The sequence below is a fragment of the Telopea speciosissima genome, chromosome 7 (genome assembly GCF_018873765.1).
Source record: "Telopea speciosissima isolate NSW1024214 ecotype Mountain lineage chromosome 7, Tspe_v1, whole genome shotgun sequence".
NCBI classification, from domain to species: Eukaryota; Viridiplantae; Streptophyta; class Magnoliopsida; order Proteales; family Proteaceae; genus Telopea; species Telopea speciosissima.
In genome coordinates this window covers 6,245,843-6,377,479 of record NC_057922.1, presented here as the reverse complement: position 1 = coordinate 6,377,479, position 131,637 = coordinate 6,245,843, and the positions used below count along the sequence as shown (strand labels likewise).

At 38.8% G+C, this 131,637-nt stretch overlaps 9 protein-coding genes and 1 pseudogene across 16 annotated transcripts; all 10 read left to right on the top strand.

The window, feature by feature from the left end:
• The first annotated feature begins 17,546 nt into the window (after window positions 1–17,546).
• On the top strand, window positions 17,547–23,529 carry LOC122667071 (monooxygenase 2-like). 2 transcript variants are annotated; one of them, XM_043863254.1, is made up of 5 exons: window positions 17,547–17,811; window positions 17,938–18,000; window positions 18,365–18,548; window positions 18,674–18,902; window positions 22,932–23,529. In XM_043863254.1, the coding sequence occupies exons 1-5, from the start codon at window positions 17,588–17,590 to the stop codon at window positions 23,510–23,512; spliced, it is 1,281 nt and encodes a 426-aa protein (XP_043719189.1). In that variant the 5' UTR covers window positions 17,547–17,587; the 3' UTR covers window positions 23,513–23,529. The 2 variants fall into 2 exon arrangements, with proteins under 2 accessions (XP_043719189.1, XP_043719190.1); XM_043863255.1 differs by having other exon boundaries at window positions 17,599–17,811; window positions 17,938–18,004.
• A 3,385-nt stretch (window positions 23,530–26,914) lies between these two features.
• LOC122667438 lies at window positions 26,915–27,887 on the top strand (annotated as a pseudogene).
• Window positions 27,888–35,756: 7,869 nt separating this feature from the next.
• Window positions 35,757–37,851, top strand: LOC122667437 (monooxygenase 2-like). The gene is made up of 3 exons (XM_043863705.1): window positions 35,757–35,855; window positions 36,866–37,100; window positions 37,277–37,851. The coding sequence occupies exons 1-3, from the start codon at window positions 35,757–35,759 to the stop codon at window positions 37,849–37,851; spliced, it is 909 nt and encodes a 302-aa protein (XP_043719640.1).
• An 8,783-nt stretch (window positions 37,852–46,634) lies between these two features.
• On the top strand, window positions 46,635–51,296 carry LOC122667432 (monooxygenase 2-like). Its single transcript, XM_043863700.1, has 5 exons — window positions 46,635–46,858; window positions 47,365–47,551; window positions 49,821–50,052; window positions 50,133–50,450; window positions 51,154–51,296. Exons 1-5 carry the CDS (start codon window positions 46,635–46,637, stop codon window positions 51,294–51,296), a joined length of 1,104 nt encoding a protein of 367 aa, XP_043719635.1.
• A 1,573-nt stretch (window positions 51,297–52,869) lies between these two features.
• LOC122667431 (monooxygenase 2-like) lies at window positions 52,870–54,969 on the top strand. Its single transcript, XM_043863699.1, has 5 exons — window positions 52,870–53,093; window positions 53,216–53,278; window positions 53,803–53,980; window positions 54,083–54,311; window positions 54,398–54,969. Exons 1-5 carry the CDS (start codon window positions 52,870–52,872, stop codon window positions 54,967–54,969), a joined length of 1,266 nt encoding a protein of 421 aa, XP_043719634.1.
• Window positions 54,970–57,277: 2,308 nt separating this feature from the next.
• LOC122667072 (monooxygenase 2-like) lies at window positions 57,278–60,051 on the top strand. Its single transcript, XM_043863256.1, has 5 exons — window positions 57,278–57,541; window positions 57,640–57,711; window positions 58,256–58,436; window positions 58,545–58,773; window positions 59,410–60,051. Exons 1-5 carry the CDS (start codon window positions 57,324–57,326, stop codon window positions 59,955–59,957), a joined length of 1,248 nt encoding a protein of 415 aa, XP_043719191.1. The 5' UTR covers window positions 57,278–57,323; the 3' UTR covers window positions 59,958–60,051.
• A 2,389-nt stretch (window positions 60,052–62,440) lies between these two features.
• Window positions 62,441–101,858, top strand: LOC122667069 (sterol 3-beta-glucosyltransferase UGT80B1-like). Of its 2 annotated transcripts, XM_043863250.1 has the most exons (14): window positions 62,446–63,065; window positions 66,273–66,421; window positions 66,940–67,182; window positions 69,684–69,795; window positions 73,836–74,006; window positions 74,766–74,829; window positions 77,400–77,457; window positions 77,558–77,735; window positions 86,273–86,403; window positions 89,790–89,892; window positions 98,505–98,581; window positions 99,852–99,899; window positions 100,070–100,219; window positions 101,646–101,858. In XM_043863250.1, exons 1-14 carry the CDS (start codon window positions 62,819–62,821, stop codon window positions 101,841–101,843), a joined length of 1,929 nt encoding a protein of 642 aa, XP_043719185.1. In that variant the 5' UTR covers window positions 62,446–62,818; the 3' UTR covers window positions 101,844–101,858. The 2 variants fall into 2 exon arrangements, with proteins under 2 accessions (XP_043719186.1, XP_043719185.1); XM_043863251.1 differs by lacking the exons at window positions 98,505–98,581; window positions 99,852–99,899; window positions 100,070–100,219; window positions 101,646–101,858 and adding an exon at window positions 89,956–90,134 and having other exon boundaries at window positions 62,441–63,065.
• Window positions 101,859–108,966: 7,108 nt separating this feature from the next.
• LOC122667070 (protein PHLOEM UNLOADING MODULATOR) lies at window positions 108,967–116,021 on the top strand. 2 transcript variants are annotated; one of them, XM_043863253.1, is made up of 4 exons: window positions 108,967–109,334; window positions 114,452–114,846; window positions 115,202–115,392; window positions 115,546–116,021. In XM_043863253.1, exons 1-4 carry the CDS (start codon window positions 109,027–109,029, stop codon window positions 115,939–115,941), a joined length of 1,290 nt encoding a protein of 429 aa, XP_043719188.1. In that variant the 5' UTR covers window positions 108,967–109,026; the 3' UTR covers window positions 115,942–116,021. The 2 variants fall into 2 exon arrangements, with proteins under 2 accessions (XP_043719188.1, XP_043719187.1); XM_043863252.1 differs by having other exon boundaries at window positions 114,452–114,852.
• A 2,579-nt stretch (window positions 116,022–118,600) lies between these two features.
• Window positions 118,601–123,558, top strand: LOC122667074 (thioredoxin Y1, chloroplastic-like). Of its 4 annotated transcripts, none has more exons than XM_043863260.1 (5): window positions 118,601–118,841; window positions 121,661–121,749; window positions 122,131–122,308; window positions 122,820–122,893; window positions 123,404–123,558. In XM_043863260.1, exons 1-4 carry the CDS (start codon window positions 118,662–118,664, stop codon window positions 122,883–122,885), a joined length of 513 nt encoding a protein of 170 aa, XP_043719195.1. In that variant the 5' UTR covers window positions 118,601–118,661; the 3' UTR covers window positions 122,886–122,893; window positions 123,404–123,558. The 4 variants fall into 4 exon arrangements, with proteins under 4 accessions (XP_043719195.1, XP_043719193.1, XP_043719194.1 ...); XM_043863258.1 differs by lacking the exon at window positions 123,404–123,558 and adding an exon at window positions 123,117–123,158; XM_043863259.1 differs by lacking the exon at window positions 123,404–123,558 and adding an exon at window positions 123,111–123,158.
• A 2,560-nt stretch (window positions 123,559–126,118) lies between these two features.
• Window positions 126,119–130,285, top strand: LOC122667067 (protein SET DOMAIN GROUP 41). Of its 2 annotated transcripts, XM_043863249.1 has the most exons (6): window positions 126,119–127,038; window positions 127,125–127,164; window positions 127,293–127,393; window positions 128,368–128,466; window positions 129,245–129,807; window positions 129,922–130,285. In XM_043863249.1, exons 1-6 carry the CDS (start codon window positions 126,154–126,156, stop codon window positions 130,268–130,270), a joined length of 2,037 nt encoding a protein of 678 aa, XP_043719184.1. In that variant the 5' UTR covers window positions 126,119–126,153; the 3' UTR covers window positions 130,271–130,285. The 2 variants fall into 2 exon arrangements, with proteins under 2 accessions (XP_043719184.1, XP_043719183.1); XM_043863248.1 differs by having other exon boundaries at window positions 129,245–130,285.
• The last annotated feature ends 1,352 nt before the right edge of the window (window positions 130,286–131,637 follow it).

The following is a 131,637-nucleotide window of genomic DNA, read 5'->3' as shown; positions in this document are numbered from 1 at the left end:
GATACCATGGCCGAAAAAATATCAAGTCTCAAACCTCCGTACCAATCATATAAAAACCTAAATGTTGGCTCCAATTTTCCTAGGTGACATTGGATGTTTGGGGACCCCTAGGACTGACCAGTGTGCAATAAATTGATGCTTTTGATTTGATGAAGATGTATTCATGTCTACTTGAATTGAGGCCTTTGTGTGATAGTGTTCAAAGGTGTTTGGCTTCGAAATAAAAGTTCTTTCGTATCTCGCCGGTGAGTTGTACATTTTACCGACGAGATGCTAATAATTTGAATTACATCACTTAATTTGAAATTTACTTTGACTGTTAATGCCCTACCGACTTATAACATCAAATGTCCCATATAAAATATTCGATGCATACCGTAGCTGAAAAAATAATAAGTTTTAAACCTCCGTACTAATTATATAAAAACCTTAATGTTGGTCTCAATTTTCCCGGGTGGCATTGGATGTTTGGGAGCTCGAGGGGCTGTTTAGTGTCAATAAGTTGATGCTTTATTTTTTGATGAGGTATCTACCTGAATTGAAGCCTTTGTATGATAGTGTTCAAAGGTGTCTCTTTAAAAAAAAAATTCTTTCGTATTTCGCCGGTAAGATGTACATTTTACCGACGATATGCTAATAATTTGAATTACATCAATTAATTTGGAATTACTTTTACTTTTAATGCCCTATCGACTTATGACATTTAATGTCCCATATAAAATGTATGAGGCATACCATGACCAAAAAAATATCAAGTCTCAAACTTATGTATTAATCATATATAAACCTAAATGTTGGACCTAAATTTTGAAGGTGGCATTGGATGTTTGGGGCCTTTAGGGGTTGACCAGTGTTCAATAAGTTGATTCTTTTAATTTGATGAGATATTCATGACTACCTGAATTGAAGCTTTTGTGAGACAGTGCTCGGAGGTTTTTCCTTCCCAAAAAAATTTCTTTTGTATTTCGCCGGTGAGATGTACATCATACCCATGAGATGCTAATAATTTGAATTACATTACTTAATTAAGAATTTACTTTGACTTTTAATACTCTACCGACTTATGGCATTAAATGTCCTATAGAAAATGTATGAGGCATACCATGGCCAAAAAAATATCAAGTCTTAAACCCCCGAACTAATCATATAAGAACCTAAATGTTGGCCCCAATTTTTCTGGTTAGCATTAGATTTTTGGGAGCTATAGGGTCTGACCAGTGTACAATAAGTTGATATTTTTTATTTGATGAATAGGTATTCATGTCTATTTGAATTAAAGCCTTTGTGTGATAGTGTACAGAGGTGTTTTCTTTTAAAAAAAAATATCTTTCATATCTCACCGGTGAGTTGTACATCTTACCGGCAAGATGCTAATAATTTGAACTACATCACTTAATTTAAAATTTACTTTGACTACTATTATTTTACCAACTTGTAACATCAAATGTCTCATATAAAATATAGGCGGCATACCATGGCCGAAAAAAATACCAAGTTTCAAACCTCCGTACCAATCAAATAAAAACCTAAATGCTAGCCTTAATTTTCCCGAGAGGCATCGAATATTTGGGGGCTCCAAGGGCTGATCAGTGTACAATAAATTGATGCTTTTGATTTTATAAAGAGGTATTCATATCTACTTGAATTGAAGCTTTTGTCTGATAGTGTTTGGAGATGTTTGCCAACTGAAAAAAAAAATTTCTTTCATATCTCGCCGGTGAGATTTACAACTTACCGACAAGATGCTAATAATTTGAACTACGCCACTTAATTTGGAATTTACATTGACTTTTAATATCCTACCGACTTATGACATTTAATGTCCAATATAAAATGTACGAGGCATACCATAACTGAAAAAATACTAAGTCTCAAACTTCGGTACTAATCATATAAAAACCTAAATGTTTGACCCAATTTTCCTAGGTAGCATTGGATGTTTGGGGCTTTCAGGGGCTGACCAGTGTGCAATTAGTTGATGTTTTTTATTTGATGAAAAGGTCTTCATGTCTAGTTGAATTGAAGCTTTTGTGTGACAGTGTTCGGAGGTGTTTCTTTCTAAAAAAATATCTTTCGTATCTCGCTGGTGAGATGTACACGTTACCGGCGAGATGCTAATAATTTGAACTACATCACTTAATTAGGAATTTAGTTTGGCTTTTAATGCCCTACCAACTTATGACATCAAATGTCCCATAAAAAATGTACGAAGCATACCATGGCCAAAAAAATACCAAGTCTCAAACCTCTGTACTAATCATATAAAAACCTAAATGTTGGCCCCAATTTTTTCGAGTGGCATTGGATGTTTGGGTGCTCCAAGGGCTTACCAGTGTGCAATATGCTGATGTTTTTTATTTGGTGAAAATGTATTTATGTCTACCTGAATTGAAATCTTTGTGTGACAGTGTTCAGAGATATTTCCTTCTAAAAAATAATATCTTTCGTATCTCGCCGGTGAGTTTTACATCTTACCGGCGACATGCTAATATTTTGAACTACATTACTTAATTTGGAATTTATACCGACTTATGACATTAAATGTCCCATATAAAATGTATGAGGCATACCAAGGCCGAAAAAATACAAAGTCACAAACCTTTGTACTAATCATATAAAAACCTAAGTGCTGGCCCCAATTTTCCTAGGTGGCATTGGATGTTTAAGGGCTCCAGGGGCAGACCAGTGTCCAATAAATTGATGTTTTTAATTTGACGAAGACGTATCCATGCCCACCTGAATTGAAGCTTTTGTATGATAGTGTTCGGATGTGTTTCCGTCTAAAAAAAATAACTTTCATATCTCACCGGTGAGATGTACATCTTACCAACGAGATGCTAATAATTTGAACTACATTACTTAATTTAGAATTTACTTTTATTTTTAATGCCCTACTAACTTAGGACATCAAATGTCCCATAGAAAATATACGAGGGATACCATGGCCGAAAAAATATCAACTCTCAAACCTCCGTACAAATCATATAAAACCTAAATGTTGGCTCCAATTTTCCTGGGTGACATTGGATGTTTGGGGGCTCCTAGGACTGACCAGTGTGCAATAAGTTGATGCTTTTGATTTGATGAAGATGTATTAAAGTCTACTTGAATTGAAGCCTTTGTGTGATAGTGTTCAAAGGTGTTTGGCTTCTAAATAAAATTTCTTTCGTATCTCGTCGGTGAGTTGTACATTTTACCGACGAGATGCTAATAATTTGAACTACATCACTTAAATTGAAATTTACTTTGACTTTTATTGCCCTACCGACTTATAACATCAAATGTCCCATACAAAATATTTGATGCATACCATAGTTGAAAAAATACTAAGTTTCAAACCTCCGTACTAATTATATAAAAATCCAAATGTTGGCCTTAATTTTCCCGGGTGGCATTGGATGTTTGGGGGCTCAAGGGGCTGATTAGTGTGCAATAAGTTGATGCTTTATTTTGTGATAAGGTATCTACCTGAATTGAAGCCTTTGTGTGATAGTGTTCACAGGTGTTTCTTTAAAAAAAAAATTTCTTTCGTATTTCACCGGTAAGATGTACTTTGAACTACATCAATTAATTTGGAATTACTTTGACTTTTAATGCTCTATCGACTTATGACATTTAATGTCCCATATAAAATGTATGAGGCATACCATGGCCTAAAAAATACCAATGTCTCAAACTTCTGTATTAATCATATAAAAACCTAAATATTGGACCCAATTTTCCTAGGTGGCATTAGATGTTTGGGGCCTTCAGGGGTTGACCAGTGTTCAATAAGTTGATTCTTTTGAATTGATGAGGTATTCATGTCTACCTGAATTGAAGCTTTTGTGTGACAGTGCTTGGAGGTGTTTCCTTCTAAAAAAAAATTTCTTTTGTTTTTCGCCGGTGAGATGTACATTATACCGGCGAGATGCGAATAATTTCAATTACATCACTTAATTAGGAATTACTTAGACTTTTAATGCTCTACCGACTTATGACATCAAATGTCCTATAGAAAATGTACGAGGCATACCATGGCCAATAAAATATCAACTCTTAAACCTCCGAACTAATCATATAAGAACCTAAATGTTAGCCCCAATTTTCCTAGTTGGCATTGGATATTTGGGGGCTCTAGGGTCAGACCAGTATACAATAAGTTGATGTTTTTTATTTGATGAAGAGGTATTCATGTCCATCTGAATTGAAGCCTTTATGTGACAGTGTTCAAAGGTGTTTCTTTTTTAAAAAAAATATCTTTCACATCTCGCCGGTGAGTTGTACATCTTACCGGCGAGATGCTAATAATTTGAACTACATCATTGAATTTGGAATTTACTTTGAATTTTATTATTTTACCGACTTATAACACCAAATGTCTCATATAAAATATACGAGGCATACCATGACCGAAAAAAATACCAAGTTTCAAACCTCCGTACCAATCAAATAAAAACCTAAATGCTAGCCCCAAATTTCTCGGGAGGCATCGAATATTTGGGGGCTCCAAGGGCTGATCAGTGTACAATAAATTAATGCTTTTGATTTGATGAAGAGGTATTCATGTCTACTTGAATTGAAGCTTTTGTGTGATTGTGTTTGGAGATGTTTTTCAACTGAAAAAAAAATTCCTTCAGTATCTCGCCGATGAGATTTATATCTTACCAAAAAGCTGCTAATAATTTAAACTACGCCACTTAATTTGGAATTTACTTTGACTTTTAATACCCAATCGACTTATGACATTTAATATCCAATATAAAATATATGAGGCATACCATAGCCAAAAAAATACTAAGTCTCAAACTTCGGTATTAATCATATAAAAACCTAAATGTTGGACCCAATTTTCCTAGGTAGCATTGGACGTTTGGGGCTTTCAGGGGCTGACAAGTATGCAATAAGTTGATGTTTTTTATTTGATGAAGAGGTATTCATGTCTAGTTGAATTGAATCTTTTGTGTGGCAGTGTTCGGAGGTGTTTCCTTCTAAAAAATATCTTTCGTATCTCACCGGTGAGATGTACATACCGGCGAAATGCTAATAATTTGAACTATATCATTTAATTAAGAATTTACTTTGGCTTTTAATGCCCTACCGACTTATGACATCAAATGTCCTATAGAAAATGTACGAGACATACCATGGCCAAAAAAATACCAAGTCTCAAACCTCTGTACTAATCATATAAAAACCTAAATGCTGGCCCCAATTTTCTTGGGTAACATTGGATGTTTGGGACTCCAAGGGCTGATCATGTGCAATAAGTTGATTCTTTTGATTTGATGAAGAGGTATTTATGTCTACCTGAATTGAAGCCTTTGTGTGACTGTGTTAAATGGTGTTTGGCTTCTAAAAAATATTTTTTTTGTATATCGCCGGTGAGATATACATCTTACCGACAATACGCTAATAATTTGGACAACATCACTTAATTTGGAATTTACTTTGACTTTTAATGCTTACTGAATTGTGACATTAAATGTAACATATAAAATGTACGAGGCATATTTATCATGGTCGAATAAATACCAAGTCTCAAACCTTCGTACTAATCATATAAAAACTAAAATGTTGGAACCAAATTTTTTCGTGCGGCATTGGATGTTTGAGTGCTCCAAGGGCTGACCAGTGTGCAATAAGCTGATGTTTTTTATTTGGTGAAGATGTATTCATGTCTACCTGAATTGAAGTCTTTGTGTGACAGTGTTCAAAGATATTTTCCTCTAAAAAATAATATCTTCTGTATCTCGCCGGCGAGTTGTACATCTTACCGGCGAGATGCTAATAATATGAACTACATTACTTAATTTGGAGTTTACTTTGACTTTTAAAGCCCTATCGACTTGTGACATTAAATGTCCCATATAAAATATATAAGGCATACCATGACCGAAAAAATTTAAAGTCACAAACCTTCGTACTAATCATATAAAAACCTAAGTGCTGACCCCAATTTTCCTAGGTGGCATTGGATATTTAGGGGCTCCAAGGGCAGACCAGTGTCCAATAAATTGATGATTTTGATTTGATGAAGACGTATCCATGTCTACCTGAATTGAAGCTTTTGTGTGATAGTTTTCGGATGTGTTTCCTTCTAAAAAAATATCTTTCATATCTCGCTGGTGAGATGTACATCTTACCAACGAGATGCTAATAATTTGAACTACATTACTTAATTTATAGTTGACTTTTACTTTTAATGCCCTACTGACTTATGACATCAAATGTCCCATAGAAAATATATGAAGGATACCATGGACGAAAAAATATCAAGCCTCAAACCTACGTACCAATCATATAAAATCCTAAATGTTTGCTCCAATTTTCCTGGGTGACATTGGATGTTTGGGGGCTCTTAGGACTGACCAGTGTGCAATAAGTTGATGCTTTTGATTTGATGAAGATGTATTCATGTCTACTTAAATTGAAGCATTTGTGTGATAGTGTTCAAAGGTGTTTGGCTTCTAAATAAAATTTCTTTCGTATCTCGCCGGTGAGTTGTACATTTTACCGGCGAGATGCTAATAATTTGAACTACAACACTTAATTTGAAATTTACTTTGACTTTTAATGCCCTACCGACTTATAACATCAAATGTCCCATACAAAATATTCAATGCATACCATAGCTGAAAAAATAATAAGTTTCAAACCTCCGTACTAATTATATAAAAACCTAAATGTTGGCCTCAATTTTCCCGGGTGGCATTGGATGTTTGGGGGCTGTAGGGGCTGATTAATGTGCAATAAATTGATGCTTTATTTTATGATGAGGTATCTAACTGACTTGAAGCCTTTGTGTTACAGTGTTTAGAGGTGTTTCTTTCAAAAAAAAAAATTTCTTTCATATTTCGCCGGTAAGATGTTGCTAATAATTTGAACTACATCAATTAATTTGGAATTATTTTAACTTTTAATGCCTTATCGACTTGTGACATTTAATGTCCCATATAAATGTATGAGGCATACCATGGCCGAAAAAATACCAAGTCTCAAACTTTTGTATTAATTATACGAAAACCTAAATGTTGGACCCAATTTTCCTAGGTGGCATTGGATGTTTGGGGCCTTCGGGGATTGACCAGTGTTCAATAAGTTGATTCTTTTGATTTGATGAGGTATTCATGTCTACCTGAATTGAAGTTTTTGTGTGACAGTGCTCGGAGGTGTTTCCTCTTTAAAAAAATATCTTTCATATCTCGCCGGTGAGTTGTACATCTTACAGGCGAGATGCCAATAATTTGAGCTGCATCACTTAATTTGGAATTTACTTTGACTTTTAATGTTCTACCAACTTGTAACATCAAATGTCTCATATCAAATATACGAGGAATAGCATGGCCGAAAAAAATACCAAGTTTCAAAACTCCGTACCAATCAAATAAAAACCTAAATACTAGCCCCAATTTTTTTAGGAGGCATCGGATATTTGGGGGCTCCCAGGGTTGATCAGTGTACAATAAATTAATGCTTTTGATTTGATAAAAAGGTATTCATGTCTACCTGGATTGAAGCTTTTGCGTGATAGTGTTTGGAAATGTTTGCCAACTGAAAAAAAAAAAAATTCGTATCTCGCCGGTGAGATTTACATCTTACCGGCGAGATGCTAATAATTTGAACTACGCCACTTAATTTGGATTTACTTTGACTTTTAATACCCTACCGATTTATGATATTTAATGTCTAATATAAAATGTACGAGGCATACCATAGCTGAAAAAATACTAAGTCTCAAACTTCGGTACTAATCATATAAAAACCTAAATGTTTGACCAAATTTTCCAAGGTAGCATTAGATGTTTGAGGCTTTCAGGGGTTGACAAGTGTGCAATAAGTTGAAGTTTTTTATTTGATGAAGAGGTATTCATGTCTAGTTGAATTGAAGCTTTTGTGTGACAGTGTTCGGTGTTTCCTTCTAAAAAAACATCTTTCGTATCTCGTCGGTGAGATGTACAAGTTACCGACGAGATGCTAATAATTTGAACTACATCACTTAATTAGGAATTTACTTTGGCTTTTAATGCCCTACTGTCTTATGACATCAAATGTCCCATAGAAAATGTACGAGGCATACCATGGTAAAAAAATACCAAGTCTCAAACCTCCGTACTAATCATATAAAAATCAAAATGCTGGCCCCAATTTTCTTGGGTAACATTGGATGTTTGGGGCTCTAAGGGCTGATCATGTGCAATAAGTTGATGCTTTTGATTTGATGAAGAGGTATTCATGTCTACTTGAATTGAAGCCTTTGTGTGACTATGTTAAGAGGTGTTTGGTTTCTAAAAAATATTTCTTTCGTATATCGCCGATGAGATATACATCTTACCGGCAATATGCTAATAATTTGGACAACATCACTTAATTTAGAATTTACTTTGACTTTTAATGCTTACCGAATTGTGACATTAAATGTAACATATAAAATGTACGGGGCATATTTATCATGGTCGAATAAATACGAAGTCTCAAACCTTCGTACTAATCATATAAAAACCAAAATTTTGGTCCCAATTTTTTTGGGTGGCATTGGATGTTTGGGTGTTCCAAGGGCTGACCAGTGTGCAATAAACTGATGTTTTTGATTTGGTAAAGATGTATTCTTATCTACCTGAATGGAAGTCTTAGTGTGATAGTGTTTTGAAATATTTCCTTCTAAAAAATAATATCTTTCGTATCTCGTCGGTGAGTTGTACATCTTACCGGCGAGATGCTAATAATTTGAACTACATTACTTAATTTGGAGTTTACTTTGAATTTTAAAGTCCTACCGACTTATGACATTAAATGTCCCATATAAAATATATGAGGCATACCATGGCCGAAAAAATACAAAGTCACAAACCTTCGTACTAATCATATAAAAACCTAAGTGCTGGCCCCAATTTTCCTAGGTGGCATTGGATATTTAGGGGCTCCAGGGGCAGACCAGTGTCCAATAAATTGATGATTTTGATTTGATGAAGACGTATCCATGTCTACCTGAATTGAAGCTTTTGTGTGATAGTGTTCGGATGTGTTTCCTTCTAAAAAAATTTTATTTCATATCTCGCTGGTGAGATGTACATCTTACCAACGAGATGCTAATAATTTGAACTACATTACTTAATTTAGAATTTACTTTTACATTTAATGCCCTACTGACTTATGACATCAAATGTCCCATAGAAAATATACAAGGGATACCATGGCCAAAAAAATATCAAGTTTCAAACCTCCGTACCAATAATATAAAAACCTAAATGTTGGCTCCAATTTTCCTGGGTGACATTAGATGTTTGGGGGCTCCTAGGACTGACCAGTGTGCAATAAGTTGATGCTTTTGATTTCATGAAGATGTATTCATGTCTACTTGAATTGAAGCATTTGTGTGATAGTGTTCAAAGGTGTTTGGCTTCTAAATAAAATTTCTTTCGTATCTCGCCGATGAGTTGTACATTTTACCGGCGAGATGCTAATAATTTGAACTACAACACTTAATTTGAAATTTACTTTGACTTTTAATGCCCTACCGACTTATAACATCAAATGTCTCATACAAAATATTCAATGCATACCATAGCTGAAAAAATAATAAGTTTCAAACCTCCGTACTAATTATATAAAAACCTAAATGTTGGCCTCAATTTTCCCGTGTGGCATTGGATGTTTGGGGCTCAAGGGGCTGATTATTGTGCAATAAGTTTATGCTTTATTTTATGATGAGGTATCTAACTGAATTGAAGCCTTTGTGTGACAGTGTTTAGAGGTGTTTCTTTTAAAAAAATAAAATTCTTTCTTATTTCGCCGGTAAGATGTACAGGTAAGATGTACATCTTACCGGCGAGATGCTAATATATTGAACTACATCCATTAATTTGGAATTACTTTGACTTTTAATGCCCTATCGACTTATGACATTTAATGTCCCATATAAAATATATGAGGCATACCATGGCCGAAAAAAAACTAAGTCTAAAACTTCGGTACTAATCATATAAAAACCTAAATGTTAGACCCAATTTTCCTAGGTGGCATTGGATGTTCGTTCGATCTGAAACCCTAGGCAAATGAGTGAAATGGGTTTGTTTTGAGGGAGATAAGTTCGGTTTGGTTTGTTTTGAACCGATCAGATGGGGTTGGTTTGAGGTTTAAAGTGGTTCAAATAGATGGGGATTGGAATTCAAACAAATTTGAATTTTTTAAATAACCACCGTTGGATGGTTGTCAGGACACGTGGCACGCTAGGAACTCATGGAAGTAGGATGGAAGTAGGGCTGAGGAAGTAGAGGATGTGGATCCTATAACATCAAATGTCCCATACAAAATATTCGATGCATACCATTGCTGAAAAAATAATAAGTTTCAAACCTCCGTACTAATTAAATAAAAACCTAAATGTTGACCTCAATTTTCCCGGGTGCAATAAGTTGATGCTTTATTTTGTGATGAGGTATCTACCTGAATTGAAGCCTTTGTTTGACTGTGTTCAGAGGTGTTTCTTTCAAAAAAAAAAAAATCTTTCGTATTTCACCGGTAAGATGATGCTAATAATTTGAACTACATCAATTAATTTGGAATTACTTTGACTTTTAATGCCCTATTGACTTATGACATTTAATGTCCCATATAAAATGTATGAGGCATACCATGGCCGAAAAAGACCAAGTCTCAAACTTCTGTATTAATCATATAAAAACCTAAATGTTGGACCCAATTTTCCTAAGTGGCATTGGATGTTTGGGGCCTTCAGGGGTTGACCAGTGTTCAATAAGTTGATTCTTTTGATTTGATGAGGTATTCATGTCTATCTGAATTGAAGCTTTTGTGTGATAGTGTTCGGAGGTATTTCCTTCTAAAAAAAATTTCTTTTGTATTTCACCGGTGAGATGTACATCATACCGGCGAGATGCTAATAATTTGAATTACATCACTTAATTAGGAATTTACTTTGAATTTTAATGCTCTATCGACTTATGATATCAAATGTCTATAGAAAATGTACTAGCATACCATGGCCGACAAAATATCAAGTCTTAAACCTTCGAACTAATCATATAAGAACCTAAATGTTGGCCCCAATTTTCCTGGTTGGCAATAGATATTTGGGGGCTCTAGGGGCTGACCAGTATACAATAAGTTGATGTTTTTTATTTGATGAAAAGGTATTCATGTTTATCTGAATTGAAGCCTTTGTGTGACAGTGTTCATAGGTGTTTCCTTTTTAAAAAAAAAATCTTTCATATCTCACCGATGAGTTGTACATCTTACCGGCGAGATGCTAATAATTTGAACTACATTACTTAATTTGGAATTTACTTTGACTTTTATTGTTCTACCGACTTGTAACATCAAATGTCTCATATGAAATATACGAGACATACCATGGCCGGAAAAAAACCAAGTTTCAAACCTCCGTACCAATCAAATAAAAACCTAAATGCTAGCCCCAATTTTCCCGGGAGGAATCGGATATATGGGGGCTCCAAGGGCTGATCAGTGTACAATAAATTGATGTTTTTGATTTCATAAAGAGGTATTCATGTCTACTTGAATTGAAGCTTTTGTGTGATAGTGTTTGGAGATGTTTGCCAATTGAAAAAAAAATTTCTTTCGTATCTCGCCGGTGAGATTTACATCTTACCGACGAGATGCTAATAATTTGAACTACGCCACTTAATTTGGAATTTACTTTGATTTTTAATACCCTACCGACCTATGACATCTAATGCCCAATATAAAATGTACGAGGCATACCATAGCCAAAAAAATACTAAGTCTCAAACTTCGGTACTAATCAGATAAAAACCTAAATGTTGGACCCAATTTTCCTAGGTAGCATTGGATGTTTGGGGCTTTCAGGGGCTGGTTAGTGTGCAATAAGTTAATATTTTTTATTTGATGAAGAGGTATTCATGTCTAGTTGAATTGAAGCTTTTGTGTGACAGTGTTTGGAGGTGTTTCCTTCTAAAAAAATATCTTTCGAATCTCGCCGGTGAGATGTACATGTTACTGGCGAGATGCTAATAATTTGAACTACATCACTTAATTAAGAATTTACTTTGGCTTTTAATGCCTTACCGACTTATGACATCAAATGTCCCATAGAAAATATACGAGACATACCCTGACAAAAAAAAAAACCAAGTCTCAACCCTCCGTACTAATCATATAAAAATCTAAATGTTGGCCCCAATTTTCTTGGGTAACATTGGATGTTTGGGGCTCCAAGGGCTGATCATGTGCAATAAGTTGATGTTTTTGATTTGATGAAGAGGTATTCATGTCTACCTGAATTGAAGCATTTGTGTGACTGTGTTAAGAGGTGTTTGGCTTCTAAAAAATATTTCTTTGATATATCGCCGGTGAGATATACATCTTATCGACAATATGCTAATAATTTGGACAACATCACTTAATTTGGAATTTATTTTGACTTTTAATGCCTATCGAATTGTGACATTAAATGTAACATATAAAATGTACAAGGCATATATATCATGGTCGATTAAATACCAAGTCTCAAACCTCCGTACTAATCATATAAAACCCAAAATGTTGGCCCCAATTTTTTGGGTGGCATTGGATGTTTGGGTGCTCCAAGGACTGACCAATGTGCAATAAGCTGATTTTTTGATTTGGTGAAGATGTATTCATGTCTACCTGAATTGAAGTCTTTGTGTGACAGTGTTCAGAGATATTTTCTTCTAAAACATAATATCTTTCGTATCTCGCCGGTGAGTTGTACATCTTACCGGCGAGATGCTAATAATTTGAACTTCATTATTTAATTTGGAATTTATTTTGACTTTTAAAGCCGTACTGACTTATGACATTAAATGTCCCGTATAAAATATATGAGGCATACCATGGTCGAAAAAATACAAAGTCACAAACCTTCGTACTAATCATATAAAAACCTAAGTGCTGGCTTAATTTTCCTAGGTCGCATTGGATGTTTGGGGGCTCCAGGGGCAGACCAATGTCCAATAAATTGATGCTTTTGATTTGATGAAGGCGTATCCATGTCTACCTGAATTGAAGCTTTTGTGTAATAGTGTTCAGATGTATTTCCTTTTTAAAAAAAATATCTTTCATATCTCACCGGTGAGATGTACATCTTACCAACGAGATGCTAATAATTTGAACTACATTACTTAATTTAGAATTTAGTTTTACTTTTAATGCCCTACTGACTTATGATATCAAATGTCGCATAGAAAATGTACGAGGGATACCATGGCCGAAAAAATATCAAGTCTCACACCTCCGTACCATTCATATAAAAACCTAAATGTTGGCTCCAATTTTCCTGGGTGACATTGGATGTTTGGGGGTTCCTAGGACTGACCAGTGTGCAACAAGTTGATGCTTTTGATTTGATGAAGATGTATTCATGTTATGCGAGGAAAGTATACACCCACAAAGTATACTCTCTTTTTCCATAATTTGTTTATTTGATAATTCATTGGCCATGCGATTCATATATATGTGAGGCTAGATGTTTTTAACCCAAAAAAAAAAGAAGGGTTAGTGATAGGACAAAGAACCCGGCACCGTGAGAACGAGCTAGTGGGGTCGCGAATTGAGAACTGAGACCGCGCCTAACTGAGTACGAGCCTGCGAACTCCTGTGTCACGAGTTGGATGCCAAGCTGTGGGCGACATACAGAGCGGGGCGCCTGGTCGCACTCCAGCCCACACCACCGCTAGGGGGCATCGCGTCCGCCCTCAGATGACAACAACCTGGTCACAGCCAGGTGTGGGAGGGACAACCTCCATATGTCGCGTAGATAACGCAAAGATTACCAAGGGCCAGCATGGCCCGAGATTCTCGCCCACGTTGCGCCTAATCAGGCGCGTGGGAAGTTATGGATAAACATTATCCCACGCATCACTCCCAAACGTACTCACTCCACTCCGAGAATCCAACTTTCCTATTTGGGCACGATTCTACCCTTCAACCACCTTAAGTAAGGGAGGTAACACTTATCACAGCTATCTGAATTCTCTTTGAATCATCTGTTGCTTAGAGATCTAACTTAAGTATCGGAGTGAGATCACCGGTGACGCCCGGTATTCTCTGCTAATCTTGTCTTGCAGGGTGTGCTCGCTCCAGCAGGTTTCTTGACGCAACAGTTAGAATTTTTGAAATCCAAATTTTTAAAGAGAATTACCAGAAAAATAATATTGGTTAAAGAGCAAAATGAAACCAGCTCTTTGGGTGGCTCCATCAGCTCCAATCCATTGGTTTTTTTTTGTTTTTAGGTAAGAGCTCCAATCCATTGGATTGAGCCTTAGCGCATATTAAGTGTATTAGAGAAATTTGAAACTCAGGATATTTATAATGGCACATGTGATATTCTTCAGTTTTCATTACAAAGTCTACTCACGGTGAACTAAAATCAGGGCTTTTAAAAATGGGAATCGGATCGGTCCATTTCATAAGAATTAGCCATGACCGATTCAGCCGATTTTGGACGGTTCCTTCCGATTCTATCATGTCTTTGGCTGTTCGTGACTGATTTGGAACTGAATCGACATTGTCGTTTGATCCCATTCTATTTTAGAACCTGAACTCATGAGATCTTGCTTTTAGTAAGTTTTTCATGGATTACAATGCCTATCGGAAATCAGCTCAATCTAAAATCAGCGTTCAAGGGCGCTAGCAAGGATGGATCATGGATATGTTTATTCTGATCTTTCAGATATTTTTGCCTTCTTGCTTTGTGAGTTTATATTACTGATTAAACAGTATGTTTTCATCTTTCAGATATTTTTGCCTTGATTAAACAGTTTTTTTTTTTTTTTTTGGGTTAAGATCAGTTTATAAATATGATGGTTAAAGATGTGCATTTATTTAGTATAATTTCTAACTTGGCCAATTGAGCACGTTCTTAGTATGGATGTAATCCTTCTTCTTCTTTTTTTTTTTTTCTTTTCTTTTTTTTTTTTTCCTTTTTTTTTGAGTTTGTTTTTTTTTTCTCATAAAAAAAAGTTTTATTGAATGATTCATTTGGATAAGTTTATCGAATTACTCAAATATCTACCATGTGGCAGATGAGATAGATCTTAAAATTTGTGGATAAGTAGGCCAAAAGGTTCATTACTTACATGTCATGTTTCAATCGAAACGGATATATACAAATGACGAAATAAAGATTTGAAAATCTATGTACCATATTCATAATCCATAAAAATACAAGGATGCATAGATATAGAGAAGGGACTATATTTGATTGAACTTAAATTTGAAAAGTGATATGTGTCTAATCTAAACCTAAATATGCCTAGCCAACTATTAGAATTGTCATATCATTCTGTCACATAGCTCAAATTAGCAGACTATAAATGAGAAAATGGGCGATGTTCTCTGTGCTGCAGTGTAGCCTGCGCCCAGGCACATGGGGTTGAGTGCAATGACCACATTGCCCCCCTGCACAGACTGCCCATGTGCCTGGATGTAGGCTATACTGCGGCATAGAGAACATTCTCCCATGAGAAAATTAGAGATTATTGAGAGTAAAGTTTTACTGGTGCCCCCAGCAATATAAGCTTATCTTTTTCTATTTTCCAGTAATAATATAAGCTTATATGAGTGGCTTTAAATGTAAAATAAAAAATATCTTTACTAATGCTACCCTGCTTTTAAACTTTTACATCTCCTTCTACCCTCATGTTTTTAAATACCTAGATTGCCCTTCCTTTTCACCTAGTTGACTCCATTCATTTTTTCTTTGTTTTCTTCAATTTTTATATTTAATTAATTTTTATTCCAACTTTTCATTCTCATCGTTCTTCTTTGAAGAGATCATGGTTCTAAGTATCGGTATCATATCGCTTGATACGGGTGATCGGGTGATACGTACCGATTTTTATAGTCACCGATATCGATACCGTTAGGGCTGCAACAGGGTCGGGTTGGGCCCGGCTTTTTAAAACCCTAGCCCAACCCTGAGTCGTCATAGCTAGGGCCAGGCCCGCCCTAACCCTGATTTAGGGCCTAAATACCTTGACCCTAACCCTAACCCTGATGGGCCAAGCGGCCCAAGCCCAGCCCAAGCCCGCCCTGGCCCTACAATAATTAAATTAAAATTACAAGACAAAAGATGTGAGAGATGAGGCTTGAACCCAAGACCTTTTGGTAGCTATTTGATTTTATAGCATACAAACTACCAAGTGCGCTAAGTACTTGATATGCATAAAATACTTTTTATGTTTAAATAAATAAAGAAATTTCTTCAGGGCCAAAATCAGGGTCGGGCTGACCCGAGGTCTCAACCCTGACCCGACCCAACCCTTACTCAGGGCCAGGAATTTTTGACCCTAACCCACCCTTAGGGCCAGAAATCTTAGCCCATGCCCTGTTCAGGCTCAGGACGGGCCAGGGCGGGTTTGGGCCGACAGGGCCAAACTTGCAGCCCTAGATACCGTATTGGTAGCATGGTACGGACAAGGGGTAAAATGATCAAAAAGCTCATTTTTAAGGAGATTCATGGGTAATTTTGTCAGATACAGTGGATCCAGGTCGATACCGTATCGGTATCGTATTGATTTTGTAGGTTATCGATACCCGTTTCGATACTGTGCACTAAAACCATGGAACAAATTGACTCTCTTCAAAGCACCCCATTTCTCTCTCTTCCACTTTTTATTCAATTTACCTTTTCGTGTTTTGATTTTTTATTAACCTACAGTGTGATTCTCGAGTCGGCACTCTTCTTCTCCCTCTTCATATTCACAGAAGCAGAAGGCAACCCTCCCTCTCCATTACAATTGACCTCTACACGACCATCTTCTTCTCTCCTCAACCTCGTAGCAATGGGATAGAACACCACAAGATCAATCATCAGATTGTCTTTGTCTTCTTGGTGATTTCAGTTAAGAATCCATGAAAGATGAATCGGTTTCGGAGAAAGGAACGCACCTATAACGGAGACGGAGGAGAAGAACTGGATCACAGTGAGGATCAGGTCGATTTGTTCGAAGAAGAACGATGATGATGAAATGTATATTAATTAAATAGATAATTGAAGAAAAAAGAATCGAATGCAGTAAAAGACGGGAGAGAGAAGAAGCAGTGGGTGCTTTCATTTTTTACTATTTTAATGACAAAAATAGTTAAAAAAAATAGAAGAAGAATGGTAGGTTAAATAGATTAGCAATTGCTTGGTGAAAAGTAAGGACAATTTTGGTATTTAAAAACATGAGGGTAGAAGGAGATGTAAAAGTTTAAAAGCATGCAGGATAGTATTAGAAAAGAAGTTTAAGATAGGATAGTTTTAATAAATATAGGCTAAGTGTAAGGTAATGATAGTAATTAACCCTACTTTTAGTGGCTGCACCTTGGATGTCAATGGTGGTCGTTGGTGGTGGGCTGGCTTTCTTTCCGTCTTTCTTTCTTTCTTTCTTTCTTTCTTTCTTTAGACTCTGGTCGCGGACGGCTATTATTCTCGATCCTTGCTGGTTACTCATGGGTTACATCATGACGTCTAAGCTGACGCTTCTCGGGTGCTGTTTGTGTAGGTTTTATATTTAAGAACTTTTGCCCTGCCCCTGAATCAAGATCTAGAATCCAGAATCCAGAATCCAGAATCCAGATCCAGAGAGAGAGAGAGAAGAAAATGGAAATAAGCGAGGAGGAGGTAGTGATAGTTGGGGGAGGGATTGCAGGGTTAGCGACGGCATTGGCCCTAAAGAGAGTTGGGATTAGAGCTTTAGTTCTGGAGAGATCCCCTGAGCTACGAACCACTGGTGCAGCTCTTACACTCTTTCCCAATGCATGGCTTGCTCTCCAAGCACTCGGTGTTGCTCATAAACTCATCTCCATTTATTCCCCTATCCGAAAGTAATTTTTACGACTAACCTTACCTTCTATTTTAATCTTGGTGTCTCACAAACTCACAGAAACGAGATCGATCGAAAGATCCTATTTTCATTTTTCCTGCTTGACTGATTCGGAAATTCTTGACAGGGGATACGTCACAAATGTTGCTAATGGAGCTACTCAACTTGTATCTTATAAAGGGATTAACGAGTGAGTTTGTTTCTCTCTTCTATTATATCTTCCATTTCCCTTTTTTAATTTCTTTCATTCCGAATTAGCGACTTCTCGCTATCTTGATTGATACCTGAGATTGAATATATACATCTGAAATATTGTTGCTGATTCAATCAATGTAAATGATGCCAATTTATGGTTGTTTGCTTTCTCTGCAATTCTTGGTATATCGTCTCAGGATGAATTAATTGACGGCACAGAGATGCTTAAATTATCCTGAAATAGTTGCAGAAAAATTGAATTTTTGAGCATTTGAGCCAATGGAATGAGATGATCATCGCCCCTGCTGCATATATTAGGTTACAATGCTACAAAAGTTGAATTTAAATGGTGGATGCAGGATGTTCAGTGGACCTATCGCAGTCCATAGGAGAGCCTTATTGGAGACACTAGCAGGAGAATTGGGACCTGGTACCATTCGTTTCTCTTCAAAGCTTACCTCCATCCGTACCCTCGCCATAGATGACGAAGGTTCTTCTGCTGCTATCTTAAGTCTAGACGATGGGACACTCATCAAGGCCAAGGTTCGTGCATAATGATTTCTTATTTGATTATTTATTTTTGAAAATGATTCTTAAACTCAGTAAGATCATTTCTGCCACCACTTTTGTATTGATACTGAATTTTCACATTTTGGGGTGCGACACAGGTCTTGGTAGGGTGTGATGGTGTACACTCGGTGGTTGCCCGCTGGTTGGGACTGAAGGACCCAGTCAATTCAAACCGGTCATCTATACGTAGTCTAGCAGTATTTCCTCAAGGCCATGGATTTAAGCAGGAAGTCCACCAGTTCATAGACCAAGGCAAAAGAGCTGGCTTTGTTCCCCTCACTGATAAAGAGCTCTATTGGTTCCTGACCTACAGTTCTACATTTAATGGTATATATTAGCATTTCAATTTTAATTAATTTCTGGGTCATGGCTTGATGCAACCTGATACGATCATAGGCTGATGTGGCAAACCTTGTATCTAGTATAACAGAAAATAGTTAGAACCTATGGTATTTGGTTAGTTTGTGGGGGTAGATGGGTCAATATGCTAGATGGATAAGCAAGTTGGGGTAGATGGTTAAATAGGGGCGAGTACCCCATGTAAGAGGGCATGAATAGTGAATTCTCAATCTCCACCCAATTCTCTGTCTCTTCTTCGTCTTCTTCTTCTATCTCTTTCCTTCTTCTCCTTCGTCCTCTCTCTCCTTCGTCTACTTTCTAATTCTCTGATACAGAGACGTATCATTGATCCGACCTGCTCTCGGCTCTTCCAGCATGGCAGAGGGTACCCGTTTGCGCCAACTTGACGAGTCTGTCAAAGCTCTGCAGGAGCGATCTACCGCTCACGGTGCCATTCTCCAGGAATTGCGTGCGACAATCGTTGGCCAGCAGGCTACGATTTCTGATATCTCCGCGCAACTCGTTGCTATCACCGGCCAGTTAGACTAGGTCTTACGCCTACCTCCAGCGTCGCCGGATCGGCGTTCTGGCATTCTACCCACTCCAGGATCATCCACCGCCCGTGATCTTACCATTGCTCCGCCAATTCAGGCCCGCACCGTGCTTCTCGAGTTTCCTCGCTTCGCCGGCCCCGATCCAGTTGGTTGGATATTCAAAGCCGAAAGGTTTTTTGATTTTCATCGTACTTCCGACGATCTGCGTCTCTTTGTATTTTCCGTTCACATGGATGGACCAGCTCGCCAATGGTTCCGACAGGTACATCGTTCCACACCGTTCACCACCTGGTCCACCTTCACTGAAGCTCTCACAACTAGTTTCCATCATTCTCCTACTGCCCTGCACCAAACCTCACTGGTTTCAGCTCTTGTAGCATCAGATCCGGATTCCAGCGTTGTGATTGATGACCACCTTCATACTGATTGCATCGACCAGACGCAGCCGGCGACACAACCAACGCCAAAACCGATCGCTACAGTAATCGTTGCATCACAGCTCCCTTCCTTCGTCGGTCAAAATCCAACCGGAACAGAGCTCATTCCAACCGTCGTATCTTTCCGAATGCCCAAAGTCGATCTGGAGAACACCGGCGCAGTGCTAGCTCTTCGTTTCACGATGATGGCAGAGCACATCCAATGCATTCATCTCACTCCCTCCCCTGTTCTGCTTTGGAGGGAAATGAAGAAACAAGAAATAGAGGATGTGATTATTCGGCCGCCACCGGAGCCTCCACCACCTCTGCACGTATCCAGCTGCCGGCGTCTCAGCTGTTGGACCAGCGAAGGTCCGGCCTATATGGACACCAAGGATTCCATTTTCTGTTTCTTCCTATTTCTTCTTTCTCAATTTCTATTCTCCATAAACCCACCTTACAAACCCGACAGCCACTTTCACTCTATCTTCTTCCTACATCAGATCACCGACCTTCTTAGTTTTACATCTCTAACCCGTTTTCTCCATTTTTCTCATCCACATCCATCGCTCCCATATTTTCCATTTGTTTTTCTTCATTTCCCATTTTTATTCTTCTCTCTTAAAGAAAACTCCCTGAATGAGTCGAGCAGCGACGTGCGGCCAACGGCGAAGCCGCCATGGAAATCTCACATTGATGACCTTGAGCAGGGAATCCTTGGATTTACTGGGCTCATGCCGATGGATGTCAAGGAAGGTAGCAGAAGCCCTTCGTTTCGAGCTGAAGATATCATTGGGAATCTTGAGAGTTACTGGGCCATTTTGGAGTATGCTGAGAGTGAAAACCCTGCACCAGCCATTCAATTGTACCGGCCATTTTTGCAGATTTCCTCCGTTACACCTGACACCAGCACCTACCCTTTTTTTCTCAAGGCCTGCACAAAGCTACTTACCACCATAGAGGGTGAGAAGATACAGTGCACTGCCATAAGAAATGGATGTGAGGCATTGGTCTTTGTTCAAAACACTTTAGTTCACATGTATGCTGCCTGTGGGTTTTCTGAGCGCGCACACAAGTTGTTTGGGTTAATGCCTGAAGGGACCCTCATGACATGGAACTCTGTGATTCTTGCTTTAAATGGGAATGCCCTTGTAGACCTCTATGCAAAATGTGGGAGCATTAAAGAGGCGCATAGAGTAATTTTTGAGATGGAGAGAAGGAATGTTGTCTCTTGGACTTATTTGATTTTTGGTTTGGCCGTTAATGGGTTTGACAAGGACGCAATTGAGCTCAATGCTGTTGTTTGGAGGACTCTGCTTGGGGTTTGTGCTTGTCATGGTAACCTTGAATTGATGAAGCGAGTAAAGGAGCAGATCTCTATGCTTGATCCTAATTATAATGGAGATTATGTGCTTCTGTCAAATGTCTATGGTGGTTTTGGTCGATGGGCAAAGAAGGCAGGGAAAAGGAATTTCATGAAAGTGCAAATGATTGAAAGGTACACTTGCTGTGGAGTGATTGAGGTAGGTTAAATGCTTTATAAATTTACACAGGAAACACCGTGTTCTGAAATCCCCTTCCAGCATTTCGGTTTCACTATTGACGCAGAAACGAAGATCTCCGTGGACAAGGACAATCATCTCTCCTGTGAAGGTGTAAACACTTAGCTACCGATTAGAATACTTTTGGTGTTCAATCGTGGGAAGCTATACTTGCGGCATTGTATGCAACTGAACCTTGAGGACAAGGTTCTCCGAAGGGGTTGGCAATGATACGATCATAGGCTGATGTGGCAAACCTTGTATCTAGTATAACAGAAAATAGTTAGAACCTATGGTATTTGGTTAGTTTGTGGGGGTAGATGGGTCAATATGCTAGATGGATAAGCAAGTTGGGGTAGATGGTTAAATAGGGGCGAGTACCCCATGTAAGATTGCATGAATAGTGAATTCTCAATCTCCACCCAATTCTCTGTCTCTTCTTCGTCTTCTTCTTCTATCTCTTTCCTTCTTCTCCTTCGTCCTCTCTCTCCTTCGTCTACTTTCTAATTCTCTGATACAGAGACGTATCACAACCCTACTATAATATAGAGTCCCATGTACATGTATTTTATTCAAGAAATCCTCAAGCCCAAGAACCGGCCCCATCAATGTCCTGTATAGATCTGGGCCTGAATACAAGTGTATTTTTCTCTGAGCCCAGTCAAGAAAGTCCAGTAAGATGACTAAGGTCCATGGTCTAAGGTATCGGTATTGGCGGATACTGACTGACCATATGGGGCAGAATCGGACTGTTTTGCTAAAAAATTTGATATCTTTGTTATTTAGACTAGGGGTATCAATTGGTCCGGTTCTGGGCTATCGGTCCGGATTCTTAGCGGTTCCGACTCTAAGGTGTCAAGACCATAACTGGCCCAATAAGCTTACTTGATCCAAATCTGAGACCCAGGATTGTGAACTAATGGGTGGTCCAGTTCCGGTTCCTAATCAATTTTGAACATTATTCAGCCTAAAACAAGGACAATGACAGTTTCTATAGGAAAACGGGAGCTTCATCATACATAAATATAGCTTTGTAGAGCCTAAAATAAAGACATTGATTCATATACTAGCTTTAAGAGTTCATAATTTCCATTTCAAACTCAACTCATATACTTAAAGAGCAACAAAAGAGCACCAGTTAAAAGTCTCAAACAATGTAATGTTATTAATAGATTAGGGTTTAAAACCTTTTAGGGATTTAGAGATCTAATTTTCCATTCAATTTGTTTACATATCATCCGGTTCCAACGGTTCCGGTGTTACTGGGTCCTTAATGGGCTATTGGTTCTAGACCCGTTGGGAGACCCGGACAAGAACCGGCCCGAACCAATAGTATATCACTAGGATCAGATCCGTCCCAATAAGCTATTGGGTGGTCTGGTTCCGATTTTTGTCGGTCTAGATCGGTTCCAGTTACCGGTTACCGGTTCTGGTCCTAAATTGACACCCCTAATTTAGACCATTCTACCATTAATGATTCAAACAATATTTTATGATTTATTTCAGGTGAGGAGACTACAATAACAGACCCCAAGTTGCTACAGAAGGATGTAATGGAGAACTTGGCCAAGGACTTCCCTGCAGTATTCTTAGAAGTAGTTCAACATGCTGATCTGGAAACACTGACGTGGGCTCCATTGATGTTCAGAGTTCCATGGGACCTAATATTTGGCCACGTGTACAAGGGGAGCATCACGGTTGCAGGTGATGCAATGCACCCAATGACACCAGATCTGGGCCAGGGTGGTGGTTCAGCACTTGAAGATGCAGTCGTCCTTGGAAGACACTTGGGAAATTCTTACCTCTCATCCAATGGGAGGATTGTGGGTGTAGAGGCAGCTAAAGCTATAGAAGAGTATGTGAAGGAGAGGAGATGGAGAGCCGCTAGTTTGATCACAGGGTCTTATCTTTCGGGTTGGGTTCAGCAAAGTGGTTCTACTTCGTTCATGAACTTCTTCAGGGATACCATCTTCTACAAGTTTCTTTACCCTAGGGTTTTTGATGGCGCAAATTATGATTGTGGAAAGCTTCCCAGTGTTTCTTCTTCATCTTCTGAATCAGATGCAGCTCAGACTAAGATTGATTAGGATTTGTTTGTTTTGATCCACATCCCAACCATATGACGAATGTTGGGTTTCATTTGTACGTCCTATATCTTCCAAGTTTTAAACTAAGGTTTTTTTTTGGAAGGGTTTTATTTATTTGTTTACTTTTTATGGGAAAAGAAAATATATTAAGACATAGATAAGAGCGGTTGTACAATATTGTCATTAATCACAAGGTGCTTCTTGTTGGTAGCTACAAAATTTGTTAAGAAGGTAAAGAGGTCCAAAATGTGGTCATTAGTGGTATGGGTAACAAAAGCAGAAACAGAATCTTGATGAGCTATAAGCAGCTTAGTAAGTAATCGCTATGGCCGCACAACAGCAGTTGGATATTTTATCATGTCTACAAGGTTCTTGTTATTACACCACACTTCCTTAATTGAATAACCCTTCTTATCAGAATGTTCCAAGCTAAGCCCTGGAATATACCAAAAAGTTGTGTCTCAAAAAAATTGTTAGTTCCAAAAAAACCCTGCAGCTATCAGTTTAAATTGACCTTGCAACAAAATGGAATATACCCATCCTATCTGTTTATATTAGAGGATGATGTTCCTACGCACATGAGAATAGGGTAGTGAAATACAGGCATACATTCCATACAAGTCAATATTGAAAATTCATAAATAGATGGAGTAGATAAATCAAAAGGTGTTGAGGTAGGAGGATAGATATTAAGGTCACACAACCATTTCGGGGTATTGTTTTTTTATTTTTATTTCTAGATATTGTTCATGGTCCACATCAGATTGTGTTTAACAACATTGTGTATCACCTTGTTCTTATAGTGCCAAATAAAATAACAAGTTATGATAAGAACAGAAATAACCATTTAGACATGGCTTTATAACAAAGTTTGTCAAATAAGAGGGACTCACACAGCTGAATCAAAGAAGAGTGGCAGAGATGTTCCGTTCTCAATCTCAATGGGCATGCGGTCTAGATATGCTTAATCCAATCACATGAAATGAAGAGATGCCATATGGATGCAATATTAGATCCACAAAAAGAACAATGGGAATTGATTTGAGTCAATTTTGAGATAGTCACTTTAACATGGATCCCTGCATGTACGACACGTCAAAAAACATTTTAAATTTAGGATGAATAGAAAATCTCCGAAGAAAACGCCACCAAGAAGAGTGTTCAAGGACTTAAAGAAGTTAGAATAAATTTTGTAGCTAACCTAGTAGTAAACCCACCTGACTTGGAGATGGAACTATCTGCCTAGTAGTAACCTTTTGGAAGGTTTGCTTAGCTATTTTAGCCCACTAATTTGATGGATAAAAGTAGGGCTACAACAGGATTGAGTTGGACCAGGCTATATAGAACCCTAGCCCAACCCTAAGTCCCCTTAACTGGGGCCTGACCTAACCCTAACTCAGGGTCAGAAAAATCCGACCCTATCCCGCTCTCAAGGTCGGGCCCGGCCGGGCTGACCCTTATGGGGAGGGAGAAGGAAATGCATGGGCTGGAATGGGCCGAGGAGAAAATAATCAATTTTGCATAAAATAACACTGTAATAAAATATATTATATCACTTATTGTCTTCATATATAATATATTCTATAACAACATGTAGGTGACGTTTACAGTTTATAATATATATATTGGGTATATTATATTTTTTTGGTAAAAATAATATATATATTATAACAATATAGTATAACTTAAAACAAGATCGGGCTGGGCCGGACCAGGCTTAACCCGAGGCCTCAACCCTAGTCCGACTCGACCCTAACTCAGGGCCAAAAATTTCCAGTCCTGACCCGCCCTTAGGGCCAAATATCTCAACCCAGGCCTTGTTTAGATTTAAGGCGGGTGAGGGCGGGTGAGGGTCGACAGGGCCAAACTTGCACCCTTAGGTAAAAGTAACATATGAATTGACCATAATTAAATCCAGGAGCCAATTCAATCATATGGTGGGGGATCGTATTGTGTGTTTTCTAACATCATTACTTTACCAAAAAAATAAAACATTATTGCATGATTTTGACCAAGATTCACTTGTGGATAGATGAATGATACGGCAATCCCAACCTGGAGTAATTGGCATCGGACAACATGGTATCGGTTTCGGTCTCAGTCGATACTGATCCGGATTGACTTGTATAGGCCTTGGATCAGGTTGGCGTTGGGAAAAGGTACCTTTCTGGGATCAGACCTGATCAGCCACTATAATGGTTTTTGATTCGGTAACGGTTTGTATCGGACCCATATTGGCCAGTATCGGCTTGGATCAGTTTGGAAGTTTTGATTGATGTATTCTTTATAAAAAAAATTGAACCCGATCGGCGGATCCAGCTTGTGATCGACCTAAGTACTGATACCTACAAATTCCCTGACCAGGATTTGCCAAGAATCAGTATCAACCTCCACAATACGGGTCCAATTTGGCGGATTCCATTCTTTGTTCCAAGCCAAATAAAAGCATCCAAAGAACTCAGTATGGGTTGACAGTTTCCCCCATGTGTTTTTCGAAATTTTTATCTGCTACTGTAATTGTGCGTATCGTACGGTGCAGCAGCGGCCATGTGTGCACAACGGGCCCCACTGTGCACATATAGCCACTGCTGCACTGCACGATGCACACAGCAGTACTCCAGTTACAGCAACGGATAAAGGTCCGTGTTTCTAGCCATCCACATGTTTCAGAAGCATATAAATAAGAATTTTTATCCTCTCAATTACAACCTCTCAATTACATTTCAATTATATACCTAAGATGAAGACACGTGGCGTTAGATGATCTGACGGTCTAAATTAAAATAGTAATTTATCTTTCATTTGGCTCAAGCGAAAGTTTCCCTCCATTCGCTCTTCGTTTTTGCTCTCTCAACAACGAACTGAACTTGTGCTCCACGGTGGTGTTCCTCTCTCACAATGACGACGCTCTGACCAAACTCATCGTAAACTGCATCCTCACGCCAGCGTTCATCTTTATCGTGGTTTCTATTTATAAATCCCTAACTCTCTGTCGTAGGCGTTCATCTTCCTCTCACGAACGAAGGTTTCTGCCCTGCTATTTCAGAAGGTAAATGGGAGTATTTCTAATTCCTCAACTCCCTCTCCTCGTTCATCTTCCTTGCACAAATGAAACCCTAACCCATTCTGACTTTGGGTTTGTTTTGCAACCCTCATCTGGCAAACTCCTCTCCCTCAAGGCGCCTGGACATTTCTATTTCTATCCCTAGCCACAAAATTTAATTCAACCCAATTTTTAATGCCGGACTGTACTATAGAAACTCTCATATCTCTGGATTAGAAAACAATTTCCTCTTCTTTCTTCCTCCAGCCCAGGTAGATGGATAAGGGATTTATTGGAGTAAAGTCCCACGCTCGGTTGCAAGACGCTACCTTCCCCAGCGTCAATGGCGCTCTCTTTTTATGCTCGTTTCCCTTTCTCTATCTGTGCTGGAACTTCAAAAACTCACACTCGCTGCCCTCCTTCGTCGTGCTCTCTCGAGTTACTCTCGCAAAACCAATCTCCCATCCCTCTCTTCACTCTCTGTTCTCTTCAATCCCCAAACAGAGACAATCAAACAATTCCATAGTCATAAATCCTTCACTGTAGTTATGAGCTATGAAGCCGGAATTGGAGTAATGGGTACAAAGCTCGGAATGATGACCTACTTCGAGCCTGAGGGAACTGCTGTTCCAGAGACAGTAATCGGTTTCAGAGAAGGAAACATCGTGACTCAATTGAAAACCGAGTCCACTGATGGCTACAATGCAGTTCAAGTAGGATATCGACGCGTGAGAGACAAGAAGCTCACAAAACCTGAAATGGGTCACCTCACAAGGCGGGAGCCATTCCCATGATGCATCTCCAGGAGTTTCGTCTTGTCTCTGTTGAGGGCTTGGAGCCCAATCAGAGACTCATCGTTGATGAAATTTTTAATGAAGGTGATCTTGTTGATATCTCCGAAAAATCAATCGGCAAGGGCTTCCAAGGTCTGTACTTTTTCAAATTTATGTCTGTACTTTTTCAAATTTATTGCCTCTTTAATGTTGTTTCATAGATAGGACCCATGACCCATTCTTCTCCATTCTTGTTGCAGGTGGGATCAAAAGGCATAATTTCCGGCGAGGTCCGATGACTCACGGTTCAAAGAGTCACAGAGCTTTGGGTTCCAGTGGTGCTGGAACAACGCCTGGACAAGTTTATAAAGGGAAGAAGATGCCTGGAAGGATGGGAGGAACGAAGACGAAGATCAGGAAGCTTAAGATTATGAAGATTGATAATGAACTCAGGTTTGTGATTGTCAAGGGTGCGGTTCCTGCGAAGCCTGGGAATCTTCTGCGGATTACGCCGGCCAAGATTGTGGGGAAGAACATACCCAAGAATTAGCAACTCCAATGTGTTTCGTGTTGTGCTCTGTTTTTGATTGTTTCTGTTTCTTTCCATCAGAAATTTTCCATGCATGTTGTTTGTACTCAATAGTCATGGATGCAATTTTTCTGTGCGCATCTGTAGATTTGTGATTAATAGATTTGAGAAGTACATTCAATTTATTAACTTACTGTTGAATTGACTGGAATCCATCAAAGATTTTAGAGCAGATTTTTGCAGCTGTTTTCCCTTGAATGAAAATTGTCAACAGCTACCGCATAATATATATATACTGCTTCAAGAAGAATCTTGTTTTACAAAAAAAAAAAATGGGGGAGAGAGAACAATGCAAAGGATTCTTGGTTTGCCTTTTAGAAATGGTATTTACAACTGGAGAGGGCATGAAAAGATTGATGATATTTATCTTTCATTTTTGATCTCAATGTTGATTGACTGCCTATCTTACAGCTGCAACCAAGAATGTTTAACAAGTTGAGAAAAAAATATAATCCTAAGCAAAGAGCTTCAGCCTATGAGAATTTGGAGTCCCTATGTTGTCTTTTGTAGTTTTAAGAGGAGATGGTTTTTTATTGAATAATAAACCAGGACTTCACCAAGGCTCCATTTCCTTCAAAGTAAAATGGGTGGATGTAAAATGAAGCAGGGGACTATTTTCTTCCTACCGCGTGTTTGAGAAGAAGTAAAGTATGAGGGGAGAAATCAATACATTGCAGCACCCTGTTTTATGTTCAGATGGATTAAATGACTTCCTTTCAAAATTATGGGTAATCATTCTGACCATATCTCGTTTATGCCTGTAAATTATCTTGTTCTCAAAATTATTTTATTCTTGACTCCCAACTCTCAGTCTCAACTCGAGCTTAGGTCTGCAACTGTAGGACGACTCTATAAGATCTTCTCATCTTCACAGCCTTTCTTCTCCTTATTCTTCAAAAGTGAAAAGTGTCTCAAAATCTCCCCATATTAATACTCAAGTTTGGAATCTGGTGACTGAATTAGTTCCTTGTTTTGAAGATTTGCTCAAGATCTTTCCTGAATGATCTAATCGAATCACAGGAGGCAAAGATTTACTGTTTTGATTCTTACCCTACTTTCTCAATCCTCACCAATGACCAGCTTGTTTGATGTTATTGATTTTTGCATAATTTCATACAATGGTCTACGATTTAAGGTTTTAATCATTCCCATTTTGTTCTTCTGCATCTTCTTTGGGTGGTTTTCTCTTTCAAATGTTGAAATTTCACAGCAGCACCATATCATCTTTTTTTGTAACCAATTTTTTAAGGATCAAGCAGTACACTTTTTATTATCATGCTTTAGCAGCAGATAGATTTCTAATGCCATAAACCTTACCTTACCCTCAACTTAATCAACCTATTTGTAAAGGCTCCCCTTGCCAAATCAAGATCAAAAGCATCCAACTGATCGAGTGGAGCCCTCGAGAAGTTTCATCTTACGTGGTTCCATCCTGCTGAACCCATCTAATGTTCTGGCTCTTCTACTATTATTCATTTGTGCTCAAGGCTAACCTCACTAACACAATGAATCAAGCCTCAATATTGACAATGCTCTTGGATTTATTAAAAGAAAGAAGAAAGGACCTGTTGGTATAAGTTATTGTATTAGAATACGTGAGAAGTCAGCAAGATTACCACAACTAGCAGTCTTCACTATTATTGCTACTATCAAATTAGAGATCTGGAACAACGAGGGGTTGGGGGGGAGTTGGAGAGGGATAGAGTAAGATAATACACATATTGATAGATCAAAGGAACCCCCCCCCCTCCCCCCCTTTTCTTTTTTTAATGACAGATTGGATTTTCAGACAAACTAGACAAAAAAGGAACTCAATCCTCACATATCAACCATTTATAAAAGTTTTTACAAGATGAAGTACATACAACAGTTCTTCAATTGACTGAATTAGTCTGCCCATATTAAGAATTATGAAACCAGAAAATAAGCTTCAAGCCCCTTGGAGTACTCTTCTTGCAATTGTTTGATTGTCTCTGTTTGGGGATTGAAGAGAACAGAGAGTGAAGAGAGGGATGGGAGATTGGTTTTGCGAGAGTAATCGAGAGATAGGTCCGGTGAGAGAGCACGACGAAGGAGGGCAGTGAGTGTGAGTTTTTGAAGTTCCAGTACAGATAGAGAAAGGGAAACGAGCATAAAAAGAGAGCGCCATTGACGCTGGGGAAGGTAGTTTCTTGCAACCGAGCGTGGGACTTTACTCCAATAAATCCCTTATCCATCTACCTGGGCTGGAGGAAGAAAGAAGAGGAAATTGTTTTCTAATCCAGAGATATGAGAGTTTCTATAGTACAGTCCGGCATTAAAAATTGGGTTGAATTAAAATTTTGTGGTTAGGGATTTAGAAATAGAAACCACGACAAAGACGAGTCGTCGTCGCCTTCGGCGCCTTGGGGGAGAGGAGTTTGCCAGATGAGGGTCTGCAAAACAAACCCAAAGTCAGAATGCGTTAGGGTTTCGTTCATGCAAGGAAGATGAACGAGGAGAGGGAGTTGGGGATTTAGAAATACTCCCATTTACCTCCTAAAATAGCAAGGCAGAGACCTTCGTTCGTGAGAGGAAGATGAACGCCTACGGCAAAGAGTTAGGGATTTATAAATAGAAACCACGACAAAGGTGAACGCCGGTGTGATGATGCAGTTTACGATGAGTCTGGTCAGGTTGTCGTCATCGTGAGAGAGGAACACCACCGTGGAGCACAAGTTCAGTTTGTTGTTGAGAGAGCAGAGACGAAGAGAGAATGGAGGGAAACTTTCGATTGAGCCAAATGAAAGATAAATTGCTATTTTAATTTGGACCGTCAGATCATCTAACGCCACGTGTCTTCATCTTAGATATGTAATTGAAATGTAATTGAGACGATAAAAATCCAATAAATAACTACGGCTAGATCATTATTAAAAGAAAATGTATAACAATACACAATTTAATTAATTTTAAATCAATTTCAATAAAAATTAAAAAGAAAGAAGCAGTTTGAAAAATAAAAGTACAAAAACCTAATAAAATTGTTTAGTACATGGTTCAGATTTGTTTTTTAAACCGTTTAATTAAAGGGCTTTCTTTTGTGTCATTATGCCTAGTGAAACAATTCACTTTAATATGACTTTTTTGCCACCACTTTTCACTTATGTTTTTTCAATATGTGAAAGGTTTATATAATAATTTCACAACTTAAGTAATACTTCACCAAATCTTTACCAACCTCCCACATAGAGAGAGAGAGAGAGAGAGAGAGAGAGCTATGTGGAGTTCTCCCTACAAGAGATTATGTTAGGGTCAATTTACAAACTCTAACCTTCCATCTCCACTCATCACAATTATTGGAGAGGGTTGATAAAATATAGTGAAATGATTTACTTCACTCTTCTTAGTGACATGTAGGAGGAACCTTAATTAAACAGTGTGGTTTTGGTTCCTACCCCTAAGTATGCTGCAATGAACTCAATCAACCTTTTAACACCTTTTTACCAAAAAAAAACCTTTTAACACCTTTAGTTGTGCGTTATCCTTTGGATTTCAAATATGAAATTCGCACGACAAGTTTCATTGTGGGGTTGGTGGCGAGAGTCACTTATTTTTTATTTCCTTTTAAATTTAAGGGGTGGGGTGGTCATTTTACTGCCGCCCTTACAATGTTCTTTTTCCCATTTTTTTTATTTTCAATTCAAATTTTAATTAGGGAGGCACCTATGAACTTTTTTTTTTTTTTTTTTTTTTTGATGAGAAAGCAAAAATATATAAATTAAAGAAAAAAGAAAATCTGTACATCATACATAAAGAGGGGGCAGTACTTCTTTTCATGACAAAACAAAAAAAGATCTAGAGATCATTTTTGTTTTGGTAAAGAAGAGCTAGAGATCATGGCATCTTAAAAGGAGACTTCTATAAACTTAGTTGTTCATTTAATAGGACAAGGTTAGGTCAATTGCAAGTTTGCAACTTGTACACTCAACATTTACCTAAAAACAAAAAAACAAAAAAAAAAGGTTAAATATGCATACTCGTTACAAAATTAACAATGTGAACTTAAATGGCTTTAGTTGAAAAATAAGGAGTGTACATAGAATTTTCAAAGGTGTATGTGAATTTGTCAGAAACTTAGGGGGGCATGAGAAATATTTGGTCCATATTAGGTAGGGATGTAAACGGATCGGATTCGGCTCGGATAGTGCTATATCCGCATCCGCATTCGATTAGCTTTCAGACGGATTCAGATAGTGCTAAACGAATACAGACATGGATACGAAGCTAATATTTTATTCGTTTACATGTAAATACAGCTTTTCGGATAACTATAGTCTATCTGTATCCGTATCCATTTAACTTTCGAATGGATTCGAATAGTGCTAAATGGATACGTACACGAATACGAAAACAGATTTTGACTATTCATTCACATCCCTAATATTATGGGGTAACGTCATGAAGACATGAACCGATGTTTTCAAGTGGGACATTTTCTCATTTGATCTTAAGTCATGTTTGGATGCTAGTGTCCCCTGTATCTTACTTTTGCTGGCTTCACCTTGGATGACCATCGTTTGTGGTGCCGTACGTGTGTAGAATTTCAGAATTCCCCATATCACTTTATTGACTTTGAATTCATTTTTATAATACAACGAATATAACAATTCAAACTGAAGAATCAATGAAGAAAAAGCTACTAGAACCACTTGGACAATGACATGTAACCTCTTAACAACACAGGTACATATAACAGATTATAAGAAAAGTAGCCACGTGTCAGTTTCCTTTACACCGTGATTACAAATCCTTCTCTTCTAAAGAGGAGGAGGGACTTTGCTGCGTGTTTTCAATAAAGTAGTTTGGGCCGAAAGCTTTTTGATGGACTCAAAAAAAACTCAGGTCGTTGACGGCGAATATTCTTGTTCCGTGCTGGTTGGTTACTCATATATGACGTGTAGCCATGTGTCAGTTTTTCCTTACACCGTGATTACAAATCCTTCCCTTCTAAAGAAGAGGAAGGACTTTGCTGCGTGTTTTCAATAAAGTAGTTTAGGCCGAAAGCTTTTTTATAGACCCAAAAAAAACTCTGGTCGTTGACAGTTAATATTCTTGTTCCGTATTGATAAGAGATCCGTGCTGGTTGGTTACTCATATACGTGTAGCCATATGTCAGTTTTCCCTTACATCGTGATTACAAATCCTTATCTTCTAAAGAAGAGGAGGGACTTTGCTGCGTGTTTTCAATAAAATAGTTTGGGCCGAAAGCTTTTTGATGGACCCAAAAAAACCAAAAAACACTCTAGTGGTTGACGGCGAATATTCTTGTTCCGTGGTGTTTTTTTGGTAAGAGATCCGTGCTGGTTACTCATATATGACGTCTAAGCTGACGCTTCTCGCCTTCTCGAGTGTTAGGTTATATATATACTTTTGCCCGAGTTTGGATCAGGTCCCCATCTGAATCAAGATCCACAGAGAGAGAGAGATAAGAGAAAAGAGTTTTGAAGATGGAAATAAGCGAGGAAGAGGTAGTGATAGTTGGGGGAGGGATCGCAGGGTTAGCGACAGCATTGGCCCTAAAGAGAGTTGGGATTAGAGCTTTGGTTCTGGAGAGAGCCCCAGAGCTACGAACCACTGGTGCAGCTCTTTCATTCTTCCCCAATGCATGGCTTGCTCTCCAAGCACTCGGTGTTGCTCACAAACTCACCTCCATTTATTCCCCTCTCCGAATGTAATTTTTATGAATTAAACCTTACCTTACTTTCCATTTTAATCTTCTATTTTTCTAAGTTCTAATCTCTCTCTCTCTCATTCACTCACACACACACAGAAACGAGCGATCAATGTGATCGAAAGATCCTATTTTCTTTTTTTTCCTTGTGACTGATTCGGGAATCCTTGATAGGGGACACGTCACAAATGTTGCTAATGGAGCTACTCAGCATCTATCTTTTGAGGGGAATAACGGGTGAGTAGTTTCTCTCTTCTATTTTATCTTCCATGTCCTTTGTTAATTTCTTTCATTCCGAATTAGCGACTTCTTGCCAATTTATGGCTGTTTTCTTTCTCTGCAATTCTATTATATCGTTTGGAGAGATGCTTAATTTATCCTGAAATAGTTGCAGAAAAATTGACATTTTGAACATTTGAGACAAAAGAGATGCTCATCGTCCCTGCATATATTAGGTTACAAACTAGGACACAAAAGTTGAATTTAAAAATGGTGGTACACGAAGAACATTATAAAGTAATTGTAGTTTGGCAAATATTGTTGGATGCAGGAATCGCAGTGGACCTATCACAGTACACAGGAGAGTCTTGTTGGAGACACTAGCAGAAGAATTAGCCCCTGGTACCATTCGTTACTCTTCAAAGCTTACCTCCATCCGTACCGTCGCCATAGATGATGAAGGTTCTTCTGCTGCTATCTAAGTCTAGACGATGGGACGGTCATCAAGGCCAAGGTACGTGTTAACAAGGGTGTAACTTTGGCCCTATCGGTCCGAACAGGGTCTGGACTGGATTTTTCAATGCTGAGGGTGGGTTAAGGTTAAAATTTTCATGCCTTAGATTAGGGTTGGGCTGGGCCAGGATTGACGCTTGGGCTAAGCGCAGCCTGGCTCGAGCCTTTGTTAGGTTATGATTTACAATTTGCAATTTTTGTTTAATATTTAATTATTTATTGTTTTACCAAAAAAAAATACTAATTATGAAAATATTTACAATTTTAAGACTGGGCTAAGGTTTTTAACACAAAGAAATGTTTAATAGTCAATTGAATATGAAACAAACCAATAGTAAATTGGGACACTTTCATTTTTTTAATGCATAAAATGATGTAAATGGCAAAAAAGCAAGGCAAGTTAGGACCAACTAGACACCCTTGCAAAAATTAAGGTCAATCAAGGCCAGGTATCGCTTGGGCTAAGATATCTCAACTCGACCGAGGGCTAGGTTTGAGCTTAAGTTGAACTAAGAGGACTCAAGGTTGAGCAAGGGTTTTAAAAAATCCGGCCAAATCCGACCCTATTTCACCGCTGGTGCTTAATGACTTCTTACTTAATTATTTATTGGGAAGCAGTTCTCTGTCCGGGAGTGTGGCCTACGCCAGCACTCCCATGTGTCTCTCTCTCCTCCTTAAAATAAGGGGGCAAAACTGTCTTTTCACATGGGAGGAGAGAGACAGACTCATAATCGGATAGAAAACTTTTTCTCTTATTTATTTTTTGAAAATGATCCTTTTGTAAGGAGGGGGGTTTGGGGTAAAAAAGTTGGAATTATTCTCACACGACCTTGACAGCTGATCATGTGGTTATAGTGACCGTTGGACAGCTGATCATGTCAGTTATACTGACCATTGGGTTAATCGAAAAACTGATTGTTTCAACTTTAGATTAGTTACGGGTTAAATTTATTAATTTAAAGATATTATCCAATCAAAATAACATTTTGTATCCAAATTGGTATCATATCCGATCTGATTTAGATTGGTATTGTATCGGTTACATATGACGGCTTTCCCCTTAAAGATACCGATATTTGAGTGTATTTTGACAACTCAAATATTGATATTGGAGTCGGTCGATACCAATACGTATCAGCCGATCAATTCTGAGATTGATACTTAAAACCATGGCCTACTTTACTCTTACCTATTTTTGTCTAATCTCCTACAGTGTTGAATTTTCAAATCTCTATTTTGCCATATGACATATATCCAATATTGAGAGAATTTTTATCCTTTCAATTACACTGCCCATACTTGACGTCAAGCACATCCAATAGAAGAGGCAGAAATGACTATCTTACCCCTTGTATGAGAAGACAACTACCAGTGGAGTTGGTTTGTATTCTATCTATAGTGTATCCTACGAGGTCATGGCTTTGACTATACATACTATCAACACCTTGTGCCTCAAGGGATCCCCTCTTCCTCGATCTTCCCACAATCCCACCTACTCACTAAGTCCTACTCTCGTAAGACAATGAGCCTCATACGCTCAAAGGTGCACACATGGAATCCACTCAAGTGGGTCCCAGTTGATGGATTTCATATGTGAACCTCTGAAGCGTTCAAGAACCATTCTCATACGAGAATGGGATCCCGCTTCTTGGATCTTTATTCCCTGCAATTCCCTACCTGGTACAGTTCCTACGATTCCCTAATAAGGGAGGCACAATGACCATTCCACCCTTGACCGAACACTCTGTCTAGGTGGGGTCCACCCCCTCTTATTAGAGGCACTAGGGGAACTGTACCGATCAGGGAATCGCAGAAGATATTTCCTCCGCCTCCTCACTATTAGCTATAGTCTAAGACCCAAGAGGCAATGTTAGATAGGTAGATTAAAAATAAATAAAATCTAGTAGATCTGAGATCATGGCAGCGGTCTATCCAGTGTTTAAAAATGTTGGATCGAATCAACCGGTTTGGGTCAGATCGATTCAAATATTCGATATGAAAATTATGGTTTATTGGGCTTTTAGTTGATTTCCATCGATTCTTGATCTATGTGGCATATTCTATTTTTTAAAATAGATCTGAATCCGGATTCCGGATTTATACTATGGGTTTAGGGAAAATTATCACCTCAATTTGCCTGCCCGTTAATTTTCTCAATTCCCTCTAATAGAGAGGTAGACTGCACCCAGGCAATGTTTTCAGGTAGGGGGTAAGGTGATCATTTTCACCTCCTATTAGATAGAATTGAGAAAATTAAAGGACATATAAATTGAGAGGATAAAGATCCATGGGTTCAGTCCTTTTATGTTTTTTTGGCACTGAAAACCTAATGAAGGAGAAAATTTTATATAAAAACCTCATTGGGTAAACGGGTAGATGCAATCTTAGATCCTGAGGAAGTCTCATTGGGTAAAAGGATAATTTTTGCCTGCCCCACTTTTGTATTGATACTGAAAATATAATAAGTCCCCACCAAAAAATATATATATATATATAATAAATCTTTTTGTGGGTGTTGCGACAGGTGTTGATAGGGTGTGATGGTGTACACTCAGTGGTTGCCCGCTGGTTGGGACTTAAGGAGCCAGTGAAAGCAAATCGGTCAACTGTACGTGGTCTAGCAGTATTTCCTCAAGGCCATGGATATACTAAGGGGGAAGTCCATCAGTTCACAGACCAAGGCAAAAGAGCTGGTTTTGTTCCCCTCACTGATAAAGATCTCTATTGGTTCTTGCTCACCTACACTTCTACATTTAATGGTATATTAATTAGCATTTCAATTTCAACTAATTTAATTAACATCCCCCCAAGCTATATATATATATCTATTGTTTCATCCACCTGCTCTGAAATTAATTGATTGATATATTGACGACATTCCACCATTGCTAGCTGTTTCAATTAAACATTTTAATTTATCATTTATTTATTTCAGGTGAGGAGACTGCAATAGGAGACCCCAAGTTGCTACAGAAGGTTATAATGGAGAACTTAGCCAAGGACTTCCCTTCAGTTTTCTTAGAAGTAGTTCAACATGCTGATCTGGAATCACTGTCATGGGCCCCATTGATGTTCAGATTTCCATGGGACCTAATATTTGGCCACGTGTACAAAGGGAGCATCACGGTTGCAGGTGATGCAATGCACCCAATGACACCAGAGCTTGCCCAGGGTGGTGGTTCAGCGCTTGAAGATGCTGTCGTCCTTGGTAGACACTTGGGCAATTCTTTCCTCTCAAATGGGCGGATTCTGGCTGTAGATCAGGCAGCTAAAGCTATAGAAGGGTATGTGAAGGAGAGGAGATGGCGAGGTGCTAGTTTGATCACTGGGTCTTATATTTCAGGTTGGGTGCAGGAAAGGGGTTCTAGTTCCTTCTTGAATTTCTTAAAGGGTATCATCTTCTACAAGTTTGTTTTCCCTAGGTTTGCTAATGGCGTAATTTATGATTGTGGGAAACTTCCCAGTGTTTCTTCACCTTCTGAATCAGATGATCAGACTAAGATTGATTAGGATTTGTTTGTTTTGAAAGGATAGCTAATTTATATAGTAGTTAAAAAAATATTATTAGGGAGAGGATTCTCTGAGCATGTAGTATAGAGGACACTAATGAGGTGCGACAAAACAATATCGTGCATAAGAGGGTACTGAGGTCATTTCATTTGAAGAATAAAGAGATAAACACAGAGGTGCAACTTTACGTTTTTTTTTATGTTCATTAGAAATCAGTGTATCCTATTCTTAGACAACTTAGAGAACCTTTTCTCATATATATACAGAGAGGTGCCAATGTTTCATTTGGGGTTCTTTAATTTTTATCTCTCTTGCTCTGATTTTGTGGAATCTGTGCGAATGATACAATTCTCTGCACAGCCATTAATGTGATGTACAGATTCCTCCTAATTTGGCTCTCCTCCAGTCGTGGCGTGGGAGCTGGAGGGTCTAGCTCTAGCCCAACAAAGCAACGGGGGGTTTTAGTCATTTCACAAGTGCAACCCATGCCCCCTCTCCCTTTTTGTTGGGTTGGACCCTCGAGCTCCCGCCACAACTGGAGGAGAGCCAAATCCGATTCTTCCTCACACTGAAGTCATTGGAATCTCTCACACAAAAGATTACAAAAAATGGAAAATTTACACATGCCTCCCTTGAGGGATCAATTAATTTTCGATGCATCCATCTTTCTTGACTATTCATATGTACCTCCCCTATTTTTCAAAATATTGAATAAATTAATTAACTTGGTACGAAAAACGTTAGAATATATTATATGTGGTAAATAAGTAAATTACACAACACCTCCTGATTTTTTAATGAAATTCAAATCACCCTTGGTTTTTTGAAAATACTCAATCATCCCCCTCTAAAGTAATGATGTTAACTTAAGTCAAATAAAAAAATGAAATGACATATTTACCCGTTTTGATTTCAACAAATAAAACAAATAAAAACTGATTTCATTCTATGGTAAGTCCGTCTCTTCTTCTCCTCTTCCATCTTCTTCCAGCTTGTTATAATGTTTGAAGCACCATTTTTTGTTTTTGTTTTTTTTTTTATGAAAACCATTTCTTATTTTTGTTGTTGATGATGGAGATGCACCCAAAAAAAAAAGTGGTTGATGATGGGGACCCTACTGGCTCCCCTGTAATTTTTCCTCCTGTGAATGTTACACCCAAAGAGATTTTCAATCTAAATTCTCAAAACAGAGTTGAGCTGATCTACTTCTCCTTCACCAGTAATGAAGGAGGAAAACATATCCAGAGATTATCACAGTAAATTTGTGGATCCAAAGCAAAACCCAGTTTCCAATATTTGCAGAAGAATATGAAAAACAACAAAAAATAAATAAATAGAAAAAATTACCTGGCCCTTCACTTGGTTTTGGAGCTCCAATTGGGATCCCTATCTTTGCATCACCAGAATTAATAAAACAAATCAAGAAACTATTTTTACCAATCCAAACACATCTAGATCAAAGCTTTGACATACTAACCTGCGCACAAGCCTGGTGAAAGAAACATCCGGTTTACAAATCCATCAGAAAAATTGGGGAAAGAAACCTTCGGTTTACAAATCCATCAACCAATAAAACCCTAAAATCAAAACATGGGTAAAAAAACAAAATCAGTAAGATCTGAATCCAATAATGATGAATTGATAATCTATAGTTTCTAAATCCTGATACGAATCATATAAGCCAAGATCCTAGATCACACATGCTGAATACGGAGACAAAGTCTAACGGTGTAATCTGTGCTCTGTCTTAGAAGAATCTCTATCGTCTCCTCGAATAGATTCAAGCTTTGGTGGAAAATAGAGCGTCAAAGGCACCGCCGAGAATGACCTCCGCCGTGACCCCTGCATTAACAACCTCCGTCCTGAGCTCGTCTACACATCCCTCTATCTCCTCGCTGTGACCCCTCCATTAACGAACTCCACCGTGAGCTCCTCTACATGCGAGTTGCAGGTCATGTGAAGATGAGGAATTTTGGGGTTTTTAGATTTAAGGGTAAAATAGTAACTTTATACTAACCAAGGGTAGTTTAAGAATTTAAATTTATTTAATTGGCTGAGATCATCACTTAACAGCATAAAACTAACTTGAGAGACTAATTTGTTATATTGGGGTCTAAACGGGATGATTTGAATATTTTAAAAAATCAGGAGGTGATTTGAGTTTCGTTTGAAAAATAGGAAGTGACATGTAATTTACCCTTTATATATTAACAAATTGCCTACTAAAATAAATTTTTTCTTCTATTATTTTCCTTATTTATAATTATTGAAGAACCCTAACCACAGAGAATCATCCACGGGGCAACGTCTCTCCCATCTCCGGTTAGGAGAAAAGCCCTAACATGCAACTCATCTTCGGAGCAAAGTTACTGCAATTATTCTTCAGGTTGATGGCTGAGCCCACTATTGTCCCGTATTCTACATCTCTATTATTGGATTTTCGATGTATTTTTTAGTTTCAGAGGACAAGATAGAATTTCCCGAAATTATTTGTTCTTGTGTTAATGACTAATGGTAAACAAAGAGATGTAGTATGACATTTTAAACTTTCAATACTTGCCTACAGAGTGTGTTTTCACTTTTCACTCGAGAATGTTCATAAGCTCCTCATCAGATGCGCCAACATATATCAACAACCTACCGATCTATAAAAAAAACCTAAAACGTGCTAAATCATTCTGAAGAACCAAAAACCCCATTTCAAATTCCAAAATAGCATCTCACATTTTGAAGTCAAATAAAAGCCTCCAAAGCATTTCCCCCCATGTATTTTTAGCCATCCACATGTTTCCTCCACTTTTTTGGATGAGCTAAGAATTTCTGCAAGTTTTATCAAAAAAAAAACAAGGGAAATTTATGAAACAATCCCTGAAAATGGGTTGATACTCAAATCACCTTCTCATATTTGAAAATACTCAGATCACTCCCTCTACACTAACGGTGTTAGTTTGCTATTAATTATTTGTGTAAAATGATTATTTTACCCTTGTACATTGAAAAGACAATTTTAACCCCAAAATCAAGTGGGATGAAGGACTAAAGTGTTTCACCTTCTTCAGCACCGGCACCGGAGCTCCTTCTCCATCTCCGACCAACCTGCATCTTCAGGCAAATTGATAAATAAAAGTCCTTGGAGGAGGTAACGATGTCTCATCTTCCTTCCTCAGAACTTTTGTAGGTGTCGCTAGACTAACCGGGGTACCATTGATCTTATGAGGAGCTTGGCATTTGTCTTAACCTTGCAGCGTCTCATCCCGAACAGCTTGAGGGATCCCAAGATTCACCACTTGGAAGAACCCCAACGTTTCCGATGCTTGTCGCACCTTCTCGACGATTTTGTTCCTTAAAGTTAGATCTTTATGGATGATGCTGTCCCGCAAATCTATGATCGGAACCCTGCGGTGGGTTTGACTGTGGCTGTGGATAGATTTAGGCTTTCCTTCGTGGAGGGCATTAGGAGAGATTAGAGATTAGATAATGGTGGGCGTGGGGTTTGTGTCGTCCAAATTTGACACGCCTCTCATGTATAGAGAATAGGGATTGAGGATTGAGATACCATAATACCACATCACAGTTACGTCATATCAGAACAAATTAAAAATTTCACGTAAATCAGAACATTTCCACTAATGATTCTCCCATTCAAGCGCCCAATAAATGAAGTCAAGTCTCAAATATTAGAACATTCACCATAATCCATCAATTTCTGACATGTTTCATCCGAAAATCGCAAGGGTTTTTAAAACCCTTGTAAACCTCAAGGGTTTTTTCCGGTATCCTTCACCGGTATATTGGTCATCGTATGAGTTTATCCCTTCGTTGGGAGTTATAGAGCAGGTGCTCACTCCGGTTAATCACGATTTGCTGGTTTCTACCTGCAATTTTGAAACCCTATAAGTTGCAGAGATTAAGTTGCAGGTCATGTGAGGAAGAAGATGGATATTGGGGGTTTTAGGTTCAAGGGTAAAATAGTAACTCTACATTTGGGGAAGAAGGAGAGGGAATATTCCCTCTCTGATTCCTTATTTTAATTAAAAAAAAAAAGAAGAGTACATGTTAGGTTTTTAGATCTAAGGGTAAAATAGAGGTTATACTCTTCTCAAGGGTAGTTTAGGGTTTTCAAAAAATTTAACTAGCTGACTTCATCAGTTAACTAACGGTAGGGTCTAATTTGAGTATAGGGCTCTAATGCAGGGGGTGATCTGAGTATTTTCAAATATGAGAGGGTGATATGAATATCAGTTTATTTTCAAGGGGTGTTTCGTAAATTTGCCACAAAAAAAAAACTTTCTACAGGACACAAAATATCGGACTAGGATCCTCTACAATACTGGCGGGCCGGCAGTGCACATCCGATGGCACAGCAGAGGCCAGGTGGCACACATGGCACACATGGCCTCTGCTGTACCGTCGGATGTGCACTGCCGCCCCGCTGGTATTGTGGAGGATTTTTATCCCAAAATATCTACCATTTAGGTAACCGCCTGAACGACAAAAGGTGCACATTGGAGGATTAAAATTAGGCCTGTAAACAGATCGGATTCGGCTCGGATACGGATCGGATGTAATCGGATTTGGATATTTCCTGGTCGAATACGGATACCTCTAAACCGATTCGGATGGATACGAATGCAGATCGAATTCGTATTTTTGACCATCCGTTTACACCTCTGCCTTGTCTAACCCGAACCTTCCTCCCCCTAGTGGATACAATTCACTCTCAATCCATAGTTTTAGATCATGATTTTCTTCTCCTCATATTCTGGAACCTATTGAATCTTCAAAAACCCTCAAGATCGTTATTTATTTAATTTTTTATAATTAAGTATTTGGATTTGGATTTTTATCGGATTATTCGGATTTTTTTCTTCCAGATATCTCTAATCGAATACGGATGCCCCTAAACGGATACGGATGCGGATCGAATTCAGATTTTCGGTTATCCATTTACAGCCCTAATTAAAATCCTCTGCAGTGCTTTAATCTTGTGGTGTCTTGCAGTTTGTCCTGTCAGCTTGACACATGGAATATACTTAATTCAACGGTGCGAGCTCGATTCATCCAGTTTTTTTTTTCTGTTTTTCTCAAACTCGACACTGTTGGATTAAGCATTTTCCACATGTCGAGCTCTCAAGCCGGAACTGCAAGGCACCACAGGATTAAAGCACTGCAAAGGATTTTTTTTTCCCACATTGGACTATACCTTGTGTCCAGAAAGGGTGCCATTTTATCCAACGGTGCGAGCTGCTAGATTGATCACAGGGTCTTATCTTTTGGGTTGGGTTCAGCAAAGTCGTTCTAGTTCGTTCATGATGAAGTTCTTACGGGATACCATCTTCTACAACTTTATTTACCCTAGGATTTTTTATGGCTTAAATTATGATTGTGGAAAGCTTCCTCGTGTTTCTTCTTCACCTTCTGAACTAAATGCAGATCAGACTAAGATTGATTAGGATTTGTTTGTTTTGATCCACATCCCAACCATATGACGAATGTTGGGTTTCATTTGTACGTCTTATATCCTCCCAGTTTTAAACTAGGGCCTTTTTTGGAAGGGTTTTATCTATTTATTTATTTTTTTATGGAAAAAAAAAATATTAAGACATAGATAATCACAAGGTGCTTCTTGTTGGTAGGTACAAAATTTGTTAAGAAGGTAAAGATCGAGGTCCAAAATGCGGTCATGATGAGCTATACGCAGCATAGTAAGTAATCACCATGGCCGCACAACACCAGTTGGATTCTTTATCATGTCTACAAGGTTCTTGTTATTACACCACACTTCCTTAATTCAATAATCCTTCTAAGCAGAATGTTCCAAGCGCTGGAGTATATCAAAAAATTCTGTCTCCAAAAAATTGTTATTCCCAAAAAAACCCGCAACTATCAGTTTAAGTTGACCTTGCAGAAAAATGGAATATATCCATCCCGATCTGTTTATATCAAGGGATGTACGTTGTTCCTGCGCACATGAGAATAGGGTAGTGAAATACAGACATACATTCCATACAAGTCAATATTGAAAATTCATAAATTGATGGAGTAGATAATCAAAAGGTGTTGAGGTAGGAGGATAGATATTAAGGTCACACAACCTGTTATGGGTATTGTTCATGATCCACATCAAATCGGGTTTAACAGTATTGTGTATCACCATGTTCCCAAATTGCCAAATAAAATAATAATTTATGATAAGAACAGAAGTAACCATTTAGACATGGCTTTATAACAAAGTTTCGCAGATAAGAGGGAGTCACTAGATTGAATCAAAGAAGAGTGGGAGAGATGTTCCGTTCTTAATCCCAACGGGCTTGTCGCCCAGATATGCTTAATTCAATCACATGAAATGAAGAGATGCCATATGGATGCATGCAATATTAGATTCGCAAAAAGCACAACGAGAATCGATTTGAGTCCATTTCGAGATAGTTATTTTAATAGGCATCTCTGCATTTAAGACATGTGAAAAAAACATTTTAAATTTAAGATAAATAAAAATCTCCAAAGGAAACGCCACCAAGAAGAGTGTTTATGGACTTAAAGAAATTAAAATAAATTTTGTAACTAACCTAGTAGTAAACCCACCTGATTTGGAGATGGAACTATCTGCGTAGTAGTAACCTTTTGGAAGGAATGTATCAGACCTGTATTGGCCACTATAATGGTTTAAGATTCAGTAACAGACTGTATCGGACCCGTATTGGCCAGAATCGGCTTGGATCAATTTGGAATTTTGGATTGATGTCTATTTTATAACAAAAATTTGAACCGGATCGACGGATCCAGTTTGTGATCGATCCAAGTACAGATACCTACAAATTCTCTGACCAGGATTGGCTAAGAATCAGTATTAACATCCACAATACCGGTCCAAGCCGGCGGATTCCATTCTTCATTCCAAGTCTAATTAAAAAGCATCCAAAGTACTCAATATTGGTTGACAGTTTTCCCTATGTGTTTCTAGGAATTTTTCTCCTCTCAGGTTTCCTGTCCGGTCAGGTTTGTAGGTTCCTCTCATAGGGAAGGCAGAAATGACGACCTCACCCCACCCGGTCAGTGTGTTTGGGCAAGGGGTGAGGTTGTCATTTCCAACTCCCTATGAGAGGAACCTACGAACCTGACCTGGTAGGGAACTTGAGAGGAGTTAAGTCTTGTTTCTAGCAATCCACATGTTTCAAAAGCAGATAAATAACTACAGCTTGATCATTATTAAAATAAAACGTATAATAATAAACAATTTAATTCAGTGTTAATTTTAAATCAATTTTCAATAAAAATTAAAAAGAAAGAAGCAGTTTGAATATTAAAAGTACAAAATCCTATGGAAGGGGGAGGGGGGAAGGAGATACAACGGGAGGGGCGTGAGATGCCGAGGGCGTGGCGACCAGCGGCTACAAGGAGAAAGCATGAGAGAGAGCTCTGTGGAGTTCTCCCTACAAGAGATTATGTTAGGGTCAATTTACAAATTCTAAGCTCTCATCTCCATTCATCACAATAATTGAAGAGGGTTGATAAAATATCCTTAGTGACATGTAGGAGGACCCTTAATTAAATAGTGTGGTTACGATTTCTACCCCTAAGTATGTTTTTTTAGGTAGAATACCCCTAAGTATGGTGAAATGAACTGAATCAACCTTTTAACACTTTTAGTTGTGCGTTATCCTTTGAATTTCAAATATGAAGCTTGCACGACAAGTTTCATTGTGGGCCTGGTGGCAGCAGGCACTTTTTCTTTTTAAAATTAAGAGGCAAGATAATTATTTTATCGTCCCACGATAACACGTTCTTTTTCTCATTTTTTTATTTTCAATTCAAATTTTAATTTGGGAGGCATTTATGAACTTAGATTTTTTTTATGAAAAAATAAATTAATTAATTGAAGGAAAAAGAAAATCTATACATCATACATAAAGAGAGGATAGTAATTCTGTTCGGGATAGAAAAAAGAGTTAGAGACCGTAGCATCTTAAAAGGAGGCTTCTATGAGCTTAGTTGTTCATTAAACAGGACAAAGTTAGCTCAATTGCAAGTAGCAACTTGCACACTCAACACTTACCCAAAAAAACATAAGGTTAAATATACATACCTCCTAAAAAATTAACTACGTGAACTTAAATGGTTATAGATTGAAAAAATAATGGCTGTACGTGAAATTTTGAGGTACGTATAGAATTGTCAGGAGCTTAGAGGAGAATGAGAAATATTGGGTCCATTGTAGGGGTATGCGTATTTAACCCCCAAAAAAACCTGTTCACTGAACCAACCAGATGTCATGAACCGATGTTTTCAAATGAGACATTTTCTCTTTACCGAAAAACAAAAAAAACAAAAGTGGAACAATTTCTCATTTGGTCTAAGTCATGTTTGAATGCTAGTGTCCTCTGTTTCATACTTTTGCTGGCTTCACCTTGGATGTCATTAATGGTCATCGTTGGTTGTGTTTCACCAAAAAAACAAAAAAAGTCATCGTTGATTGTGCCGTGTGTAGAATTTCAGAATTCCCCATATCATCTTATTGGCTTAGGCTTCATATCTTAATTCAATGCTTCAATGAATATTCTTGTTCCGTGCTGTTTTTTAGGTAAGAGATCCGTGCTGGTTACTCATAAGTCATGTATGACGTCTAAGCCGACGCTTCTTGCCTTCTCGGGTGTTAGGTTTTATATATATATATATATATATATATATATATATATACTTTTGCCCGAGTTTGGATCAGGCCCCATCTGAATCAAGATCCAGAGAGAGAGAGAGAGAGATAAGAGAGAGAGAGTGTTTTGAAGATGGAAATAAGCGAGGAGGAGGTAGTGATAGTTGGGGGAGGGATCGCAGGGTTAGCGACGGCATTGGCTCTAAAGAGAGTTGGGATTAGAGCTTTGGTTCTGGAGAGATCGCGAGAGCTACGAACCACTGGTGCAGCTCTTGCACTCTTCCCCAATGCATGGCTTGCTCTCCAAGCACTCGGTGTTGCTCACAAGCTCACCCCCATTTATTCCCCTCTCCAAAAGTAATTTTTTTATGACTAATCTTATCTTACCTTACCTTCCATTTTAATCTTCTCTCTCGCTTTCACACACACACACAGAGAAACGAGCGATCAATGTGATCGAAAGATCCTATTTTCTTCTTTTCCCTTGTGACTGATTCGGGAATTCTTGATAGGGCACACATCACAAATATTGCTAATGGAGCTACTCATCATCTATCTTTTGAAGGGATTAACGGGCGAGTAGTTTCTCGATCTCTTCTATTTTATCTTCCAATTTATGGCTGTTTACTTTCTCTGCAATTCTATTATATGGTTTGGAGCGATGTTTCAATTATCCTTAAATAGTTGCAGAAAAATTGAATTTTTGAACATTTGAGCCAAAGGAATGAGATGATCATCGTCCCTGCATATATTATTAGGTTACAAACAAGTCTACAAAATTGAATTTTATTTTAAATGGTGGTACACGAAGAAGATCGGGAAGAAGTAATTGTAATTTTAGCAAATATTAATGTTGGATGCAGGAATCAACCTACCACAGTCCACAGGAAAGCCTTATTGGAGACACTAGCAGAAGAATTGTCCCCTGGGACCATTCGTTTCTCTTCAAAGCTTACCTCCATCCGTACCGTCGCCCTAGATGATGATGATGATGAAACTTCTTGTGTTGCTATCTTAAGTCTAGACGATGGGACGGTCATCAAGGCCAAGGTTCGTCCGTCCCTAATGACTTCTTATTTGATTATTGCCCCCCACATCCTTCCTTCCTTCCTTTCTTCCTTCCTTTGTATTAATGAATGATACTTCAAAATATAATAAGTCTTTTTGGGTGTTTCGACTTCCGACGTACAGGTGTTGATAGGGTGTGATGGTGTACACTCAGTGGTTGCCCGCTGGTTGGGACTGAAGGAGCCAGTGAAAGCAAATCGGTCAGCTGTACGTGGTCAAGCAGTATTTCCTCAAGGCCATGGATATAATAAGGGGAAAGCCCATCAGTTCATAGACCAAGGCAAAAGAGCTGCTTTTGTTCCCCTCACTGATAAAGATCTCTATTGGTTCTTCCTCACCTACACTTCTACATTTAATGGTATGATACCATTTCAATTTCAACTTATTTAACATCCCCCCAAGCTATATATATATATATGATATATCCATTGTTTCATCCACCAGCTGCTCTGACATTAATTGATTGATATATTGATCACCATTCCACCATTGCTATTTAGGTGAGGAGACTGCAATAACAGATCCCAAGTTGCTACAGAAGGTTATAATGGAGAAGTTAGCCAAGGACTTCCCTTCAGTATTCTTAGAAGTAGTTCAACATGCTGATCTGGAATCACTATCGTGGGCTCCATTGAAGTTCAGATTTCCATGGGACCTAATATTTGGCCACGTGTACAAGGGGAGCCTCACGGTTGCAGGTGATGCAATGCACCCAATGACACCAGAACTGGGCCAGGGTGGTGGTTCAGCGCTTGAAGATGCAGTCGTCCTTGGAAGACACTTGGGCAATTCTTTACTCTCAAATGGGCGGATTCTGGCCGTAGATCAGGCAGCTAAAGCTATAGAAGGGTATGTGAAGGAGAGGAGATGGCGAGGTGCTAGATTGATCACAGGGTCTTATATTTCAGGTTGGGTGCAGCAAAGTAGTTCCAGTTCCTTCATCAACTTCTTGAAGGATACCATCTTCTACAAGATTCTTTACCCTAGGGTTGCTAATGCCGTAATTTTTGATTGTGGGAAACTTCCCAGTGTTTCTTCTTCACCTTCTGAATCAGATGATCAGACTAAGATTGATTAGGATTTTTTTTGCTTTAAAAGGTCATGGCATTTAAAGCGAGTGTATGGGTGAAGCTGAAGATTTCTATTACTTTGTGTGTAGGGACCGGACTCCCTAAATTTAAAAAAATAATCATACAATAAAATATCAATTCTCTCAACTAAACTTCATCGATCTAGACTAATTAAGTATGCTAGTGCTAGATATAATATTAGAGAAGGTTATACACAAAGAACTTGTGAGAAATGTCAAAAATCCAAAATCATCTCAGTTTCGGGGATTTTCTTTTTAAAGGTATATTTTGTATTTCATCTTTATTACAAAATAGGGGGGAAATTGGGCCCATTTTTTTTTTTTTTAAAGTATTTGTCTATTCACAAGGTTAATTAATAAACCTATCAATCATTGAGTCAATTTTAATAAGTTGACTTTCTAAAGCAACTATTATGTACATGTTACCTTTCAAAATCAAATTATGTTGTATAATACTATATAACATTACTTAATTTTTGTACCAAAATAATTTTATTTTTCAACCAAAGATTTGACCAGTTGATGCTAGAGAAAAACAAAAGGCTCTGGAGTCTTAGCACATGGTTCTAAGTATCGGTATCGGATTGCCTGAATCGGGCAATCCGTATCGATTATGCACCTTGCCGATCTCGATACTATGTTGATACCGTATTGTTGTATTAGTGACACAATACGGATAAGGGGTAAATCAATTTAAAAAATCTACAATTCTTGGTATTTATCGTCTCAGAATGAATTAATTGACCGCACAGAGATGCTGAAATTGTCCTGCAAATAGTTGCAGAAAAATTGAATTTTTGAACATTTGAGTCAATGGAATGAGATGATCATCGTCCCTACCCTGCTGCATATTGGTGGATGCAGGGAGTTCAGTGGACCTATCGCAGTCCACAGAAGAGCCTTATTGGAGACACTAGCAGGAGAATTGGACCCTGGTACCATTCGTTTCTCTTCAAAGCTTACCTCCATCCGTACCCTCGCCCTAGATGATGAAGCTTCTTCTGCTGCTGTCTTTTTAAGTCTAGACGATGGGACGGTCATCAAGGCCAAGGTTCGTGCTTACTGTGCTTAATGACTTCTGATTTGATTATTGCCCCCACTCACTTCCTTTGTATTGATACTGAAATTTACATATTTCTTTTGGGGTGATGCGACGTACAGGTGTTGATAGGGTGTGATGGTGTACACTCAGTGGTTGCCCGCTGGTTGGGACTGATGGACCCAGTGAATGCAAACCGGTCAGCTATGCGTGGTCTAGCAGTATTTACTCAAGGCCATGGTTATAATAAGGGGGAAGTCTATCAGTTCATAGACCAAGGCAAAAGAGCTGGTTTTGTTCCCCTTACTGATAAAGGTCTCTATTGGTTCCTCACCTACACTTCTACATTTAATGGTATAATATTAATTAGCATTTTAATTTCAACTAATTTTTCCCCCATTTTTTCATCCATGTTTGACATTGATTTATTTCAGGTGAGGAGACTCCAATAACAGACCCCAAGTTGCTACAGAAGGATGTAATGGAGAATTTGGCCAAGGACTTCCCTTCAGTATTCTTAGAAGTAGTTCAACATGCTGATCTGGAAACACTGACGTGGGCTCCATTGACGTTCAGACTTCCATGGGACCTAATATTTGGCCATGTGTATAAGGGGAGCATCACGGTTGCAGGTGATGCAATGCACCCAATGACACCAGATCTGGCCCAGGGTGGTGGTTCAGCGCTTGAAGATGCAGTCGTCCTTGGAAGACACTTGGGTAATTCTTACCTCTCATTAGGGGTGTCAATGGGCCGGTTCGGGCCGGTTTCGGTTCGGGCTTTTCGGTTTCGGTGTGACTTTTATAGAAATCGAAACCAAACCATTAAGAAATGTTCGGTTTCGGTGCGGTTTGGTTTCGTGTCGGTTTCGGTTTATAATAACGGGTTGATATCGGTTTGGTACCGGTTTTATATAACTAGTAAGGTTCCGGTTAGTGCTAATTTTTCTTCTCTTTCTCTTTAAAGTACATAAAATATTTCAAATACAATGCATCTTTGTATCCTATGTCCTATGGCCTATGGATACAATTGGTTGGGTAATCACTAACAAAAGATATGAGATAAAGTGAGAAACTATCACAACACATTTAAGGGGCAATGGGGCATTAGGCATTTATTGATTTACTTCTTTATCGGGTTAGGTCGGTTGGGTTTGGGTTCGAGCCTAACGGTTCAGGCTATCGGTGCACCGTCGGGCTAGCCCAAACCAAACCAAACCGTTTGCCTCTCTGGATCCACAAACCGAACCCGAACCATTAAGAGTTCGGTCCGGTGTGGTCCTGGCTCGTTCGGGCTGGTTCAGGCCTGTTTCATCGGTTCGGGTTGGGTATTGACACCCCTACCTCTCATCAAATGGACGGATTGTAGGTGTAGAGGCAGCTAAAGCTATAGAAGGGTGTGTGAAGGAGAGGAGATAGCGAGCTGCTACTTTGATCACAGGGTCTTATCTTTCAGGTTGGGTGCAGCAAAGTGGTTCTAGTTTGTTCATGAAATTCTTAAGGGATGCCATCTTCTACAAGTTTCTTTACCCTAGGGTTTTTGCTGGTGTAAATTATGATTGTGGGAAGCTTCCTGATATAGAGGAGAACACTAATTAATGACGTGCGACAAAACAATATCTTACATAGGAAGGTACTGAGGTCATCTCTTTGAGGAAAAACGAGATAGAAACAAAGGTGCCAGTGTATCCTATTCTTAGACAACACGAGGAACCTTTTCTCATATAATTAATTTTGAATTCCAATACGTCTAACTGTATCGCCTATCATTTTTTTTTTTTTTACTTTTTATATCTTAAATGTCAAACTATTTTAAGAAGGTTATTTTAGCCAACTAATTTGATGGATAAGGTACTATGTTAATGGCAATAAATCAAATCTCCTAGCCGATTCAATCATATGGCGGATCGTGAGGCATCTTTTCCTGTTGTATTGCAAAATGGATAGATAATGATTTGGCACTTCCAAATTTCCAATTGTTGGATAGAAAAAGGTATTATTTTGATTCATCACATCTCAAATTTTTTTGAAGTCACATAAAAGCATCTATCTCCCTATATGGTGACATTTTCCCCCTCTTCCTCTTCCTCTTCTTCCTTTTTTTTTTTTTTTTGGGTAACACTCTTCCTCTTCTCTTTCAATGAGCCAAGACTTTGTACACAACACAAAACATGGACAAGTTTCTTATTTCACTAATAATTAATTTATTTTAATAGCTTTTAGCGCATTTGCTCCTTGTACGAAAACATAAAGCCATATATGTAAAATAATTAAAATATTTTGGTCCAACAATTATAAATATAAGGGTGAAAATTCAAAAAATGGTAGACCAAATGATTGAAATACAGACAAATAAAAAACTGACATGTGACTATACATTAAGTACACCACTCATTCCGTGGACAACTATAATCAATGAGACATCCGCATAGCTCAAGATGATGGATCTTGAAAGAAATACTTTGAGAGCTACGAGAAAATATCCCTTTCTTTTTTTTTTTAACCAGACATGGCTTAAGTTCTACACATAGATATATCTACGAAATTTTAGCCCCACTTGATATGCTATGTGGGAAATCTCATTGTGAGCATACTAGAAAATATCTCTTTCTTTTGTTTTTTAGTTGGATGGAATGTGTAATCACTTACGTCTCATATATAAGACCAAAAAAAATTTGCATATCCTACAAAATATCACCAAAATATCACCATGAATCTGATATTTTCATTATAAAAAATTTACAATCACTCTCAAGCAAAAAACAGTCATGGTACCAACTTACAACCAAAGCAAAACCCTTTTTAAAATTCAATTTGTTTCTATGCTGGCTTCATTGTCTGATTCTCCTAATAAAAACAATTAATGTTTTTTTTAAGTGAATCATTAGTTTAGTTAATCATCCAAAAAGAAATGCGTGGAAATAACCATTGGCTCTACATGACAACATATAACCCCTCAATGATCGAAATGTCCAAAAAAAACTCGTATTTATAGTCTCATATTAAAAGAGCCCCAAGAAAAATGCCTATAAAATAGGAATCTTGACGTCAATCATAAAAGTAGTTTATATAAATCAAGTCCCTTCCTTTGTATTAGACATTCAACCTAGATCAAGTTCTCTCTGAACATTTTGTGCAATAAAATCTTCAACTTTCACCTTGAGGGAGAGATATGGAGATGAGAGAAGAGGAGGTAGTGATCGTGGGAGCTGGGATCTCAGGTCTTGCGACGGCAGTAGCTCTGAGGAGGGTTGGGGTTCGAGTGTTAGTGCTAGAGAGATGGGAAGAGCTTAGAATCACTGGTGCAGCCCTTGCACTCTACTCAAATGCATGGTTTGCTCTTGAAGCCCTTGGTGTAGCTCACAAGCTCTCCCCCTTCTATGTCCCTACCCAAAAGTAATTAAACACAACTGTTTCTTCCTTCATTCCTGCGTTTGCTCTCATTTCTTGGTGTGAGTCTGTGAGATACTCGATCTGCTCATCTCATGTATTGGTTGTACTACTGTTATTATTTTCAGGGGTCGAATCACCAATGTTACTAATGGAGCTGTTAAAGAGGTCTCTTACTCTGGGTTCGAAGGGTTCGTTACACCTTGCTTTCGAGTTTTTTATTTTTATTTTTTGATGAAAGTATAATCACACAAACCACACACCAATCTACACAAGCTCGGGGGCAAGGAGAGTACGCTTAGGGGTAACCAATAGGGGTGGGATTTTTCATTTCAAAACGGGAACAGGTCATTTCACCTTTCCTGTGTCTGGACAGCTCCACGGAACCTGGCAGCCTTCCTTCTCCCATTTTTTTTAATGAAACTTTGTTAATTATATTAATTGTTTTGCTAACAAACGAGTCAAACAATACTAGTGGGCTCACTTGGTAATAAAATGAAAATAAACCTAAACTTTCCACTTTTTGATTTATTATTGGGGTCCAATTTTCTAAAGTAGGATAAAATAAAATTGACAATGGCAAAGGTCCTTTTGACCTTTTTGGTACTCTCAGATTTTTTTAATTCTTTATTTTGTCCCTTCTACTCAGATTTTTTAAACAATGTTCATTATGTTGATCTAACAACTGTTTTTTTCTTATATTTGGAAAATCTAGGAGAAATGGACCTATAGTTGTTCACAGGAGAAAATTATTGGAATCACTTGCAGAGGAATTACCCCCAGATACAATCCGTTTCTCTTCAAAACTTATATCTATACACTCCCACACAACACCCCAAGGTTCTTCCATTGCCACTTTACAGTTGGAAGACAATACCATCATCAAAGCCAAGGTGCGTAGAAGTTTATGGATAGAAGATGTAACTGAAATTTCTTAATTTGTGTAGTTTGTGAGTATGAACATATATATAAATAAGGTCATGCATGCATGACAGGTCCTGATAGGGTGCGATGGGGTACACTCAGTGGTGGGAAGGTGGTTGGGTCTCATGCCTCCAGTGCCTTCTGGCCGCAACGGCATTCGTGGCTTAGCTGTGTATCCCCAAGGCCATGGATTTAGCCAAGCACTCCACCAGTTTGTAAAACCAGGCCTAAGGGGTGGTTTTGTTCCTATCAATGATAAAGATCTTTATTGGTTCCTGTTCTACTACTCAGAATCTACAGGTAAGCTTTCTCTCTTTTCTTTTTCAAATTTTTTTTCTTTCTTTTCTTACCAACCAAACACACCTTCCATGTTTTTGTTATTTCAGGTAATGAAATTCCAGTAGACCCACTGTTGATCCAGAAGGAAGTGTTGGAAAACTTGGCCAAAGACTTCCCTCCAAAATACTTAGAAGTTGTCAAACATTCTGATCTTCCTGCATTAACGTGTGCTCCTTTAGTACTTAGATGTCCATGGGACCTTCTATTGAAAAACCTAAGCAGAGGTAACATCACAGTTGCCGGCGATGCGTTGCACCCGATGACGCCTGATCTTGGTCAGGGTGGTTGTTCAGCACTAGAGGATGCCGTTGTCCTGGGCCGACATATCGGGAATTCATTCCTCCAAAACAGGCGAATCGTGCCTGAGGAAGTGCCCAAAGCCATTAATGGATATGTTGTGGAGAGGAGATGGAGAGTGGCTGGTTTGATAACCAAGTCTTATCTTTCTGGATGGGCTCAACAAGGAGGGGGTTCAGGATGGTTGATGAAGCTCATTAGGGATATTATCTTCTTTAAACTTCTATACAGATTTGTCTTTGATTCTATATACTATGACTCTGGGAAATTGCCTAGCATTTCCTTGCCTAATGGGTCCCAAATGGGGTTTAAGACTGATTAGTGGTGATGAAAATTAATTACAAAAAGAAATGAATTATGCTTCTCTTCTTCTATGGTCAAGGCTTTTTAGATATCTTTCCCAACAAAAGGTTCCCTCTTCAATTGTTTTAACCACATATGTTAATAATTATAGTGAGATTAATAAGGGTGTTAATCAGTTTTTTGGGGGTAAAAAGGTGTTAATCAGTTTAGTTCAGGTTCCGATTTAAAAAGTTCAATTAAATTCGATACATGTTATGCACATGAGAAATTAAATGGGCCTGAAGCTCATCAGGATAGGTAGACCCCCAAGGCCCACTAATCACATGTTACACAACATTTCAAGCAGATTCTGTTAAGTGGCAAAATATAACTTTAGAAATCCTAGGAACATGGGGGAGTGCATAACAATGATAAGAATATCATAGGCATGACCCATGTATGAATGCATGCGAGGAGATATGTTCAAATATTGAATTTAGAATTTGAAATTCGACACATGGGTAATTCAGACCGTGTCTTCTCTGTCAAATAGACAAAATTGCCACATCATCTATCCACGTGGTCAAAGTGGTGGACTATGATTCTTAAAGGGGGTAGAGGAAAACAATTCTTGTCTTTCTAGGTAGAGGACATAGAGGAGCACATCAATGAGGCATATCAAAATGGTATCCTACATTGAAGGACAGCGAGGTCATATCCTATAAAGAGGAGAGAAATAGATAAAGATGTGCTAGTGTACCCCTACACCAGCGGCTCAGAGAACCTTTTTCCTTTTCTTTTTTTCCCTAATTGAGAACCACAAACAACATATAATTTGTGACTTTTTTTTATCTTTAATTATATGTGTAATTAAAATGGAGAATGAGAAATTAACTAGCATGGTAAACCCACATAGTCGTTGACTATTTAACATGCAAACGGACTTGTTTATTTTTATGAACTGGTTTAAAATTTTGAGCTAACAATTTCCCAGTTTGCATGGATCATGTGACAAGTTGGATGGGGCTAAAACATGGAAAATAGGTGGGCCCCAAGATCTCCTTCTCACTTATTAGGTTTTGGCACAAACAGAATTTGCCGGTGAAATTTGCCATTTTGCCAATTTAGATAATTTTCTAAAATATTGAATAATAAAAAATATAAATAAATAATAGAATGAATTAAAGTTGAGAAATTTTTTAATTTGTTTGAACATGATTCACACGATCACGCAGGTCTCCCTTATTAGGTTTCGATGCCTCTTGATTTCCTAGGCAGAGGATTTTAAATTTGACATCAGGGTCGAATTGGTTTTTGATGATTCTGATTTGATCTTGGATTGGAATCGTTCAAAAGCTATCCCCAAAACCCTTAAATCATCCCTTTAAATCTGAAACCTAAGCTATTCAATCCTAAAAGCCTTAGATTTAGTCATTCTGGAACAATTGGAATGGGGTTGATCACGCCTGATTTAAATTTGAATTAGTCGATTCAATCCATCGTATTTAGATTTTTAAACCGTGTTCTTACTTCTTAGGGGCTATTTTTAGTCTTTTTGGCAATGTCTGAATGCAGTTTTTCTCTCCTCTGAAATTTTTGTTATTTTATTTCATTAATTAGGTCTCATGTGTATGGGACACTTTTTTCACGATAAGTATAATATTGTTTATGATACCAAAAAAGAAAAGTGTTATTTCCAAATGTCTCCCTTAAAATGGTTAAACTTATAGTTGTTCCCTTGAATTTTCATTAATTTTATGTGCATCCCTGCATTCCAAGCTAAGTATCACTATAGTCCCTTTAGTTAGATAGATCCGTTATGTTATAACGGATTCCAATATTTTTAACATTGGTGGACCATTCTACCCATTGATAGGATAGAATGACAAAAATGCCCTTATTTGAAAAAAAAAAAAACCTTGCAAATCATCTTTCCAAATCCATTCATCTTCCCAAATCGATTTGGGAAGAATGAGTTGCAAGTATCTTTCAACCCATTTGCAATCATTCCTGAAAATCCCTTTGATTGAACCCATTTGTAATCATCCCTTGAAATTTGTATACGGTCAACTCAAGAACTCTGTTTATGTCTCTAATTTCTAATATATAATATGTCTTTCTTCTATCAAAAAACAAAAAAAAAATTTGACCATCATACACCGTTCCTAGACCGATACCTAAAACCATGGGAGGAAACGACGAAGGGAGTAAGTGCGGTTTTGAATTCTTTAATCTTCAGGCGACTTTCACGATATTATACGGCTCCCCTGCCCTTTATCTCTCTCTTTCTTATGCATTTTGTTTATTTAATGGGTGGGTCCCCTTGTGATGAGGAACAGTAATAAAGAGATGATTTATATGGATTGAGAGCGAGCAGAGTGTGAGCAAGAAAAGATGGAAATCAGCGAGGATGTAGTAATCGTAGGGGCGGGGATCGCAGGCCTTGCAACGGCCTTAGCTCTAAAGAGGGTCGGTGTTCGATGCTTGGTGCTGGAGAAGTCGCCGGAGCTCCGAGCCACTGGTGCAGCCATCAGCCTCTTATCCAATGGATGGGTTGCTCTCCATCATCTCGGTGTTGCTCACAAGCTCACCTCTTCTCCTCCTTCATTGAAGTGAGCTCCACCTCTCTCTCTCTCTCTCTCTAGCTGATTTTAGTTTAATCGGAAAGATCTATGTAATCTATTAACTAACCAGCATGCATGGAATTCAGGGGAGTCGTCACCAATGTCGCTAATGGAGCTACTCAAGAAGTTTCTTATACTGGGGTTCAACGGATTCAAGGGTTGGTTACCTCTATCTCGTTACTACAATAACTATAGTTCCCTCAAACCTCAAAGCTCACAAATCACAGAGTCTAGTTGAAGAGCTCAATACCCAATTCAGCGGCGATCTCGCAATTAAAGAACCTTTCAATTCCTTGATTGTCTGAGCCCTATAAACCACAAGACCCTCCTGTTTCTTTAATTTCAGTTGCCTGAAGAGATGAGCTATCTTTTGATAACTTTTGTGCTTTCCAACATCTTGATTCTTGACAGATCCTTAAAAGAATCAGGCAAATGATAAATCTTCTCATAAAATGCTTAATTAACCAACTAACGAAGCACACACTTGCACACCAGATGAATCCAATATACACTTTATTTTCTCAGTTTTATCAATAATCTACACCGAGAAAAAATCTGCATCAATACATAGGATTTACGAGAAACAGAGTTGCCTCGCAACTCATAGCATTCTTGAATGACCCGTTGAGTTTTGAGTCAACTGATTAAGTTTAAAACAAAATAATTGAATCTAACTTTTATTTGGGGCTATGTGGAATCCAGGAAGCAAAATGAACATAGAATGGTCCACAGGAAAGCCCTGTTGGAGGCTCTAGCAGAAGAGTTACCCCTTGGAACCATCCGTTTTTCCTCAAAGCTCATCTCCATCCATACCCACATAACAAATGAAGGCTTTTCCATTGCCACTCTGCAACTAGACGATGGAACTATCATCAAAGCCAAGGTAAATATGATGGAAGACTCAGAGCGTAAGAGGTTCAAATTCTCATAATTGTCTTAGCTTGTGTGAAATTGAAAGAAGTATTTGTACTATGGCCATGTCCCATGACAGGTCTTGGTAGGGTGTGATGGATTGCACTCAGTGGTGGGCAAGTGGTTGGGACTCAAGGCTCCAGTGCATTCAGGCCGGGTAGCAGTGCGTGGCTTAACTGTGTTTCCTCAGGGACATGGATTTAAACAGGAATTCCAACAGTTCGTAAAAACTGGATTAAGGGCTGCTTTTGTTCCCGTAAATGATAAAGATCTTTATTGGTACATGAATTATCATTCTAGCTCCACAGGCAAGTTATTATCTTTCTCCATGTCTTAGTTCTCTTACTATAGTAGGCCTTGTTATAACTCAGTCATGATGAGAAGAAATGCTGTTTACTATAAGCAGGATTATAAATTGTAAACCAACTTGTTTTCGAAAGTTATCAAATATAAGAAATTCTTGGGTTATACTTCATACAACATCGACCATAACTTGGATGGTCTGTTGTCTATAAATTATGTAGGTGCTTCAATCGGACGGTTTGGTCCGATTTCGGTCAGGCTGAACTGATCTTCGTTCTCAACAGGGCCAAACCAAGCCAGTCGGATAAGACGAGGATCGTTTTGGTCTGGTTCGGTTTTGGGTTGGGCTAATGAGCTCTTATCGATTTATTATCAGATCAAAGTACTTTTTATTATTTTTATTGGGATTTTATCTGGCTTGGTTTTCTATCGGTTTCAATTTCGATCAGTCCATTTCATTTGGTCCAGTAGGTTTGGCTTTTATTGGTTTCATAAAAGCCCAGACCGAAGCCAGTCCCATAAGGACTCGGTTTGGATCAATTCAGAATGAACCGGTCAATTTGGTTTGTCTGACCGGTTTGGACTGAAATTTGACACCCCTAATTATGAAAACAAAAGACTCATCCTGTTAGTTATTTCAGGTGAAGAGTTTGGAGGAGACCCTAAACTGATTCTAAGGGTAGTGAAAGAGAACTTAGCAAAGGACTTCCCTCCAACATACCTAGAGGTTGTCTGGCATGCTGACCTTGCTACAGTGAATTGGGCTCCTTTGATGTATAGGCAGCCACGGAATGTCATACGGGGTCACCTTTGCAAGGGGAACATAACAGTTGCAGGAGATGCAATGCACCCGATGACACCCGGTCTTGGCCAAGGTGGAGGTTCAGCACTTGAGGATGCAGTTGTTCTTGGCCGACACATTGGGAATTCATTCCTCCAAAATGGGCGGCAAATCATGCCAGCTGATGTGGAAAGAGCTATAGAAGGGTATGTGAAGGAGAGGAGATGGCGTGTCTCTGGTTTGATCACTGCATCCTATCTTGCAGGCTGGGCACAACAAGTGAAGTCAGGATGGTTGACGAAGCTAATTAGGGATATAATCTTCTATAAGTTGCTTTACAGTTTTATCTTTGGTTCAACATACTTTGATTGTGGGGAGTTGCCTAGAGTTCCATCTAAGGTTGAATAGAGCTTCTGATCCCTTAGTTATCATGTGTTTGAGGTTGATGCAGTTCTATGGGAAGAATAGTTTATGGTCTTAAAATGTTGTTGTAAAAGGCTTTTAGATAGAGATGTGATGTGTAGATTCAGTCTCGTTACATAAACCCTTTTAGTTGCTTTTTGGCTCTCAAGTATGGACAGAGTTAATGTCATTACTCTTACCTGTTTACTCTGTCAGGTAATGGCAATAGGAAGAATGCCTGCACTACAAAAGGTATGATTGAATTCCACAAATTTCCCTACTTATTCCTAAGTGGTTTTGAAAAATCTATCACTTATTTTTTGGTAAAATGCTGAAGTAAAAGGTTAAATAAACAAAGAGAAGAAGGCGGGGCACGCGATCGAAGTGTACACGTTCTCTCACAGCCTTTATCTTCTCTCTTTTCATTTACTGATGTGAGCCTCCTGTGTACGACTTGATTCCTACAAAACATCTCTCTCTCTCTCTCTCTCACTATCCAGGCATGTATATTGCCAATACGGGGTTGGTGGGTCTCTTTTCGCTTACATGCTTGGGTGTTTGGGTTAAATGGGTGATGCAGGCCCAAGCCCATCAAGTCTATAAGGCCCAGGGCCTAGTTAAGTTTAAGACCATCAGACAAAAAAAAAAAACCAATCCAAGATCAACAAAAGCTTTGCTAGTGGACAAGTCTCTACAATGCCTCTTGAATTTTTTAGTATTTGATGATGTGGCATCCACTTTCAAATTGTATTTGGCTAAGTTCTTCTCCTCTTGAATCTTCCTTTGTAGATAGCATCAAAGCTAATCGATCATTTATAGTTGGATTATTAATTGACCAGTAATAATATTTGGTTGTAGTTGGGTAGGCTCCTGACCAAGATCTCTTGATACCATTAATCAATCATTTATAGCCTGTCCGTTTATAGTCGGGTTAGGCAATTAGCCCGTTTGTAGTTCAATTACCTTGAGCCCAATTATGGATCAATAATTGATGGATCCAATAAAAGCATGTCCATGCCTTGATTTATGAGGCCCAATTACCTAAATGGTTGACAACGATGTAGGGCCTGGGGACCTATTTGGATCAATTTAAATCGATTCAACTAAACCGGTTGACACCCCACCTCTTGAGTTTATACTCTGGCATGGGAATATGGATACCCTTTTTGTGCCATTTGGCTTGATCGGATGAGCCACCCATATGGGATGTGTCATTTCCCCTGCTTCAATCACTAGCATGATTTGAGGTATTGGTATCGGATTGATCGATATTGATTATTGGTTGATCACATATCGATGGATCGATATAGATAAAAGGGTAAAAATGTAAAATAATTTGATTTTTTTTTATTTTTTTGGTCAAAGACAAAGATTTTTATTAAAAGAAATTTTGACCCATTGGAGGATTTACAAGGATGGAGGTGGGTTAGACCACCTAAAACGAGACAAATCCACAAACATGCAAAACACATACAAAAGATAAATTATTACAAAGAGTTAAAATATCATCAATTACAAATTGCGATGCCCAATCCGATTTTTTAGAAGAGAAGAAAAACACAAGAATAAATCTGTCTGAGATCAATTCAGGTCGATCCCAATCGATATCGGATTGATATCGACGGAGTCCTATGTCGATCCCGACATCGATTACTAAAACCCTAATGACCTGATCATGAGCCTTTTTTCCGTATTAATATCTTATTAATCACCTGAAATGGATCATATAAGCCTTGCCAAAAAAGAAAAAAAAAGAAATGGATCATATAAGACAAAAATCAATAATAAAAAATGATATCCCTGAACATTAGTCATGGAAGCACGGTCTCTGATTGGTATAACAAACTAACCAACCATAGCTTCGTAACCTAATGAAAATTAACTCCTTAATCCTTTATTATTAGTCTTCCTCTAATTAAAAAGGTTAATGATCAATTATTATGGTAGCTGCAATATGTCGTCCTTCCTTGGGAATGTGAAATACTGAGGACTATCACTGTTTCTTTCAAAACGGTTCAACCAAGCTCCGTAGTCTCCGTTAAAATCGAGGACTCAAGCATTTCGTTCTTCTTCGTTACAGATCAAAACCAGGTCAGTTTGCGTCGGATCTTTGCTCGTTTGTGGTTCTCCTTGGGATAATCGATGGTTCCGAATTGCGGTTAATTCAAATGTTGGTTTTCGAAATAGATTCTTGTAGGAAACCTGAAGTCCATGATATTCGGTAACTGTTGTTGTGTTTGTCATGGTGATCATTGGTTCTTGTATTGCTTTCCGGAGACTGAAAACTGAAATTCCTGGTTTCATCGCTTAGAGCTTCTCAGTGTTGGTATTAATTTAGTACTGTGAACTGTTCAGAATTTTATGAAGAAAGGTACTTCAGAGGTCAAAACATTCTTTCTTAGGGATTTGGCGGTTTTGCAAAACTTTGAAGGTCCCCCCCCCCCCCCCAACCCCCCGAGCTTTTAATGTCCTTTTAATAAAGAGCGTTATCTTTCTGTCATGGACAAAGTGTGGGTACGTGTGGACTTGCAGGTTCTTTGCTTTCAGTTTTGATTTATTCTCGGGGGTGAGCTGTTAAACCTTGTTTGAATGCGTGCTTCCCTTCCTGTATGCTTTACGTGTTTGATTGACTGTTAGGTGTAAGGAAGGAGCTTTACTGGTCAGTGAATCGATCGAGAAAGACCCAGACAGGTCTCCATCTTCAAGTTTTGATGTCAACTTCCCCTCATTTCTGGCGGCTCTCTATTGCCTTAGCCTTTGATCTTCAGATTGTAGGAGGAGTCAGGTCAGAATTCTTCACGTGAAGGCAATTGGAGTTCTGCTCAAGTCCGGTTCTATTGTTGAAACTACGCTTGTCACTCTATGAAATGGAGAGCAAAGAGATTGGGCCTTCACGGAAAGGTTCAGAAGGTGAAGCTATTACAAGCCAGGTAGTGGAGGCTGTCGGACAAGCTGTTCGTGATGTTTCTATAGATGGCAGAGCCTTACCGTACCCAGAGAAACAGAGCACATCTGATTCTCCGCATGTGGCGAAAGATGAGCAGAGTTATTTGCATTATTCATCTGCTGTGGAGATCTTTCAGTCGGAAGATGTCGGTTCTTCACCACATAGAAGTAAGTATATAAACACACTGAGTTGTTTATTTATAATTTGCATCTGAGAATTTAGGAACAGGTTTAAAGAAAAGGAAGGAGGCGCCAACCTAGTCACCTTATTCAGTAACCTTTTGTTTTTGTTTTCTTCTCTTATTCTCTTAAACATAACAAAAATTCAATTTACTAAACAAATTGAAATAGAGGGAATGTCTGTAGTGAGATTGTGATATAGCTTGCTCACAGTAATTCATTCCACTGATAGACATACTGTCACTAAACTTTCAGAACTTGTAAAATTTTTCCCCATGGTTTCTGCTTTAATTTATTGATTGAATAAATTATCTAATAACTAACTAGTACAGTAGGTAGGGTTTAAAATTTGAACCACAATCAAAACACTGGAGTATCCGAATTATCACATTATACGGTGATCATGGATAAACTCAGAACCACTATGTTGTTCTGATGTTCACTTTTATTTCCCGTCTCATTTTCTGGTGTTATCCTGGTATTTTGATTATTTTTTCCCTTGGCTGCTAAATTATTGGAAGTCAAAAGAGTCATTTCTTAATCTTTTTTTTTTTTTTTGCAACTTTCAGACTCCAAGCCCCTGCAAGGATATCTTGTTATCATCCTATCAGATGTAGAACATCCACTTGCAGTAGAGCTTTTGTTACTACAAGCAGAGTTCTGCATCCTGGTTGGACTGCACCAAGATATACCTGTTAATCTGATTCTATCTTTCACTTGCATTTCTTTCTGTATGAATGCTAGGAGTGGAATATTCTGCCATGTGACTAGCCCTCTCTTGAAACCCAAAACTCCCAGGAGTAAACCAGAGAGAACCCAAGAAAACGCACTCTCTCTCTCCCAGGAGTGAACCAGAGAGAACCCAAGAAAACTCACTCTCTCTCTCTCTCTCTCTCTCTCTCACGAAAGATAAGTGTATTATATATGTATAGCTATGGCAGGATATGCATAGCCCCTCGCCTATCCCATATTTTCCTTGTCATAGGAGGACTCAGAGAGATAAATTGGACGGGTGATGGTAGTTAGAGCCACTGAGAGGTATTTTGTGACCCGGGTTTCACATCAAATTGGTATCAGAGTTAATTTCTGCAGCCATGGATTCTTTGTGTTCAAGTTTAGAGTTCCCTTGCCCAACAGAAAGCTTGTATTTTGTTTATTGATGAAGGGCAAATCGAAAATTTTGTCTCGCGATCTGTGGTAGAGATGCTATCAAAGACCAACCAGATCATTGTTGAGTCTAAGGATGATGTCTTCGTCGAATTCTCCGTTTCTCAGCATTGTGACCGTGGTTAATGTGAAGTGTTTGATTCTCCTCAATGCACTATTAAATTGGGTTGAGAATAGTTGGAAGAACGAAAAGGCGTATAATTTTGTGCCCCTACAACCTTTTCACATGTGCCAAACATTCATTCTTCAAGGATTAGTTGATGAAGTCTGCTCAAAGCCGAAATAGGCAACACCGGTGATGCAACCTCAACAAGAACAACCAATAGTATGGCAACGGAAGACAAGAAGATTGTGAAACAAATACATACCATTGGAAGCCAGGGAGCGGAAGTCATTCCCCATCAACAGTTCATTCTTCCCCACGATTTTCCAGCCATTGATGCAACTCCAGAGCTTTATATTTTGAATCTTATTCAAGTTATATACAAGGAGAAGATAGCTTCCGTTCGTGTGCTTTTATTTCTACCATTCTACAAAACTCTTGGGTGAGTTTTTCTCAACACGGGGGGAATTGATGCAGGAGCACTTCTGTGGACCAAGCTGAACCTGTTTGAGAGCCCCGACCGAGAACGGGTCGAAGTTTGACTGTGGTCCAATAGAATATCTAGGCTTTAATGGGAATAACACTGTAATATTTTATTTATTCATTTTATTTGGTAGGAGATAGCTATGGGGAGATGGTAGTTTCCTATTTGGAGTTGCTTTCTTACTTTCTAATTTTTAGTAGTTTTAGTTTCTTATATATGCTGTAACCATGATAGAGTTTTCATGAAAAGAATGAATTGAGTTGTCTGGTTGAGGCCTATGTGGCGTGCATATGCAAACTTCCCCCCTTCTTCTTGTGCAATCTCTCTGTCTATTCTTCTTGTTCTTCTATTATTCCTCCCTACCATGTTATGGCGATTGATAGTCACTCGATTTGGCGGCTGTTCTCCTTCACATCTTATTCTTTCTCCCTCCTATTTTGGGAATAAGACCCCCGAACCCTAGGGTGACCTGAACCTTAGGTTTCCTGCCCTTAGTTTCATCCTTGCTGCGAGATATCCATCTGGATCCATATCTGAACTTGCAACTCTAGCTGGTTCCTGTTTCAGCAAAGCTCTATTAGTCTTCAAGCTGTCAGAAGCCTTATCTTGAAGTTTCAAATCCGTGGGAGATGAATCGAGTGATTTCTTCTCTTGAAATCAATTCTGGTTTTTCTGCCATGACGGTTTCCAGAGGTTGAAGACAACCTCGTCTTCTCCCCAACCCCCAAGATTTGTGATTGCTTACTTTATTATTTTATTTTCCTTCAATGGCCTCCTCGTCTCGCTGAACTCTATTTCATCCTTTAGTCATAATTAGTTTTGTCTTATGCTCTTTTCCTTTTGTTGAAGATAACTTCCCCTCCCCATGATATGCTAGCTCTTTAACTTTATTTCCTCACTTTCCAAAATATCCCTCCTCCTCTCCTTATTTACTTCTTACCAATATTTTACTTTCCATTCCAAGTTTACCCCTCCCCCCTTTATACGTTACCCCACTTGTGTCCCTTCTCTTATAGTGTGAACTGATAAATTATAAGATTGCCATTCCTTTCAATTGGCTGAGTTCTATCATTTGGGGTGGGCCCATCTTGAACCCAATAGGGTATTTGTGACTCATGTTTCACATCATTTCTATGTACACATAAACAGTACAGGGCATTGCTTTAAGTTCTATGAGACAACTGATAGGAATTTAGGTGCTGTTATAATTATCATTATTTTTCTTAGATGGTTATTATTTGGGAGAATTCTTACCTTAATCAGAAACAAAGAATGTTATAGTGCTTGCCTTGTGGTTATTATCTTATTCTGTGATAATCCCATGTAGTAATTTCCATGCTTTTCAATTACTGATCCCATTTTATATCGGTTGAAAATGGAATATATATATATGTAAAGTGTGTATTATACGAATACTGATTCTAAACCATGTCTCTTGAAGGCTTGGAGCACTTCAATACTGCACCAGTGGTTGGTCACAAAGATCTGTCAGTTGAGAGCCATGAAGCTCTGTTATTTAGGTCTAAGACAGGGAAAAAGGAAAGTTCAAAGCGTGACTTGAAATTGGACAGATTGTCAGAAAGTCAAAAGGTAAATATCTGAATTGCAGTATGTGCATTTGTCTATGCACTTTACTGCGTCTGAATTCATGTCTGCTGACATTTATATACACATGACTTTATGATTCTCTGATTAAAAGGACTTGCTATGCAGTTTACTGCATCTGAATTCATGTCTGCTGACATTTATATAAACCTGACTTTATGATTCTGTGATTAAAAGGACTTGCTATGCAGTTATATACCCATAACTGGATGAATATTTGTGATTTCATGTTGCATCCTTTTATACATCTGTGATGCCTGTGTTGTATTGTTCATCTCTAGTTTCCATTTTCTGTTGTCCAAGCACACATAAAATCCAAACTTTTATTTCATCATCCTTGTATCTTACTGTTTTTGTACTTCTACCAGCACCATGTTTCCTTGCTGTCAGGTTATTTGTTGGTTAACTTCTAACATATGTTCTATCCTGTCATCTCCCATGTGTTAATTACTTCCTATTCTGTATTTATCTTCTTTATAACTACTAGTTTAATTGGTTCTCAGAAAAAATTGATTGTGAACCTGGTCAAAATCCAAAATGACGGGACTGTTGAGGTTGATGTGGCTCGAAGTGCACCTGTAGCTTCAGAATTGCTGGAGCTTGATGCTGTTCATCAAACACTGACTACTATTGAAGATACCGCTATTGGATTCAATAAATCAATTCCAATACTGAAAATTGCCATGCTTGTGGTGGGTACGAGAGGAGATGTTCAAGCTTTCCTAGCTATGGCAAAGAGACTTCAGGCATGTTTGTCACGAGTCTTTGTTTTCACTTTTTGAGTTGTCTGTTTGGAAGAATCACATGTGAACCGTTTAGAACTTCTGCATATTAATGAATCATTAATGTATGTTTATCAACTTTGTTATGCTTTTGGATTCTGATATGTATATGTTGAATAGCTTTATATTGCATTTTCCAGATATGCACAATAAGGTGAAAGTTAGGTGTGAATTATTTGATTGTCCAATTTTGTGATTAATTTTGATAATCATAAATTCTGGATGGAATTCATCAGAAAGTATGATCACAGTCCGGCTAACTTCAAGGAATAAAAGGCTATTTTCAACCTCCTTATAGCTTTATCTGTTTATTAATATAGTGCCTTTAGGGATGGAAATGGGGCTGGTTTGGTATGGATATCACAATGCCATACCTGATGGTTCCCCCTATTTTACAAGGCACCTGTGGAGTGAGATTTCCTTGGATTTTTCAAATACCATACACATCCCGTATCGGCGTATCCAATAAAGGCTTTACCATAACCAAACCACTGGGAGCCACTTTAGCTGGTCTTGCCTAATACTGTTATATAGTGGAACAGTCGAACAGAGTTTAGATGGGATGACTTCTATTGAGTTGAGTTTTGGATAGTGTAAATGACTTGAATTGTGGAAATACAAAATACTCTCCACCATACGTGCACATTTGAACATCAATGACATAGAAATTTCACAATTTATAATTTGTGAGCCACTCTTAGGGTACCCAGTATCCTCACTCAGATGCTGGCTAATCTGGGGACAGACCTTGCATTATACTTAATTGCCAATTTCAGTGCACAAATTTGCTGAATGTGTGGAAATGCATGATGTTTTGGTAGTATTAATAGTTTAATACATCTGTTAGTAGTTTCTTGAATTCATCACTTCTAAAGACGAATTGGAAGGGGGATAGGAAGATGATCAGGATCTTGCCTCATATTGAGTTAAAGAATCCTTGAAAGCTGGTATTGATGCTTTAATCTTTCCAAACCTTCAAATATTTGTTTTGATTTCTGTAATGGTTGAAATCCCTAGGAAATCTGATTTCCTAAAAGTTTCACCAAAAAAAAAAAAAAAACCAAACTAGTTTTTGGAGGTTATGGGGTTCTCATGGTTGAAATAATTGAAATGGACAAAGATGAGTTGTAATGAGGGGACATCTTGGATTTTTCCCTGGGGGGTGAATAAATTTTCATTACCAAATGACCTGGAGAATGTAAGTAGCAGTTGCATCAAGTATAATATTTCAGGCAGTCCTAAAAGTGTTCAGAGTTATCTCAACCATTTTCCCGTTCCTAGTTTAATCTTCCAAATAAACTATTGGGAAAAAAAAATAATTACTGTAATTCCCAATTTCAAAGAACCTAGTCAAATTATAAGAATAACTAAATCACTCTCATATCCAATCTAACTATGTTCCTTACATAATGTTGGGGCCTAAGGTTTTCCTAATTGTGTTAAATTAATTCCTGCATTGCTCCAGAATTTTGAGACACCAAGAAGACATGAAGAGCATTTTAATGCAACTCATGGGTTCCTGATCAGATAGTCAACCAGAATGTGTGAATCTTTGAAAGCTAATTATTATCTCTATGGGGTTAGGAGTTCAGGTTCTATTTTTGCTCCACCTTTTGGTAGCTGATCTTGGTTTGTTGCTTTGGTTATTTTATTTTGCATTTTAGTAACTTGGGTTGATTCACTTTCTTCGTCGGCAACCATTTATGGTATTGACTGTTGGGGGTAGGATGGCTTGTATTCTGTCTCATGAGTTTGTACCTATATATGTTACCCTATAAATTTGAAGTGAGAATTCTCCATAGAGAGGAGGCATGAGGATGAGAGGCTGTAACCCTATTCGCCATTGTTAGTGAAGCAGTTCTTATCTCATCGTGGACGTAGGCAATCTTACTGAACCACATAAATCTTTGTGTTGCGGCTGTGTGATTGTTTTCTTTCTGTTGTGTGTTTGCTTTTTAGCGTTGTGAACTTGTGATTAGGTTTTTAGGTTCCTACAATTGGAAAATTATTTTGCTTTATATGTTTCAAGTTTCAACTGTAATTATTTTAGTAAAAAAATACATGAGTAGTTGTGTTCTGGTGTATCATAGATTCATAAAGCTTCTTAACCAATCAATTTTTTTATTTTTTTGGTGGATAAAAAATTATTGTTAGAGGAAATCAAACATAAAGGCCCATCATAAAGGGTATGATATCATTGCTGATCTTTGGGGCTTATGATTCTTGGGAGTGGATACTTCGTAGGTAGTCTTTTAGATATACATTGGCTGTCTGTAATTAATTAAAAGTCTTGTAGCCTTGCTCAAGTCTTATGGCAATTCTGTGTTAATTGTTGCATCACCATCACTCCAAATTTATAAGAAAAAGGATCTTGTTACTAGCAGTATATTCTTTTTGAACTTTTTTTTTTTTTGGGCTGGTATTAAACAATAGCTGGTTTACTGTTAACAATTATTGAACTGCAGGAATTTGGTCACCATGTTAGATTGGCAACTCATGCTAACTTCTGCACTTTTGTTCGTTCAGCCGGTATAGAGTTCTATCCACTGGGTGGTGATCCTCGGGTTTTGGCAAGACGTAAGATGTCCCTAGTAAACATTAATCTTTTCAATTTTGTGTTTCAGATGTCTTTTACTACTGCTCTGGTGGAAATTTGATCAATTGGTTTCTTTGTGGCCTTTCTTTATGATTCCCCCATCCTCCCCCAACCCCCCCACCCCCCCCCCCCCCCGGGAAAAAAAATTTATGGGTTGAAGGTCTAATATATCCAACAAATCTATTTCGACCTGCAATGGAAAGAAGTCCCAGATCTTCTGCCTTAATGAGCACCACATATAATTAGTGAAAAACAGATTATGAATGGCACTGTTTGTAGTGTTATAGATCCCTTAAGAAGCCAGTGTGGTGGCTATCTAATTACCCAATGCTGGGATTAGAATAAGCAGCGGTGCTCTAGAACCGTAGATGAAATAGTACTCAAATAAAAAGATGTTTCAGCAACCTGAGTAAGGATAATCCGACGGGGTCCAAAACCTGGTATAACCTGGTTGAATAGACTAGGTATTGTTGGGAGTTTTCCAGCAAAATTGGAGGCTAATTCAAGGGATTTAAAATAATCAGCAGTGTATGAAAATAGTAACTTGATGAAAACATCACTCAGGTTTAGTAACTTCAGGAAACCAGCAGCTAAGATCAAAGAATTGCAAGTGATAATCAAAATAGAAATGAATGAGTATTTCAGAAACAAGACTCAACAGATTTAGCAAGTAGCCAGAATTAGAAAAGAAACTAAAGTGAGGAAAGAATGCTGCTGCAGGAATCAGGGAGGGCTGTGTGCAACCGACCATTAGTAGAATCAATGGGATTGTCTTGGGGTCTACTATAGCACAAGGATCTGTTCAAAACTTAAGAAGAACCTCAGATAACAGTTAGTGGACAGAATAGAACTCAAGAGAAGAAATAGAAGTGTAAAATAGTATGCGCAAGAATGAGTGAAGAGAATCTGACCTTGGGGAAAAAAAAAGAAAAGAGAAGAAGATAGAGAAAGGAAGAGAGATATGGACTAGGCCTCCCACCTAGAACTTGGGGTCTACTATAGCACAAGGATCTGTTCAAAACTTAAGAAGAACCTCAGATAACAGTTAGTGAACAGAATAGAACTCAAGAGAAGAAATAGAAGTGTAAAATAGTATGCGCAAGAATGAGTGAAGAGAATCTGACCTTGGGGAAAAAAAAAAAAAGAACAGAGAAGAAGATAGAGAAAGGAAGAGAGATATGGACTACGTCTCCCACCTAGAACTTGGCCAACGTCCCACCAGTCCTCTTGGAATCCCACCAAGGCTGCTATTGCTTCTTGCAAGAGCATTCTGCATTACATAGAAAAATAACAAGCATAGAGTTATAGTTTATCAAAATCATAGGGGTAGTATTACCCTCTACTCCTTAATTTTTAATCTTGCAATAATACAAGAAAGTAGTAACTCTTAATGCACAAGCAAGAGAGTTCTAGAGAAAACAAAATCGAAGGCTTCTAGACTACTACAAAACAGAAGCTAACCACTTAATCTCGTATAGGCCTCAAATCCCTCATATTTGGGCTTATAGAATTGGCCCATTATATTAGAAAACAGAAAAATACTAAGCACATGACCCATAAAACCATTGGAGACTTAGAATTAAGTCTACTCTGAACCAATATTGAACCATAAAATTGACCCATTATAATAGAAAATTAACCTCTTTTTCATAAAATTGAGAAAGAGGCCATCACAAGATGCTTCCATTGATTTCACATGACACCAAAAGCCAGTCTTCTCAAGATATAGCATACAAAATCAGAGCTATGTCTTCTCCATGTCAGTTCTTTTAATTTATCCAATCTCCCCTCTCCCTAAGTTTTAAATATTGCATTCACTTGGAAAAGTGCCCTCTTAAGGATTTGTTGAGTAATTATGAGAGCTTATTGGGTTTCACCGATCCTATCCCATCTGAATGGGCACACCCAAGGAAGTTTCTCAAAGCACTAGGCTGCTAGCTAACATGCTGATGCAGTGGAAGTCTTTCAAGTCCTTTGCGCCTGGTACCTTCATAATTTAAAGAATGAGAATCATTTAGCCTACCAAAACCTGTCCTTATGGAACTTGTGGAAGACTTCTAATTACATCCTTTATGACATACCAGTATTTGATATAAAATGCATCAGTGAAACCATCTAACCATGGACTTTGAAGACGGGATTAAATCTTATTATTCATAGAGGGTATCATGGAGTAATAGTGGATGGTGATTCTGAAAATGTTGTTGCTTGGTTGTGTAAATCCAGTGAAACCTGAGGAATGCTAATGAAGTGGCTGATGAGTTAGCTAAGCAAGGATTTCTCATCCTAGGTTATGGTTTGGAAGTGGTCTTCCTTTGTGAGGTGCAAATCTTTTGATATCTTGTGTTTTCTGTCATTGTACTACTGGTTGTAGGTTTTATTTTCTCCATTTGGTTTTTTGTATCATTAGCATTCCTGGACGGGGAATATCTATCACACGGCATGTTGAATGGGGCCGAAATTTAGTGGGTACGAAGGTCTCCTCCTCATATGTTAAGTTTCAGCACAAAAGTAGCTGGCAAATTAATGTGGAAAATCTAGTAAGGATAAATCTTCTGAAAGTGATTGAAAAGAAATGGACAGCTGGAAATACAATGGAAAATGGCAATACATGGCAAAGTATATGATTGATTGAGTCTGAAATTTGACAATCAAATCCAGACCATTTCTTTAGATATCCACTAGTCGGAATTGCCTCATCACCTTTTTGACATGGCTCAACTGGGTATGCTGTCAAGTCTGCCTTCCTTGAGAGCTGTCCGGTAAAACTTTTACTTATCCCTCCCCCTCCCGGGAAAAAAAGCCCTGGATTGCCCATCTCCTTTGAGGCCATGTATAATCCCCTCTTCCTCAAATGCTTTCTCTAATGTCTCTATTTAAATTCGAAGCTATTTAGGGTTCTAGAATAGCATGGCTCTGTCCATATGCTCTCATTGACTTCTCAGGTTGGTGTGAAATAACTTCCTCTGGACTGCTTGCAATCTGTCGAGTTCTTAAAGTTTGGCACTTTTTTGCAATTACTTGGTATCTTCCCCCCTCCCCCCCACCCCCGTTAAGTTTCAACCAATTAACTCATACTTTTTATCTCCAACTTATTTATTCCATTTTTCATTCAAAAGACATACTTATGTTTTCTTCTGCATTTATTTGTGCAACTTGTTGGATACTTATATGCAGTTATGTTGAGATGTTGGGAATTATAGAGGTATAGTCCCACATCGCATAGTTGTCACGGCGGTTAGGCGACCCAAGGCGGTGGAGAGGGCCAAAGTTTAAGGCGACACCAACTAGGCGACCAAGGCGTCCGCCTAGGCGACCAAGGCGCCCAAGTCGACCAAGGCGCCGCGCCGGACACCTTGGCGACACCTTGACAACTATGCCACATCGGTTATCTAGGACCTTGGGTGTGTCTTAATTTACCCTTGGGCTATCTCCAACTAACCTAAAGGTTTTGGGTTGGACCCCCAAGTGATATGTCGTGGGCTTTCCCACTTTGTTGAACATGATATACTTATACATGTCTTTAATATTAGGAAACAAAGAGGTATTTGGTGACCAAAACCAGAAAAACTCCGAGCTACTAGAGAATTTGAATTGAAACTCTCCCTTCATTTTCCAGTTAGGATCTCCTCAATCATGAGAAAATTGTATGGGGAATTGTGAATGATTGAATGTCATTTTTTGGAATACGACTTATTAATTCCTTAAAGAGGTTTGGATTAAGATAAGCCAAGTGACTACAGGAAATGTTTTATTGAATCAAACAAAATGGGGGGATGGGATTGGTTCTAGAATCTGTTTCAAGAGAATCCAAAAAGGTTGGCAAGTGTCAAACTGCTTGTTGACTTTAATTGTCCAGGTGCCTGATAATTATGCTTACTGTAACTCATAAGCATGCATTTTACTTGACATTTTGTGTTCTGTTGTTCATGATTTATTTCTAACATGTCTAGTACATTGTTGAGTTTGGAAGAATTTTCCCTTGTGGAGACCCAACTAAAAATGTGTTTCTGAATAACAGATATGGCAAGAAATAAGGGATTTCTTCCATCTGCACCGGGAGAAATATCTTTGCAGAGAAAGCAAATGAAAGCCATTATTAGTTCGTTGCTTCCAGCCTGCACTGAACCAGATATGGACACTGGTGCTCCTTTTAGAGCTCAGGCAATAATCGCAAACCCCCCTGCTTATGGTGAGTTCTCCCATGTGTTGAAAATGAATCTACTATTTCATCTGTCTCCTTGTTGTTGTTGTTGTTACCCTTTTTGATGAATAATCAAGAATTCCAACAGAGAAGAAAGAACTTTTGTCTTACTATCTCAACTAAATAATTCTATTCCTACTTTTTGAATTTTTTCCACTACAAAGAAGCACAATTTATTTAATTTTTTTAATCCAACACTTGGTTTTTTAGCTAATGCATTTGTTTTCTTATTCTTTAGGATGCTTCGGCAGTCAATTGTGGAAGTTCTAACATAGATTTTAGTGAAATGCATCACTCTTGATGTAACATGTTTTATAGATACAAAGAGGAATGAATCCGTTGAGAGTGGATCAATGTACATAGGGAATGTGCACTCAAACAATAGCATGGATGGGAAGTTTTAGGTATCAGACATTGATTCATGGACTGCAAATAGGAACTAGTCAAAAGTTCTCTTATCAGGTATCCTAGAAAGGAAGACCAACAACTTTATCAATAGGATCAAAACTACAAAAAAACTGAGTACGAGTGATCTAATATCCATTTGTCAAGAGCATCTCAAATTTAAACCCAATTAGGATCAGGACCCCGATTTGTGGAATGAGATTTTTCTTTCTCCATTTTCCTGTGTGGGAGATGTCTTAGACTCTTTTGTCATCTCTCATTCTGTGCCTAGCCATACTATGTGTTAAGTATCTTTCTTTGGAGGGTGTACCTAAACATTCTAACATATGCTTATTCTTATAGGACATGCACATGTTGCTGAAGGTCTTGGTGTACCCCTTCACATCTTCTTCACAATGCCCTGGACGTGAGTGGAAATTTCTTACATGATTATTATTATTATTATTATTTTAATTTACATGCTGGTCATTGAATTTATTTTTTTAATATTGAAGTATAAGATGATGGATATTCTTACTGCTTAGAATATGGCTTGGACTTCGATTTCAAGGAGCGTTTTGCCACACCAGAAGTGAAAAAGTTGCTACAAAATAATAAACCTAAACACTAAGACCAGGAACAACAATTAATCAAGTATAACATAGTGGACACTTATATCAATAGAATTATGGATCAAACCAATAATTGGAATCAGGACTATGTGGTACCAAAAGGGGGAAAAGGTTGTGCAAAATGATAATTATTTTCTAAATTCCATACATGTGACAGATACGTATAAGTTTCATTTCTTTTGCTTGACCTTCAAATCTTTTTCTTTTACTTTTTAAAATTATGCCTTAAGTTAACTAAGATCCATTGGTTTCAATGGTAAATTTTGATATTTTCCCCTAAAAAATTAGTATTATGTGAAACCTTGATACACATCATCATTTTAATGAGGGAGATAAATTTACAAGATAAATGCCAAGGGTCTCTCTGAGCGCTTGGAGCTTATCATCCTGATCCTGCTACTGCTGCTCGGCTAAGTACCCACGGTCCTGTAACTTTTGACTTTCACTCAGCAATCGAGCCAGGAACTTGTTCGGAAATACCGTAATGAAGGAACATAGGAGTTTGTCGATAGGTATTTGACCAAATATGATTGTTGTCTAGAGATTTTCATTTCTTGGCGCCAAAGGCACTTTAATTCCAGGACATCTTCGGACCGCCTGGGGGCGGAGTTCCGTGTTCCAGAAATAGCGCTGTTAGTTACAGCGGATCGGGTCTAAGGCGGGAGATTCAATTAACCGAGATTCAGAAGCTGAAATTTCACCCCTACCATCAATAGGTTTAGCGAGAGCACCGGAGCGTGCTTATAGGTTGCGCGCGCTTGACTCATAATTGGGCTCATGGAGTTGATTCTTTATATAAATAAATTTACACGATAACATCTTTTATTTTCTGACTCCCTTCACTCCACTTCCTTGAATGGGCAAAAGATATGATTTTACCGAAAAGGTACAGGATTTATAAATACATATCCAGGGTTTTAAGTGTCGGTAGGTGTGGGCTGATACGTATTGGTATCGTTAGGCACCGATACAATACACACTGGATATGATACCCCCCCCCCCCCAAAAAAAAAAAAATTGGTATCGGGTTGTATCGACCTGAATTGACAATTTGACACACCTCGATACCCTGTGATACCCCTCGATACACCTTGATACAGTATCAAGGCGACTGCTGCAACATGACAGAACCAGTCAAGGAAAGTCAGAGCAGCAGTGGCAGTGGCCACAGCCACCGCCACCACACTGGAGCAGCGGCGGCAGAAACCACAGAAGAAGAAGATACTTACTGGAGGGGAATTGCTGGAGTCGCGGTCTCAGTCTGTCGTCGGAGCTGGAGTCCAGTTGCAGTCCATTGCAGCCTACCAAGGTTGAAAAAGTGGGACTGATGGTTCCGTTGCAACTCAGCATCTCAGCCCCCCCTTTTTTTTTTTTTTCCTGAAAGAATGTTCCATATGATTCTTGTGTGAAAACTATGTACACCAGCGAATAAAAATGTTAGAAAAGGAATAAAAAAAATTGAACAAAAGGATTAATGTTGCAAACAACAAGGCGTATTTATGATCGGAAATAACTAACGTCCTATGATTGGACGTCCAATGAAAGCGTATGGGGTGTGACCACCTAATGCCAATGATCGGACCAAATTACTACTTTTTATTGTGTATTATGCTTCAAAACTTTATTTTGCATGTATCCTAAGCATTTTCATGCGCTTCTTGATCATTTTCATCATAGCTGTCAAGGCGTCGCCTAGGTGTCCAGTCGCATTTTTTTGAATGGGTGTCTTGTTGTTGGCGCCTTAGGTATTTGACCCACTTGACCGCCTTGGTTCGCCTAGACGCCGTGACAACTGTGATTTTCATGCGTATCTTTAGCGTATCTTGCATCTCTCCGATACGAGACGTCTCTTAAAATCATCAATACGATACCTGATACTGATACTTTATACCTTGTAAAGACTAGCTCGTGTAGATCCAAAAGTAAGATCATTCTGTATGTTTATGTGAATGATGTGGTTTATCTACCTGTTGCTGCTGTTATTGTGTAAGAAAAATGTTCAATATTTACATTAGTCTTAATTTCCAGAAATTATCCCTCAATTGCTAATGGTTATGAGTCATATTAAATTGTACAGAGTTCTTGTATGGAATGAAAATTCTTTCTAATTTTCTATTGTGATAGCATATTTGCATATTTTGCACCACCCCACCCCCCCCCCCCCCAAAAAAAAAACACTTATTTTGATTTCTATTGAAGCACAGCTGGATTCTGTGGAGATCAGATGATTTTCTTGTGGAAGATAACGAGATCATTTGTTTTCCCGCTAATGTGTCAAATGGATATACCTTTTTTCATTGTTTTAGTTTCTCCTGATTGAGGTTTGAGATAATGAGCACTTTCTTACTTACATATATATAGGCAGGCCGACGCATGAATTTCCTCATCCATTGGCACGTGTATCTCAGGTTGCTGGTTATCGGGTATGCTTTGGCAGTCTGTATACTTATGCAGTTTTGTGTATTGATCATCTGGATTAGTTTCCTGTATCACTTTCTGACATTTTGATCCTTGCCCATCCAGCTATCATACTTTGTTGTGGATTTATTGATATGGTGGGGTATAGGAGGATTCGTTAATGACTTTAGGAAAAGGAAGTTGAAACTTGCTCCTATTGCATACTTCAGCACATACCATGGATCCATATCTCATTTGCCAACAGGGTATATGTGGAGTCCTCATCTTGTGCCAAAGCCAAATGGTAATGATCTCCTTCATTCTTTGTTAGTGCCTGGTAATCAATTTTTCTCATTTTTTTCCTAGTGTCCATTGTTAGTCTGTCATTCTGCAAGAGCTGTTGTTAAAGATGTTCTCCTGAGCAATTAGTATGATAGTAGATTACATATAACAATATACAGATGTGTGAAATATACAATACTGAATCCCACTTAAATCATCAAAATGTTGGTAATTTGTTGTTAGCAATATTTTGTTTTATTAGAATTGAAATGCATAAATTCACCCAAGCTAGTTGGCTAGCACCTCTATACTAGCCATTTTCTTTTAAATGGAAAACAGATAATAAAATATTTGGAGGTGATCATTGTTAGGATACCATGTTATGTTAGGGAACGGTCACTACATGCCATCTTGGATGGATGCTGGTGGGTCCATGTGGTAGAGTACCCCACACACATTTCACTGGTCATGCTTCAGCTCAAAAGGAGGGAAGTTCCCTAAAAGTGATTTTGAAGTTTCAAAAAGTTACGTAAATGCCGGTAAACCCCAGTACATGGAAATGAAATTCTTTTTTATTTTATAAAACTTATACACAATTTTAACCACTTCCTGTACTTTTTAGCTGAAATTTTATCCATGCAATGGATGTTTAATCTACTATGTTATGGACTTACTCATGTACATTGTCACCTGCCATGTGGAAAATAGTTATGGCCTATGGATAAAAATGTAATTAAGGAGCTTTTATGTTTAGTTTTCACTTAAATATTTCATCAATCAAGAAAAGATTGACAGTATACCCTTAGGTGTAGCTTCACTATAGTGGTACATATCAGCTATTTGTGTCAAGGTACAAAAAGATTCAAGAGTGAATCAGAAATCACATTTTACTGGTGTCTTCTCAAAAACTACTCTATTGGTTTTTTTTATACTAGAATGTCAATAATGTGAAATTACTATTTTTTTTCCTGAATTGGTAAGAAAATTACCTTTTCTTTTGGTATAGTTGGTGGTGAATCATTTCATTAACCAATTTCGATATATAATTTTTTTCATCGTAACATCCGATGGATACTGTTTTTGTTGTTGCCCATCCAAAGAAAAGAAAAAGTGTTAATCTGAAAGCTGGTGAGTTGCCTACCATTCTTTTTAAGGAACTTAATGAAACTCCCTCCTTGCCAAAGTCCCATCCTTTGAGCAACTCTCTTTTCCAGTTACCCTATGGAGCTCCCCTTCTTTCCCTTCAACAATCTCTCCGTTTCTTTATTCCAGCATCCAACAGCTGGAAAACTTCACCATCTTCCAATGAAGCTTCTGTTTTTCATTTAAATTGTACCCACGGGTAGGGCTGCAACTTGGGCTGGGCCAACCGAAGCCCAAGCTGAGCAATTTTGTTGGCTGGGTTAGACTTTGGGCCAGGCTAAGATCGAGGACTTGGTACCTTTGGTTGGGAAATGGTAGGTTAAGCTTGAGCCCCTGGGAAATTTGTGTTTGTGTTGGTAAAATTAGGTGCCACATGCCAATCTTTGGCATTCTCCTGCTGGTGATTCTTGTTGCAATCTGGGCATAGCCTGGTCCAAAATCAGGTTTTCTGGGCCAGGTCAATGCAGATTCCCGTTAAAAGTTCAATATAGGGATGATATTAGAAGAGAGAACTGAGAGAATGCTTGAGTGATAGAAATAGATCACCCAGGCCTTTTATTTATCATAATTGAATTACACTAAATCAAAGTACAAATAGGAATGCAGCCTCAGTCCTAATCCTATTAGGAATTCCTAATACAACTAGGAATACCAAATATAGAACTAGGCTGAGGGAAAAATAATAATAAAAAAGAAAAGCCCTAGTCCTAGCCGAGATATGACTAGGAATCTAGGATTATATAAAATATAATAACCATAAAAATAAAGCAGAGAAAGACCAGAATACCCCTACGGTGGGTATTCTGGTATATCTTTAACACTCCCCCTCAAGTTGGAGCAACGATATAACCAACTTGACTAGGCTAGGATGAAAGACCCGGCCAGGCAGTCCCTTGGTGAACATATCAGCAAGCTGATTAGTAGACCTCACATAAGGAACACAAATAAGGCCTTCCTCTAACTTTTCCTTGATAAAATGCCGATCCACCTCAACATGCTTCGTGCGATCATGCTGTACCGGATTATGTGCAATGCTAATGGCAGCCTTGTTATCGCAATACAGCATCATAGGAAGGCGAATAGCAACACCAAGATCTTGTAGCAAACCTTTTAACCAGAGTAGCTCACAAATACCTTGTGCCATAGTACGAAATTCTGCCTCAACATTAGAACGGGCCACCACATTTTGCTTCTTGCTACGCCAGGTGACAAGATTACCACCCACAAAAGAACAGTAACCAGAAATAGACTTCCGGTCCGGGGATCCTGCCCAATCAGCATCAGTATACGCCTCAATGCGTAGGTGACCATGGGGAGCCAAGAGAATTCCTTTTCCAGGAGCGGATTTCAAGTAGTGAAGAATCCGAAGAACAGCCTCCATGTGTGAAGTATAGGGATCATGCATAAACTGACTGACAAGACTAACAGCAACAGCAATATCGGGACGAGTATGAGAGAGATAAATCAATTTTCCCACTAGTCTTTGATATCGCCCTTTATCAACTGGATCACCCTCCTTTTCCTTGAGACGAACATTTGCATCCATAGGAGTATCTGAAGGACTGCATCCTAACAAACCAGTCTTAGTCAGTAGGTCTAGGACATATTTTCGTTGGGAAAGAAAGATGCCTTTGGAAGATGTGGCAACTTCAATCCCAAGAAAATACCTTAATTTTCCTAGATCCTTAATTTCAAACTCTTGACCAAGATATGTCTTTAACTTGCTGATCTCAACACTATCATTGCCAGTGACCACAATATCATCCACGTAGACTATCAAGATAGTGAGTTTTTCGCCTACTCTCTTGATAAAGAGAGTGTGATCTGCATTACTCTGCTTGTAGCCTACAGAAACCATTGCTTTGTGAAACCGGCCAAACTATGCTCGGGGAGACTGTTTCAACCCATAGAGAGCACGTTTCAATCTGCATACCTTTCCTTGATTGCTGTCAGAAGAAAACCCTGGTGGAATGTCCATGTAAACCTCTTCATCGAGTTCCCCATTGAGGAAGGCATTCTTCACATCAAGTTGTTGTAAGTCCCATCCAAGGTTAACTGCACAAGATAATAGTACTCGGACAGTATTCAACTTAGCGACAGGAGCAAAGGTCTCCTGGTAGTCTATCCCATATGTCTGAGTAAATCCTTTGGCCACGAGGCGTGCCTTATACCTATCCATTGTTCCATCCACCTTCTGCTTCACTACAAACACCCACTTGCATCCAACAGTTCGCTTCCCTGGTGGAAGAGTCATAAGCTCCCATGTGTTATTTTTTTTCAAGGCGTCCATTTCTTCCATCATAGCTGCCTTCCACTTTCCATCTGTAAGAGCTTCCTGCCAATTTTGAGGAATACGAACAGAAGAAAACGAGGAAACAAATGTACGAAAGGATGGAGACAAAGATTCATAAGAAACAGCATGAGATAAAGGATGTTGAGTGCAAGTTCTCACACCCTTGCGAACAGCAATGGGGAGATCCAAAGAAGAAGTATTACCAGGTGGAGAAGTAGGTTCCGGAGCAGGAGTTGGCAATTGGACGGGAACAAGTGTCACAGTGGATTGAAGCTACCTAGTTCTGGTCTTATTCCTTGAAAAAACCTTCAAATTTGTCGCATCAATCCTTCGCTGAAATTCACCAATGGTTCTCTGGACTGGGGTGACCTCCCCTTGAGCAGGAATTGTGGAAACCTCCCCCTGTGCAAGACCATCTCCCCCTGAAGGAGAATGGGGAACCTCCCCCTGTGTAGGAATATCTCCCCCTGACATAGGGGGAAGGGTAGGGGTAGGCATACTAGGAACAGCAGGGACAGCAGGAGTAGACTCCTCATAAACATGCCTAAGAGGGGGGTCTATGGTCAACACATCTTCACTAGAACTCTCCCCCTGAAGAGGTGGGGATGAATAATACGAGAGAGTTTTGTGAAAGATAACATCCATATTGACCATGGTATGGCGGGCAGGAGCATAATAACACTTGTACCCTTTTTGAGTGGGAGAGTAACCCAAAAATATGCAGCGGAGACTACGGGGCTCTAGTTTGCCAGGAGATCTAGTATCCCTAGCATAACAGACACACCCAAACACCTTAGGTGGAACAATATAAAAGGAAGAGCCATGTAAAAGCTCAATAAGGGACTTGGAAGCAAGAACCCGAGTCGGCAGCCTATTAATCAAATAGGCTGCAGTAAGGACAGCATCCCCCCAATAAAAGGAGGGAACAGTACGGGCAAACATTAAGGCCCGAGCCACTTCCAAGAGATGGCGATTCTTCCTCTCAGCCACACCATTTTGGGCTGGGGTATCAACACAACTGGTTTGGTGTAAAATGCCATAGGCAGAAAGGTATCTTTGGAACTGATCTTCCATATATTCTGTCCCATTATCGCTCCTCAAAATTTTTAGAGAGGCAAGAAACTGGGTTTGGATCATGTTATGGAAATGCTGAAAACAGGAGAAGATTTCACTCTTGTTATGCATGAGGTATACCCAGGTGAAACGGGAATGACAGTCAATAAATGTAACAAACCATCGCTGGCCATGAAGAAAGGCCTTGCGACTAGGGCCCCACACATCAGTATGAACTAAGTGAAATAGGGAAGAACTTCTTTTATTAGATATAGGATAAAAGGAGCGTGTTTGTTTGGCCAAGACACAAGGCTCACAAAAAAATTCTTCCTTATTACAATCTTTAAACAAAGTGGGAAACAAAAGAGATAAAGTGCCCAAGGAGGGGTGTCCTAACCTAGAATGCCATTGGTGCAATTCAGAAGAAAAAGAAGATGGCTGACATAATTGAGATGGTAAAGTCTGTTGTGGTCCATCATCAAGGAGATACAATCCACCATGCAGCCTACCCGATCCAATCGTCCTCCCCGAGTCCAGTTCCTGAAAGACACAATGAGTAGGAAAAAAAATCACTTTGCAATTCAAATTCTTGGTAATACTACTAATAGAGAGAAGATTAGTAGTAAATTTTGGAATGTGCAAAACAGAGGATAGAGTAAGTAAAGGGGAGCAGCTGATGGACCCCTTGCCTGAAACAGAGGAGAGGGAACCATCAGCCACCCGAACTTTATCTTTGCCAGAAGAAGGGGAATATTGATGAAAAAGATTAGAAGAACCTGTCATGTGATCAGTGGCACCGGAGTCTATAATCCAAGGAGCAGAGACAACCGATGCACAGTGACCAGCAAAAGGAATACCTGAGCGGGCAAAGTGGGAACCTGATGGTGTAGAGTAGGCGGCAGGAACAGATGTAGTGGAAGACTGTAACATACGCCGGAGGGCCTGGAACTCCTCCTGGGAGAAACTATTGTCAGCAGTGGGTGCTGGAACTACACTTTCAGTGTGATTGGCTTTGTTTTTAGGTTTAGCACGGTCACGTTTAGCCTCAAAATCAGCCGGCTTCCCATGTAATTTCCAGCACTGAGCCTTAGTGTGATATAGTTTATTGCAATGTTCACACTTGACAGGCTCCTTTGAAGGGGCAGCAGCAGTAGCAGTGGCAGTAGCGGTAGAGTCAGATGAAGTGCCTTTAGAACCAGCAGCCTGTAGGGCTGATCTATCAACAGAGGTACCTATCATCATTGCAGCCCGACGTGTTTCTTTAGTGAGAACATAAGAGAAGGCTTGCTCCAATGTAGGGAAAGGCACCCTACCAAGGACTTGCACATGTATGGGGTCATAATCAGCATTAAGACCAGCCAGGAAGTCATAAACACGAAACTTATCCACGTAGGCTGAATAAGCAGTAACATCAGCAGCTGTAGTGGGCTGAAAGGGGGCATAGTGATCTAATTGTTGCCACAAACTTTTGAGGACAGCATAGTACTTAGGCACTGACAGCTCCTTTTGGGTAGTAGAATGGAGTGTCTTGCGAATGTCATACACCTGTGCATCATTCCCCAATTGGCCATAAGTGCCCTTAGCAGCAGCCCATATTTGTGCGGCTGTGTCAAGAAGAAGATACTGGCTGGAAAGGTCTTGTGGCATGGAGTTCAAGATAAAAGACATAACCATAGCATCATTGGCAGCCCATCGGGTCTTGGCAGTGCCCTCTTCAGTAGGCTGTTTGGAGGTACCATTAAGATGCCCACTGAGTCCCCTACCAGCCACAGTCAAGGAGAGAGACCTGGCCCATATGAGATAATTTGTTCCATCAAGTTTAATAGAAGCAGCATAAGGGAGGAATTCTGTCCGCGGCTGAGAATCACCTCCAGAGTTGGCCGTGGTCATATCTGAGTCCCCCATTGTTTAGAAAAAATAGTTGCAGCAAAACTGAAATAAAACCTTGATAGAGTAATCCCTTTGGCAGCAAACTACAGGGATTAGAAAGGCAGAAACAAGCAGCCCTAATTCCAGAATCGATAAGCAGGGTTTTAGAGGAAAACCCTAGAAGAGAAAATCGATTGGGAGTTAGGGGTCTTCAAAGCAGTGATAGAAGACTGCAGAATCAGCATTAAAAGTTGATGAAGATCCTCAAAAAAATTAGCCCACGCAGAGAACAGGGAGAAACTGGATCGAAGATTGGTAGGGTTTTTCAGCCAAACCCTAAAGTAACTTGATATGGTGAGAGCCTGCAATGCTGGGGAAGAAAACGTCGAGACAGCAGCTATCCAAAAAAAACCTGCAGAGGTGGATCTCAAGAAGAAAAGCAGCTTCAATTGCCAAGGGAAGACTGATCTTCAATAGGGAGAACTCCAAAAAAAAAAATTGCAGAGATGCGGGCAGCAGCTATCGAACCAAAATACCTGTTAAATCATCAATTGTTGAGGTGATCAGATTAGGGCAGCATCTATCTTACAGATCACCTCATTAGATCTGCCCTAACTGAGGGAAAAAAAACAGAAAAAAATTGGAGAAGATCGAGTGGTAAAAAAAGGTTGAGAAGAGAACAATGGAAGGAAGGTGGGGGGTTAGGAACCAGGCTAGATCGAAAACATCTGCTCTGATACCATATTAGAAGAGAGAACTGAGAGAATGCTTGAGTGATAGAAATAGATCACCCAGGCCCTTTATTTATAATAATTGAATTACACTAAATCAAAGTACAAATAGGAATGCAGCCTCAGTCCTAATCCTATTAGGAATTCCTAGTACAACTAGGAATACCAAATATAGAACTAGGCTGAGGGAAAAATAATAATAAAAAAGAAAAGCCCTAGTCCTAGCCGAGATATGACTAGGAATCTAGGATTACATAAAATATAATAACCATAAAAATAAAGCAGAAAAAGACCAGAATACCCCTACGGTGGGTATTCTGGTATATCTTTAACAGATGATTTGGTGTATTATTAATTGTGATCACATAATTATAAAGTTATGACTCGGTAACAAATTGTGCCTTTGGTGTAACGGCAGAAGGTTGATTGTTCAAGTCTTGTTATTAACATGTGGGAATACCTATTCCAAATTTGTGCACAATATATTAACTATAACAATGTGCTGTGTCCTGATGGTCAATGGTCCTAGTGCTTGGGTCAAGGGTTCAACCACCAGAGCTATGGAGTCGGCCATTCTCTTTAATACAGATTTGTGATCATAAGGAACCAGATGATGAGTTAATAAGTTTCTCCTGCTGGGACCAAAACAGGTTTTGGACACTGTTATGGGTAGGCTGCATTCCTCTTGGATAAAATTAGATATATAAACGGATTGAATAAGGATCGGATGTGATCAGATCCATATATCCCCTGACCGGATACGGATGAGAATCGTATCCAGATGTTCGACTATCTGTTTACATCCCTGATTTCTGTAACCGAACCTTCCTCCCCCCTTCAGATACAATTTGCCCTCAATCTATGTCTCTCAATTGTCTTAGATCTTTTCCTAATTCTCTAAAACATGTCGAATCTTCAAGAACCCTCAAGATCATTAGCTACTTAATTTTTTATTATTATTTGGATATCTATTCAAATCGAATAGATTATGTTCTGGATTTTCCAAATTCGGATCTAGATACCCTCTGACCGGATACGGATATCCCTAAACGGATATTCTTTTGAATTAAATTCGGATTTTTAACTATCCGTTTACATCCCTTCATAAATCTAATTGGAAAGAATTGGATGTTATTTTCATTTTCACTATAATACTATTTTATCCTTGAAAAACGCATTAGTGCTGTTGACTTACTTTGAACCTAGCTTTTTTTTAAAAAAAGTTCATTGTGTTCCTTATAGATGGAAGCTCCTCATTACCCTTGCCTCTCTTCCCTTGGTTGATTCATTTGTTCTCCCCCTCCCCCCACCAGCCTTCTCGTCATAATTTGAAACTAGTTTGAGGTTCTATGTGAATCCTTTTCTTTTTTATGTTGCCTTTCTTAGCTGTAATTTTTGCTGGAAATGTTTTATGTATCATGTTTAATATGTTGGGACTGATTAGATGGATTGCACTTAACTAACATGCAGACTGGGGTCCGTTAGTTGATGTTGTTGGCTTCTGTTTCTTAAACCTTGGGGCGAAATACCAACCTCAGAAAGAGCTCACACAGTGGCTTCAAGATGGACCAAAACCTATATATATAGGGTTTGGGAGCATGGTAGGCCTCTTTCTAGAATTTACAGCCACTATTTTATTAAATGTTTAAAGCATGGTTTCTGTTAGTACTTTATCATTGCAAATAAGATGCTTCACCTTTCTGTAAGGGTCAAAAACTCGTCTCGAGGAGGTGTCTTGACCAGGTTGAGATTCTTGAGATCTCGAGATCTCGGCAAGACACTGCATTTTTTTTTTGGGTTTCGGTGGGAAAATGGCCATAGTTGGCTCTGAAACATTAAGAGAAGCTTGTTTTAGGCTTAATAAACATATTTAATTCTTCAAATTAAAAAAAAAAAAAAACACACCCAATTTTGTGCTTTGGATTTGCGCCCTTGGTTGGCGGTAAACGTCAAATCCTTAAGTAATATTTGCCTATACACATTGTTTGAGTGCTATGAGACATAATGGGCAAAGAAAACAAGTAAATTATGCAATAATGGATGAAGACACATCATATTGAATAATTATTTAAGAAATAGTTAAGGACTTAAAGTAAAATCTACAAAGTATAGTGATGAGTGAACAATGCATATTTAATAGACACCCAAGTACAGTGAACAATACATATGTCATAGACACCATAGTCTTCCATGTCCCAACAATACAATATTGTGAGTCTGTGACTGTCTACTGATATGAACTATGACATGTTGGATCAAGTCCACTCATGGTCCGATGGAACTGACGTGCATTGTCTTCCATCTGCATGATGAATGCCACATCATAGTGTTCGAGAAGAAACAAGAGTAGTTTGTTCTTAAGCAGGTCGAGATATCCGAGATTTCACCGAAATTTCGGTTGAGTTTACCGAAACCATGCAAATTTGGGTCTCGTAAGAGAACTCGTCTAGACCAGGTCGAGATTCTCGAGTTTTCTGAGATCTCGGCGAGTTTTTGAACTATGCCTTTCTGCATTTGATTTGAGTACATCCCAAGTTTGTTTAAATCTGGTATTGTTTTATTTGTTTGAAAAGACTAATTTTTTTTTTTTATATTGTTTAACAAAAAAATAACATTTTTCTATTTCCTAACTTGTTCTGAACATTGCCATCTTTGATTTTCTAATTGATTTCATGTATATTGTCGAAGACATTCTTCCTGGATACTTTTTAGATTTTTTTTTTTAAATATTACATGTGAAAAATTGTTGTTGGGGGGGAGGCATAATTTCACTAGCATACCACCCATATACTTAAGAGGTAGTCTGAAATTGCAGAGTTCAATGGCAAATGTAGTATCCAGGCTGAAGGGTTTGGAACAGAATGATAGCATGAATCTGATTGGGCTGATTGAAGTTTTAGTCAGGATAGGGAAAATAAAACAATGATTTTCATACATGACAAATTAATGCAACAGTTCAAAAGCAATTAACAGATGCAAGTCTCTACCATCTTACTACATTCTGCTCTGTAACTATTAACTAAAGAATTTGGGGTTTGTACCCTTGATGAACATCCTGAGCTCACATTTAAGTTGAATATTGTAAAGATGTGATTTGGAGTGTCAGGATATGAAAACTGAGGGTTCTCCGTTATCTGAACTTCTAATAGTGAAAAAATATAATCCAGTATGTGGTCATTGAGGAGCAAGCTTAAACAGTAGCATATTCTCATGGCAGTAGCCTCTAGAAGAGTATGGACTCATCTGAATTGTTCACATGATAAAAAAGAGAAATTATATCAAATGATCTTGTTTCCGTAAGAAATTCTGGAGCTCTAGTCTAGATCAAGGGATATGGTAAAATGTGATTGCCTTCTACGCTTATTTCAAGATTTTTTATTGACTCTTGCTAAATGCGGGAACCTTGTGCACTGGGTACTGTCATTTTTTATTGACAACACTAGTGATGATTTTATGGTAATGGTCCTTAGGTTTAGTGAAGTTCTTTATGATGTGTGTTTTGTTCTGTTTCTCAAAATTGTCATTAGAATTTTGATCTCCAAATTGGAGGTCTTCTGGTCCTGGGTTCAAGTTGGGATTCATCTTGGTTTAATAGCAAATTCTTTCTTGTTTGTCACACATGCAGATAGGAAAAAATGTTTTTTTGAATAATTTATTTTTAGTAGTAAAAAGAAAAAATAAGTAAGTATTACCTGTTGCAAAGAAAAGGAACTCCAACTTGTGGTTAAGTAAATATGGACTAATGAAACTAAAATGAGCCAAAAGCTTTTTCTTTTTCCAATTTTATCAATCTAGAATTTGTAAAATTGTTGTATCTGACTTTGATTGCTTTCTTAAAAAGGCATAACTGGAAAAAATATAGGAAAAGGAAAAGAATGTTTTCTCTATGGAATCCGATGTTAGGCTATCTCAACAAAATAGAAAGAAAATGACAGGTTGTATTCTCCTATTATTTTATTCTGCCACTTCTCCACCTTCTCCCATGATTTTCCCTTGCCTAGTTTTCTCACCTAATGGTTGAGACTCAAAAATGAGGATTTGGTTTCTCAGAAGCACTTTTTTTTCCATAAGGCAACCAAACACCTGCTGGGAACAAGTTTATCTCAATTCTCTTTCCAGTAAGCAGCCAAACACAGCATAGTGCAACCTTCCTTGATTATGCGAATCGTTTCTTTTCCTCTTCTGTATGACACATGAAGCTGATGCTAATCAGCGTGCATATGCAGCCAGCTTAAGTCCTATAGCTTACACTTTAGGCTGCACTTTTGTTAAGAACTAAAATGCCAATCCAATGCAATTTTAGCTTTAGGAACATGATGATTCCCTTAACAACACTAGCCAATGTTCTGAAACCCTTCCATCCTGTAACTATTCTGACTTCTGAGTTTCAGATGGTGGGACACCTCATCGACCTGGCTGTTAACTCATGGGCAGTTTTCATTCAATGGTGTTATGGAGAATTGGTGCTTACAACTCCCCCCCCCCCCCCCCCCAAACCTAACCCGACACTTACCTTTGGGTTGTTGGTTCAAATGCTCCTTAAAGCATATATGTAAATCAGTAGTTGGTTTGTTTAATGGGTCCACAGAGGTTCAATTATCCCTGTTCAGCGAATCGTCAGGATATTACAAATTACAAACTGTGGAATTTTCAATAGGTTTAGAACAAAATTGAGTTCGAGGGTAGTCCAGCTTCATCCATGTGTATAAGTGCATGACATTCACCAAATATATGTTCTTCACTGATTATCTTGTCATTGAAGCACATTAATGTAAATGATAAGATTGAGGAAGCTAATTCACATTTACATGTGAATAACTGTTGGAAGAATTCTATGTACTTATGTAGTAGCATGGGCATTTTAAAATCGTAGTCTGTTATGAGTATCTATGAATGTGAACTTTGTAGTCCATGTTATGATTTATATAAGCATGATACTGTTTGTCCATTAAACACTCAGATATTCAATACCTTGTTTTATTTCTAGCCTCTTGAAGATGCACAAAAGACTACAAATATTATTTTGCAAGCATTGAAAGATACAAGACAAAGGGGGATAATTGGACGGGGTTGGGGTGACCTTGGCATTCGTAAGTTTCTTTCCTTTGCTTCAACATTCTATTATTTGATATTATTCTCTGGTGTTTCTTCAGCACAAGCTACCAAACTTTTAGCTTCCATTACTAGTTCATCCATACCCAATGCATCCCTCCTCCTAACCCCTTCCCCATGGCCTTATGCAGCCAGCCAACCGAGATCCCAGATTAGGAATGAAAGACCAAATTGGCTGCTCCACAGGTCCTGCTATGATCTGTTTTTTTTTTTTTGATAAAACAAGGTTGAAAGAGGCTTGTTGATATCAGCAGCCTGTGATGTGTGTGTGTGTGTGTGTGAGAGAGAGAGAGAGAGAGGAAACCTTTTGGCTACACAATTGAAATCCAAATTCTGTATTTATTTCATTAACCAATATCGTTGGGGTGTTACATATTTATAATAAAAGAAAGTCTCCTAAATCTAAAACTCTTAGGTGAGTGGACTAACTTAACTAACAAGGACTTTAAAATACTTAGCTAATTAGAATTGTTGAAGCCTAAGTCTTCTAGATAACTTGGGTCCCCCACACAACTAACCAAAATAGGACTCTTTAATAACTAAACTAAAGCCAACTACATTACATCATTACTTAATGGGCCCCACTTTTAATTAAATATCTATTTTCATACACCACTTTAGACTCCCACTTTTGGGCCTTATAATTCCGAGCATTACAAATAAAACCCAAAGAACTAAAAACCCATACCTCATAGATATATTAAAATAGGACCAATTTTTTATCTGGGCCTGCATTCGCCACCTCTCTCTCACTTTCTCGATATATATATATATAGTGCTTGCTTCTATCTGAAGATGTAAGTTTATCTTTGGATGAAATTTTTCTAGTTCTGCAGTTCAAGAGAGTTTTTCTAGACTGGCACAAATATCTGTCATGTGGCAGATTGGATAGATATGAAATTGTGGACAGGTGGTAATGTAGCTCTAGATAGGAGAAAAATCCCACTAGAGGCCAAGCAATAGGATCTAAAAAAAGGCTGCTGGTTTGATTGGGCAGAATTAGGGTTTTTAGGTTAAATTCTAGGGCTAGGTATGGGGGAATGGGGTAATGTATATCTGATTTTAATAGGCAGGCTTAGGGGAAGCTATTAAAACAGATTTTAACAAGTTTTGAAACAAAATTCAATTTCCAGAATTTTTAGGGTTAGGGTTTGGGTTTTAGGGTTTAGAATCTAGGCTGAAAACTAGGGTTTAGACTGATCAGAATGGGCTGCAGGTCTGGTCGAGTGGAGGGATTGGTTTGGGGAGGCTGTGATCTGATTTTGGTGAAAAACAGATGTAGGATGAAGGCTGGACAGGTTCTAGGGTTTCACAGAGACGATGTCAGATTAGGGTTTATTGGGAAAATCAAATAAAAATAAAGGGGGATCGATTGGGGGGAAGGAAAAGGAATGAAAACAGAATTTAAAAATTCAAACTTACAGCAGGAATCCACCGGCAGCAGCTTGAACAAAGAAGGATGGAACCACCTTCAGTGAGAGATCCTCCCAGCCGTCACGGCGTAAGGAGTCAACCGGAGTCCACCGATCCCTTTCCACCTTGAGATCCACAAGGATGCACACTCACAAGGAGCAACAGCAGCAACAAAGGCAGCAAACATAAAGCTGAGTTTTCATTAATCAAAATTTGTATTCAAGGCTTTGCCCCCTTACAACCTTATATAAAAGACTCAAAAATAGACTTCTACTCTAAAAAGGAAAGGCCTAACCCAATCCTTAACCTATTAGGTAACTTAAACTAACTAGGAAACTAAAATACTAAAAGACAACAACAACAACAACAACAACCATAACCTTATCCCAACTAAATGGGGTCGGCTACATGGATCCAAAAGGGCCAAAAAAATAAAATAAAATAAAATAATAAAATAATAAAAAGTAAAAAAAGGGGGTTTAAGCATTAGTCAAAGCAGCATCCCAGGAACATCCCCCTACTCGGGATCGGCTACACGGGTCCTTGACCTCCAAACAACTCTATCCGCGGTCATACTAGGATCTAGCCTTATCATATGCATATCCTTTCGTACCACTTCTCCAATAGTCATTTTAGGTCTGCCCCTACCTCTTTTAGTTCCTTCCAATTGAATCTGGTCACTCTTTCTTACTGGTGCATCCGTGGGTCTCCTTTGTACATGACCAAACCATCTCAAGCGGCTCTCCCGAAGTTTGTCCTGGATTGGTGCAACTCCCAATTCGGTTCTAATACGAACATTCCTTATTCTATCTCTCCTGGTCTTACCGCACATCCTCCTCAGCATCCTCATCTCCGCTACACTCATCTTATCTATATGACTCTTCTTAACTGCCCAACATTCCGCCCCATAAATCATCGTTGGTCTTATTACTGTCCTGTCGAATTTCCCCTTAAGCTTAATAGGCATACGTTTGTCAAATAAAACTCCTGATGCTCCTCTCCATTTCAACCATCCTACTTTAATTCTGTGGGAAACATCATCTTCTATATCACCTTCTTTGTTAAAGGTTGACCCTAGGTATTTAAAGCATTCACTTTGTGGTAGCTCTCTCTCCTCAAGTTTCACCACTTCATCATCTATCCTGGTTTGCCTGGAGTTACACATCATATATTCTGTCTTTGTTCTGCTTAACTTAAAACCTCTTGATTCCAAGTTTGAGCTCCATAGTTCTAGCTTTGCATTAATCCCTTTCACTGTCTCATCTATCAAAACAATATCATCAGCAAGTAGCATACACCAAGGGACTTCATCTTGAATATGTCTAGTTAAATCATCCATGATGAGTGCAAACAAATAGGGGCTGGACTAAAATACTAAAAGAAATAGACTCAAAACATGGCTGGACTTATAGAGTCCTAATCCAGGCCAACTTACATCGCATGACCACTTAACCAAGTCACACGATCACTTAAATTGAACCAATTTGAACCGGTTCAATTAAAAAAACATAAAAATAAACGATTGGGCTAATCCCGTATGCAACTTATATACCCCTAGTTTAGGCTCAGTAAAGTGGCCTATTACATAGAAAACCCTTGGGATCAAAGGCCCAACATATCTATATCCCAACCCTAGACTTATTTCTAAAGAAATAAGCCCATTTCGGTGATGAATCTGCATCAGGTGGACCCAAAGGTCTCCTTCTCACATGTCAACTTTCAGCCAAAACAGAATTGGTCATGTGGAAAAATAAGGTTTTGAAAATTCAGTGAAAAATAAAACTTTTCTAAAATGAAATGGACAGCTGAATATGCCAATACATGGGAGAGTATATGGTTGAATCTGTCTGATATTTGATATGTGGCAAACATTTTTATCCATACAGTCAAGAGGGCATATCACCATCATGGATCGAAAACTCGACCGAAACCTGTCGAAACCGTCGAGTTGCCTCGGTTTCAACAGGTTCCGAGACGAGTTACACTGTAACTTTAAAAAATCCCAAAACTTGACATGGTTTCGACCGTTTCGGTCAGGTTTCGACCAAAACCGACGGTTTTTCTACCAAAACCTGGTCGAACCGGTCAAAACCATGGCCTTTTGAATTGCTTTTTCCTTGGCAAAACCTTATTTCACTTTTCTATCTTCTTTTTCCCATTCAAACCAACAACAAAAGCTCTCCTCAAACGACAAAAGCGCTGGAATGTATCTCCTCCCTGTATTTCTCTTCCTCTGTTTGTTGACTCTTCGGGAACGTTGTTTTTTGGTTAATAAAAAATTATTATAAAAAAAAAAGGTAAGAATTGCAATTTTTAATTAGGTTTAACTTTCTGTCATGGCAGTGGAGAGCAAGGTTCGCAATCTCAGATCATGTCGGCCAATTTTGGCTGGATCGGATCGGTATTGACCGAGCCATCTTCAAGCATGCCTTTTGAAGTGGAACCGATCATCCAGGGCATCTTGTTTTTGGCTAGTAAATTTTTTTACTGTGAGTATGGGTATGTTCCCAAGGAAGCTAATTGTATAAGCCCATAACATGGCAAGGGAGGCCCTGTCTCTTACTGAGATGACAGATTGGCATTCATCCACTTCTTGGCTTCACAATCTATGTATAAGTGAAGCCTTGTGTTTAATTTCTGAATAAATTTTCCATCTACCAAAAAAAAATGTAAAGTTTTTATAGATCACGATAGTAAATGTAAAGTTTTCATCCTAGAAGTTTGAATTGGTAGGCATGGTTTTAGGTATCGGTATCATATAGTATGTATCAGACATTACGTATTGGTTTTGAGAGTGACTGATCCCGATACTTTAGTGTCTGTGTTGTATCAAAGTGTACGATAGTAAACTTGGGTCAATAACCACAAGTACCATTTCCAGTGATTTTTTGGTGAAAGTAATTCATGGATTGTGTTTAAAATGTCAAAAATAGGCAACCTGTAAAAAATCAGACCTAAAAAACCTTGTTTTGGGGTCGAAACCTTGGTTTCCCCATCCATGGGAAAAAATCCCTGGTTTCGACCAACCAAAATTCGGTTTTGGCTAGGTCGAAACCCGAGTTTTTTTTTCCTTGATCACCATTCCACGTAGCAAAACATGGTGTCAATCTAGAGATGAGTCTTTCTGGACTAGGAAAACTTTTGGCTTTTATCAAGGCATAATGACTGAATTACACTTCTACACCTAAATTATCATTATTTAATCATGTCTCCCTGATACTGACTATCTTCCTTCTTCGGTTGTATTCCATCCTGGGACACGATCAGTTTGGAAACGCCTGGGGGGAGGATAGAAGGAAGCCTTCGGGCTTTACCTGCCCTTTCTAATAAAGAATTCCAATTCGACCCGGGAAAGCGCTGGCAACAACAGAAAGGAAGGGGTCCATGTAGCTGCTGCGAGATATATATATATCCCAGAAGGGGGAGAAGAAAAATTTACAGAACTAACACAACAAGCACAGCAAAACCCTAAGAAGAGGGCTACTGAAGAGAGGGGGGAAGACCCCAGGAAACAACAATATGCCTGTTCCTTGGGGAGTCCACACATCTAGAAGAAAAAGAAAGCTTGCTTCTAATATCAAAAGCAATGGAGTCCCAAATCTGATGGAGGGGCCTAGAGGACCATTTTCTGAGATTATATTCCATTCAAATGTGATTGATGGCAGCACCAAAAGCAAGTTTACCACAACATCACAGACGGACGAACCACCAAAAGTCATATCCACCAATAATCCACTCTCTCTGAAAGAGGAGTGATGTAGATAAGTCCCTTAGAGGACTTGTTTTATTGAAAATAAGCTGTGGGTTGGGTTATTTATGTATTGGGACTTTGATCCCATGGGTTTATTTTGTAATTGACCACTTTAATGAGCCTAAAATATGGGTAGAAAATAGGAAAACGAGATTTACTTCAATAGTTTAGTTAGAATCCTATTTTGAGTTTGTTTTCTTTATTATTTCACTTTCCTGGTCAATTTAGGATACCTTATTAGTTAAGGATTGGCTTAGGCTTTTCCTTTTTAGTGGCTAAGTCTATTTTTGAGTCTTCTATATAAGTTTGTAAGGGAGGGTCCAACATTGTACACGAATTTGATTAATGAAATATTGGCTTGAGCCCTTGTGAAAATCCTGAGATAGGAAGGGTGAGATGCCCAGGCTGAGAGAGCCAACCCCAGTTCAATCAAATTAAGTTCGAGAGTGCTACAAGCTGCTGGGATTTCTTTTCAACATATTGTTACATCGATTTTTTTATGATTATTACAGCAAGATCATTGCTGCTTCAACATGTTATTAATTTTGTGGGATTCTTTCTTTTGGTTATGTTTTGAGATCTCATCATTCTTCTCTAACCAATTTTGAGATCCCATTGTTCTCTTTGGAATCCCATTGCTCTCTTTCTTGTTCTTTAGAGATTTTTTTATTTGATTATGCCTGGGATTAGACCTATTCTAGTTCTAGTCTTACATTAGGGAGGATCCTCAGACTTCGAGGCCAATATTTGGACAGAAGACCTTGCCAGATGGAGGAAGAGAAGGAGCAGGCAGAGAAAAGGTGCTCCACATCCTCAGGGACATTCGAGCAGAGACAACAAACTGGGGAGATGGCAATCTAACGATGGATCAAAAAAGACTGCGTTGGGAGGCAGTTCGAGAGGGCCTGCCAAACTCGGGGACATTCTCCCATATTATTTGCTCTACTTATGATTTTCATTAGAGCTTACCATTTCTCTTTCCATACAATCTGAACAGAACCATCAGTCGTTTTCATCTCATATGTCTCTTTTATTTATCCCACAATATTATCAATTGAATAGATAATAGAGATAGCAAGAAGGATCTCAATATTGAGGAGGCTCATGGAAAGATATAGAGATAGCAAGAAGGATCTCCATATGGTCTTTATCGACCTTGAAAAATCCTATGACTGAGTCCCTAGAGATCTAATCCAACATGTAGTGAAAAGAGGGGTGTCAAGTAAATATGTAGATGTCATTAAAGATATGTATGAGGGTGTGGTAACTAGTGTTGTGGGAGGTCAGGGCAAGGAATTCCCAATTACGATTGAATTACATCCGGGTTCAGCCTTAAGTCCTTATCTTTTTGCACTTATCATAGACGATATAACCAAGAGCATTCAAGACAAGATCCCATGGTGTATGCTCTTCGCCGATGATATCGTTTTGATGGATGAGACAAAAGAAGGGATTAACTCTAAGAGCTTTGGAGGTCAACCTTGGAAACAAGAGGCTTTAAGATTAGTAGAACGAAGATGGAGTATATGATGTGTAATTTTAGTCACACTATGATGAATACTGATGTGGTGCGAATTGAGGAAAGAGAGATACCGCAAAATGATTATTTTAGATATCTGGGGTCAATCATAAATAAAGAAGGTGACATAGAGGATGATGTTTCACAGAGAATTAAAGTGGGATGGATGAAGTGGAGAGGTGCGTCTGGAGTGCTGTGTGACCGACATATTCCTTTAAAGCTTAAAGGAGAGTTCTATGGGACTGTTGTTTGACTGGCTATCATGTATGGGGCAGAATGTTGGGTAGTTAAGAAGTGTCATATTGATAAGCTTTGTGAGCAGAGATGAGGATGTTAAGATGGATGTGTGGAAAAACAAGGAAGGATAAAGTACGGAATGAACATATAAGAGCGGACCTGGGAGTTTCCCCGATCAATGACAAGCTCTGAGAGAGTCGTTTAAGGTGGTATGGTCATATTCAACAGAGGCCTAGGGACGCCCTAGTAAGGAGGAGTGATGTGATTCCGATTGAAGGAGCTAAAAGAGCTAGGGGCAGACCTAAAATGACCATAGAAGAAGTGTTGAGGAAGGACATGCATAGTCTAGGTCTTGTACCAAGTCTGACCTCGGACAGAGCCTATTGGAGGGAAAGGATCCATGTCTCAGACCCCATTTAGCTGAGATTCTCCCGACGTGCTGGACTGTGCCTCTTTCCTCTTACTATCTTTCATTTTCCTTTTCTTTTTTTTTTTTTTTTCATTTCTCATCTCTGTCCCCATCTTTTCTTTCCCTTTGTTGGTTAGCACTCTATTTTCCCTACTTTGTTTTGTTTGAATCCATGTAGCCGACCCCATTAAGTTGGGATAAAGCTGAGTTTGTGGCTGTTGTTGAATATTATCAATTGAATATTCTCTCCTATAATATTTCTGTGCATGAACATCAATTATACCTAGATATCTTTGTGCTACATAAGTTCCTTCCCTCACCTCGACTCCAAAACTAGACTCTAGGGTTTGTGATTGTGAACCAACTGTCAGTGGTTTTGATCCCACTGTTGTTCCAAACAGTGGTCTGAAGGTTAAGTGAAATATTATTTGGAAATCATATCATTGTATATGAATACCCTTTTTTTCATAAAATGGCTTAATGGTAAAGGTTCTTCTACATGCGCCCCCAAAAGGGGTAAAAAGTCTCTTCTACATCAATGGCCAAAAGGGGTAATACACTGATAAACAGGTATTGTGTTTGAGTCTCGTGCAGTAGATCAATTTACTTAGATCGTTTTAGGCGTTACTCATCTTAACTATCATCCATGAGCCAGCATTTAGACCATCTTGTTTGAATAGTCTGACCAAGCTATCATCCAACGTGACAGTCTGCTCAGCAAGTCAGCTCAAAGATTTCAATTGAAATTTTCCTGTGTGTGCATTTTTCCTGGAAACTAATAGAATCTTGAGAAAAGATGATTGGGGTGAGTTGGTACTAACCCTGGGCATGGCAGCTGATGATCCAACTGCCAGTTGGAACCATGTTCTATATACGTATTGGGGAAATGTAAATGCAACCAAAGCTTGGTTACGTTCAGCTATCACCAGATCACAACTCTTTGCAACGTGGCTGCATGGGTAGGTCCACGTGATAGTGGACAACACTACATCCATCTCCCTTGTAAACTTTCATCCCCAAATTGACCAAAAATTACAATAGTGCTGTTAGATTCTGTTATTATATTATTCATTTTCCATGCTTGTCTCAAGCTCTTATTCATCCGTATTGGCCATCTGGTGATTTGGTGATGGTTTAAATGAAACCATGCTTGGTCACAACTAGACTAACCTTTATCTTTTATACTTGATTACCTAGAAGTCTAAAATGCTGACCTTCCTGGGATGAGTTTTTTTTTTCTAATGCACCCTGTGATTTGCAGTTGAAGAAGCCCCTGAAAATGTATTCCTTATTGATGATTGCCCTCACGACTGGTTGTTTCCTCAATGCTCTGCTGTGGTGAGTTACGCGTATTTCTTGTGCATTATATTTTATAACCTGGATTGGAGATGAAGAGGAATATCGAAAGTGTGGTAGTTTAACAAAATCTTGTCTGGTCTGTGATTCTGCTTTTGTAGTGCTGTAGAAGTCTCAACCTTGAAGATGGTTCAAAAAATTAATTCAATAAATTGAAACATAGGCCTTTGTAAAGAAAATGAAAGAAGAACTTCCCTCAAGCTGCTAATCTTAGCAATTCAGAAATTTTCTATGGAACTCTGAAGCTAAAAGAAGCAGAAATTGTAATACCCCCCCCCCCCCCCCCATTGCAAATCTATTGACCTATCCTGAATATAAGGACCTTTAGGACTCTTGACCAGTTTGATGGTCCCAATATAGAAGCAAGAAACAGAAATGTAAAAAAAAAATATCATAAGTTGGGTGAAATTAAAGTAAATGAGCTTTTGTACTAGTGGGCCATTGCTTCTGATATTAAGGTACATTTGAGTTGAAGTCTTTGCTGATTACTTTAGCTCATTGTTTAGGTCCACAGTCAGATGTTATGACAATCTGGTTCTTGCAGTTAGAACTAGAACAGTCCAATGTCAGAACTCAACGGCCTGTTGGCTGGTCAATGGTTCTTGGCCTTGACATAGTATGGAGTTGGGAGTTAGAAGTTAGGGATGGACCAACCTCCCTTTTGGGTTAAGGTATGAAGAGTCAGACCATCAGGTCCAAAATGATCTACAAACATTGCTATATAACATCCTACCAATGTGTGGAAGTCTCCAAAGTGTTCACTATAAGGGACTCCATAAGACTTTCTTTGAACCATTTGAATGTCTATATGGATCTTCAAAATGAAGCATTTTAAAAGTAGTTTGTACCAAAACAATTCTTAAGCTTAGTAAAGCATTTATTAAATAATCCCACAAGTAAGAATTCCTGTCACAGAACTGTAACCTGCTTGTACATAAGCTTTACTCAAATCATGGAGAGATCACAAGATCTTGGGTTTGTTGAAAAGTGATTAAGTAGCCTGTTTATTGACACCAATTCCTATTTGGGTGAGTTTCCAATTGATGAACTTACATCCCCTAGTGATGGGATTGTGATGGCAGATCCCAGGTCTTGATTCTGGTTTCGTGGTGCATCACAAATCACACATACTTGTTGGTTTTCTTTCTTCATTGCAGTTTTGCATCTGCATCAATTTTTCAATGATGATTTCTCACTTTCAATTTCTCAAACAAAATCTCTAATGTGTGATTGTTTTGTTGCTGAAATACAGGTTCATCATGGTGGCGCTGGTACAACAGCCGCAGGACTAAGGGCCGGGGTAATATTTCCTCTTTAAAGTCCATCGGTTTAAAGCTTTGGTTTCTTTCACTTCTGAAAGTACACCAGTAGATTAATATAATTCATGCTTTGTCCAGTTTCTTAAACCTTGGTTTATGACTATGTATAGTGGATTTATCTAATGCCTAATTTGTAACCTTACTGTACCAGTGTCCGACAACAATTATACCATTCTTTGGGGATCAATTCTTTTGGGGTGATAGAGTGCATCAAATAGGGTTAGCACCAGCACCAATACCTATATCTGAGCTCACTGTTGAATCTCTATCAAATGCAATAACATTTATGCTTCAGCCAGAGGTAATTTGATCTGTATATGTATGCTATCTCATGCTATTAGTTAAGCTGTTTCAAGATGGATCACTTGTCGAATCCCTTAAACCAGTCTTTGGTTGTCTGTCTGATATTTTATGAGTGACCGGATTATATAATTTGATAAATTGCAAGTGTGAACTTGGAGGTTTTCATTGCCCCCCCCCCCCCCCCTTCTCTTTTTGCATATTGCAATCTTTTGGTATTGACAGATAGAATTAGGTGTTTCTCAGTGCGACAATATCAGAATATAAAACCTGTAAAGAAAAGAGAGAGAAGGCTGCTAGAGAGATTAACAGCTGATGGAGAGCTTCCCCCTCTACTGTTACATATATATAAGTTTCAGATTACAATTGAGCAAGGACTACTAAGTCCTTGCAATAGACTAGAAGAATAAGACTTTTCTAATCAGACTAGGAAAGTACATAACAAGTAATCTAACTAGATACAAAGTATCTTAGACTAGTAAGGAAACAAATAAAGAGATAAAGCAACACTACCACAGGATTACAACTACAACCCACGATAGAGGGACTCCCCTTATCATGGTAAACATCTAACACATCCCACGTTTAGCACTCAGTATTGATTTGAAGTTTGATATAACAGCGGAAGCAATACATAATTTTGTGTAGGAAAGAAGCAAGACAAACAAAAAGAATGGGAACTCTTAACAAAGGAAAACTGTTTGTAAGTTGGTCGCATTCAAGCCCATGTCAAGAATTTCCCTTGTGTGGTTTTCCATCCTTAACAAGTTTACCTTAGGCTTGGCTTTTAAGTCACTTGGAAATGTCTTCATGGCAAGATGCCCTTTTAACCTTTGTAGTTTTGCAAGTCAAAAAGTGGAGTTTGACTTATTTTATTATATTATTGTTCTCTTTTATGGTGAAAAGAAGTTTCTGATAGGGTTCAAGTGGAAATTGAGCCAACACCTGTGGTCCACATTTATTTGTTTGGTATACTGTGTATAGCTTTCTTTCTATCGACTATGTTGCTGGATTTCCAATCATCTTATATATGAGGTTGACTCAGTTTCTTCAACAGGATCAAGCAGATTTAAAAGTAACTTTCAGTTTAATGTAATTCCTCGAGTCTTGGCATGTATTGCGGTTTTAGTAGGGAAAACACTAACCAGGATGAAAATATAGGATAATCATATAATGTTTTTGTTAAAGGTCTTACTGAACAAATTTGGCATATATGATATTGTAGAACAACACCCTCCTTTTCCTGGTGTGAACATTGGATCCCCAAACTCAGTATGTTCAGTTGTTCACATTACATATGGGAATGCTGTGGTACACTGCCTTTATTTCAAGAAATGGATTGTACATCTTCTTTTTTTTTGTATTGGCATATGCTATGACATGGACACAGTGAGGTCTTGGTTCACAATGATATTTGAACCTTACAGGTAAAGGCACAAGCAGTGGAATTAGCAAAAAAGATAGAGAATGAAGATGGTGTAGCAGCAGCAGTTGATGTGTTTCACTGTCATTTACCTGAAGAGCTACCAATGCCTACGTCATTGTTGGAAGAGAACGATCAACCATACCTACTACAGTGGCTATTTGAACAAATTGAGAAAGTTTGCTGTCTTCCCTGTTCGTAATAGCATCCTTTTTCTGTTTCCTGTAGGTCACAACTAATAAAAATAAATTTAAGCATTCATATCTAAAGATACTTTATCCTAGATGCAAATAATCACCGATCACTAGAGTGATGCCATGGGTGTTATGGTTGCATGAAACCTTTTTCGCCTGTCTTCTTGAGATCATAGGTAAAATCACAGTTAAAAGATACTCAGCCAGAGGATGTTAAGACCAACCATGTGGCTAGTTCCACTTGGATCTGTTCCCTGTCTTATCTTTTATGTATGAAAGACAGACATGGAGGGTTGAAGATGTGCTGTTCAATGAGTTTGTGGCGATTCTTTTCGAAATGTAAGCCTGATTGGATAACCCTGTTCTTTGGACCATTTTTGTTCTCGTAAAAATGGTTAGAAATCTTCAAATTGGAATGTTAGGATCAGTTGCTTAACAGTTTACATTTTGGGGTCCAAACGGTGAACTCCACCCGGTGTATCTGTATGCAGTCTGCATTGTATATATAAGTCTCCTTGTACTCTGCTTATAGGGGGCCATGTGTTCCGTTGTGCCTATCTCATTTTGATCCTATAATAACAGTATAGTTCTTCAGGCCAGTCTTTCTAGTATAGTAGAATGGATGTTTACCCTGATTAAACTATAGCTTTACTAGAGAGTATGGAGCCTTTTGTATGTGAGCATGCGTGGGTACTGATAAATGAGAACAGAATGAGCTCTCGGGGTGCTCACGGTTTAGAGTATCGGAAATTTGGATCGGAATTGGCTGTGACGCATCTGGGTCGTCAATGCTAGGGTGGTAACGACTCCGTCCAATTCCAATCCTCGATTCTGCGTTTGAAACGCTGAGTGTGTTTTGAATTTTGATATCACACTAGCAACAATAAACCCTAATTATAGGTGAAATAGTTCAAGAATTTTTTTTGGTTAAATCTACTTAAAAAAAAAGTTGATATTTATAAGCTAAATATAACTTATTATGGACTTTTCAAATTATGTCCTAAACCTTTTTTCTTTTTTATTTTTTTTGATAAAAATTATGTCCTAAAGTTCAAAATTTAACAAAGTAATTTTAGATTAAAGAAAGATAGTATCTGGCACAAATATTATCCATAATCAATCATTAAAATTACTTTTGAATTGCTTTAATGCAAGATTTCAAATCCACTTTTGGTACGAGCTTTGGTTCAAATTACCACACCAACCGAAAGTAACCAATATGGAGTTATGGACAGAATAACTTAGGGAAAGTAAAAAAAGAGGAAATTTTCATTTAATCAATTGTTTCATGTTTTTATAAAATACAAGTTTTGGCCACCGAAACAAAACGTTTTGGATTTTTTTGGCTGATGCTACAAAAATGATTTAAAGAAGCATGAATTTATAAAATTTGAATCGTTGGATTAAGCTTAAATCAATCCATCCATTTACATAGATGTACTCATAATCCCCATCCAAGCAATGAATAATTAATAGCAATCATTATGGAAAAAATCTGTTGTGTGGTTTTAGTTCCACATCGGGTGTGTGTTTTAGGTGTGTGTTTTATATATCCATCATTCCACAGTTTTAAAAGCCAATTAATCTTTTGGATCTGACGTATGATTTATGTGTTTATCAATATCACAAAACAAAACAAAAAACTGTAGTTCTCTGGTCATTGAAATATAAGAAAAAAGAATCAAATAGGTGGTAGGTGAAATGATTGGCGTGAGGCTCGGAATTTGACATGGTCATTCCAAAGGGTGGGTTTTCTCTTTCCATCCAATGGTTGGTGTGGCTTTTCCAATTTTCAGGAACACATGTGGTTTATCCTCTTAATTTTACCATTTATCAATATTGAGTAAAAAATGTATTATAATCTAACACTCACTTACATAATTACAAAATTAATAAAAAACTCAACTTCTTATATTAATAAAAGGATCAAGTTTCCCTCCACCCATGGTGATCCCATTCATCGTAGGGGGCGGGAGAGGGCGGAAAAGCGTATCGGGAGGGTATTTTGGATCATTCTAAAATCCTAAGATGGTGGGTGAACTGTCCTCTATGGGTGGAGGGAAACTTAGTCCTTAATAAAAAGACCAAGTTTCTCATTTTCTCTTAACCTATAGTGATTGGTGAAGATAGAATCTCTTCATCCACATGATAGTACTCTATGATTGAGAAAGATATGCTGGACCTTCACCAATAAGTCTTGAAAGTTAATAATGACATTCATAATGTGAAATCACTATTCATGGAGAAGAAGAACTAAATCCTTAATAAAGTATCTAATTTGATGGGTGCAGCTTCTTGTCACCAATGTGGTGAGGTAATTAAGAAGTTGTACCCTTCATTCAGTTGCCGCTTGTCTTATTATTAAAAGCTATTTTAATATAGTACTTAATGCATGTGTAAATGAGGGTTTCTAAAAAATTGAAAATATTTAAGGCAGTATCTATGTGAAATGAGAAGATAGTATATCTCATTTAAATAAAAAAGTATGTTATATTAAAAGGGTTAAACCCAAAAATGAAAGATTACAATTTCTTTATTCATCATTTTCATTAGGGAAAGGTTTTGTACACGGTCGTGTAAACCGTGTACGAAACTTTTCCCTCCTGCTTTACTTTTTTTTTTATGAAAACTCCCCACCTCCTCTTTCCTCTCCGTTTCCTTCTACCATTCTTCTCCGTCACCGGCACCCATCCCCCTCCTCCTCCGACTCCTAACCTCCCGCCCCATCACCTCCTACCCTCCTGCTCCCTCTTTTCCCCTGCAAAGTTTTTTTTTATTATTATCAGTAATCTGAATCTGGTAATAGTTCTTTTTAGTTCTTCGTATTTGATACGGAACTTGAAATATGGACTATTGAATGCTTTCACTGATTTATTGACTTCAAATTTCGACTTCTTCATCATTAATTTGATACATTTTAAGTTCTCTGTTTTTTCAAGTAAATTTCCGAGTCCAATGGGGCAAATTAATTAGGTACACGCACGGTATCCAACATCCGAGAAAGGATAGAGCAGAAGACGAAGGAGAAGGTTGAACTCATCTCCTCCTTGCCCAAAGACGGCGGCAAAGATGGTGGTGGTGGCGGTGGTGATGGAGACAAAAAGACGGAAGAAAAATCGGCGAAGAAACCAGATGATAAGAAAATCAAACAGGTACCACAAATTAGTATATTAATTTTTAAAACTAAACATTCAAGAGTCGATCTCATGTTAATTAATAATAAAAAATTATCACGTTTCCTTGGTTAATTAATGTTAATAGGCTCCGGCAACGTCGGTGATTCTAAAGATCAGATTACACTGCGAGGGTTGCATCCAGAAAATTCGTCGAATCATTTTGAAAATTAAACGTGAGTGAGCTTGTTTCTCAATGACATTTTTTTGGCTTTTTTAGAACTAATTAATTACGATTAAATTAATTAAAAATAGTTAATCTCCTCTCGACGAGCTAGCTTTTGGATTTTTCGTTTCTTACATTTCATGAAACTGATTTACACATTTTTGTCCACAGGCATTGAAAGCATGAACATTGATGCAGCGAAGGATTTGGTGACTGTGAAGGGAACAATGGACGTCAAAGCGCTCATACCTTTCCTTAAGGACAAACTTAAGAGGGGTGTAGAGATTGTTCCGGAGAAGAAAGAAGAAGAGAAAAAGGAAGAGAAGAAGGACAAAGAAGGTGGAGAGAAGAAGGATGGTGGTGGCGGTGGTGGAGACGGAGAGAAGAAAGAGAAGGGAAGAGGGAGGGAGGGAAGGGAAGAGGGAGCTGGAGCCGGAGGAGGAGGGGGATGGGAGCCGGGGACGGAGAAGAATGGTAAAAAGAAACGGAGAGGAAAGAGGAGGGGGGTTTTCATAAATAAAATAAAGTAAAGGGGGGAAAAGTTTGGTACACGGTTTACACGACCGTGTACAAGACCTTTACCCTTTTCATTATAATAAGATTTTCCCCTTGAATTGCTTTTAAAGGAAAAAGTTTTCCACCATGCTAGGGTACTATTTCCCTCTTACATGGGATTCTTTATTATTTTCCTCTTATGTTCTGATCATATGGATAATTCTGTTCTCCAAACTACTATTGGTGTTGGTGTGTAAATTCTCCCACATTGGCATTGTGGAATTTTAATTAGGTCCCATTTATTTGATGAAGACTTTGATGAGATAGGAGAATTGGGATGAAAAAGTGCTGATGTGGCAGTTCAATTGTACAGAAAAAGTTAGAACCAATTGGGAGGTGTTTGAGCTTGAGTGCTTTACCCATCTGTCGTTCCTTGGTGTTGTTGACACCTATAGGATGTAGCAACTGGCAACCCTAATAGTAGTAGCACATCTTCCTCTACCAATTCTCTCGGTCAATAAATACCCTGTAGGCCAAAGTTATCATCTCATCTAACTGTATCCCTCAGTACCAGGATTATTATGTGTGTTACCCAAAAAAAGTACCAGTATTATTATACCATGAAGAAAATCTGTAAAATGGAGCGTTTGTTTGACAGGGAGGATGGGGTGGGAATGTAGTGGGTTGGGGAACAGAGATGTGATTTTTACTTTTTCCATAAACACTAATATATAATGATCAATGTCTCATCAAATGCCATGTCAGCAGACAAAACATTTAATGCGCCATGGTAGCAGACAAAGCATTTAATGTTTTTCCTGAGTTTTTGTAAGATTTGGATCATCTGCTGCTGCCTGCCCGTGCGGTCGACGTGCAGCCTCACACAGGCAAGGGCAAAATGGCCTCCCTATCCACTGCACGGGGTGGGATCCAAACCCTGCTTGTGTGAGGCTGCACGCCAATTGTATGGGCAGGTGGCAGCAGAGGATCCAAATTGGTTTTTGTAAATTCACCACCCTGGCACCAAGTTAACCAAACAAGATTGGATGGATATTTTGAAGTGCCACATTAATATTTCCCCACCCCGACCTAAGTTCCCATCAAATAAACGACCCCTAATGGAAACTCCGAGCGTGATTAACACTCAACCGATGAAAGAAAAGGAAAAACCAGCCCATGACCGACCATGAGACTGACCAGTCCATATGTAGGAAATGCTACTTACAAAGGGTTTTAGGGTTTTTTCTCCTCCTTCCTTTCTTCCGCCACTGTAAGTACCTTGTCTGTTGCTGCCGTGCGTGTTACCTGTCCACCTACTTGCGTGTTATTCAGTCCACCTTAGTGCGTGTTTTTCATTTCTTCCTTTTCTCTTCAGCTCCTCCACCATGACCATCGGAACCACCAACGACGACGACGATGCCGATGGTGGATGGCGATCTTTGCCGTCTAAGATCATCTTCTCTACGGTCTGCTACCATCACTTGGCCCTCCTTTTCTCCGATTTAAGTAGGTGTTTCGCTCCGATACTCAGCGTGTTCATCGTTAATGTCAGCTGGATACTGAGCGAGTTAGATGCGTTTGGTACCTTGGTGTACTCACTTCTGGTGCAGATGAGGTTAGGGATGGACGATGCAGACTCAAGAGCATCGGCTCCACCCGCACCTTCTGAGACATCGTTTGACGTCGGCGTCAGGGACTGTGATGCCGAAAGAAACACCGATGGCTTATCTCCCGACGCTTTAATTGAGCCGCTCTTCTCCTCCAAGCTCTACTCCCCCTCGTGTTTCAACAGATGCCCCAACTTTATCGATCTCTGTTTCATCTTCGCTCATGGAGAAGAGGTGTGCTTGCTGGATCTATGCGAGGGCAAAGATTCTGACCTTCACTGTGCAATGATGGAGCTCCTTAGATCTGGTTTGGCTTTTGGATGCCAAAAGGGATCTGGCCTTGAGTGTGGCCATGGTCTCCAAGGGATCCTTTGTGCTATTTCTTCGGCGTCTATCTAGCTCTCTGGCGACGTTGGTTTTGGAGATGAGGATCTCAGATCTGAGTGCATCCAAATGGAACTACGATTGGGCAGTAACTATGTTGGTTTTGAAGTCTCTCAGGTTCATTATTCCTACTCCACCCCCTCGAAAGGGTGCAGAGGAGCCTTCTATTGGCATGAAATACTTTGATGATGCAGGTGGGAGAGAAGCAGGACCTAAGCTCTCAATCGATACTCTGAGTACCCCTGTGACGTTCCACTTGGGTGGAGTTTCGCCACTGTTGATCCATCCGCTGCTGAATTGAGCGACACTGATGCCCGGAGATGGGTGGATTATGATCTCAGGCCGGTACTGCTCTCGGTTTCCATGCTCTCCATCTCTGTCGCCATCCTCAATAGGTGTTGGATATGCGCGATGCGCTGTCGGCCAAGCTGGCAAATGGGATTGTGGGGACCTGACAGGTTGTCGGTCACCATGGTGGGAGAGCACATGGTTCTGTCCATGCCCATCCATCCTGATCCCTGCCCCATCATGGATATTCGCCATGTATCCAACTTTATTGTTAGCTGTGTCGACAGTTTTAACCTTGCTGATGTTTTCATCGGCTCCGAAACCCCAGCCGTAGTTCTACTCGGCTCCTGTGGGGACCCCTTTATTGGCACGTATGTGCATGAGCTTAATCCCAGCTGTGTTTACAGCTTGTTTACTAGGGAATTGGTTGTGTACCAACCCCTAGCCTGGATGAACCTGTCAATGGCATGTGAGACTGGGTCAATTTCCACTCATTGGTTCTGGATATCGTATATCCAAACCTCGCATTTATCATGTTATCTATTTTTGTTATGTTTTCTATTTTCTTTTGTTTGGCATTGGGTGCGCATGAATGAATAGCCTTTCTTCTACCAACAAAAAAAAACCGATGAAAGAAAGAACCTTGAGACGCCCAAAGGCCAAAGCTGAAAGCTCCACATAATTTCCAAACTCAACTTGTTCTCTTTCAGGTAAGTAGGGTTAGTGGGTAAAACCAAAAACTACCTGAGTTAAGATAAGATAAGATGATGGTTAACTCGTGATTTGCTATGTCTTCCACTGTAGAGAAAGAAAGAGCTCTGTGCGATCTGACCATGGTATACAGTTGCTTAGGTGTCAACCCACATCATCCAATGGATCCACCAAGCGCCGTTTTATTGGTTCCTACCTCCAATTGTTTACTGTGTTCGAGAAGAAGAAGCTATCTCATGGTCGCCGAGCGATCAATCCTTTTTGTATGTAAAACCCATGTCTGAAAACATCGCTGAGTTCGACTGCAAACCTCACAACTGAACTCAGAAAGCTCCGGGACGGAACGGGAAGGGAAGAAACCGACGTAATGCCACTACCAGCATGGGCTGCGTCGATGGTGAAGAACGGCGGTCTTGGCTTGGTTGCCTTAACATATGTTGGTGTGGACTACCTGAGACACTTGACCCCATCATGGCACGCTCGCTTGCAGCCCGCGCTCTGGGTGATTCTCATCCTTGCTTCCCTCACTCGTTTCCTCAAGTACCCACACTGGAACTCTGAGATCCGCTCTGCTATCCCTTTCATTGCTTCCATGCTCTTCCTGCTTTCCGCTTTTCTTTTTGAAGTCCTTTCTGTTCGCTTCGTCACTGCCGTTCTCGGTATTGGTTGGCACCGGTAAGGACCTTATTCATTTATGAGACTTTCATGAACTTTTATTATTTCAGTTAATGAATGATGAATCTTTGTGATGATTTTATTCTATATATGGGAAGTTTGTTTACGCGGTTAAGACCAATATGGTATCTTTTTATAACTGGTTAGATCTAACGATACTTGCCATTTTTGGACCTTTGTAACTCATTATATGGAGTCATGGAGCTCAATAGATCGAGCAACCGATTTGAGCCCTTCTCGAGCTTCAATGTCGTTGACAAATGAGGCGAGGATTATTTCGGTGATGGTGGTGGTGTGTGCAGAATCCTCCGTTAATTAACGATGTGTGTATTTCTGATTTCTGCTACTGAATTGATTTTGTATTAAGTTGAATCGAATCTTGAAGGTTTACGATTGGAAATTTTGGATTTGAATAATTAATACTCTCTGTTAACTGTCTTGACATATGTCGTGCTACCGATTCTCTTACTATTCACCGAACTGGTTTCCCAGTATGGCAACCATGTTTGAAGCCCATCTTCTCAGACTAATCTACCAATCTTTAGGTCACTTAGCCACCTTCCAAATTCTAAGGTTCTAAGCTACATTAAAAATGGAAAATAAACTAGAAACATATTCTCCTCTTCCGTTGGCATAAAACCACATTATGACCAATAACTTGGGTAAGTTATTAAAAAACATTTTCAACTCTGGAGGAAGGATCTGTTCTATGTCAAACATTCCCCACAAAGTATCTCTGTATTAAAACAGAATTCACAGTGCATAAAGTGGTGATCCATCATCTCCAAACTGCATTCACAGGTAGCATATCTGCTGGTCAATCTAGGACTGAAGAATGTCCAAGGTTAGCACCTTGTTCAAGTAGAGACCCAAGCAAAAAACTAAAATTCTGGGTGGAGCCAAGGATCTCCAGATTACAGCCCTGCTGCAATGATCAGTTTCTGTGGCCATTTTGTGTTGTCTTTCATCTCATTGGGTCTTTTACTTTATTTCCTTTTTCTATTTTTTCGGATTAGAATTTCGGCTATCGACAGAAAGAAGCATTTTTTAGATGGTGCATACGATACCAAAGATGATAACTATTAGATAGCGGTGTGCCTGGGTCTAGCATCTGTTAAACTTAAATAGGCTGAGCTAGATTTAATTCAAAGTCAGGCCCGATCTACTTCTTGGACAGGCCACCGTTAAGTTTTCAGGTATAGAGTGGTCAGGCTTTGAAACTGATTGGAGGTCTAAGTTGAATACATGATATTGATATATGCACATCATTCTATAGGTTAGAGTCTTGTATTAGGGAGCTTTCCCTTAGATGCACTCTTTTGGGGGGTTAAATCCTCAATTAAGCTTCCTAAACACTTCACAAAATGTAGGATGATTCTTTTAGCAACATGTGAATGACTAGATCCTATGGTCATCATCTTTAGTACTAGAAAAATCAACTGCAAGAGTCCTCTTTGAGGATTCCTCAAAACACTTGTGAGACTTGAAATCTGTTACTAAATTCTCTCTTATATCTCCTTATGGATAAGTCTTCCAATGTTCTTGTGGACTAGCGTATAATCACATTTCCATATAAAAAAGGAAATATCATATCAACTAACTGTATGACTAGCCTAAAAATCTAACTAGACCCTAACAAGTTCTTATTTTTAAGAATATGCAACATCTTATCCCACTGTTGATCTTTTAGGCTGTCAGCCACTATGCATTGGGCTAACCCCTTAAAGGAATAGTATTAACTAATCCATGAGCAACCATAGGTTTTTTATGTCAACAACAGGTAAAGTAGATGTCTTGATAATTTGATATATCAAAGCTATCATTTAGGTTTAAGACCTTTTGCGGGTGTTGGGGGGGGGGGGGGAGTTGGGAAGATAAATTTGATCCCTGTACAGATTAAACATGGGTATGTGTGTAAAATGAAACCGATGGACATTGTAGCTGATAGTCTTATCAGTCTTCGGAAGTTTTATAATGTTTGGGCTCTGTTAATTGTGTTGTATTAGTGCTGACAAAGTTTTTTCAATTCCTTTGTGGACTAATATCAGCCTTTCCCCTTGTTTTTTCTTTCTTCCCAGGTTGTAAGGCTCTTGTATGTCCCCTTAGAGACTGTTTTGGTACTTGCATTGTCTGTTGATGCAACAAAATTTACCTATCAAATTAAAAAAAATAAATAAATAAATTCCCCTTTTCAGAATACTACCACAATAAGGGTCAAGTTGCTTCATTTTAGTGGTTCCTGCATGCACCAATGGGAAGGTAACAGATTGGTTTTGGATCAAGATCTGCTGTGGCTTGGCATCTGAATATGGAGAGAGATTTTTTTTCAAATTATTGGTCAGAGTGGTGTTATTAAATATCAATATATAAACAAAAGCCTTCTAAACAAACGAACTTGGGATTAGCTTGATTGGTAGGACAAAGTAAATCGTATGAGAGAAGCTGAAATGCTGTATTAACATATATGACATTTTTAAGGTTTTAGATTTTATTTGGAATTTCTAAGAAAGATTTATGGAACAATTTATCACGGCTTGTTGTTGTTATGTGAGGACTTTTTCTTTGCATTAGCATTTTAACTCACCGCGGAGAAGATTTTAGCATGAATTGCAGGAAGTGAGAGCATAAATCTTCTGGTTGTTGGTTGAGAATAATATTGGTAGATGAATTTAACTAATATGGAAGGAGAGGGATTTCAGCATGAATTGAAGGAAGAGAGAGCGTAACAATTACCGTGGTTGGTTGAGAAAAATATTAGTAAATGACTTAAACTAATATTGAAGAAGTGAGGGAATAAGACAACATCCATCAACAATGCTTATGCCAAGTTGTGTGGGGCAGTCCTGGCATTCATGAAATCATCAGAGATTCAGAGAATAAATATGCCCTTAACCTGTGATGAACTGAGAAAGGTCCAGAGAGAGTTTCCCCAACTCATAAAACCTCTCACTGTTAACAATTTGTGCCTTCCTTTTATGACCTGGAGCAAAAATTCCCCCCCCCCCCTTTTTTTTTCTTTCTTTCTTTTCCCTTCTCATTGGCATTGAAAAAAGCAAGTTTTATAATGATATTCTGTGGAAAAATGGAAAGAATTACATACAGATAGAAACAACTTATATTCTTAACTAATATATGGAAAAGAAAAACTACAGAACACTTACTGGTTGCAAGCTTTCTAATATGCTGGGGGTGGCAATGGTGGGCAAGCAGGATGATTGACAATGGTGATGATGTTTGTTACCAATGTGATTGTAGCAGTGCTGACTACGTCGAAGTAGTGATTGTGTCTTTTATGGTGGTGGTGGTATACCCATGGAGATGGTTACTTATGATTGTAGTTGTAGTAGCAGCAGCAGTTGCCATGGGCTGGCTGCTGGGTATGATGGTGCTGGGTCAGTGGTAGCAGAAATGGGTGCTCATGGCCTTTGGTGGGAGCAGCACTGGAGGTGGTTGTTCTAACATGCCCGCACTGGAGTGGCAGTTACTATAGGGCCATTTGCAGCAGTAGTGGATCCTTGAGAAAGTATTCATAGGAAGAGCTGGCCCTCCCCCCCTTTCTTACTGCAATTTCTAGCAGTCAAACTTTTGTCAGCACTCTAAACAAATCCATTTTTCACAATTCCACTGCTAGGGCTATGTTTTCCATAAGTTAAAGCACTCATCTGTTTCGTGCTATCATTTTATGCCATCCCCTTGTCTCCCTTAACGCCTCAAATTTTTATCCTGCAATATGCTGGTCCAGCCAGTTTTAGTGTCCACTCCTTCCAAAAGCACTTGGGAATGAGCCCCCAGGAATTACTGTAGTAACCATCCCAAACATGGCAGCTGTTCAAGTTCCTCCTTTATCAAAGCTTCCTACCACTGAGTTTGCCCTCCCAGAGAGTGCAATTCCTTGATTTAGCCTTGGACTCGGCAGAATTTTTTATGTGATGGGTAATGTAAGAGGTGGCTTGTTGATGCATGAATTTTCTACAGTTTATCTAAGAAAGTAAAAAAAGAGGAAATAATTACGAATTTTCTGTTAGGTTATGGAATTGATATTTGATTATTAATGCTTGGTCCCTGGAGAACTATTTGTTGACTTTAACTAGGTATGTGGATTGGACTACTTGTCACTTACGCATGCAAAGGATCTAAAAGTTATTAGAAAGGTTGTAGGTGTGATAGTTCATTTTTGGATATCTTCTACTAAACAATTCCTGCTTCCATTTGTTCTTTTCTGTGCAAAAGCAACATAGTAAAGTGTCATTTTTCTTTTCTCTGACTTTTACCAATTCCTGTTGTCCTAGCTTTACTATTTTCTCATAGGTATAATAGACATATGTCCTCAATTGAACTGTCCTTAATGCAATTTGAAGGGGTTCCAAACTCAGGTAAGTTGCATTGATATGGGGTACATTTACCAGAATAAGTTTTGGCACAAATTACAGTGACTGCAGCTCCATGGCCAGATTTTTTTTTTTTTTTTTTTTTTTTATTTTTTTATTTTTTTTTGGGGGGGGGAGGGGGGTTAGTGCCACATTGATTGGGTATTGTGCAGCTGTAGAGCTTATGAGCTGAGGGGAGTTGATGCAATGACTAGCTCCATGGGCAGAGTTTTAGTTAGTCCTACATCGATCGGGTAGTGGGTGGCTGCTGGGATTATGACCTTGAGAAGGGCCTCTCCACTCTGAAGCTTGAGCTTTTGGGTTGGACGCTGTCAATTGGACTTTAAAGTTTAAACTTTTCATGGTGACACTTCTTCCATGGTTCAGTCAAATGCCCAAGCATGCATAATGTCAACAGGAGTTCTCGTAGGTGAAAATCTAGGGGTTTCTTAGAAATTTACAGACCATTTGGCCCTTCTTATGTAAATTGATTCCATATGTATCCTAAATGATTGCTGACCTGCTATGTTCATGCCCATTTTTACTTTTCCACTTTTGAATCCTTCTTTTATCATGGACCCTTGCATCCACTGTTTTTAATTCCTTTCATCATGGAACTTTCAGACCTTTCTATTCAAATTTCATCTCTATTGGATTTTCTGTGGCATAATTTGCTTTTAGTTTGGTTTTACATCCTAACGACATGATGGAGAAATTGAGATAATGACTGGGTTTTATTCATGTTGACAGTGCCACATCTCCTCTTCCTGACACTGGCCAGTGGTTGCTGCTGGCGTTGAATGAGAAACTTCCTCATGTGGTGGTTGAGGTTTTAAGAGCCCGCATTATTTCACTGCACCATTATCTCATGTTGTTTGTGATGTTGGCTTTCTCTGTACTGTTCAACTCTGTCAAAGCTCCTGGCCTTGGGCTGGGTGCAAGGTACATGTTCACCATGGCAGTTGGTCGGCTTCTACGGGTTGTATCATTTGTTTCTACAATTCTACCAGCAGTACGGCCTTGGTGTGTTTCTGCCCGGTATAGACTCCCGTCACATCCTCATCCTTGGGCTCAGAAATATTATGTGCCATATGCTTCGGATGCTGGTGCTATTTCCGAGCTTGTACAACGTGACATGGCTAATGGTTTGTGTCAGCCTTTTCCACTATTTGTTGAGATGTTGTTAGTTTTATAGTGAAAAAACTAAGAGGAATGAGGTAGCAATGGACTCCACTGGTTAGGCATTAACTGGAATTGAAACCATTGCGTAGGTGCTGTGCATATCTCTGAGGAAAAAAAAAATTGACCTGATGACATCATAATCTTTTACTCTCCTGTTTTTATGGAAGATAATTAGGGAGTTGGACTGATAGTTCGGTGGCCCTCCTTCCTTCATAATTTATTATGTCTTCTGCTGAATAGCAAACCCATACTTACGGTTGACTGCCTTAGAAAATCTTGCTTTTCAAAATGTAAATTTGATCTATGATCTTTTTTCAGCTGATGTTGGAGATTATATTAAAGACTATCGACCAGATTGGGGATCAATGAGCTTCCTGATCAATTTTCTGCGTCCCACAAGGACTGACGGATCATGGTACAGTCTACTTAAGAGAGCCAGTGGGGGCTGCAATGATCTCTTATATAGTGGTCACATGCTTGTTGCAGTATTAACAGCTATGGCATGGACGGTATGAATGAATATTTCCGAACCACTCTTTCCCATTCGTTAGGGACACATATATATAGATATTGCAATGATAGATTTATTTCTCTGCCTTCTTTTTAACGAAAGTAGCTGGTATTGCTGAACAGCCTGAACTATACATTGTTAATGATTGCAGGAAGCATACGGAGGTTGGACCTCAGCTATTTTATGGATGCTTGTTATACACAGTGCCCAGAGAGAAATACGGGAACGGAACCATTACAGTGTGGACTGCGTGGTGGCTATCTATGTTGCCATCCTTCTATGGAAGATGACAGGTTTTATATGGTCACCGAAGGACACATCATTGATTAGGAAACTTGCCAAGTATGAGAAGATCCATAGCCAACTTAACCGGGCTATAAAAGACTCAGACATGGATGAAGTAATGAAGCTTCTTAAAGAGGTTGAGTCTGCTGGTCAACAGAGGCAGAGTTTTACTGAACAGTCAATTCAAATATTTGCCTACATCACCATTGTTTTTACCATCAGCATTGTAATCCTGGCCTTCATTGTGACAAGCGATGGGTGATTTTCTTCCCCACGTCATTTTTTTCTCCCACGACTACAATGAGTAGATCTGTACGACAGATGGAGCAAGAATGAGGTTAAACCTTTCTCCCCCCCCCCCCCCCCTCCCCCCCACCCACACATTAGGATTAATGAAAAGGACTGTGTAATACAATTGGGTTTGTAGAACTTGTGAAAGAAATTTTTTTTATCAACCAGATTTCTATATATTCTGCTGTTTGGGTTGGAGATAGAAATGGATAATTGAAAATTTGGATTCATTCTTAATTCATTTCTATTTGTTCTGATATTTTCTCAGATAATTGGATCTGAAAATGGACATTGACATGGCTGTCAACTCTTTTTTTATTGGATTCATTTCTGGACGGTCCACCCAAGGTTTTATTTCATGGTATCAGCACCGGTATCAGTCACTGCCTATCCATATCAGGCCGATATGTATTGGTGCCATATCGGTAATGGTCACTGCCGATATCGATGCCCTACCACATCCATGAGTCCTTCACACAATGTGGAATGTGGACTATGTAGTGGCTTTCTAATTTGGGGGTCATCACTGGAGTTGCAGTGGCCTGAACCCAGCCAAGCCTAGTACTAGATTTTCTCATGTTGGGCCATGTAATTGGGTTAGGCAATTAACATCTATTGTTCCATGTGGACCAAATCAAGTAATGTTCAACCTAAGATGCCAAGATGGGTTGGTCATCGATAGGTTCTACAAACACCAATTTACGCTGGCCCAGGGACACACACAATCTATAGGTGGGCTAGGTTTTCGTAGTAGTCCTTTGGCTTCCTTTCTAAGAGCATCTAGAAAATTAAGAAAAGAGGAGGCTGGGCTTAAGGGTGCGTGGATTGTTTTTCGCTTGCATCATAGTCGACCCACGCTTTTTGAGGTAGGGGGCCCGGAATTGGATTGGAATCGAGGCCGATCCCTTTCAAATCTAGGGTTAGCCGGTTAGGGTATATTTATGTGATTTCACTGACTCTTATCGATTCCAAACGTAAGTGAATTGGAATCGACTGGACTGATTTCAAAATATTGGGTGCGGTGTCCAACCCATAGTTCATAGTATTGGATTGGATTGGTATCGGTCTAGATCGATTCTGACCGGTATTAATGGATCGCTTCTTGGATCTGTCAACTCAATTGGATCGGCCGAATACAACCCGGCAGATAAACATGAAATTTTGACCAATTTTTGTGCATTCCAGAACCTATCCAACAAAACCCAGTGTTTGCCACATTTGATATTTTGATCGATTTAGGCCGATTCAGATCGGTATCAGATCCTTGATCGATCGCGAGGTTTTTTTTTTTATGTTTTTTGTTTTGCTCCACGGAATGTGAAAATCATTACCCACATAGATCTCTTCTTCTTCTTTTTTTTTAATTAAGTTTTTCACAGCCATTAAAGTTTTGGGTAATTTACACATGCCACCCCTGAGGTTTGACGAAAGGATGATTTTACCTCCAGTTTTGGAAAATTCTGCATACCCCCTGAGGTTTACAAACGGTAACAAATAAACCCATTCCGTCAGATTATGACTAACACTGTTAAAATCAAAAGGTAAAGTGACAAAAATACCCCTTCAAGAAAAAAAAAACCTGCAACTCATATTCCCCAAATCGATTTGGGGAAGATAAGTTGCAGGTATCCTTGTAGGGAATACCATGGAATCGATCTTGATTCACTCTCCTTCCTTTCCCTCTTCCATTTGTTTTAGGTTTTAACCCATTTGTATATGTGTTTCTAGCTTTTGCTTTTAACTATACGATAAGCTTTATTTCTGTTCAGAATCTAGGGTTTGTTAATTGTTACCGTCTTCAAAATTGCAGTAGTTCAAAGAGTAATAACTAATGGGATTTTATGCTGCTTTGATTAGGTTAAAAAATTCCGGATTCATGAGATGGAGTTGTAATTCACGCAAGGTCACTGGAACAACGAACAATGGGGTGGATTTGATCCTGTATCGAGCGCAAATGCGAAACCTCCCAGAGTTGAGTTGTGGGCTGTCTTCGATGTCCCCCTGATCAGGTCGATTCAACCTGCAAAAATCTGACCCACACCTTCTCGGGTCTCTTCTGGCTTCGATTAACTTCTTGGAATCATCTACTGCTTATGCTTCTCCACATTGGAGCTTTCGACCAATCTCGGGTACCCTTAGATATGGTGCTCTGCCACGGGAGGTTGTTTTTATTGAGAACCTAACTCCCTGGTTGAAGTTGCTCCCTTGTCGAGACAAAGCTGGGCTTGCTGTTCTAATGGACAGACCTTCTATCTATAGCCTGCAACTCATCTTCCCCAATCGATTTGGGGAAGATGAGTTACAGGTTTTTTTTTTTTTTTTTTTTTTTTTCTTGAAAGGGCATTTTTGTCACTTTACCTTTTGATTTTAACAGCGTTAGTCATAAACTGATAGAATGGGTTTATTTATTACCGTTTGTAAACCTCAGGGGGTACACAGAATTTTTCAAAACTGGGGGATAAAAACATCCTTTTGTCAAACCTCAGGAGTGGTATGCGTAAATTACCCTACAATTTTTTGTTTCCAATAAAAAAGGAAAGGAATTATTTTCACGCGCTTGCCCGGTTTTTGGTTCAGTGCTTCTCTTGTCAAAATAGCGATTAGCTCAGAGAGGACACAGCTGCTGCATCCACAAATTTTTATTTTTTTTTAAATTCTTTGGGATTCGCTGAAGAGCTCGAAGGAATTACAATGGCTATTTCAGCATCAATAGCTGCTATTCCTTCATTCAGTTTCGAGCGCTCCACGACTTCCCTTTCTTCCAACCTTTCCTCTTCGACTTCGCTTCAGTTTTCCCTACGGCTTCGCCGACTTCGAGTGGGAAACTGGAGGGTTGTCGTTTCTCGTCCGAAGCGTCAAATTCTTCCTAAGGTTTAACATTTCTACCTTTCTCTTTTCATTTTATTTTATTATTTATTTATTTTCCGGTAATTCTACTGGTCCTAGTGGAAATTTTATTGTGGATAGCCATGTTTTAGCAGTATCTATTGTTAACTGAAAATTTTAGGCTTTCTGTCTTTTCTAACTTTTCTTCACTCTGTCGTTACCAAGAATTTTGGGTTTGGTCTGAATCCCTGCTAGAAATCTCCCCCATCCTCACCCACAAATGCACCCAAAAAAAGAAGGAAGTATGTTGAACTTTCCTAATTGAAAATGGGGGCGCTTGGGATTTTCTTGTGACCATTTAATACTTACGTACATCATCTTCAATTTTCTTTTCGAGTTGGTACAATTTTGGTTATAAGTATTTGGTAAAACATTAATCAAGAGAAATTGTTGTAATGATTTTTAAGGCGCTCCATAACCTTGCAATATGGAAATTTGGTTACTGATATTATAACTTTTGATTAAATTGAATTCCAATCACAAAGTAGATTGAAATGGTTCACAGTTAAAGATGGAGTAAAGTTTCGTTAGCAATAAGTAAAACGCTGTTGTTGCATAAAGGTAAATGAAAATTTTCATATGGTTTTGTTTATTTTGAAATATTATTCATGGGGATTATTTACCCTCTTGCTGTCACCTTCTTCATCCCTATCAACTGATATTTTTATCTGCTTGATTACTTTTAAAGTGCATATGGTACCAAAACACTTAATAGCAATTCCTAGATACTTGCACTATTGATACCTACAGACTATAAATTAGAACCTGGTCTTTCTTTTTGAGTAAACCAGAAATGGAAGCTAATTCTAAGGACTTTGTGAATTTTTGTGCTCTCTGTGGCACATCTTAAAGCATCAAAGATCATGAGCAAGGTGTCCTTGAATATTCTGGCGAATACTGTCCAAGCTTCTGCCATATATTGTGCATGGTTCAAGTAGATACTCATCTTAATATTCTAATACAGACAAATGTATATTGAGCATAAAAACTAGATGTTAAACCTAGCATTCTTCTTTTCAGTTCCATATTGAATAATTTTACTTTGTATTACTATGTTTCCATAAACAACTTCTTATAATTTTTATAGATTTCCATTTCGTCTGAAATTCTGCCTTTTATGTCACCCAATTCTTTTGGATCATTATTTTATTCACCCATTTTGATCTCCAATCATCCCTTTGTAACCAATAGTTATTTTCTGTAGCAATGGTAAAAGATAGCCAAAACTCTGAATTGGATCTGGATTATTATGTCATTCATTCCGCGTTTACTTAGGGTTAGCACAATTGGGTGACAATATGAGGAAAAGCTCTCTGAGACCAATTACTTCACTTCACTTGTAGGAAGCAATTTCATGGTGCCAGCTGAAGGCTCCAAAAGGACATGGTTAAAAGTGAATTGAGCTACAGGAAAAAGACACGAGGACTCACGATTTAATGAAGATGTGACCCTAGATTGAGGTGGTAATGGTGGATCAAGGTCTTCTGGCCACCTCACTGGAAATTGTACCAAGTTGTACACATACTTTCCGGGGGGAGGGGGTTATTATCATTCAATCTGTGAATATAATTACGGGTAGAAAATTTGGATAGATGACCTTATTCCTGAATCAGAAAACATACCGTCTGTAGCTTAGTCTAAGAAGAGTGTAGTTAAAAAACCAATCCACGTTGTCATAAGTTTAACAAATTAGGTTAGTAACGCCGTTTTGACTAGCAAAGTCTACTAGAGCTGGCTTGGCATCAACTTACCAAATCAATCGTCACCCAATAAATTAATGTCTATATGGTATATATGCTGTTGCTCTTTGTTATATGGATGGGAAAATTTGAATATGCTTTTATTTTTAAGTAATAACTTGATATTATTATCATTTTGTGTGTATATATATTTGCTTCTCATTGTTATGTCGTCTTTTGTTTGTCATTTATCTTTCTTTAGCATAGATGTGTATGGAAAGTATATAAAATGGTCTTAGTACATGAAAGGAAAAATCGTTAAGTAACCTTATTATTTGATTGAATCATTTAGTCATAGTTTTATTCGAGTTTATTGATTGAATCATTTAGTCTTTTTGGCCTTGAAAATCCTACATATATCATACATGTGGTGGATCTACCTTGGCAGTTTTACGATCTGAGCATCAGGACATCTCCTGGTGAGACATAGAAACTGGAGGTTTTAAACCTTTTGATAAAAAAGGGTGTACCCAGCGCACGAGGATCCTGCCACTGTGGGGTCTGGGGAGGGTCGTAATGTACGCAGCGTTACCCTCACTGTTTCCTGGGTTTTAAACCTTTTGACCTCGGTGCAACAGTACTTCCCTTGACAAACCCGTTCTCCCAAAACATATATATGGTCCACCAACTCACTGTTGGACTCCCCAATAATGCCCAGTTCCTGATTCAGTACAGTGCAAACCTCAGGTCCATTATATTTTTGTTTTCTTTTCTTCTTCTAAAATGTATCCTTATAAGTTTTTCATCTTTTCTCTTTTGATAGATCTTTTAAAGTTATTTCCTCTTTCTTATTTTGGAAACATCATAGGCGTGAGGAAGCAGTATTGATTTGCAATATCTGAGTGCTGTATATTGCTTGTTTCATGGTTATGAAAATCAGCTTCTGGACCTTCTACATATATTCTGAAACGATATGGCTTATAATACTGAACTTCTTTGTTTCTGCTGATCTCTATAGGTTGAAGCAAAGAAACAAACATTCTCATCCTTCTGGACATTCTACATATATTCTGAAACGATATGGCTTATAAGACTGAACTTCTTTGTTTCTGCTGATCTCTGTAGGTTGAAGCAAAGAAACAATCATTCTCATCCTTTGATGATTTGCTGGCAAATTCTGACAAACCTGTATTGGTTGACTTCTATGCAACCTGGTAAGTCTTATTTTGGTTAATGAAGGATTCTTATCAAAGGTGGGCTTTGGTTTTATTATCATATTACTTTTTATCTAGTCAATTTAAAATCAAACTAGTTTTTTTTTATTTGGAGAAGATATTGTTTACTTATTCTCAGTTCCTATTCCATTGTCCACCCCCACCCCACCTCAAAGAAAAAAAAAAGAGAGGAACAAAAAAGAGAGTGATGAGAAAACAGATCCACATGACAAGAAGGCAATTTTCTCACTGCCTAGGTCACTTAGTATTGTCGAGCTTGAAAGTTTAGGAATTGTTGGGGATGAGTCTCTGGGATATATTTTTAATCTGTAATAGTTTTTGGAAAAGAATAAAAAAAGAAGCTCATTTCATCATTTGCAGGTGTGGTCCTTGTCAATTCATGGCTCCTGTTCTTGAACAAGTCAGTGGGATGTTGAAAGATAAGATCCAAATTGTGAAAATTGACACAGAGAAGTACCCAAGCATTGCTGACAAATACAGAATTGAGGCACTGCCTACATTTATCATATTTAAGGATGGGGAACCCTGTAATCGCTTTGTAAGACAAATCTTAATTTCATTTCCAACCTCAAAAGATCCGACTTTAGTGAGCTTTAGGTGGATTATGGAAAACATAAGTTTTGTGTCAGGAGACTCTGAACGCAGGACACCAACAACTTGTTAGCACACCTTGCCTACATGCATAGGCATGGGAACCTCCTTTGGGGAATCCATCCAAAGAGACATATGCTAAATATTGCAAACAGAGATGATTGCCAAAATTTCTGATCTACTCCATTGTTTTTGAGGTTAGAATGATTTTGACAACATCCTGGCAAACCTCCATTAATTAAATCTTTTATTCTGTGCAATCAAGGTCCACTGTGGCACATGATGTTGCTTCATGTGGTCAATCAAATCGTAGACCTTCTCCTTGTGAAGCGTTACTGCATGAGTTATCCCCTAATTGAATGCAGCCATGGCCTTGCCATCTTGTATGTCTGTATGCTTGTTCATTCTTTTTCTGTGTTCCAGTTCCCTGTCAATTACTGTTGTTTGATTACTTTCAGGAAGGTGCATTGACTGCAGATCAGCTCGTCGAACGGATTGAGACTGTACTGAAAGTTAAGCAATAGTTCTCAAGGTCAGAGCCTTTTGTTAATTGCATGGTTTTCAATCCAGTTTCCAGAAGTATATACATGATGCAGCATCTGTGGAGGGCTAGCCCTTTCTATATTATTTATTTGTTTCTTATGCAATTCTATAATAAGGCTTCAGATTTTTCAGTTCATTATGGATGGAGAAACTGAATGCAATCTGACATTAGAAGTTTAGAAGTCTCTGACTCTGAGCTTTTGAAGCTGCAGGAATGTATGGGTTGATCAGCCATCTCTTTCTATTGTGGACCTCGAAAAAAATTTAATAGGACATTACACTGCTCCAGTGGATCAAAGTTTATAGGATCAGGATAACAAAATTGAGTTGGCCTTGATACAATTTGGATCTGCAGAGCCATTGCATTGTTTTCTGAAAAGAATCAAATACAAAATTCTTTTGTGATGTAGTGATGTTTGTCGCTGCTATTTTCTTTTTTGGTCTATAAGATGTGAATTTAGTGATGTTTGTCGCTGCTATTTTCTTTTTCGGTCTGTAAGATGTGAATTTTGAATACCATGGTGCAGAAATGTGCTGAGCTACATTCCTTGGTTCCACCAGGTCAACCTTCAATGAGGAACTGGCTTTTTAGCTGAACTGTGTCATCTGTGCACAATTAGTGCCATTTTCATATTATGCTTGCAGCTAAGCAGGCCTATTTTAGCTAATTGAAGAAGTCTGTTTCTTCCCTACTGGGAGGTCACCAGTGTGGCACAGAGTGGCTACTGTTGATGGGTGAACCACTGCTTGTATGCAAGATGTTAATTGGACTTGGGGTTATGAGTCAACTCATGTGCAAGAATCGGCCATGTTTGGGCATAAAGGGTTTACCCGGGCCTGGTCAACTAAATTTTGGGGGAGGAGGAAGGGGGGGGGGGGTATCACTAAGAAATATCAACAATGCGCTCCCGAGATCCTGACTTGAATTGGGTGATACAACCCATATATGATCCTAATAGCTACGGCCATGGCATGTGATGGGTGAATTAGCTCTCTAGCTATTACTACTAATACGATGGGCAAAAATTTTCCTCTTAGTGATGAATCCCTTACCACTTTTTTGCGACTTTTGGATCAGAATCATTAAATCTATGCTATTAAAATAAAAGCCCATGTGTAAAATCTTATAGTATACCAATCAAATATACAAATGATGTGTTATCTTGTAAAAATATACATATAAGACCAACATGATAGAAGTTCTTTTCTATTTTAACCTGGAATCAGCAACAGGAATCCATTCTGACTGGTTTCGCAGTTTGCCAAAGGGGATGAGAGTCATGAGACACAGCATGTAGGTGGTTCATGGCGTCAAGGTCTTGCGTATTGTTTGTTTGGCCATCTGATAGTTTAGTAAGGTTCCGTTTGGTTGCAAGGGAATTGAAGGGAAGGGAAATGGAAATTTCAAACCTAGTAAAGGAATTTTTGTAATTATTACCAGACACTTTCACATGGTTATGTCTTTAATTCCAAATTATTCTATATTTAGTTATTAAATCTTATTTTATTTTGCTTTTAAATCCCTTGTATTTTAAAATTAAAATTAAAATTTCATTTAAAATGTTTAGTTACTATAAATATTGTAAGAAATTTAAATAGTTTTTATGATCATGTTGAATAATGATTTCAAAATTTTCCTTTTTAGGTTTGAAAATTTTCACTTCCCTTCTCTTCAATTTCCATTGCAACCAACCAGAGCCTAAGGCTTCAATACAAATGCAAATTTTCCTAAGCCAATACGAAATCATAAAAATTGGTTATGAGATCAAGTGTGGCATCTTTGGTTCAATGACTAAAAGAATAAAATCAAAAGTTCTATACATATTAGGCAATATGGTTGAGGTAGTTTCTTCTGGTTTTACCTATTCTAGATTTTTCTGTGTTGATATTTGCAGGACACGACTTTAGGAGCATAGAACCATCAGGGTGGGCTTCATGCATTTTGCTAAAGGGCAAATTTATTTTTATTGCAGCAGGGATTTTATATCCGATTCATTTTTTGGAACCATAACCTTTTGGAATTCTTACAGAATTAGAACGTGCTACGAAACTAGGGTTGAAGATGAAAGAAGTTTGATGCTCTCACAAGAATCTGCCCGGTCTTCTTCCATCTCCATCCCAATCTCCGTGGCCTTTGGAAATCATTAATCTCTTTTTGCAGGTGGACATTTCTAAAGAAGTGTCATTTTGTCTTTGTAATAATTACAAACTAACTAAATTGCTGCTTTTCTGGACCGATAAGGCACTGAACACTAAATCCAATTTTGTGTATATCCTTAATATAAATTTGCCCTCGAAGTAATATATTGTTTTTTTCTCTTCTCATCAAAAAATATGGCTGAGGTAGTATTTCAAACTAAAAATGTGTGTAATCCAAAGATGTCATTTGCCCAATTATTCATCTCACTAATAGGCTCCTTTCAAGGGGCTTAAAGTGGTGGATTGTAGAAGAAACTTCCTTTTGAAAAAGGGTAAAGACACCAGCTTCGCCCATAGATTGTAATACATAAGAGGAAGGGGACTAGCAACAGATCAAAGAACATTCATCGCCATTCCAATTCCAATTCCAATTTCCAAATAGGCAATTTGATTTTTGAAAGCATAGGAGGTGGAAAAACCTTATCCTACTCCAAACTGCAAAACCATTTACATGCCATCACTTGAATCTCATAATTTACTCTCTCTCCTATTTTTCAAAGGTCTGAATACCACATTGTACAAGACTCCAATCTAACCGGGAAAAAATGGTAGCTCAATTTCTCTTTCAGGATGGGTGAAAAATAACAAAATCCAATCCAAATAAAAATACTGAGAAGGGTGGAGATTAAGAATCTAAGATCGAACTCAATCTTGGTTGATTTTTTGTAGCAGAATACTACAAACTGCTGTCATAGCGTCAGTGTAAGGTTTCAAAACACAAAATTGGAAGTCGGATCGGTCCCCAAAAACTCTAGAATCAAGCCTCCGAACTGAAAATCATTGATTTTAGGGTTTTAACCATGAATAATCATGGTTTCAAAAATTGGAATCGCAACTAGCCAATTCAGATCGAAATTCTGGTCATTCTGAAGTGGGCCGATCTTAAAGGTTTGCGGGACCATATCGTTTCAGACCTGAGGGATCGATTCTAAGGATTTTTTGAAAATGCAGGAACCGATTCGATTCCGATTCCGAATTTAAATCCTTGTGAATTGCAATGGTTCCTGAATCAATTATAGACGACTTGCAGAATAGTGAAGAGAGGTAGACATGGGAGGAGAGATGGAGATGAGAGCCCAGGAAGACATAGACATGGGAGAGGACATAATATCCCCAATCCCACCCCTCGCCTTCTCCCTTCACGACTCTTTCCTCTCCACTCACTGCTCCGCCTGTTTTCGCCCTCTTACTGATAATAACAATAACAATAATAATAATAATAATACTCTTCTTCTTCTTCGCTCCTCTCCCTCTCCTTCCCCTCCTCTTCTCCCCGCCAATTTTACCAATCTCTCTTCCTCCTCCTCCTCCTATGTTCTCTACTGCTCCCCACAGTGCTCCGCCACCGACTCTGATCTACACGTGTCGAGCGGAGAGTACCACCTCCTCCACCTCTTCCAATCGGAGCCCACCAACTGGACTGACGACACCTCCGACCTCCGCACCTCTCTACGCCTCCTCCTCTGCTTCGAGAGGCTAGGGCTCCTCTCCCGCCACCAAAACCACCATTACCAACCTAACAGGATCCCTAGCAGAATCGCTGGTTTGATCAGTAATCGCGATCGAGTGGAAGGTGGCGACCCCCATTCCGACGATATGTTCGCAAAGATCCGCCAAGGCGCAAGGTTGATGTCTCTTGCCCGAAGAACGCGAGACCACCCACCCTCCACTCCCACTTCCACTGCGAGGGTACAGGAACATGAACATGAACACGAACTTGAGGAGTTTGTTCTGTGCCAGGTGCTAATGAATGCCGTGGAGGTGCAGGTTAAAGAGGGTCGCTCCCTCGGTGTAGCAGTCTACGGACCGGGTTTCTCCTGGATCAATCACAGCTGCTCTCCTAACGCCTGTTATCGTTTCCTCCCAGCTGGGTCCGAGATGCAGGCTTGCGGTGAGTCAGGGTCTCGCATTGTCCCCAGTGGTGATGAAGCTCTTGTAAGAACCGATGATGCTTCATACAAGTCTTTGTTTCCCCTTCTTGTTGGAAGTGACAGTTATTTGGAATTGAAAATTGGATGCAGTTGAAGACATGGGTTTGTGATGAGAGCAAATTCAGCCTAGGTGATTATTTGTATGAGTTTGTGCTGTTCCTCGGGTTGAAGTTTCATGATTTCTTAATTTTGTGATTGGAATTTTTATTTTCTTTAATCTTGTTTATAGCTCTATTCCTTCTGTTTTTCTTGGTGCAGGATGGTGTGGATATGGCCCGAGAATTGTTGCGAGGAGCATCAAACCAATCAAGAAAGGAGAGGAAGTGTTCGTGACATACACTGACTTGTTGCAGCCTAAGGTAATTGTCTTTGTTGCATACCTACGTTGCCATCTTACTGAGTTTAATTAACTGATGAGTTTCAAAGATGAGCTTAGCTTGTGTTATTTGACTTATGACATTCTCGGTTTGATTCACATTAAGTACTGCAATTTGACGCATTTCTTTCTGAGCTAATGGGAATTTTTTGGCAGACAGTGTTTAATCTGCTATACTATTTCAACCAGTTTAGTGTGGGTATGTTGAGTACTTGGTAATTATGTTCTAAACCCTCTCTCACGGCCTATATTACACTGACAAGTAAATAATGGACTGTTGGGAGTGGTCAGTTTTAGTAAACAAACCCATGATGTACAAGTGAATTGGTGGAAAGCCAATCTCTTATGTTTCTCCTATTTGTGGAAAAGTAACACTATCTATTGTAATCGAATTATCAAAGAGCACTGGTACTGGGCAAAGACTAATTGTAGAAAACCTAGGACCTGTAACCAGTAACTTTAGAGAGGAGAAAAGAGAGAAGAGAAGATGGAAGAAGAATAGATTGTAATGCTTGAGTGATCTGATCGATCAGGCAAGCTCTTTATTTATAATAAAGAGAAAAATACAAAAGGGACAGAATTACCCCTACACTAGCCGACTCTATAAGAGAAGCAGGCTATACCTAATAACATAACAAATAAACCCCTAAAAGGACCAGAATACCTCCACGGGTATTCTGGTGTACATATTCCAACATTCCCCCTCAAGCTGGAGTATACATATATCAAAAGGAAGCTCTAGCTTGAACTAATAAGTAAAAAAATAAATACTAACACTCCAACATTCTAACACTAATCAACAACAAAACTATGAATTACACCTTTATATCCGGATCCAATTTGGTATCCCGTCTATTTATCTACACTGCGCATTCTGGTATAAACAGTTTGAACTTAGGTATCACTGCTTTTTCACTGTTCATCGGTTCAATCTCTATGCTTCTGTTCCTTTTGCAGGCAATGAGGCATGTGGAGTTGTGGTTGAGGTATCGGTTTATTTGCAACTGTAGGAGATGTAGTGCATCACCAAATGCATATGTGGATTGTATTTTGCAAGTAAGATATTACAAAAACTTATTATAATGACATAATTTTTCGGTCAAATGGCCAATTATTACCGAAATAAATTTGGAGTGTTTACTTCCCTTTGGCTGCTACTCTCTTTTAGTTAATTCGTCTCACACCAAGAAAGGAGTTACATATCCTTTTTAGATGTGAATATGGTAATTCATCCAGTACTCGTTAAAGGGTAATGCACATTGTGTGCCCTTCCTCTTGCCTAAAATGCAAAGTGTAAGCGTTGATTCATGGAGTATCAGCTTCAAGAGCATGACTTTTCTGATACAAATGTGTGAAATAGTAGCATAGTTGTTAAGGCATCATCAAGGCACCCAGGCCACCAAACTGAGGGGGGGGGGGGGGTGGAACAGGAAGAAGAAGAAGACCTACCTGGAGAGGGCAGGTCAAGGCACCCATGTTGCTTGCCTCAGGCTACTTGGCACAGCCCATGTATCAAGGTTTCTGCCTGTGCCTTGTCTCACCTTAGTGCCATGACTACTATGGTTTTTTTACCTTTCCATAGCCTCATGAGTATGACTGTTGCTTCACCATCCAGTATAATTGGTGGGATGTTGGTTCTTGAAACCTTTTTTCTTTGTTGAAATTAAAATGCATATTGCAGTTTATTCTATTTCAAATTATTCTCGTACTTATCCACTGAATTTGAAGAAATCCATTTGTCTATAACGCATTGGAGGTCCCCAAGTTCTTTGTGTTGTAACACAGTTTCCTGAATAAGTATCATTGATTTACTGGTTGCTGCATTGCTCTCCAGGATAATGTTCATATCAACCATGGGGCTACCAACTCAATTTCAGAAAATGGCTTCTGCAGTGATGAGGCATACGAAGATCTCAGTGATTTTGTGGATGAAGCTATAAGTGAATATCTGTCAGTTGGGGACCCTGAATCTTTGTGTGATAAGCTGGAGAGGATGCTCATCGAAAATCTGCAGAGTGGGCATTTGCAACCAAAGGGGCTTCCAAATTTGAAGTTGCATCCCCTTCATTATCTCTCTCTGAATGCCAATATCAGTCTGGTATCTGCTTATAAGGTACGAGCAGGTCACTTACTGACTCTCCATTCAGAAATGGGCAATCATCAGTTGGAAGCTTTTGACATGAGCAGGACCAGTGCAGCATATTGTCTGTTGCTTGCAGGGGTAACCCAGCACTTGTTCCTCTCTGAAACTTCCTTGATTGCAACAGCTGCTAATATCTGGATTGATGCTGGAGAGTCCTTGTTGAGTCTCTCTAGAAGCTCAAGTTGGAGTTTAATCAATGAACAGTCCCTGCCTCATTCAGATCTTCAATCATCCCTTCACAGTAGATGCAGCAGGTGCAAATGGATGGACAAATTGGAAATAATTTCAGCTTACCCTTTGTCTCCTAGTATCTCCAGACAGGCAGAGTTTGAAGAGTTATCTGAATGGTTTCTTGATTGTGTCTCAAGGTTTTCACCACGGGTTTGGCCTTTCTTGGTTCATGGACATCCTTTCCTTAGACATTTTATTGATCCTGTTGATTTTGAATGGCTTGGAATGCCTAGAACTTCCACACTCGGGGATTATCGACCTCGTATAGGTGCCACTGATGTCCGTCTTGATTATGGGGATGAACGAAGTTGTGGTGCCTGTACATGTGAAGGGGAGTGCACTGATGGAGAAAGGTCAGATATCTTTCATTTTGGTGCTCATTGTTTACTCTATGGAGGGTATCTATCTAGTATTTGTTATGGTTATCATGGCTCTTTGACTCGCTATGCTAGAAATGTACTTTGTGGAGAAAATGTGACTTGGTAACTATTTTCAATCAAGTGTTACCAATCAAGTGCAGTGAGTTCAAGAAGTGTGAAAAATATCCAGATTTAATTTAAGCAAAGAAACATATGTTCAAGGCAAACAGAAAAGCAAATGATGTTTTTTACTATTTTTTTCCCGCTTTGCTACAGTTTTTCTATTCCACTCTCCACAGCGGGGGCTGGCACTCTCGATTAAAATGAGACTAGTGTTACCTGTGGGGTTATATAACCCTAAGAATAAATGAAAACTATCCAAGTTCCCCTCATTTAAATGGGACTGAAGAGTAATGTGATAGGCTGTTGATAATGAGGTTGATGAAATTGCAATCAAATTGGCAAGAGATTAAATTGTACTTACCTTAATAGATGAACTTTGTTGCTTTGGGGCCAGGTTATTCAACCCTATCTATTGACCATAAATTCCCTTTGCAAGTACTTTTGTTCTGTAGGGACTTTCTAGCTGAAACTTGAATATAGAATCTGAAATCAAGAGTAGCCTGCTTGAGATAAGCTCTTGTCAGCGGAGATTGCCCCTTTTAGTCCAAGTTGTTGTCAAGGCTTCATAGATGAAGCAGGGTACAGATATTGGGAGAATTAGTAGTTTGATGATGAAGAGCTTCATGACCTGTATGCAAAATCTTATTTGCTGGTTTTTGTAAAAGAAGGATTATTATATCTGTGTTACTATTGTGCGGACTCCTCCATTCTCATGTCTACAAAGTTTGGTTTCTGTCAAAATATAGGGTTATATTTATGATCATCAATGCCTTATTTTGTGAAATATTGGAAATCTCCCAAAACTGGTTTATTCTGGTCATATCAATTCTGTTGATCCTCGCCTTCTAACTGTAGTTCCAGCACTTTGATTGCTTCTAGAATCCCTTATAGAAACCTGAACCACATCAGCAAAGGTGCATATTTGGGCTCCACGTATGTAGGACAGAAGCTCAAGAGCTTGAATGGGGCTGACACTGCCTTCAGAGGTTCAGATCTCGTTTTCCAAATTAGGTTGAGATCTCCCATGTACTATTACTGTGTACTTCATTTGGGGTGAGAGAAATGCTAAAAACAAATTTAAGCTGTTGGAGGGTACACCATGACCAACTGTTAATACGGTCCAGCTGAACTTTTTAAGGGATGGAGCCAGACTGTTCTTGACACACTGGCTGACAGGGAGATTATGGGTGCGTGATCAATGTTCGTTTGTACCACAGGGCTCCAAAACTGGTCTATTTGGTTCCTTCTGTAGAAAGGCTCATTACTTTAAATACTGGTGGTGCTTGGAGGATCCCTCTGGTTATGGATGTCTATTTTGCAACTTCGGAAGATAGAGGACCCCCCCCCCCCCCCCTGGTGTTGCAGGTATAG

Bases quoted from the DNA above. Each gene is read 5' to 3' on its own strand.
- LOC122667071 (XM_043863254.1), top strand. From the start codon at position 17,588: ATGGAAATAAGCGAGGAGGAGGTAGTGATAGTTGGGGGAGGGATTGCA. The intron at 17,812-17,937 runs GTAATTTTTACG...AATTCTTGACAG, and splicing joins ATTTATTCCCCTATCCGAAA to GGGATACGTCACAAATGTTG. The intron at 18,001-18,364 runs GTGAGTTTGTTT...TGGTGGATGCAG, and splicing joins TCTTATAAAGGGATTAACGA to GATGTTCAGTGGACCTATCG.
- LOC122667437 (XM_043863705.1), top strand. From the start codon at position 35,757: ATGGCTTTGACTATACATACTATCAACACCTTGTGCCTCAAGGGATCC. The intron at 35,856-36,865 runs GTAAGACAATGA...GTGTTGCGACAG, and splicing joins ACTCACTAAGTCCTACTCTC to GTGTTGATAGGGTGTGATGG. The intron at 37,101-37,276 runs GTATATTAATTA...TATTTATTTCAG, and splicing joins CTACACTTCTACATTTAATG to GTGAGGAGACTGCAATAGGA.
- LOC122667432 (XM_043863700.1), top strand. From the start codon at position 46,635: ATGGAAATAAGCGAGGAGGAGGTAGTGATAGTTGGGGGAGGGATCGCA. The intron at 46,859-47,364 runs GTAATTTTTTTA...TGTTGGATGCAG, and splicing joins ATTTATTCCCCTCTCCAAAA to GAATCAACCTACCACAGTCC. The intron at 50,451-51,153 runs GCCGGTTCGGGC...CTTATCTTTCAG, and splicing joins CTCATTAGGGGTGTCAATGG to GTTGGGTGCAGCAAAGTGGT.
- LOC122667431 (XM_043863699.1), top strand. From the start codon at position 52,870: ATGGAGATGAGAGAAGAGGAGGTAGTGATCGTGGGAGCTGGGATCTCA. The intron at 53,094-53,215 runs GTAATTAAACAC...TATTATTTTCAG, and splicing joins TTCTATGTCCCTACCCAAAA to GGGTCGAATCACCAATGTTA. The intron at 53,981-54,082 runs GTGCGTAGAAGT...CATGCATGACAG, and splicing joins ATACCATCATCAAAGCCAAG to GTCCTGATAGGGTGCGATGG.
- LOC122667072 (XM_043863256.1), top strand. From the start codon at position 57,324: ATGGAAATCAGCGAGGATGTAGTAATCGTAGGGGCGGGGATCGCAGGC. The intron at 57,542-57,639 runs GTGAGCTCCACC...CATGGAATTCAG, and splicing joins TCTTCTCCTCCTTCATTGAA to GGGAGTCGTCACCAATGTCG. The intron at 58,774-59,409 runs GCAAGTTATTAT...TAGTTATTTCAG, and splicing joins TTATCATTCTAGCTCCACAG to GTGAAGAGTTTGGAGGAGAC.
- LOC122667069 (XM_043863250.1), top strand. From the start codon at position 62,819: ATGGAGAGCAAAGAGATTGGGCCTTCACGGAAAGGTTCAGAAGGTGAA. The intron at 86,404-89,789 runs GTAGGCCTCTTT...TTTTATTTCTAG, and splicing joins ATATAGGGTTTGGGAGCATG to CCTCTTGAAGATGCACAAAA. The intron at 99,900-100,069 runs GTAATATTTCCT...TTACTGTACCAG, and splicing joins CCGCAGGACTAAGGGCCGGG to TGTCCGACAACAATTATACC.
- LOC122667070 (XM_043863252.1), top strand. From the start codon at position 109,027: ATGCCACTACCAGCATGGGCTGCGTCGATGGTGAAGAACGGCGGTCTT. The intron at 109,335-114,451 runs GTAAGGACCTTA...TCATGTTGACAG, and splicing joins CTCGGTATTGGTTGGCACCG to TGCCACATCTCCTCTTCCTG. The intron at 114,853-115,201 runs GTCAGCCTTTTC...ATCTTTTTTCAG, and splicing joins TGACATGGCTAATGGTTTGT to CTGATGTTGGAGATTATATT.
- LOC122667074 (XM_043863260.1), top strand. From the start codon at position 118,662: ATGGCTATTTCAGCATCAATAGCTGCTATTCCTTCATTCAGTTTCGAG. The intron at 118,842-121,660 runs GTTTAACATTTC...TGATCTCTGTAG, and splicing joins AGCGTCAAATTCTTCCTAAG to GTTGAAGCAAAGAAACAATC. The intron at 122,309-122,819 runs GTAAGACAAATC...GATTACTTTCAG, and splicing joins GGGAACCCTGTAATCGCTTT to GAAGGTGCATTGACTGCAGA.
- LOC122667067 (XM_043863248.1), top strand. From the start codon at position 126,154: ATGGGAGGAGAGATGGAGATGAGAGCCCAGGAAGACATAGACATGGGA. The intron at 127,039-127,124 runs GTAAGAACCGAT...AATTGGATGCAG, and splicing joins CCAGTGGTGATGAAGCTCTT to TTGAAGACATGGGTTTGTGA. The intron at 127,394-128,367 runs GTAATTGTCTTT...TTCCTTTTGCAG, and splicing joins CTGACTTGTTGCAGCCTAAG to GCAATGAGGCATGTGGAGTT.